Source organism: Passer domesticus, chromosome 16 (genome assembly GCF_036417665.1).
Source record: "Passer domesticus isolate bPasDom1 chromosome 16, bPasDom1.hap1, whole genome shotgun sequence".
NCBI classification, from domain to species: Eukaryota; Metazoa; Chordata; class Aves; order Passeriformes; family Passeridae; genus Passer; species Passer domesticus.
The window spans coordinates 14,184,053-14,325,599 of record NC_087489.1 but is presented as its reverse complement, the minus strand read 5'-3'; the positions used below and the strand labels follow the sequence as shown (position 1 = coordinate 14,325,599).

Sequence of the window (141,547 nt, the reverse complement as noted above, 5' to 3'; positions counted from 1 at the left end):
TTGTCTCCATCTCACAAAAGATGTCCTGTGCTGCTGGACAAACTGAGCCCACTCAGTACAGTTTGTCTGGGCCCTCCTGATGGCTGCAGCCCTGGGATTTGCAGCACTGAAGGTCTGGAAATCCCCCAGACAAAGCAGCAGGTTCCTCTCTTCCCGCACGGACGCGTTTTTCAGTTGAAAAGGAGTAAATCAGTCCAAATGTATTGGATGTTTTCTTAAGAAAAATGGCTTGGTGCACACAGCCTGGAGAAACTTTGGACAATTCCTTTGTGGGGTTTATTTGCTCACAAGATATCAAAGTGATGACAGATCTGGCTGTTCATTTTGTATGGCTGGGGCACAACCTTTCCTGTAAAAGCCAGGAAAATGAGCACCCTGCCCAAATCCTGAATTTTCTGGAAGAAGAGAAGGTCTGCTGTGTGGGGAGCAGGTCCTTCTGAGCCTTTCTGGTCACTCCAGCAGGACCTGAGGCTTTTGGGGGCCAGAATAACACACTGGGAAGGACAACTGATATTCCATCTTCTTTAGACTGAATTACTTTTCTAAAAGTGGTTGCTAATGCTCTCTTGCTGTGGTATTTTAAGACCTACTCAGATGAATAACTGCTGTACTGAAGAGACTTAATTACTGGAAGATAATCCAATAATGATTCAATGAATGACCTGTTCCATGAGATGGTGAAGTTCAATATGGTGAAAGATCTTCTTGTTTTTTGGGTTTTTTTTTTTTTTTTCCTCATAAACACAAATTACTTAAGGTTGGTTTCATGCAAATGAAAAATCACCAACATATTAATGCCAGAGAGGCCTAATTTATGGATTTTCCCATCTGTTAAGATATAGCTTATCTATATAAATCTATATTTATGATTACACACAAGCAGAGAGCTGAAAGCACAGAGTTATTTGTGAGGTGCAGCTCTTCTTGATGAATCTCAGCCCATGGGTTTTCTCCTGGACATATTTTGCCAGACATTGTGTCCTGCCTTTGGCAGAGCTTTGTGTCCCCAGGTGCTGGGATGATGAATGCCCATGGATTATCATCTTTCTCAGGTTTTGACACCTGCACTTTTAACTGTAATACAAAAGGTAATTGTGGGCCTGTGTTAGTTACAAAACACTGAAACCCAGCGCTGTAACTAAACTGGGACAAATCCTTTTGGATAATAAATCATTTTGCTGCCTCACCACACGAGTCCTGGCTGCCCTGGCTGAGTGGCTGCTTTAGTGCCCAGCCCAGGCAGGGGTTGGTGTCCAGGGCACTGCTTGTGCAAATAAAACCTGCAGCTCTTCCAGTCCCACGCGTCAGGGAGCTGTCAGGGAATGAAGCTGGGCCTTCTCCACCTCGCCTCAGAAGGAATCTCTGTTGTGGGGCACGCTCAGCATCCCCTTTGTGCCACGGGGGTCATCACAAATTGCTGATGCAGAGCCCAGTGCTTTGTGCTTTTCTGTTTCAGTCATTCATAGCTGCATCTCCTCTCCCTTTCAGCTGTTATTCACCAGTTGGAATACATTTAACTTTCTCCATCTTCACTCTGGAGAATGAACCTTTTCAAAATAATTGCTCCCACTCATCTCCAGAGCAATCGATGGAGTGAATAAACCTGGAGGCTGCCAGGGCTTTAATTCAGTCCCATTTTCTAGAATTTATCTGGAAAGTCAAATGAATGGCCCTGAAGGCAGGGCTGAGCTCCTGGTGTGCTGCTGTGGCAGCAGGGGTTTTCCCCTTGGAGCTGTTTGTGCCTTCAGCAGCACAGGGTGCTCCAGGTGGGACCTGCAGCTCCGTTTGGAGGGGAGGATGGCACCAGAGCTCTTTGCTGCCCTCCCCGTGCCAGGGGTGGCTTCTCAAAGGATTACCAAAGAGCACAGCTATCAGAAGTGAATTGGGTTGGTGGTCATGGCTGACATGGAGGATTTCACCCTTCTGATGTCTGTTCTTTCCTGCCCTGCTGCCACATGAGCACCTTTTGCTCTTGGGCTGCCCGAGGCAGCTCCTCATGGCCAGCAAACACCCAGGAACGTGCTGTAAAGCAGGAAACATCCTCCAGCAACAGCTCCTCTCCTTCCTCACAGGAGTTTGGTGCAGTTTGGTTGCGGAGTGTGCCAGCTAAACTCAATCAGATGAATTATTAATGCTTTGCAGGCTGCTTCTTTCAAGTGGCTGAGCCGAGGCAGCTTCGGTGGGGCGTGTGTAACTTCAGCTCTCAGCAGCAAAAATAGACTGCAGGCCTCAGAGGAATGGGAAGCTTAACAGACTATTTTTGTCAGCACAGTTTTAGTTCTATTATGTGTTATTTTGTCAGAGTGGATAGGGTGGATTGTTATTTTGGACGTAGTGGGTGCTCTGACTGAAAAACCACTTCTGTTTCCTTTCTATATGTCACAAGCTGCTCCAAGTTAGGAGCCCCATATTTCCCATATTTCCTGGTTGTGTCCATGGCCAGAAGGAGACAAACAGGATGCTGTGGCTGCTCTGCAGGTTCTCTTGCTGGTTGTCTTGCTTCCACCAAGCAGCCACATTTCCTCGGGAGAGGATTTGCACCTCATTAACAACTCCAGGTCGAGGTGGTTGAAAATCTGTCTTTCTCTTTATTAACCTTCCTTAGTGCTGATGTTTAATTGGATTAATGAATTTGAGCGCACAACCCCTCCCCTAACACTCTGCAGTCCCTCTGCTGCACCCATGCCAAAGGCTCTGCATCCCTGCCTGGGGCCCTGGTTTGGGGTGATGCTCTGCCAGAGCTCCTCAGTCCCTCAACCCATGAATAAATGCAGGATCAGGAGAAAAAATGCTCTTGCAGGGCCTTTAGAAGTGTTCAGGGGTCTGAACAGGGAGTTTATTTGCTGGGGCTCTTTCCTGCACAGGATAAATGCTTTTTGCACCCCTTGCTGCCTTTGTTCTGGCTGGTTGGGTCAGGCTTTGTCCAGTCTTAGGCTGAGGATTTTGCTGTCAGCATCAAACTGGGACAGAAATGAATTCATGCACATTTCCTGGGTTTCCAAAAGTTCATGGAAATGCATTTGGCAAAGCCAGTGGGGAAAGCACTTTGTAGTTGCTCTGAAAGGCGCCTTTCACATGGGGTTTGTTGCATTTTGTGTGTGGATAACATCAGTATTTGGGAGTTATCTCTTGGCAGTCCCAGTGACTGCCTGGTCTGTAGCACTTGTGGTGATGCTGAACACTGGCCCTGGAGGTTTTTAATGCTCTTTTTTAGTTCATAGCAGCCCTGCTTTCTGCCATGCTCAAGATGCTGCTCTTGAGCACTTCACTTCCCCTTTGAGGTAGATGGTGGCAGAGAAAATCTCAGTTTGTTTTGTCTTTGGTGTGTTTTATTCCTTTCCTTTGCGGGCTCTCAGATTTATGGGGTCTGGTGGGATAATTTCCTGCCATGCTGTGCTTTGCCAGAGCCTTGCCCTTCTCTTGGTGCACTGCATCATCCCCTGCAGGTTTTGTGACATCTGGTGGCTGACATATTTTGAGATATTTCAAAATTCCACATGAATCATTTTATTTGCTTCCTTATAATTTTGGATGTGCCATCTTGTCAGTGGTGCTAACATTTAAGCTCTCTTTTAATTTACACTATTAAGCCACAAGGAAAACAATCAAATACAGCCACTAAATGTGGATTTTCTTTATCTTCAGCTTCTGTGTTTTGCTGATAAATTCACTTACAAGCTATTCCAGTCAAGACATGACCTTTTTCTTTCTCTGTGCTTATTAAATGCCACAAATAATAAAAGTTCATGAACCCCCAAAATACTGCTACAAGTAATTTCTTTTTTTAAAATTAATAAACAACTTTGCTGTGAATGGAGGGGCATGGAGGACAGGAATTCCATTTTGCACATGAGGAAGCTCTGCACATTAATTTGGTTATTTAATCTCCCTGTAACACTAACCTGTCTCCCCTCGAGCAAGGACAACTGTGATAAAAATTAGAAAACACCTTGTTTGTTTCCACTTCCTGCGTTTTTATTGTCAACTCCACCTCCCACTTTTGTTCTCTCTGAATTTCAAGGCTTCACATCTGGTCTTGTGTTAATTGCCCCTAAAAAAATCTGTCTTTATTGGAGGAATCACAAATCTTGTAATCTGCCATAGCTGCTAATTAAATTACAGCTGACTTTTGATGTTCCAGAAATAAACATTTCCTTTGCATTTTATTCTCTCCCTTCTAAATGAGCTATGGAGTAGTCCTTGCAGAGGCAGATTTCAACTGCAAATGCTATGGAATAATTTTACCTTCAAATTATTTCTTTCAAGGCAAAAATATCTTCAAAGTAGAGGTGTAGAGAGAATTTGGAAAGGGGTGTAACAGCTGGGTTGGGTTGGGTTTGTTTGTTGAGGGGTTTTGGGTTGGGGTTTTTTTGGTTTGTTTGTTGGTTGGGTTTTTCTCCTCTTCTTGGTGAGAATGAAAAGTTTCTCTTTGCAGACTTTCCTTTATTTTCATGGTTTCATGTGCATGAAACCATGCGTGGTTTCATGGTTTCACGGTTTCATCTGCTGGGCTTGCTGTTCCATGGGAGATGTTTAGAGCCAAATCAATATTAGGATATTCCTATGAGCTTTGGGGTCTGAGATGAGAAGAACTCTTGGTCTGATTACCAGTGGCTTTGCAAAATCCACACCTGACATGGGTTTTACTCTTGCTGATATTGATCTGGGGAGGGTTTTGTTTCTCTCCAAGCTGTGACCTGAAGTTTCTGAGCTGTTTCTGCTCCTCGCCATACTCAGTTCAGATCTATAACTATTATTATCCAGGGAAAACGTATCTCCCAATTATAACAACATTTGGCCATGATTTTTTTCCTTTCTCTCTGAGAATGTTTGCTGATAAACACCTTTAAACCCAGTGACTGGGTGGATATTTTCCTACAGCTGAAGCAGTGCCTTGAGCTTTGCCTCTCAGTGCATGGAAGGAGCCGTGGGCTCTCAGGGGAGCCTGAAGGAGCTGAAGGGACCCCTGAGGACTCAGAGCCCCCCTCTCCAGGGAAGGCCCTGCAGGGTCAGTGCCAGGAGAGGTCTGTGGCAGCACACTGACTGCAGAGGGCAAGTCTGGACCTTGCTGCTCTGGGAGGCATCGCCAGCCAGGGGCTGTGTACAAATCACCAGCGGGATGGGACTGTGGGAACACACCTGAGCTGTTTATTTTCCAGCATCACTCTCATTCCATGGGTAGGACAATGGGAAGATGCCAGCAGCTCACAGCCCAGCAGCAGACCAAGAACTCAACGTTACAGCTCACTTTATGAGTGTTTTGAGCAATCCCACAAAGCAGAAGCACACTGACAGCAGTTCCATCCAACACTGTAAGCACAGGAACCTTGGTTAAACAATGCTTGCTTATTTCCAATGCAATTCCTGCTTGTGAGCCTTCAAACACAGTGCCCAGAGCTCCATTATAAGCTCAGAACTCCCTAATATCTCTCTAGACAGACTTTTCTGCAGCTTGGGGAGTTATTCTAGACAAGCATTAATACACACACCATTGTTCCATTTGTCCTTGCTTTTCTACTTTTTACACAATTTTTCTGCTGCCCAATCTTATGGCTGCTGCTCAGCTCTAATCACAGCTCTGCTGCCTCTGAGGCCTGCCTTCCACAGCTTTCCCAAACCCTCTGCTTTTATGGATTCCCAGAGGCCTCTCCACAAATCTGCTCATTCCTCATCACAGGGCTGGGGAATTCACTTGGCCAAGGTGGCCCTGGGAGTGGAGCCCTGGAACTGGGGGCTGTGTCCCAGGGGAGCTGCTTTGGCCCTCAAGCACCAATTCCCCCTTTGAAGCATGATATCCAGCACCAAAAACGTCATTGCACCAGGAGGGATAGCACTGCTGCCAGTTTTTTATCCCTTTTCCACCCAGCAGCCAGCTCCCAGCTCAGGTTTGCCTCTCCCCTGTGCTGCTGAGGAGGGCAGGGCTGTGGGCTGTGCCCCCACGGGTCACTGCCCCAGGAACCAGAGGGCGTGGGGCCCTGCTAATGAGCTCTTCTAGCTGCTTAGAGCTGGTGGTTTATTTTTATCCATCCTCACCGTGTTCCTGTGGCAGTGCAAGTGCCTTTTGAAAGTCCTGTGATGTCACCCCCACGACCCAGCACTGCATTTCATTGTCATTTTAATGCACAGCGTATTCTCCCCATCCTTTTTACATTTCTCTTGCAGAAATGTATCAAATTCCAGCCCAGAAGTCTCTCTCTTTTGAGATCCATCGATTTAGCTCTCATTATGTATCTTGGAAAAGCTCTTCAGCAGCCCTTGGGATGAAAATCTCTTGAATATATAGAGAAATGATTTTGCTGTTGCTTCACATGCTTGACTTCAGTTATCTTTAAGCATCAATGAAAGTTGCAGCTGCTTGAGAGATGAGGATTCAGGTTTTTCAGATCAGTCTCCCTTGCTCCCATACCCACACTCTGATTTTTCCTGCCATTTTTCAGTAAAACATTCACATAATTCCTTGCCTAATCGACAGGAGGAGTAAATGGCATTGAATGCACAAGTGGTGTTGCTGTGGGTAAAAAAGAAAAAGCCAATTTTGGGCATGCAGGGCACACAAATGAGGAGCCTCAGCATGTGCCAATATTGTACCCTTGTGTAGGGGCCCGAGAGGTCCCAGATCAGACACACAAATGTGGGAATCAGCTCTTTGCAGTGGAATTTGGGAATTTACTGCCCTGTAATCACAAGTGGTTGTCATGATACACATTTTTTCAGGCTCAGAATAAAGAAAACCAGATGAGTGAGGGGGCTGAAAACAGAATTTGAAAAATATTTAAATGAAAAATGAGATTATAAAAAGCTGGTTTTGTCAACTTCCCAGGCAACTGGAATATGAAACGGTCTAATGTCTACATGTGTTCAATGAGATTAAGAGCAGAGTTTGAAATGGAATCAATATAGATTTCAGGGGATAAAAGGATTATGATGAACGAAAAACAAAGCCAAAGGTGCCAAGTAAATAAAAGACTTCCAAAAAATAGACTGAAATTTACATTGCTGTGGACTTTCTGCCAGAGGATTTTCTCTTTGGCTGACTAATTGGACCCATTAATTACATTTAAAGGTGGTGGGAAATGCATTGTGTTGTTCATTTTGGGGTTTAGCCCAGCATCAATGCAGTTGCAGGAGCCCAGGAGCACTGGGGCTTCAGCAGCTCCTTGGGAAGCATTTTATTTCTTCATTATTATTATTATTATTATTATTATTATTATTATTATTATTATTATTATTATTATTATTATTACCTGCATGTCTGAGTGCATGGCCTGCTGCAGCTGAGAGGTCCTGGCCGTGGCAGGGAAGGAGCAGGCGCTGAACACGAGCAGCAGCTCTGGCATTTAGACAGAAAAATGAGCCCTGAAGGGTTTTGTGAAGGGCCTGGCTGGCACCTCTGCGGGCACAGGGGCAGTGAGGGGTGGGCACGACTCCAGAGCCAAGCCCCAAAGCTCTGCTGTGTTTTCCTGATGATCCCCCAGTGCAGGAGAGCTCCGGGGAGCGAGCCCCGTGCCTGCCTAATGGATGGGATCTCAGCTCTAGGGGTTATTTCTGGTCCTGTGCTTATTATGGATATTTTCTGTTTCATTTCTCTTGCTCACAGCTGCCAGGTTCCAGCAGGTCCCAGAGCCAGCTCACAGCCAGGTTTTGATGCTGAGGGGCTGCAGACGAGATTTGCTTCTACAAATGACTCGGAGGGAGGGAGGATTTACTCTTGTGATGTGCTCTGAGGGGAGAGGAAAGAGCAAATGATCAAATAAGGACTGCAAAGTCTCTTCCATTTGATCCTGGCACAGGCTGGGGCATCCTTGGTGTGACACTTTCCCCTTTAGATCTTTTCCTGTGCCATTTGCCAGGATTTCTGATCTTCCTCTTCATGGGTGGTGGCTGTGAGTGCCAAAAACATCTTTAGTGCAATTACCCACTGCTTCTGCATCCGTGCCCAGGGAAGGCTGTGCCCATTTCTCCTGCTCCACTCCGGTCCCAGGGCCCGTGTGAGTCCTGAATTCAATGGCAAGGAGAGATCAGCAGTGGAATACTGCTTCTGCTTGGGGTCCAGGGACATCCGAGCTTCCTTTCGCTCTTCTTTCTAAAAACAGATCCGCTGCCTGCTCCTCCCTTTCCTCCTCCTCCTCTCCTCAGCTTGGCTGCTTTCCTCTTCCCTATTTTGGAATGGAGACTAGGCTGAGTCAGTGAAGTTTGTCACATTCTGAGGAAAATATCTCCCAACAAACAGGCCGGGCCTGGCTCAGGGAGGAGCAGGGACAGGCAGGGAGCAGTGCTGCCACTGGGGCACAGCAGCCTTTGCTTCACCTCCAAACGGGGTGGCACCCAAACCTCACAAATCCTCATCAACCCGTGCAAAAAAAGCCTGAGCTGCCCTGAAATCTTTCAGGCACCTGTGTTAGTGAGATTCTTTTGGCTGTGCAGATGGAGCAGTGAAATCTGCAGGGTTTGGATGGGTGGTGGTGCTGGAGCAGGAGTGATGTTGGCATCACCGGCTGCCAGCCAGAGCATCCCCAGGAATCTGGCAGGTTTCAAATGCTGGTCCCTGCCTGCAGCCAAAGTCTCTGAGGTTTCTGTCTAACAGGAGCCAGGACAGGGAATGCCCTGTGACCCCCAGCCTCCTGCAGGAGATCTGTGATGATTCTTAAAATATGAAAGAAGTTCTGGCTTTTACAGACCCGTGGAATTGGCAGAGGCTGTAGTGAGAACTAGAACTTGGTTTTCAATCTGCAGTCACGTGCAATTGTTTGTCTTTGATTTGAGCAAAATGTATAGCCTGTTGTCATGGCAGTCATGAAATGCTGCTTTTCTTTTAGCTTTGCACCACTTTTCCCAGAGTTGCATTTTATTCATTCACTGTCATTCTTTACCTGCAGTCTGAAGTGTCACTTGTGGCTGTGCCCTTTATTTACCAGGACAGCCCCAACCGTGTGTGCCCGTTCAGCGAGCTGGGGCAAAGCCCTGCCATTAAAAACAGCACAAAGCCACGGAGCTCTGTGGGTGCAGCCTGCTGAGTGTGAGGGGGTCAGTGAGTAACCTCTGTGCAGAGTATCTTCTGTAGCGCAGGGTGAGTAGCCTATGTGCAGAATAACTCCTGTAGCACACTGTGAGGAACCTCTGTGCAGAGTAACTCTGTGTAGGACAGTGTGAGTAACCTGTGTGCAGAATAACTCCTGTAGCACACTGTGAGTAACCTGTGTGCAGAGTAACTCTGTGTAGGACAGTGTGAGTAACCTGTGTGCAGAGTATCTCCTGTAGCACAGGGTGAGTAGCCTATGTGCAGAGTAACTCCTGTAGCACACTGTGAGTAACCTGTGTGCAGAGTAACTCTGTGTAGGACAGCGTGAGTAACCTGTGTGCAGAATAACTCCTGTAGCACACTGTGAGTAACCTCTCAGTGTGCAGAGCAACTCTGTGTAGGACAGTGTGAGTAACCTCTGTGCAGAGTAACTCTGTGTAGGACAGTGTGAGTAACCTGTGTGCACAGTAACTCCTGTAGCACACTGTGAGTAACCTCTGTGCAGAGTAACTCTGTGTAGGACAGCGTGAGTAGCCTATGTGCAGAGTAACTCCTGTAGCACACTGTGAGTAACCTGTGTGCAGAGTAACTCTGTGTAGGACAGTGTGAGTAACCTGTGTGCACAGTAACTCCTGTAGCACACTGTGAGTAATCTGTGTGCAGAGTAACTCTGTGTAGGACAGTGTGAGTAACCTGTGTGCAGAGTAACTCTGTGTAGGACAGTGTGAGTAACCTGTATGCAGAGTAACTCTGTATAGCACAGGGTGAGTAACCTCTGTGCAGAATAACTCCTGTAGCACACTGTGAGTAACCTGTGTGCAGAGTAACTCTGTGTAGGACAGTGTGAGTAACCTTTCTGTAGAGCTAACTCCCTGTAGCAGAGTGTGAGTAGCACACTGCAGCCCCTGCAGGGCCCTGCTGCTCCCAGGACAGTGTGAGCAGCAGCACTCCCAGCTCAGGTGTGTTTTACTCCCTGTGTCCCCACCTGGAGTTTCAGGGAGCAGCTGTGGTTGTGACCACGCTGAGCTCTCTGCAGTCGTTGGAAGAAAAACCACTTCATAAATATTGGATTGAGCTGCTACCTGCAGCACACTTGGTGTGTGTGATGGTGATCTGGAAATAAATTGGTAGGAATTAGGTGATTATCACTGGTGGCATTCATGAGAATTTCCAGGCAAATAAATAATGGATGGAAATGTCACTTACTCGGCTTTAAACCTAAGAACAGCATCCTCATTATTGTGTTGACTCAGTAAGAGGGAAGAGCTGCGTGAGGGAAGGAAATGGAAAGCTGAAGACAATCAAAGCATTTCAGCAGCATCCTAAACTCCCCAGTCGTAGCAATTTAGGGATGGAGAGCCCGGGAGGGGATTAGTGCTGGCTAAGAGGTTGTTCAGCACTGTCAGACAGCACTCGCATTGATCTGGTTTAAGAACAGAAAATATTGTTTCTCACACGCCAGACCTGGCCCAAAGCTGCCTTGTGCTGCTGCTTCTTGGGGAGGAGACTAAACCTGGGGCTGTGCTTGGTACCCCAAAGCACAGCATGACTTTTGGTGTGGTTTCTCTGGATTTTGGGCATTTGCGAGTGTCTGGGGGCCACCAGAGGGGTCTGGCAGCTCCGTGGTTTGTCACAGCATCCCTTTCAGTGTCAGGGTTTGGCCTTGGCCTGCTTCCCTCCCCGCTCTGCCTGCTCTGGAAGTTCCATTACTCAAACACTGATGGAAATGCTGAGCTCTGTAGCTATCTGCTGTCAGGTAATAGTTTTTGCTATCTCCCTTTCCTTCCACTGCTGATTTGTGACTCGCTTCTCCAGCTATTCATTTTCTGAGCCCTAGCATCAGTGGGAGAACCTCTAGGAGAAAATGAGGACAGTGTTTGTGCAGTGCCATTATTTGTGTAAAAATCCATTTTAATACTTAAAAAAAAAAAAAGTGGCACTAGATATTTTGCTTTGAAGTGGGTTTGTCCTTGGGAAACCCCCCACCATCTCCAAAAGCATGTTCCCCCCCTGACAGCGTGTGCTGAGTTAAAGTGAGGACAGGAACATCTGAGCATCTCTATTTGTGCAGCTTAAGCTCAGTGACTTCCACTGGGCTGGAGGTGAAAGGCTCTGCCTGACGCCTTAAACCTCACTGAGGTCTTGTTGCAGCTGCATGGGGTCACTGGGGACAAGCAAAATTAGTCATTTGCTCCTGTTCTTTTATATAAAATGCCTTGTCTTATTAAGAAACAAATATATATTTTCTTTTTTTTCCTTTTTTTTCTTTTTTTTTTCTTTTATTTATTTTTTTTAACCCCTGTCCTTTGTATTTTGTGGTCAGTGGCTTCTGTTTTGCAGTGGGTGCTGAGCTGTGTCACTGCTGTCACAGGCTGGGTGAGCTTTAGGACTGGACTTTAGCTGGTGGGTCGTGTTACTTTCTGAAACAGAGGAAAACAATCCCTGTCGCCGTGGTCTGCTTGCAGCAAATCACAGAAGTGCTGGGAGTTCAAGGAGAAAAAGTGGCTTTTTTGCCTTTCCTCATCAATTCAACATGGGTGTAATGGCACATTACCTCAGTGCAGCTGCATTCTCAGGAAGTTGCTGGACTTGTGAAGAAAGGGGGAAGTGTTTGGCGTGTTGGAAATGCAGCATTGCAAAGGTGCCATCCCCAGGTGTGTGTCCATTATCTGTGAGCAGGAAATGCAGTGAAGCCCCTGAGGGGAGGGGTGCTCTGTGTGCTCTGAGTCAATCTCCTCCTGGTAAAATTCCAGAGTGAACCAGTTCTGTCTGCTTAATATTCCTCCATGTTTTCCTGCAGAAAAAAGGATATTCTCAATGTTCCAGCGTTTGGGCTTTAGTAGTGATGCTATTTTAGCACCTGGCAATGGAACAGTGGGACTTTCGACACCTCAGCAAATGGGATCAGCCCTGGAATCCCCAGACCCCGCAGAGCAGCAGCAGCAGCCCTGCTGGTCTGCAGCTGGCTGGTGTGTGGGGTGCTGGGGCTCCCTGGGGAGCTCTGGGGTGACGTGTGGGTCTCCTGGCCCCCGCAGTGAGGGGACCTTGGGGCTGGGACACGCTGCTGCTGTGGCACCCTGCTCCGGCCAGGGGAGCCCAGCAGAGGCAGGGGGGTGCCCGGCTGGCTGTGGCGAGCCCCAGCTCAGACATTTGAGCCCTGAAGAGTTTTTCCAAGTGTTTTCCATGTGCAGGGCTGGTGTCTCCTCACCCGGGCAGCACGAAGGTGCATGCTGCAGAAAACCAGCCTTAGGAACCCCTAGTGCAGCTGGCTCTCGACTGTAACCCCCAAACTTCACCTCTTTCGTTTGTAGGAGTTCTGTCTGGCCTCTCCTGCTTGCCTGGGCGGGATTTTAGGGTAAATGTCACTGCACAGCCAGGATTGGTCTGTGCTCTGTGCGCTGCCCTCTGCAAGGGCTCAGCTCTCAATGCAGATGTCACCCCCAAATCGTGCCACTGAGATGATTTCCCTGCAATGAGACAGACACAAAAGGGAAATATTTATTTTCTTTGGTTTTGGGCCCAAGGGACACTGGGCACAGCCATCCTTTTTCTCCCCACAATGGCAACAGTCGTTCTGACAATCGAGAACTTTCTCCCTCTCTCATCCTATTAAACAGCAGACTTAGTTGTTGTTTTGGTTTGGTTCATTTCATGTTATTTTTTTTCCTCCCTGCCTTGAAAATTCCATTTATAGAGTGGCTGGCACAATTCTGCTGCCACTTATCACGATGTAGCTGAGCTGATGGCAGATTCACAGATCTGGAATGCACACTGAGAGGATGAGAACAAAACGCCTGTAGTGGGTTCTTGGTGTCTCTCAACCCAAAAGAGCCCTTGTTGATGAATTCTGAGCTTGTGTGAGTGAGGGAGGAGCACCTTGCTGGTCAGGGAAAGTGGCAGAAAATCCAAGCTGCAGCTCAGAGCCAACATCCTAATGTGGGATCTCAGATTGCAATTTCTACTCACACACGTGGTCATTTTTATCCCCATGGAGCATCTGATGGAAGCAAGAGTTGCTGTAATTGGATTCTCTTACCCTTCCTGTTACTGGTCATGAATTTAATTGTAACTCTGGTCTTTTTAATAATTATTGAGAAATCATCCTTTTTTCCCCCCCCCGTTATGGATGCTTCTAATGTGAACACGATGTTCATGTAAAAAATTGAATTTAAAAACTCTCTTTCTGGAGCATGTTTGAGTTAATCAGCTAAAACTATCCTTTCAAGCTGAGCAGAAGAAAATACTCTGCTGTGTAAGGGTAAAGCTCTGTCCAGCACTGAAGGATTAAACAACTTAAAGGCTCCCAGTCAAGTGGAAGAATAAAGGGAAAGAAGGAATTTGGGGGCTGGGAATAGATGATCCTTAAGGTCCCTTTGAACCCAAATCATTCTATGATTCTGTGACCTCAGAAATAGTGGCAAGGACCTCTGAGAAACATGAAATGAATTCTGGTTTTCTTGTGCTTCTGGTTTTGCACTGGAGAGGCAGAGGGGCCCTGCTGGAGGGCAGGCTGGGCCTGGGGAGTCGTGACAGGACCACGTCATGTGTGAGCAGCCTGGCAGGGACAGGCAGTGCCAGTGTCCAGCTGGGAGAGGGGCAAAAAGAGGACGAGGGAGAAAAACAAGTGAAACATGAATATCTGGGATGCTTTTTGTACTGCAGGCAAAAGGGACATCACGGGGCAGGCAGAGTCACCTGCCACAGTGCCACAATGCCAGCAGTGCCACAGTGCCAGCAGTGCCAGCTGTGCCAGCTGTGCCAGCTGTGCCACAGTGTCCTGGTGCCCTCAATGATATCATCCAGCTCCATCAGTACTGGTGCTAACCCAAGCCCTAACCAAGCTGTGCCCCTGCAGATGCAAATGAGCAGTAATTAGCATCAGCAGAGCCAATTCCCGAGGCACAGCCAGGGAAAAGGCCAATGTCCCTGGCCACAACCTTTAAGCACAGCCAGCTCCTACTCGTAGGCAAGGCTTGTGTCAGAACAGGATGATTCTGGGAAAGGTCAGGAGTTGTGCTCAGTCCTGTCACAAGCACCCTCCAGCAGTTTTCTTCCCCCCAGGAGGGGAAGGGGCTGCTGGGGCACACAAGCAGCTCTCTCTTTTCCCACCAGGTGTGGCTGAAGTGCTTCCCAGGGGTTGTCACAGCCCCAGCCCTGCTGTGAGCAGCCCAGCTCAGCCTGGCTGTCCCAGAAGGAGCTGGCAGCCCCTGGAGCCCGTTCCTTGGGCAGGCTGTGCCAGCAGGGGCTGAGTGTGCCACAGCCTCAGCCTGGGGCTGCTGCAGCTGGGGCTAAATCTCAAAGAAAAGGGATCAGGAAAATGGCAGCCAGCATCCCAGAGTGGTTGTGGCCAGAGCACAGGCTGTAACTCCCTGTAATCTAACACTCTCCAGGGGCTGGGCTTGAGTAAAATAAGAACTGGTGACTCATGCCTTCGTCTTAAACTCTGAATGAACCTCACATGAAATTAAAACATGAGTAGCTTCCCCCCCTGCTTTAATTATTTCCACATTTCTCTGTAAATCTTGATTCCTGCCCAGGCTGGAAGTGGGGATTCTCTTACCACAGAAAAACCTGTGCTCCCAATGCATGTGGAAGCAGAAAATTCATAAACCTCTGTGAGAAAGTTTGTTCCTGGGAGAATTCTGCTCTGTGTAGGGCCAGTGTCCATTTTCTTCTCCCATTGTATGAAATATTTAATCCTACAAGTGCTGCAAAGTTGTTTTTTGTAAGGACTAAACCCACGTGGGTAATTACCCCTGATATTATTAGAAGCTGATCAGGATTTGCCCATCATTTTTAATAAGGCTGCAGAAATCTCCGAGCCCATCTCGAGAGTTATTCAGGCAATATTCCTCGTGCTCTCATCAGCTCTGTTCTCTTGATGAGCTCTGATGAAGGGGCTCAGGGACAGCTGCAGTGATTGCAGGGGGGCTGCAGAAGTGCCACATTCCCTGGGCCAGGCTGGGGTTTCTCTGTCATCGTGGCAATGAAAGGAGCCGTGCTGGGAGCAGGAGCCAGCCTGCAGGGCTGCCTGCAGCTCCTCCAGGGGGTGGTGAGACCACAAGCACCGTTTTGGGGCTGCCCCTTCCTTGCTGCCACTCTTGACTTTTTCCTTCCCGTGGCCAGGAGTGCCCAGGCTCTGAGCATCCCCCTGCCCCAAATCCCCTGGAGGGGGGTTTAGGCGCATCCAAGGTCGCTGCCCACAGGTTTTGGTGCCTAACTGAGAACTCAAGCCTCTCTCCACACCCTCCCCGTGCCCCTTCCATCATGGATGTGCCTCAGGGATCAGCCACAGCCTTCTCCAGGCACTTCTCTCACCCCAAGCTGCCCTGGCCCCACCTCAACTCTGCTGCAAGATTGATAGCAGAGCCCTCTCCTGTAATGCACGGGGCACTGCCCTTCCATTGAAATGCCTTCCTGGCACTGCTTTTGATTCCAAATCTCACCTGAAAATCTCTTTTATTACATATTTAATTTCCTTTCCCCCCCCCCCCCCTTTTTTTTTTTACCATTACGCTGACTTTGTAACTCTGATATTCAAGTATAAAGAACATTTTAGGTAGAACTTTATGAAAGCCATGCCTTGGCATGCCTATTAAAAAAAAAAAAACAACAACTCCCAAACAAGATTTGTATGTGATATGGCATAGCAAAGATTACACTGCATCTAGATTTAAATTAAGACTAAGAACCTGTTGTTCATCAAAATGAACAGGAGCCAGAAAGAGCCAGAGGGGCAGAATGAAAACCCAGCGTTGAGAGGAGAGTGCGAAGTCTATAATGAGAGCATAACTTTATCCTTGTGAACATTATTTGTTATTTCTCCTCTGGCGTTGCCCAATTTAATAAAATCTTGGAGAACTTTCAACCCTGCACAACCGCTGATTTTTAATGAAAAAAGATGAAAGAGATCAGGGGTCTCTGTACTTGCAATCTCCTAAAGTGAACCTCTGTACATCAGAAACTCTGCCTGCATAAAAATGCCTGTGAAAGGTGATTTTTTAAAAGAAATCCCCATAAAGTTTATTCTTGTTTTATTGGATACCAAACCTAATACTCCCTGAATGCTCTTGGCTTCTTGATTGCACTGGAAAACAGAGTTTTTCCAGGCATGTCTCTTCATTTCTGGCCGTGGGCAGGGCAGTGTCCTGTGCCCTGCTGGGGCAGCTCTGCCTGCCTGGGTTTGTGCCTGGGCACTGGGGTGTGTCTGGCAGTGGGAAGTGTGTCTGGGCACTGGGATGTGTCTCTGGGCACTGGGATGTGTGTGTCTGAGCACTGGGATGTGTCTCTGGGCACTGGGATGTGTGTCTGGGCACTGGGATGTGTGGCTGGGCACTGGGATGTGTGTCTGGGCACTGGGATGTGTGTCTGGGCACTGGGATGTGTGCCTGGGCACTGGGGTGTGTGTCTGGGCACTGGGATGTGTCTCAGGGCACTGGGGTGTGTGTCTGGGCACTGGGATTTGTGTCTGGGCACTGGGATGTGTGTCTGGGCACTGGGATGTGTGTCTGAGCACTGGGGTGTGTCTGGGCACTGGGGTGTGTGTCTGGGCACTGGGGTGTGTGTCTGGGCACTGGGATTTGTCTCTGGGCACTGGGATTTGTGTCTGGGCACTGGGATGTGTGCTGGCAAGCCTGGAGCCACGGGGTGGCTGGGGATGGTTGGGAAGGAGCCCAAGAGCATCCCCAGCCTCCTGCTCCCAGCCCTGTCACTCCTGGCAGCTGCCATGTCAAGGTGGCTGTTCCCTGACAGCTTCCCAAAGTGCCCAGCAAATTCCTGCCTTGCAAAACCTTCCCCTGGCTGTGGAATTAAAAACACACTTGGAGTCAGCAGGGCTGGGCGTGGGCTGAGCTCCCGCTGGCCTCCAGGACAAGCTGCTCTGGACATTCCAGGGTGGCTCTCGGGGCTTTGCTCAGCCCCGAGGGTCCTGCCCGGAGGGAAGGGGTCCCTGGGACCCCCAGCTCAGCCACCCCAGCAGCTCTGCCCCTCGCTGCTGTCCCTGGGGCTGGGGTGATTCCCAGCTCTGCTGGAGCCTGACTTCTCTGATTTCAGGGAAGAGCCCCGGGGTGTTTCCGGGGCAGCAGGACGGGTGGCAGGGCTCCCAGCACGGTGTCCCTGCAGCCAGAGGAGGCTGCAGCTCCCAGCAGCTCCCACGCTGCTCTCCTGCCTGCTGGAGCCCCTGGCACCTCCACAGCCGAGCCCCAAAGCTGCAGGCAGAGAGGCAGAGGCGTGGCAGTGAAGTGTGGAAATGCAGACTCCCAGTTTCCCTGTTCCAGGTGTGATTCATGGGGATGCTGCCTGGGAAACGTTTCCACCCAGCTGTACCAAACCCAAACAGGACGGCACGGTTTATGAAGCCAGAGGCAAATGTAAATGATGAAAGGCTGCTGTGTAAAGCTGCATTAAACACATCCCATTACATGGTGCAAGCCACATTATGGAGCTGCTCAAACATAATGCTCCTTTCGTTCCTCTAATTCCTCGGTGATTCAAATTTCTATATTTTATGAGATAGGAAAAGAAGAAAATATTAATTGCACTTGTGCATGCTAATGTCCTGCTATCCGTACAAAAATCAGAGATAAAAGAATGTCTCCAGGAGGGATGTATAGATAAATTTCTGCTGTCAGGAAGGGAGAATCCCTTCGCACCCTGGGCTGACTGAGGGGGTGACCCCACCTTTGTGTTTGCTGTTGTTCCAGAATGTGCTGCACAGCTCTGGGTGCAGAGATCACCCTGCAGGGCCCACGGGCACTGCCAGGCACCCTGGCCTGGTTTGGGAGGGGTTCATGCCCCCTGTGAGGGGCATGGGGTGGTTTTGCTCTCCCTGCTGCCTTCCTCTGCCCAGGCAGAGCTGAGGGAGCAGAGCAGAGCTGTGCCAGCCCTTGGCACATCGCAGCTCCTGCTCTTCTCTGAGTCTGTCTTCACGAGGTGCAGAGGAAGAGAAGCCTCTGGGAGCATGAAGGAAACAGTAGGTGGGTTTGTTCTGACTTGCTGTTTAAAAATGGAGTTGGGAAGGAAATCGATTTCCCATCCCCAAAAAAATATATTTGTTGTGGCATAAAAAGCATTTGAGCTGTGCTGGAGCCTTGCAAAGCTCAGAGGGAGAGCCAGCTGCTGTGCCAAAGGTGTGGGCACCCTCTGGGCTGATGCAGAGGGAAAGGTGAGTGTCAGACACCCCTGGGCAGCAGAGCAGGCATGGCACAATCCCTGAGTTCTCTGAAAGTCCTCCCAGGCTCTAAAACATTTCCAGGTGATCCCTTTTCAAAAACGGATCCATTTCTCTGGTTTTGGAGAAGGTGGCATTGTCTGAGGGTTGGGTTTTCCCCCAGACAGACCGAAGGCAATCAGATTCTGTTGTGCCAGAGCAGAGAGACTCATTTTGAAGAGAGATATATTATTTGTGGAGAGAAAAGCATTGCCATTTATTCTCCACTATTTATGGTGCTCTCATATCCTGGTCCTTGTTAGTGTGCATGCAGTGGGAAGCACCAGGCAGCTCCAGTGATAAACTGCTGGTCTCAGCCCCTAGCAGGGCACAGCCACAGCAGCACAGACATAACTCACAGCACCAATTAAAAATATTTACTGCACTGCACTTCCTAGATGAAGTCTAAACACAGCTTTTTCATCTTCTCGGGGTTCTGTTTTGCATAAATTTGATTATAATTTGCAGTTCCCAAAGGCAGGAGCAGCAGTGATGGCTGGAATGTGCCAGAAGGGATTTGAAGGCATCACAGCTCTGTTCATTTGTCCACCTCTGTTCTTACCCCGAGCATCTGGGGGCTTTGGCAAACCCCCAGAATCACAGGATCTGCTGGCTGGAAGCGACCCACAGGGGTCACTGGTCCAAGGCTGGCCCTCACAGACCCAGCAGTGCCACCCTGTGCCCGGGGACATTGTCCAAACCCTCCTGGAGCTGCGGAATTCCGAGCTCAGGAATGGCAGAGGGGGGCACGGAGGAGCAGAGGGAGCATCCCACTCCCCTCCTGGGGCATCCCACTTCCCTTTTGGGACATCCCCTCCCCTCTTGGGGCATCCCCCTCCCCTCCTGGCATATCCACCTCCTTTTCTGGGGCATCCCCCTCCCCTCCTTTGGCATCCACCTTTCCTCCTGGCACATCCATCTCCCCTCTTGGAGCATCCCCCTCCTCTCCTGTCACATCCACATCCCTTTCTGGGGCATCCCCCTCTCCTGGTGGCTTTTCAGGAGCTGCCTGAGCCATGGAGGATGAATTGTGTCACAATTCCCTGAGCCCTGGAGCCCCTGCCGTGTCCCCAGGGGAGGGAAGGGCTCCTGTGTCTCCTCCACCCTGCTGAGAGGTGATGAAGGTGCTGGTCCCAGTGCTCAGAGCCCTGCCCAGCAGGAAGGTTCAGCTCAGGGCCTGTCAAACAGACTCTGGATTCACACCCCCTTGCATCTGAAGAGCTCTTTAAGGTTCTGTCCAAAATGTCAGGAACATTTCCAGGAGCTGTTAACCTGAAGGCGTGTTTTAACCTCGGGTGGCACAAATCTCAGCAGAAACTTCCTAGAAGTTTTAGCAGCAGCTGAGGGAGCCTGAGGGCAGTGCTGCTCACAGCCCTTGGCTACACCTAGATTAGGCTTGGCAAACAAATTTCCCTTCACTTTAATCCCTTGGCGTTTTATGGATGCAAATCCCTTTTAGGCTCTTTTTCTGGGCAGTAATTGCACTTGAACCTGGTGTAACGCCCTGGTTTTCCTTTGCAGAGAGTCACCCAGGGTTCCTCTGCTGGCCCAGCTTCCCTGGCCTTGGTGGGGCTGGGGACATCCAGCAGGGACAGGGACACCGTGGGGCCAGGGGGTTTGGGGTCAGGGGATCAGGGTTTTGGGGTCAGGGGGTTTGGGGTCAGGGGGTTTGGGGTCAGGGGGTTTGGGGTCAGGGGGGTTTGGGGTCAGGGGGGTTTGGGGTCAGGGGGTTTGGGGTCAGGGGGGTTTGGGGTGAGGGGGTTTGGGGTCAGGGGGTTTGGGATCAGGGGGTTTGGGATCAGGGGGTTTGGGGTCAGGGGGTTTGGGATCAGGGGGTTTGGGGTCAGGATGTTTGGCTGCCTCTGGGACACCCTTGCTGTCTTTGCCCCTGGGAGGTTCAGAGGGGTCCAGGAGGGATTTTCAGAGGGTGGTTTTGCTCAGCTCCTCTCTCAGTATTTTTGTGCACCTCCCATTATAGTCATTAGGCTTGTGTGGCTGTTCAACCCCTACATGCTCCACATTTGTGTTTTCCTCCTACCTTTACAAAAATAGACGTTTCAGCGATCTGCAGCATCACATTTGTTGCTGTGGAGACGATTGTGATGTTGCCAATGGAGATGTGACTTCACTGGCAGGCTCTGAAGAAGGACAGGAGCATGAAGTGGGGCTCTGTTTCCCTCCTGCCCCGTCCCTGCTCACCCCCTTCCCTTCCCTTCCCTTCCCTTCCCTTCCCTTCCCTTCCCTTCCCTTCCCTTCCCTTCCCTTCCCTTCCCTTCCCTTCCCTTCCCTTCCCTTCCCTTCCCTTCCCTTCCCTTCCCTTCCCTTCCCTTCCCTTCCCTTCCCTTCCCTTCCCTTCCCTTCCCTTCCCTTCCCTTCCCTTCCCTTCCCTTCCCTTCCCTTCCCTTCCCTTCCCTTCCCCCTGCTGCATCTTGAAGCTGAAGTGATGCTCAGATCTATCTTCCTTCCCAGCCCGAGCTGCCTTTTGGCACCAATATGAACATGTAGCAGATGCAAATTGCCTCTAATTAGAGGTAGAACACAGGACTGGATTAATGATTTGTGGATTCTTGCCACACTCTTAACAACTTCACCAACACCCTTTGGGCTGTAATTGTGTAGGAAGAACCCACCGAAGGTACAAGCATGGATAAATTGTCCAGCATTCAGGGAAATGGCAGCAATTTCCTGGCTCTCTGCGTGGGCAATCCCAAAGCGAAGTGACAGGCTGGAGGGAGGGAGGGAAGGAAGAGGGATGGGCAGAGTGACAAGCCATGATTGCTCCTGCTGCACGTCTGGCAAAAACACAAACGCTGCTCCCCACCTGCTGCTGCCCCTCGGTGTGCCCAGGGAAACGTGGGGAGGGGAGAGGGAGAGGGAGAGGGAGAGGGAGAGGGAGAGGGAGAGGGAGAGGAGAGAGAGGGAGAGGGGAGCCCAGGCTGCTCCTGGGACAGGCTGGGAGCTGTGCTGGTGCAGGGCTGTGCTCAGGGAGCAGCGTCTCTGGGAAGGGCAGATCCAGACCGAGCAATGCCCGCTTTCCTCTGCAGGAAGTTTTGTAGAAAATTGCCAAACAAATGAGCTGCTGGGCCCTGGGGAGGAGGAGGGCTCTGGGGAGTCAGTGGTGTTTCTCCCTGGCAGCCCCAGGCTGCCTCAGGAGTGGTTTGTGCTGTGATGGTAATTGGGTTTCAGCTGATTGCAGCAAAACTATGAATCAACTGCAGCCCATTTTTAATAATGAAAAACTGAAACATAATCAGAAATATATTCACAGTGCTACAGCTTTCAGTGATTATATGCAGCAACTGGTGCCTGCAGCCTCTTTTTGGACTCATATTCTCTCTCTTGCCTATATATATATTTTCAAGTTTAAGCATCAGAAAAGAATCCAATATTCAGAGCAGTTGATTTGGCCTGAGATGGAGCTGACTGCAAGGATTAACAGAGCTCTTTTCTGTGCTCCAATGCCCTGCCTGGGGAGAGCTTGCTCTCCCTGCCCAGGCCATCAGCAGGCACCAGCAGCACAGAATGTGGCAAGCCAGGGTGTGCTCCTGAGGTCACCTGTGAAAATGGTGCAGCAGCCTTGAGTGTGACAAGGAAAGTGGATTTTCCCTCTCCTGAGTGCAGCACTGACAGGAGGATGAGTTACTATGGTGATGAAGGCTATAAAACAGATGGAAATAAATATATGTATAATGCCTTTTAGGTATGATCTGACAAAAAACGGTGACCTGGCTCCATGGGACCTGGTGGAGATTGGAGAGTGCTCCCAGTGATAGTCTGTGGACGTCAGAAGTGATGGATGGCAGCCCGTGGTTCCTTCAGAGCAGCTCTGCCAGGTGCCTGTGCTGCAGCAGCAGCTCCTGAATCCCAGGTTTCTCCCTGTTCACTGCAGGTCTTGCAGCCTCAGCCCAGCCCCTGGCTGTGCCTGCAGCCCTGCCAGCTCCCCATCCTTTCCCTGGCTGTGCCTGCAGCCCTGCCAGCTCCCCATCCTTTCCCTGGCTGTGCCTGCAGCCCTGCCAGCTCCCCATCCTTTCCCTGGCTGTGCCTGCAGCCCTGCCAGCTCCCCGTCCTTTCCCTGGCTGTGCCTGCAGCCCCTGGGCTTTGCTCAGACCCACAAATGTCAGGGCAGAGCTCTGGGCTCCTCACAGCCCCCAGCTCTGGATGCTTCAGGTCCAGACATTTTCCAGGGGGAAAAAGGGTTTCCTTCCCCCTGCCTTCTCCACCTCTCCCTGGCCGGGATCGTTTTCAGCTGACCCTCAGTAATGGTTTGTTTTTCTCCTTCCACAATCTCCCCACAGCCCGAGGCAGCCCGGCCACTCGGACTCCTCATGTCCCTTATCTTCATCAGAAAAACGCCAAAGTGAGTTAGAGAATGCAGCCAGCACTGAGGGTAATGGGATGATCACCTAGATTAATTGTGAAGCCTGTTTTGCTCTCAGAGTTTTGTCCATGACTCATGTTTGTTCACAGGATGTGATTAGAGAAGTTTTTAGAGCAATGGCATGCGTGCACCGGGGAAGGGCTCAGGCTGATTTAAAGGGGACCTCTCACAAGAGGAGTAAAGGCCTCAGGGTCTCACAGGAGACGTGAGGGCTGCATCTTTCTCCCAGCTGGTTCTGTTTGCCTGCAGGTGCTGTTCTTCAGAGGGGCTGTGGCAGTGGTGCTGCAGGCTGGGGATGGGATTCCTGTGCTGCGCCGGGGCTGCAGGCTGGGGATGGGATTCTCGTGCCCTGCATTCTGGGATCTGCTTCATGTGCTCTGCACCTGGGGATCTGCTCCCTGTGCCCAGCAGGCTGGGGATCTGCTCCCTGTGCTCTGCACACTGGGAATGTGATTCTTGTGCTTTCAGGCTGGGGATCTGCTCCCTGTGCCCTGCAGGCTGGGGATAGGATTCCTGTGCTTTGCACACTGGGGATCTGCTCCCTGTGCTGTGCAGGCTGGGAATGTGATTCTTGTGCTCTGCACCTGGAGATCTGCTCCCTGTTTTCTCAGGCTGGGATCTGCTCCCTGTGCCCTGCACAGTGAGGATCTGCACTCTGGGGATCTGCTCCCTTTCCCTGCAGGCTGAGCAGCTGCCAAAGCTGCCTTTGTCAGGAAAAGCCAGGCAGAAGAGCCGGGCAGGAGCTGAGCGGGGCTGCTCCGTGTCCTGCCAGCAGGGCTCTGGGTGGGCTGGCAGGAGCAGAGTGCTGCTGAGCCCCCACAGCCCCCTCCCTGTGCCCTGCTGCCAGAGCCTGCTCAGCCCCTGGGAGAGCAGCCAGGGCTCCTGTTGGACAGGGGGGTGCTTGAGGGGGCACAGCAGCCCCCAGGTGCTGAACTGCAGCCCTGCTGCTCGAGTCCAACACACGAAAAGGCAAATACTTACCTGGGGTTTATTTCCCCGTTCAGAGCTGTGTTCTCCCCAAGAGCTCCTGGTGGGCAGTGCCACCCCATCCCCTGGCAGTGCTTCAGCCTCCCTGCAGGCGCCTGCAGTGCCCCTGCCTTGGCTGGCACTGTCCTGCTGCCCCCAGCCCTGGCAGTGCCAGCAGGGCTCTGTGCCCCTGTGTGGCACAGCCTGGCTCTGGGCAGACACCCCAGGCTGCCAGGGGGCTCTGCCAGCCTGGGCACCCCTCCAGAGTGTGCCAAGAGCACAGGGAGCGTCTGGCTGAGCCCAGAGCAGGAGCTGAGCTGGGCATGGCCTGTGCTTGGGCTGCCCCAGAGCTGCTGTGGCCTGGGCCAGCTCCCTGATTTATCCCTGCACTCAGGCAGATGAATCAGAGGAGTATTTGCATTCCCTAAATTTAGTGTGTGCATCTCTGTATCCAGCCCGTGTGCATGTTTTCATTTGCATTTTGTCACATTTAGCTGAGGGAGGTGCAGAACATTTTGGGTTGAGCAGGACCCCTCGTGGCCACTCCATCAAAACCTGGCGTTCCCAAACCCCACTCAGCCTCCCTTGGGGTTTGCTTGCAAGGGGAAACTTCTCCAGGTATGCCAAGAAAGTTTAAAAAGTGCATGAAAAGACCCCAATTACACAGAGTTTACAGCTCAGTTACCCTCATGAAAAGCTGCTCTGGTGTAATTGCATCAGCTTGAATCCACAAAAAAACCTCAACCAGCAGAGTTTGCTCTGCAAGCAGCCTTTAAACCTCTCCAGTGCTCTGCTTCCAAACTGTCCGTTAGTGTTTGTTCCCACGTCTTCCATTAAATGTGATTACTGGGTATTAAACCTTGCACAGGCAGCAGGGAGTCACCCCCTGCTCCGGGGCTGTGCTGGTGGCCCTGCCACGGGCACGGCTTGTTCCTGCTGTCCCACGGGCACAGTTTGTTCCTGCTGTCCCCTGAGCACAGCCTGTTCCTGCTGCCCCACGGGCACAGCCTATTCCTGCTGCCCCACGGGCACAGCCTGTTCCTGCTGTCCCCTGGGCACAGCTTGTTCCTGCTGCCCCACGGGCACAGTTTGTTCCTGCTGCCCCACTGGCACAGCTTGTTCCTGCTGTCCCCTGGGCACAGCCTGTTCCTGCTGTCCCCTGGGCACAGCTTGTTCCTGCTGTCCCCTGGGCACAGCCTGTTCCTGCTGTCCCAGGGGCACAGCCTGTTCCTGCTGCCCCACGGGCACAGCCTGTTCCTGCTGTCCCAGGGGCACAGCCTGTTCCTGCTGTCCCCTGGGCACAGCCTGTTCCTGCTGTCCCAGGGGCACAGCCTGTTCCTGCTTCCCCACGGGCACAGCCTGTTCCTGCTGTCCCACTGGCACAGCCTGTTCCTGCTGCCCCACTGGCACAGTTTGTTCCTGCTGTCCCACTGGCACAGCTTGTTCCTGCTGCCCCACTGGCACAGCTTGTTCCTGCTGTCCCCTGGGCACAGCCTGTTCCTGCTGTCCCACTGGCACAGCTTGTTCCTGCTGTCCCAAAGGCACAGCCTGTTCCTGCTGCCCCACGGGCACGGCTTGTTCCTGCTGTCCCCTGGGCACAGTTTGTTCCTGCTGCCCCACTGGCACAGTTTGTTCCTCCTGCCCCACTGGCACAGTTTGTTCCTGCTGCCCCACTGGCACAGCCTGTTCCTGCTGTCCCCTGGGCACAGCCTGTTCCTGTTCCAGGGGCACGGCTTGTTCCTGCTGCCCCACGGGCACAGCTTGTTCCTGCTGTCCCCTGGGCACAGCCTGTTCCTGCTGCCCCACTGGCACAGCCTGTTCCTGCTGTCCCAGGGGCACAGCCTGTTCCTGCTGTCCCACTGGCACAGTTTGTTCCTGCTGCCCCACTGGCACAGCTTGTTCCTGCTGTCCCACTGGCACAGTTTGTTCCTGCTGCCCCACAGTCACAGCCTGTTCCTGCTGTCCCACTGGCACAGTTTGTTCCTGCTGTCCCACTGGCACAGTTTGTTCCTGCTGCCCCACTGGCACAGCCTGTTCCTGCTGTCCCACTGGCACAGTTTGTTCCTGCTGTCCCACTGGCACAGCTTGTTCCTGCTGCCCCACGGGCACAGCCTGTTCCTGCTGTCCCACAGTCACAGCCTGTTCCTGCTGTCCCACTGGCACAGTTTGTTCCTGCTGTCCCAAAGGCACAGCTTGTTCCTGCTGCCCCACGGGCACAGCCTGTTCCTGCTGTCCCACAGTCACAGCCTGTTCCTGCTGTCCCCTGGGCACAGTTTGTTCCTGCTGCCCCACGGGCACAGCCTGTTCCTGCTGCCCCACGGGCACAGTTTGTTCCTGCTGTCCCCTGGGCACAGTTTGTTCCTGCTGCCCCACTGGCACAGTTTGTTCCTGCTGTCCCCTGAGCACAGACTGTTCCTGCTGTCCCAGGGGCACAGCCTGTTCCTGCTGCCCCACTGGCACAGCTTGTTCCTGCTGTCCCACGGGCCCTGCTCACTGCTGCTCTCCTCGGGATGGAGCAGGATTTGGATTCTGCTGGAAGCACCAGGGGTGCACAGGAGGAGCCAGAGCAGCCAGGTCCTGGAGCTCTTACCTCACATCTCCACTTGCACAAAGGTTTTGTCTCACAATCTGGTGTCATTTTCAGCCCTGAGAGTAAAAGGAAGCTCTGGGTTGGTTTTGAGGAATGAATTCCCATTTTCATCCCCGTTCACTGCTGTGATCTGAAGTTATTTAAGCACAGGCAGAAGAAATGGCCATGTTTGGGTGCACCAGGAGTTTACCCCACTAAAATGAAAGTTGCCCTTTCAAAGTGGAGCAAAGCAAGTTCTGTTAGTGCTGGTGGCTCTGGTTGCTGGTTGTGTTGCTGTTTCCTGCCCTGGCAGGAGGGGCTCAGGGGTGGCAGGGTGCTGGGCACATGCCTGGGAGCAGGGAGCATCACTGTCCTACCACCGAGGCACCAGCCCCTAAAGAAGATGTTAATGAAGCTTGAAATCACATTTGCATTGCAAATGGCACAATTTGTTCTGCCTTTATACGGAATCAGTGTGAGCTGTTTGCTGCTTTGTTCCAATTGTGCATGTGAATAATGCTGCAGTTAGGTGGCTCAGCATGGGAAAGATCTTAGTCACAAACAAGGCAGGGGAAATTAAAAATATGCTGTGTTGAACAGATCAGCTATTCAACTTCCTGACTTCTTTTTTATCAGCCACCTTCAAATTATCAGGCCATAGAGGAGTCCTGCTCTCCCTCAGAGCCTGAAGAACCGATGCAGATTTGCTCAGTTCCAGGCAGATTTTTAATTACAACTACATTAGAGATTACCTGAGGGGTTACACCAGGCTCCTGAAGTGGGTATGAGCTCTCTTGAGCAGAGAACAGCAGAGTTTTTGCCAGGCTGTGAGCAGATCCCTCATGCAGTGCATGGACAAAGCTCCTGTCTGCTCCTGCTCACAAGTTGCAATTTCATGACAAATTCATTTCTGGGCATGTGGAAGAGCTGAGGGCAATTACTGGGTCATCCCACCTGCTGAGCAGGCAGCCAGCCTGGGGAGTTACTGCTGGGGTGGCAGGATCTCAGGAGAGCTGGGAGAAGAGGCAGGGTGGGCACCTGGGATCAACCCTGATCCTGATCCTTTCATGGTGGGCACTCAGCATCAACCCTGATCCTGATCCTTTCATGGTGGGCACTCAGCATCAACCCTGATCCTGATCCTTTCATGGTGGGCACCTGGGATCCACCCTGATCCTGATCCTTTCATGGTGGGCACCTGGGATCAACCCTGATCCTTTCATGGTGGGCACTCAGCATCAACCCTGATCCTTTCATGGTGGGCACTCAGCATCAACCCTGATCCTGATCCTTTCATAGTGGACACCCAGGATCAACCCTGATCCTTTCATGGTGGGCACCTGGGATCAACCCTGATCCTGATCCTTTCATAGTGGACACCCAGGATCCACCCTGATCCTGATCCTTTCATGATGGACACCTGGGATCAACCCTGATCCTTTAATAGTGGACACCCAGGATCAAACCCTGATCATTTCATAGTGGACAGCTGGGATCAACCCTGATCCTGATGCTTTCATAGTGGCACCCAGGATCAGCCCTGGTCCTGATGCCTCCATCCCAAGCACGTGGGAAATCTGGAGATGACATTATCCAGGCGTTCATGGGTCTGTGGCAGTGCTGAATTCTGGAGCAGAAGCCTTTGTGGGTGCTTTCCTGCCCAAAGAGCAGAGGTGGGGTGAGCTGCTGAGAGCACCTGGGTGCCAGGGGGTGCTGGGGGTGCCTCTCCAGGGCAGGTTTGGGGTGGGTGGCTGTGTGACACCCTGCCACCCCTGGGGAGCAGGCTGGGTCCTTTGAGCAGAGCCAGGGAGCCCCAGCAGGCTGCACTGCCAGCCTGGGGTGCTGTGACAGATGGCAAAACAGCCCCAGAGCCACTCTGAGCTCCTGCCAGGGCAGCCTTGGAGCAGCCAGAGCCCTGAGCTGTGTTCAGCAGCTGGGGAGTCCCTGAGCCAGGGGACAGGCCTGGGGGCACTTCTGGCTGGGTCTGGGAGCTGAGTTTGAAAGGTTGCTGAGGATTCAGCTCCCACTTCTCCTGGTAAGGACTGCTGCTATCCAGGGCACGTTTGATGAACTTTTGCTGAAATGGTGACAGCTCTGCCTTCCCTGCTGAGCTGGGCAGGAGGGTTTGCAGGGGGGAAGCACAGCTGGGCTCTCTCAGAGCCCTCAGCACAGGGAGTTCTCCCCACACCACAGGAGAGCATCCCCAGTCCAGGCAGAAAAAAACAACCCAGGAGATCTCACAAGTCAGAATCTAACTTGCTCAAGTGTTGCTTTCTTTTTCCCCCTACTACTTGTGTGTGTTTTTCTCCTTTTAATGCTATTACTTGCAATTTTGTTTTAAAGTGAGCTCTGTGCTGCCTCAGCCTGACAGCAGAAACACCTCAAGGCTTTACTGTGATTCAGCTGAACAACAGTGTGATTAATGTTTGAAAAGTTGTTTTCAAAAGGGTGCACAGAAAATCTCTTCCATCTACTCGTGCAGGAGGAGGTGATATCAGAGGATTTCAGATATCTCACCTGTCCCGAGTCTGTGGCCTTCCCAAACTGGTGCCTGTCTGGCTCAGTTGGCATTTCCAGGACTTTCTGAAGAGATTTTTGGGACGTTTCGAGAGGTTCAGCTTCCTCTGCATCCAGAGACATTGCTTTTTTTGGCTCTCTGCAAACAGAGGCTTCAGAACAATCACATCCACAAATTATTTAACTTTCAAACGCTCATTAAATCCCTGGCTCCTTCTGCAAGTGCCACGTACAGAATTCTGGAAGCGAGGTGGGAGGAGGAGCAGGGTAAAAATGGCTTTTCCTCCCCAGTGCAGCCCGGGCAGGCACTGCCCCTCGGCTCTGGATCCCCCCAGTGCCCAGCAGAGCTGAGGCAGCCCCAGCAGCCCAGAAACGAGTCCAGCACCCAGCCTGAGGAGCGAGGGGCTGGGCAGCCCTCAGGAGGAGCTCTGCTCTCTGAAGGAGCCTCACTGCCCCGATGGCCTCGCGTGGCTCACGGCAGAACCATTGTGATGTCTGAGCTAACCCCACTTTTCACCGGCTCAGCCTTGTTTTTATTCCTGCTGCACAGAAAAATTGCTGTCCTAAAAGACTCCCCTGCTTGCCACGCCACTGACATCCAAGGGCTGCACACAGGAATGTTCTCCAAACCCATTTTTCTGAGCCTGCCATGCCTGTGTGGAGCCTTTCCTCTGGGGACTGTCAGAGGGAGCACGAGGAGCTGTCCTGGCCTTGTGCATGAAACACTGCAGCACCCTGGGGGTTTGCAGTGCAGTTTCACAGGCTGCATTTGTTGCTCATTCTCTGAGCGGGTTTGCTTCCCAGCTAAGCAGGATGAATTGGAAATTGTTCCTCTCCCTGCCTGCAGTGTGTGCTGCACGGCTGCAGTGCTGCTGCCTGCTGTGGTTGTGTGCTTGGAGGCAGGACAGGTTCCCTTCTGCTCTTTTTTCTCTTCGTCCTGGATCCCTGTCATCCCAGCAATCCAATGTAGTCTGTATATAGATTTGGAATATATAGGGAAAATGTCTAACTGGAGCACAGGGACTTCTGTGTGTGGTTTGGACACAGGATGGCTTGGGATAAATAACATTTATGTTCTCTACAGGAAGATATTTTTAGTATTTTATTAATGTCTTTGTCAATCAAAGTTTAAAAGTTATTTTTATAGGAAAACTATCCTATGCTAAATGTTTGAAGCTCGCACAGTAAGTAATAGTGTGCATATTGCTACTGCTATTTAAAAACTAATTGCTGAGGTTTATTGGAGAGCTGTGAATATTAAAGGCCAGATTTGTCCTGTCTCATACCATGCAAGTCTCATTAAGTCTGTGATCAGAATCTGATCCAGTAAAGAAACTTTTCCCCACTGATCCTAAGCACACCTTTTAAGACAATTAACTTGGCTGAGTGTTCTGATTTGATCTTAAACATGTTCTTTGAAAACGATTTATTGCATCCATTGGAATCAATAGTGCTGCTGGAAGAAAACTGAGAAAGAAAAGCACAAATGTCATGTGAGGTAAAGCAGTGAAACAGGACAGTAAATTTAATAGAAAAACACAGGAATGAGAATTGACAGTCCCAGTCTCAGCCAGGGCCTGGGTTTGGTGCAGACATGGAGAGTCTGAGGATTGATCAGAACACAGATCCAGCAGAGCCTGAGAGCAGGCAGGAGGGCAGGGAAATCCAGCAGCTCCTGAGCCCTGGAGAGCTCTGTGGGAGCTCTCTCTGCTCAAAGTCCTGCTCTGGGGGAGAGCAGAGCTCCGTGGCAGCCTGGCCCCCCTGCCTGGCTCCTGGCCAGAGGTGACAGTCCCTGGTGCCTGGCACTGCCAGCCCTGTCCCCAGCTCTGCCCTGGGGCAGCCGTGGCCTCACCTGCCTGCCCCACCCCAAACCCCCTGGTGGCTTCACCCCTTCACTGGAAAACACCTGGAGACCATCGAGCCCAGCCCAGGAGCAGCCAGGAGGGAGGGAGAGAGGAAGAGCACAGCCAGAGCAGCAGCAGGCAGCCCAGGCGTGCTCTCGCAGGGCTCCAGCCCAAAGGGAGCTCTGGCTGTGCTTTGGCAGGCAGGTTACCCCACGGGCTGTGAGATGTCCTGCTCCTTCAAATGTCCCTAAAACCTGGGAGCAGCACCTGGAGCTGCTGGAGCTGTGGGTGAAAAGACTCAGTTCTGAGCAGGAGCTGCTGCTGGAGTTATTTATTGTTAACCCATCTCTGAGCTGCTGCTGGAGTTATTTATTATTAACCCATCTCTGAGCAGGAGCTGCTGCTGGAGTTATTGTTAACCTCAGGTCTGAGCAGGAGCTGCTGCTGGAGTTATTTATTGTTAACCCATCTCTGAGCTGCTGCTGGAGTTATTGTTAACACTTTCCTGCCAGAGGGATCCCTTCAGGTATCACCAACAGCCCCATGCTTTCCTTTTCCAGCTCTTCTCCCTGGAGTCCCCCTCAGGCACCCAGGGCACCCCAAGGGGAGGCTTTGGCACCACAGATGTGCTGTGACTTTGGGATGGAGCTTCCCTGGCCACGCTCCAGGGCAGGTGGAGCCCTGGCCAGGCTGAGCTCCTCCTCAGCCACCCCAAATCCAGCACCACAGTGAAAGCCCAGACGCTCTCTGGATTCCAAACAGAGACAGCTGGCAGTCTTTGACTTGCAGACATCAAACAGCCTTGTGTTTGCTCGGCTTTCCCCTCCAGCTAATCAGTTAATTGGAGTTAAGTACTCTGAGACGTTAGACATCCCTCTTCTCCTAATGAAGAGGCCGCTGCCAGCCGGGCTCCAGGTCCAGCAGCTCCTGCCCTCCAACGTGCCTGGAATGACAAGCTCAGGAAGCACAGACAGGACAGGGGCAGTGCCTTCCAGCTGACAGAGAGCAGGCTCAGGTCGGAGATTAGGCAGGAATTGTTCCTGGCAGGGTGGGCAGGGCTGGCACAGGGTGCCCAGAGCAGCTGGAGCTGCCCCTGCATCCCTGGCAGTGCCCAAGGCCCTGGGGACAGTGGGGGTGTCCCTGCCATGGGTGATGCTCAGTGTGCCCTCCAGCCCCAGCCCCTGTGTGCTTCTGCTCTGTGCCACAGCCTGAAATGCTCTGCAGCTCCCTCTGAGGCTGCCGTCATTTTTTTATGAAGACCAAATTAATTCAGAAATATGAAAAGAATGGAAATAGGCACAAATATGCCAATTTATGCATTTAGCTCTCCCCCCAGCATTTTTGATTTTCCTCTTCTTCTTTCTCCCATCCCCTTGAGCAGCTTGGGATGGTTGTGTTTCAGTAGCAGCTCAAATTCCTGCTGGGTTCCTCCAGAGCGGCCTCATAAATTCTCATCCTGCTTTTCCCACATGCACAACTGGTTTTTAAGTGCAGTATAGAGGTTTATCCTCATTTAACCACTCATCTCACCATTTTTGATCTCTGAAGGCTGGGATTTCAATATTAAATAAGATTATACACCTTTGCTTTTATGAGCTTTCCCAAGCCCCAGACATTTGCTGCCTTACCCTTGCACGGGGATCTCCAGCTCTGGGCCAGGCAGAGGAGGCAGGGCTGGGCTTGGTGAGCCAGGAAGGGTCTGTGCTTCCCCTGAGCCAGGGAACAGCTCCAGGTCAGCCCAGCTGGCTGAGCCAGGGCCAGCCTGGCGCTGGAAGTGCCCCTGGAGCTTCCAGAAGTGCAGCTGGAGCTTCCAGCCCCTCTGGGATTTGGCTCTCCTGCTCCTGGGCTAAACCACCCATGGCTTTGTTGTGGTCTGGGATCCTTTGTTTTTTCATGTTCCCTGCTAAAACATTGTCCAGGTGTGGATGGTATTGAAACACTTTGGGGTTTTTGAAGCACAAAAGGAGATCTGCTGTTTTCTCTTTGTTTTTCCTAATCTGTCTCAGAATGAGATCCTAGACCTTGCTGAAGATCAGCTCCTAAAAGCCGAGAAAGTTGCTCAGTTCTTTCAGAGCTGGTTCTTTCATAAAACTTTATTTCTAGAATTCTGGGGAGGGTTTTTTTCAGTTTGAATCCTGATAGGATGTTTTAGGCAGCTGCATTTTAATCTTTAGAATTAATTAACTTGGTAAAGTATAAAGTAGCAGAAGCATGGATGACAATACTAATGAAAGTCATAAAAACAGATTAATGAGTAAATCCAAAGAAACAGAACCCTCTGCCTCCCTGCAGACATGGATATTAATGAGGTTTCCTTTGTTTCTCTCCGAGGGTGGGCAGTTTCTCCCACCCCACAAATCTCCACAAGTGCCAAAGTGTTTTGGTATTTTGTGTCTGGTTCCAGTTAGAGCTGCAGGCAGAAACTGGTAAATACAGCGAAATATTGTTAGAACCAGGGATTTCTGACCCGATAGTAAAAGTGACAAACCAATTAATGGGGCTTTTCTTTCTTGAGGTGACCAGAGAAGAAGAGGTGCTTTGCTCCTTGGTGTTTACACAAAGTGAAGTTCTGAGATTGCTTTGCTGGGTAGGAGAGAAAACCATAAAGTTTTCAGTAGCTACACAACTCACTCTGGAAATTTAAATACATAGAAATGGCAATTTAAATACATAGAAAAGAGGTGAATTAGGGAGATTCTGCCACGCCAGCTGCTGGCCTGGTTGTCTGCTCAGATAATTAGTACCAAGAGTCCTGAGGAAAGGTGGAACAGACTGGCAGTGAGCAATGCCTGTGAGCAGCTGCTGGGCATTCAGCTCTCCCTTTTCCCCTGAAATCTGTGTGTGCTCTGTGCCTCTCCCCTCCTGCACTGCCAGAGGTGAAACAGGATAAATCACAGCTCTGGGGGACAGCAGCACCTCAGCCTGGCTCCGGGGAGGCTGGAAAGAGGGGTTCAGTCATCCCCAGCAGAGACATTTCTCCTGGGGACACAGACTCCGCAGGGTGTGAGCAGTGTGTGAAATTATGTCATTAGTACTTCAAGATACTTCTTTAAAGGAGCCTCAAGCATTTTAACTTACTGAATTATTTCATTTTCTGTTTTACTTTTATATCAAGTCCCTTCTACCAAGACGACTGGAGAACCTGTGTAATGAGGCAAGAGATATTGACAGCAAGGGCTGATCAAAGGTGAGGGTGAGAACTTTTTTTGGGTTTCCTTAGTGCTACTTTAACTCAGACTTCTGAGAGTCGCTGAGGCATAAGAAGTCTTTGTTAAAATTCATTACTTCTTCCCCTTTATTTAAAGGAGGAGAAATAAGAGACTGCTGATGAGTTGCATGGAAAGGTCAGAATTGACAGCAACTGTAAAGAAGAACAAAACAGCTTTAAAACCTCATCCCTTTCTGACGATAAATAAAGAGCATAATCTCAATTATTTTGCTCTTCTGAGGACCAGTTTCAAGTGAAGGGTTTTTTATTACATGCAGTTTCTTGTCTGAGAACAAAACATACTGACAGCAAGAGGTGTCCTTCCCTTGGGTGAGCTTTAATCCGTGAATTCTGAGCACCCAGGGCCATGGATTGCACCCCAGAGAGGGCAGGACCCTGCAGGGACAGCCAGGATATGTGTCCCATGAAAAGGAGGGGACAGCAAGGGCTGGGAAAGGTGGCAGAGCAGCTGAGTCATTGCCAGCATTTCTGCTCCCCCCAAAAAATCCAAAATCTCAGCAGTTCCAGCAGCCATGCCTGGGGCTCTCCAGGGGAGAGCCTGTCCCCTGTCACTGGGGCTGTCCCCTGTCACTTGGCTGTCCCCTGTCACTTGGCTGTCCCGTGTCACCGGGGCTGTCCCCTGTCACTGGGGCTGTCCCGTGTCACCGGGGCTGTCCTCTGTCACTGGGGCTGTCCCGTGTCACCGGGGCTGTCCCGTGTCACCGGGGCTGTCCCCTGTCACTGGGGCTGTCCCCTGTCACTGGGGCTGTCCCGTGTCACTGGGGCTGTCCCGTGTCACCGGGGCTGTCCCGTGTCACTGGGGCTGTCCCGTGTCACTGGGACTGTCCTGTGTCACTGGGCTGTCCCGTGTCACCGGGGCTGTCCTGTGTTACTGGGGCTGTCCCGTGTCACCGGGGCTGTCCCCTGTCACCGGGGCTGTCCCCTGTCACCGGGGCTGTCCCGTGTCACTGGGCTGTCCCGTGTCACTGGGGGTCCCGTGTCACCGGTGCTGTCCCGTGTCACCGGGGCTGTCCCCTGTCACCGGGGCTGTCCCCTGTCACCGGGGCTGTCCCGTGTCACCGGGGCTGTCCCCTGTCACCGGGGCTGTCCCGTGTCACTGGGCTGTCCCGTGTCACCGGGGCTGTCCTGTGTCAGTCACTGGGGCTGTCCCGTGTCACTGGGGTGTCCCCTGTCACTGGGGCTGTCCCGTGTCACTGGGGCTGTCCCGTGTCACTGGGGCTGTCCCGTGTCACTGGGGTGTCCCCTGTCACAGGGGCTGTCCCGTGTCACTGGGCTGTCCCGTGTCACCGGGGCTGTCCCGTGTCACCGGGGCTGTCCTCTGTCACCGGGGCTGTCCCGTGTCACTGGGGCTGTCCCGTGTCACTGGGGCTGTCCCGTGTCACTGGGCTGTCCCGTGTCACTTGGCTGTCCCGTGTCACCGGGGCTGTCCCCTGTCACTGGGGCTGTCCCCTGTCACTGGGGCTGTCCCGTGTCACTGGGGCTGTCCCGTGTCACTGGGGTGTCCCCTGTCACTGGGGCTGTCCCGTGTCACCGGGGCTGTCCCCTGTCACTGGGGTGTCCCGTGTCACTGGGGCTGTCCCGTGTCACTGGGGTGCCCTTGGGACCCTGTGGCCTTTCAGCAGGACCCCAGGAGTCCCAGGGACTCCATCCCAGCCCTGGGAGGGAGGAGAAGCACCAGGGCTCCTACAGAAATCCATATTTCATGTCAAGCCCTGGAACCAAGAGTCTTCAGCACACACACATAAATAATTAGTGTGGTTGTGAGCTGGCGGGCTGGTTTTTAATTGGCTGGATGTTTGTGTTTACTGCCTTTGAAGGTGGTGCCAGAGTTCCCTGCTGGATCCAAGGATCCGGCTCTCCTTTTCCCTGTGCTTTCCATGTGCTGGGCGCTTTGAGGGAATTTCCCTGAGCTACAGAAGGAAAAGGCTCCCCTCTGGTGGCTGCGAGGGAAAACGGCATTTCCCGCACTGCCTTCTGCACTTCCCGAGCTGTGGAGGAACATAAATAAGTTATAGAATTCTAATTTATATTACCGTGTGCTCCAGCCAGCGCAGAGCCCGGCCAGCTGTGCTGCAGCAGGGATCAGCAGCCTCTGCCCTGCCCTGCCTGCGTCAGGGAAAGGGAAATGTTTGAGGGGATTGACTTGAATTTAAAGGGAATCTAAATATTTGAAGGGACTTGAATTTGCAGTTATTTAAATGACAACTAAAAGTCATGATCTATATCAACAGTCAGAAACATTAGAGGTGAAGAGCAGATTTAAAGCTGGTTTGCATTTGCTCTTTTAAAATGCTTTCTTAGTAAATGTTGACTTTTATGTGTTGGATTTATTTTGCTCTATAAAGTCTGCTCTCGGAGAGGAGACCTGATAGATAAATGTTCAATCCATTCTGTAAATCAGGAGGCACCCATTCAGACGAGCAGGTTCTCTGTTTTTATTAGGTTAGAAATGCTGGAAAGCATCTGTTATTTACAGGACACCTGGTTTCACTTCCAGTTGGTGTGAAACTGCTTTTGAATAAAACCTGAAACTCAATTTAAAAGCTTTAAAACCAGCAGCTTGAAGTTATTAGTTAGGAGTTGTCTTGAAATGCTTTGGATGATCAGGAAGAGAAGCCATAGGCTCACAAGTTACAATTAAAATCAGGATTTATGGAGCAAGGGAAGCCTTCCCCAAAGCCAGGACACCATTTCTTGTTTCTCATCTCTGTGTGTCAGAGCTTTGGGGCTCAGGGACTCAGCCCCTCACACCTCGTTTGTGTGCATGAATGGCAACAAGAAGAGAAAATTTCTTGCTTTTTTCAGTTCCTTCTTGGTTTCTCAGTGTTGAAGGATCTCTCATGGAGCACAGATGTACTGAAACTCAAACACACCGAATTTCCTCTTCTCCCTGCTCCTGCTCCAAGTAAAGCTCATTTACTCATTTAACTGTCCAGCTTCTTGGAGAATTACCCCCTTGACTTCCTCTGCAATATCAGCAGCAGTGATGCACTGTTTGAGAATACATAAATAGTTGATATAAAATTTAAAATAGCTGGTGTTTAATTTATGGCCCACTCTAAGCTGTTATTATTTCATATTTCCTCTTTAAATTTGCATATCCTTAAAACACACACACATCTCAAATAATCTGAAGGTTTTTTCTTAAATATGTATTTGGTCATTGCAGAGACCCTTAAATTCCAGGAAATAATTTGATCCTTGGGATCTGATGCTGGACCTACAAGGAAATAGAAAAAGGTTTGGATTCAAGGCTATGATCTTGGACAACTCTCAAAGGAAATATAGAAAAATGTAGTGCAGGAAAGAGGCAGCCTGAAATTAGAACTGTTGTTAACACAAATAGAACAGATTTAGATTTTGGTCCTTACCCTGGTGCTATTTTTATACTAAAAACAAGCTAAAAGGGGAAGTATTTTATCAAATGAAAATCCAAATATAAACAATGCCTTTTTGATTTCTAGATTTTTCTACTGAGGAAAATGTATGACTTTCAAATAATTAAAATCATCAAAATTATCATTATTACTATTACTATTATTATTTAAAATGGGATGTGATAGGCCCAATGATTTGACAGTAGAAGTGTTCATTTTTAATTGTTACTTTGTGGAACTAAACGCTGTCATTTTTTCCTGATGTTGAGCAGATCTGTTCACCTGAAAACGGGATGGGAATGGGATTGATCTCAGAGCCCAGAGGAGCTCCCAGCACTGGAGTGAGTACATTCCTCAGAGCTGATGAGAATCTGCTTTTCTCTGGTGTTGTGTCCTGCCTTGGGCCATGTTCTGCCCTTGAGCCCACCAGCATCAGTTTGATTTTTCACTGGGGCTGAGGCAGGGCAGGGACCTGAGTGCTGCTCTTCATTCGCCAGGCTGGAAAACCCTCTGGAGCTGGAAACCTCTCCAGATGTGTTTGGCCCACGGGCACTGGGCACTCCTCAGCTCACTGGGGGCTTCTCCCCCTGAAGAACAAACACAGCCCCAGAGGGCACCTGCAGCCAGCTCAGCAAACCCCCCCGGGAGGGACAGGCACCACGGGGGGCTGGGGAGCCCCTGTGCTCATCCCCTGCCGCCCTGACTGGGATTTCAGCAGGAATTGCCCCATGGAAAGGCTGCTCGGGGCTCAGAGGGGCTGCTCGGGGCTTGGAGGGGCTGCCCAGGGGGGTTGGAGTGCCCAGCCCTGGAGGTGTCCCAGGAATTCCTGGGGTGGCACTCGGAGCTGGGAATGGATGTTCTGGGAGGGCTTTTCCAACCCAAATGGTTCTGTGACTCTGAGAGCTTTATTTATTTAAGAAACAACGTGCAGAGGTCTCAGATCCTCACTGAAAGTGGGAACCAGCAGCCTTGGCATGGGAGAGGTTAGGGAGGGCTGGTTCCTCCCTTCTGCCACAAACACCCTCCCCACCCACTCCTGCTGCTCAGCATCCCCCTCAGAAGCCTTTTTGGGAGTAAAAGATGTATTGAAGCCATCCAGCTTGGAAATTTGGGTTTGCCCCTTCATGCTGTGTGAAAGGTGAAGCCTGGGTTGTGCCTGGTGCCTCACTGCTGTGCTCAGGACACACGAGGTGGGACTGGGGCTCCTCGGGGTGGAAGGAGCTGCAGAACACCAACTGCTCCTCTGCTCTACACTGAAGCAATAATTTATGATTCCAATTAGGCTCTGGCTTGCAAGAATGATGAATATTCACATTTTAAATAGCCGAGACGTATCCAAAATGTCTGACAGCTTTATTTGTGCCAGCTCTGAGGGCTGTGGGGGAACGTTCTCCTCAAGGTGCTGAGCCTTCTCAGCATCCCTTCTGCCCCATCCTGGCCAGGCTGGACAGGCTTGCAGCAGCCTGGGACAGGGCTTGCAATGAGGTCTCTTCCAGCCCCTGAGCTCCTTCAAAAGGGTTGAGCCATCTCTGGAAAACATTTTCTGCTGGCCCCGTCCCGCGGGCTGCGTGTCCCAGGCTGGCTGGGCAGCTCTGGAAGGACAGCTCTGAGCTGATGCATTTTTCACCTAAGTGGATCAGACAGACCAAAGGGGAGCGTGAGGAAGTGTCATTATCCCTGTTCCATGGGCTGGGAATGGCAGGCAGTTGCTCATTCAAAGTCACACAATAGATGTGTGGGTGCCAGATGCTGGAGATGCCAGAGATGGGATTTCAACCCAGATGTCCTGAGTGCCAGCTCAGCACTAAACTCGTGGTTCTCCAGCCCCTCAAATATCCAAGAACCTTTCTGATTCATTCAGTGTTTAGAGCACTCTGCCTGCAGTGGGGATACCTCAGAGAGCTCTGCAGTTACTAATGTAAAAGATGCTTTTGCTGTCCTCTTTATCTCCTTTAGGAATGGAGAGTTCATCCATCTATGAGGTAAGAGAAGAGCAAAAGAACAACTGCAGAGACTTTTCAGAAGTTGCTGTTCCATTGTGTCTGAAATCACTTGCCAGCAACAGCTGAGGATTCTTTGTTAGGAGAAATAAATCTGGTCCCACTCGATCCTGTAGGGATCTCAGGTAATGTCTTCTGTAATATTCTGTTCCTCGGTTTCCCTTCATTCTTTGATGCATTTTTAAATGTTGCAGATGAAAAAAATCCTATTGTTTTCAGATTGATAAAATCCCTTCCTCACAGCAGAATAAATGGAGCCTCTCTGGTGGATACAATTGATCTGATGCACAGCAAAGGAAGAGCTTAGAAAGGAAACCACTACCTCCAAAAACCCAGAAAGGAAAGGAGGGGGAAGGTGAGCTCTGGAGGCTCTAAGCTCTGGAGCATAAATGACAATGGAAGTTTATGGAGTCTTTTGGATTAAACCAAAAGCCAGCCCCATTAAACCAAATGGAGCATTCCTAATCTGACATGTTGACAAGGACAGCCCTGCCTCTTCCAAAAGGGAGTTTCAAATGAATCCAGATTTATCTGATGTTCCCAACAGGGGCTGGGCTGGCTCCAGAGGAAGTGATCCAGGCCAAAAGTAAACAAGATGCACATGAAGCAGTTTGTGCCACAAGGAAAACTTCCAGGGAATACGCAGGGAGGAGAAGGGGAGCCAGCAGAATCCCAGCCCAAGATGTCTTTCCTGTCTCCTCGTTACGTCCTGTTTCTGTTCCTTTGGGCAATGTAAATCAGAGTTTCTGCCCCAGGAGATCCCTGCTGCCTCTCCTCCTCTTTGCTCCCCCAAAAGAAGCTCCGTGTGTGCCTCTCCCAGCTCTCAGCTGCCCCAGGGAGCAGCCAGAGGTGCTCAGTGCTGCTCCTGCACCTCTGGGTCAGCCCAGGAGCAGCCAGAGGTGCTCAGTGCTGCTCCTGCACCCCTGGGCTCAGCCCAGGAGCAGCCAGAGGTGCTCAGTGCTGCTCCTGCACCTCTGGGTCAGCCCAGGAGCAGCCAGAGGTGCTCAGTGCTGCTCCTGCACCTCTGGGTCAGCCCAGGAGCAGCCAGAGGTGCTCAGTGCTGCTCCTGCACCCCTGGGCTCAGCCCATCCCTGGGCTGGGGCTGCTTTCCAGGCTGTCCTCAGGGGGAATTGGGTAATGCTGAGAGCAAACTCAGCCTTTTCCCTCTCACTGTGGCAGACACATTTCACAGGCAAAAAGCAGGACAAGCACCTTCTGCATTTGCATTTTGTCCAGCTGGGACCAACCTTTTAATTTTCAGCGAGACCTGGGAGAGCTGTGCTGGAGATTTGGGATTGTTCAGCCTGGAGAGGAGCAGCTCTGGGCTGCCAGTACCCATAAAAAGATGGACAGAGACTATTCACAGAGTGAATATCCTAGAGTGACAGAGCAGTATTTTGGAACTCAGAAATCCAGAGATGCCTGTTGCCTTCCATCCCTTTAACATTTAAACTTTGTGTGTGAGTGTCACACCAAACAACAGCAGTGCTGTTTGTCCCTGAGCTGTCATTTGCTGTCCCCAGTGATAACTGGATGATAATGGCCATTTTCTGGTGGAGTGTGACACCAGAAATAAATACTCTGAGAGAATTAAATGTGAAAAATAGATTACTGGTGCCCCTCTCAAAGAGATAGCACAGGATCTGGCTACAGAATGGAAAGTGGAGACTGCTCATAAACCAGAAAAGAGACAATCAGGGGTTTTCTGTGTGTGCTCCCCACAGTCATGTTGACTTTAATGGCAGTTTTAGGTACTGCCAAGGAAGGTTTTTTATCATATATTCACAAATTGCTGTATTTATAGATCTCCATGTACATGAGTAGATGGATGTGTGTGCATTTGTGTGTAAACCCCACAAAACCACAGCTGCTTGTTCTGTCTGGTGGAGATTTATTCTGATAATGTTACAGCTGCACGTTCCAAGGGATTTTTGTTTGTTTGTGCTTTTTGTAGGTACTAGCTGGGTTTGGGGATTCGAGCAGATGCAACAATCCAAGGCTGGCCAGATCAGGACTCTGTCCTGAGAGGTGTGAAACAGAGAGGAGCCCTGCAGCAGCTCTGGGGCCGGGCTCTGCTCTCAGCCTTGGCAAGAAACTCTCATCCGAGGCTTTGGCTCTCCTTCCAGGGGATGTTTAGGCCAGTGGGGACACTGGAATGTCCCAGCCTTGAGACAGAGTCAGGGGCAAGCTGCCCTGGGTGTTACTGAGAGGCTGCTCCAGAATGGCTCCCAGCAAGGCTGCAGCTGGGATTGGGGTGCAGCTGGGATTGGGGTGCAGCTGGGATTGGGGTGGGCATCCCAGGACAGCAGGGATCCCGAGGCCTGGGCAGGGCAGCTCCTGCTGGCCTGGGGACCCTGCAGAGCCCAGGGATGCTGGCCTTGGCCAGTGGCTCATCAGCCTCTCCCCGGGGAGGGATGGAGGGATGGAAGGAGGGAGGGAGGGAGGATGGGGGTGACTCACAGCGTGTCTGAATCACCGGGGCTTCCCCGGGAGGGTGAGGCAGGGCTGGGCTCGGGGCCCTGCAGTGTCCAGGGATGGACGGGAGCAGCTCCAGCCCCCTCAGGAGCAGCAGCAGCCTCCCCCCCTTGGCTGGGAGCACCCCCGGGTGACAGCAGGGAGGGAGCTCAGTCCTGCACGGCTTGTGGCACTGCTCCTGTGAGCTGTGCTTGCTCTCCTGTGCCAGGCTGGGGCAGGTTCCCTGCTGGGAGCTGCTCTGCTCTGCTGCTTCCACCCACCCCTGAAAATCATCTCTGGCCCAAATTGGGGCTGTGAGCTGTACCACATGCTCCAAATGAAGTGCTAATTAAATACTTGTACTTAATGCAGGCAGCGTTTCTGTGAGCAGGCTGTAATGCTCTGCAGATGTCCCATCCCGGGGGAGCAGCCCAGGAACAAGGCGCACGCTGTGTCCTGCTGGGCAGGGATGAGCCAGGGGCCTGGGGCTGCCAGGGTGACCCCAGCTCCTGCCGCGGGCTCCCCCTGGCCCTGCTGCAGGTGCTGGGGCACACCTGGGCAGGTGGGGAGGAGAGGGGCACTGCTGAGGGAGCCCTGAAGGAGCCCGGTGGGAGCTGCTGCTGCAGAGAGGGACCTGCGTGTCCTGGGGGCACAGCCCTGCTGGGCAGCCCCAGTGCAGGCAGAACTGCACACAAAGGAGCTGCAGGCGTCGGGGTTAGCTCTAAACCCTCTGTGGCAGCGGGAGGAAGGCTGGAAGGCCAGCTCTGGGAGCTCTGCTGAGGTTCTTGGCACTGAGATCACGGCTGCTCCTCAGGGTCAGCAGGCTCTGGGCTCGGGGGGAGCCCCCCTGCCCAGGTTTGGGGTTGGGCAGTGGGTCCAAGCCCATTTCCAGCCCGTGAGCTGTTCCTGCGAGGGCTCTGCTGGGCTGGGCTGCAGCTCTGGCTGCAGCAGAATGGGAGCCTTTGTGCAGCCAGGCTGGGCTCAGTGGGACAAACCCCGGGCTGTGCGTGCAGGGGCTGCACTCCCACAGGGACTGTGCTCACTGCGCACTGCTAGACACTCGTTGTTGTTATTTATTTATTTATTGTTATTTATTGCTCGCATTGAGCAAAGCCAGCGTGTTTCCTTGCTGGAAGAAGGACCAGCATGGGCTGTGCTGCACTGGGATCCTGCCCCCAGTGCCCAAAGGCTGCAGGTGAGAGTGCAAAGAGTTTGGAAGCTGCTCCTGGAGACATTCATGGACTGTTTCCTCAGTTCTTTCAAGCTGGTTCTGCAGTGTGGGGAGTGCTTCTCAGGGTTCTGTGCTCTCTTGGGAGAAAAGGGAGGTAGAAATCCAAGATGCTGCAGGAATAGGAGAAAGAGGGAAGGCAGAGCAGATGGTGAGGTGGAGAGCTTCCCTCCACCAAGTTTTGCACGTTGAGGATGTGAATTCAATTGCCTGTTGCTATTTATTGTGACCACATAAAACTGAAAGTACTTGAGTATTTAAATCTCTGTAGATTCAGAGATGAGTCATGAAGCAGAGCTGATCTTTTATCTGGGGCCATACTGGTGAGTGGTTTCTTAGCAAGAATCTTATTTCCACCTTCTCTATTTTAATGGCATTGCCATTCTCAGATTATTTTGTTTTAGAGAAAAGGACAAAATGAGTAAAACTAATGCTCCTGAGGCTCTCTGCTATGGCAGGCTCACACCCTGCTGCCCAGTATTGCAGAGATATTCCAAGTTTTCACTCTCCAGGGAGAACAGAGAGAGGGTTACCTCCTCACTCTGCCTCTGTGGGACACTTCACGGGGAGTTTTCACTGCTGTTGGTGAGCAGGTCTCTGGGCCAGGTCTCATTTGCACATCTGCTGAGAGACAAAGTGTCCTTGGTGTGACAGGCACTGCAGGCACCCTGCAGCAGGGAGTGTTTGGGTGGGAGTGCAGGGGAGTGCTCTCAGTGGTAAGAACTTCCAAAAAAACCCCAAAACCAAAAAAGAATCCTGCAAAGCTCAGCTCTGCATGTGGAAGTGGATCTGATTTTCAAGTTCACTTCTCCTAATATTTCTGGGTAGGGCAAGCTAGAATGGGCTGAAACGTGTGCTGCAAATAGGACCATTGACATGGGATGTGCTCTGACACAAAATGTTCCCTCCTGCCCAGGGGCCAGGCAGCTCTCACCAGCCCCTCACCCTGCAACATTTGTCGTGGTGCTGTGTGGTTTTCTCTTCCCCCAGAGGAAGAGTCACGTTTGAGAGAAGACAGATCCTTGTCCCAAGGATGATCTCGGAGCCAGGGACCTCGAACAGAGGCTGCTTTTGGAAGAGGGATGAGGAGGGCTGTTAGTGCTGGAGAGGGAACTGACTCATCACATCATCAATTCTGCTCCTCTGCCAGCACAGCACAAAACCTCTTTTATCATCACACTCTCTTCTTCAGTCCTCTTTAGAGGAGTTTGAAGCTGCTCAGGGCTCCTCTGGCCCAGCCTGTGGCAGCTCTCTGCTGGCTGGCTGCACTCTGGGGTGCCAGAGCCCCTGTGCCCTGTGCAGGAGCACTCTGCCCATCCTCGAGGACAAGGCAGGGATGGATTTCAGCCGCTCACTCTGGGGTGATGGAGCCCCTGTGCCCTGTGCAAGGGCACTCTGCCCATCCTTGAGGACAAGGCAGCAAAGGATTTGAGCCCCTCACTCTGGGGTGCCAGAGCCCCTGTGCCCTGTGCAGGAGCACTCTGCCCACCCTGGGCACAAGGCAGGGATGGATTTGAGCCCCTCACTCTGGGGTGCCAGAGCCCCTGTGCCCTGTGCAGGAGCACTCTGCCCACCCTGGGCACAAGGCAGGGATGGATGTGAGCCCCTCACTCTGGGGTGATGGAGCCCCTGTGCAGGGGCACTCTGCCCACCCTGGGCACAAGGCAGGCATGGATGTGAGCTGCTCTGGCTGAGCTGCACTCAGACCCCTCAGACGTGAGGAAGGCTCTCCCCGTGAGCCCTTTGCCTCAGCCCTGCCCCGCCTGGGCCAGCAGGAGGCTCTGGCTGGGCTGGCCCAGGGGCCCAGCACCAGGGTGCTGCAGGCTCTCGGGGCGTGCCAGGGACAGCGGCTGCTGGGAGAGCTGGAGCTGAGCTCCGTGCTCACATCTGCCTTTGATTTCCAATCAGAGCTGCCTGGGGAAAAGCCAGCTCATCTACAGGGCTCAGGGAGGGTTTTTGTTTGTTTAAAGGGGCTGGGTTGAGCCAACTGCAGTACCACAGAATTAGTTTTTAATGCACTTCCCCCCCCCGAATTATAAGTACTTTTGGATATAGAGTATTTCACATGGATCTTATGGGGGAATTATTATTCACCATGATTTGTTTGTAGTAGTTTGTATGTTAAAAAGGGCCAAGACCTTCCTGTAGCAGGGGCACAGCAAAATGGGAAACCCAGAGGTCCTCATGGTACCAGGGATGCTTCTGGGGAGCTGCTGCCTCTGCTGCATCCTCTGGAGCCAGGGAACCTGGAATGTTTGCTTCTGTGAGAACCAGAGGAATTGTCAAAGATTTTATATGAAATTTCTGGCACTTTGCTCGGGCTGGTGTCACATCCTCTTGCATTTGTGCTGTTGTGGCAGATGAGGAATTGGCTTTGTACCGAAGATCCATGAAAAGTCACTGTTTAATCAGGAGCTTCAAAGGAGCTGGAAAAGGATCCATCTGTGATTCAACCGTCTTGAGCTTTAGGGGACAAGTCTGGTACCAAAAAGAAAAACAGCAGAAGGTCTCAGATCACAGAGTTTTCACTCTTTTATGGTGATTTCTCTGTGAATTGCAGTAACAGAAACTCTGGCCTGGAACTGACACAGGCTACAGAAGGACTTCTGGTATTTCTTGCTGGCCTTTATTTATCCAGGGCTTCATTTGATACTTAACACAATCTGAGAGGAATTCTCCAAGTGGAGCATGGAGTTGCTGCTGGAGGTTGCTGAGCAGTAACCCCAGGAGCAGGAATTCCCTGGGTGTGGGAACCAATCACATGGCCAAGAAATAACAACCAGGTCCAGGCAGCCCTTGGGCACTGCAGGGGTTCTGAGCACTCACAGCCACACCTCTGGGCTTTTCGTGTCAGTCAGGGCAAAGCCAGGGGGAAAATCCTGCACCCACACAGCCCTGGTGCTCCTGATCCCTGGCACCACTTCACCATGGATGAATGTGACCTTTCAGCCTGCTCAAGCTACACTCCTTTTTTTTTTAATGATTATTATTCTATAGCTGTTGATTTATATTTTCTGTAGCTGGTGATTTTTTGGCTAAAGGTGCAAGCTTTAGTGATGAAAATCCACGAGCCCCAGCCTTGCTGTGCCAGCAGGTGTGACCTGCAATAGTTTGGCCTGTCAGAGAATTTATTTAAATATCTGAAAATAATGACTGTGTGCTTGTAGAGCAAAGCCCAGTCCAGGAGCCCACACTTCTTTCTGCCTGAGCTAAAATCCATCATTCCTTTCTGGTTCCTTGTCTTTTTGCCATCAAAGGTTGTAACTGCAGGGACAGGCTCCTCTCTGCCTCACGTGGGCATGGAACCCTCAGAATCTTACATCTCTACTTGTTTCAGCCTTTGGGGACACTTTTAGGGAGCTGGGGTAGCTTGGCCTGTCTCCTGTGGTGTATGTGGTGGCATTACCAATGTAAGATGAACAATTTTAGCTTTTTACGGTTCTTAATTGAAATTTGAGGTTCTTAATTGAAATTTCTTTCCTTCCTCCATGCTTGGCCTTCTGAAAATGGGTTCCTTTTTTAAAAAATCCTTTTTTAAGGAAGGAAGGAAAAGCGTTGAGCTTGTGTCTGGCCCATTCTGTTTGAACAGAGCCCTGTGTGTTACCCCCAGCACACAAAGGGGCTCTGTCCAGGGAGAGCTGGCTCAGAGGCTCCTTGTTCAGATCCCCATCCCTCGTGCAGACAGGGCAGATCTGCACCAGGGGAGCTGAGGGGGAGCAGCAGGCCCTGCAGGGGAAGGGCTGGCTTATTTATGAAGATGCTGAGGAGCAGAGGAAGATCTGCCAGGCTGGCTCTGCAGGGTGCTGCCGGCAGTGTCACAGGGACAGCCAGGGCTCCTCAGCTGCTCGGGACACTGCAGTCCCTTTGGAAGATGGGACTGGGAAGGGAATCCAACAGTGAGACGTTTCTTGGACAGTGAAATCAGTTCAAGGAAATAATGCTGCAGCTGCTGATGTGAAGCCTCAGGACCTTCACAGGCCAGGAAGGCAGGAGCAGCTGCAGACCCCACTGGGCCATGGGAGGAATTTCAGACCCCACTGGGCCATGGGAGGAATTTCAGATCCCATTTGGCCATGGGAGCAGCCTCAGATCCCACTGGGCCGTGGGAGGAACTTCAGACCCCACTGGGCTCATTTTCAAGCAAAATAAATGCCAAACACATCAGGGGGAACCAGGGATGAATGGGGAACGTGTTTTGTGGATCAGCAATTCCTCCTCCTCGAGGGTCTCAGAGCTTGGCCTTCTCTGGGGCTGAGCTGGGTTTAGTGAGGAGCAGCAGCAGCTCTGGCCCTTGCCCAGAGCCCAGAGCCAGGCCAGGCTGGGCTGAGCTGTGCCAGGAGCAGCGTGGGGCTGAGCTGAGCTGGGCTCAGGGTGTGCAGCTCCCTCAGACCTGCAGCTTTCATGGCAATATCTGCTCAGCAGCCGGGTCGTGAGGAAGCTTCTCCCACTCGCTGTGTCCTGTGGTTTGTGTTAGAGGAGAAATTGCATCTCTTGGCACGGTGAGAGCAGAGCTGCTCTGCTTTCCGAGGCGTTGCTCCTCGGTGAGTGTCTCCAGCTGCTGCTCTCCCCTCACCCCGGGCACTGACTCATGCTTTTTGCCATCACAATGAGTCTGTTTTCATAAACAAAATTAAGTGTGCTGTGTTTATTCATTAGGGAGATTTGAAGTCTCTCAGCAACCAAGAAATATACTTCGTGGGATGATCTCCTCTGCCCATTCCCCCTTTTGTCTTTTAACAGCTAAACTGGAAAAAAAAAGCTTTGGGGAAGCCCTGGGTGAGGCTCCCTGGGTCAGTGTGTGATGAGCAGCACCTCCAGCGAGGCTCAGGCACTGCCAGCTGCCTTAGGACAGCTCAGGACTGGGGTTCTGGAGAGGGACATTGCAAATGGGAAAGAGGGACAGGGAAGGAGGCAGGCTGGGAGCAGCACTGCAGAGAGAAGAGCACAGCGAGGGAAAATATTGTTAGAAAATATTTGTGTGGGAAATGAATTTGTAGAGATTTGTTAAAGCCTGACAGAAGGCTCGCATAGTGTGTATTTGTATGTGAACTTTGAGGTAAGAAATGTTACCTTAGAAATGCTGTGGAATAGAGGTTGTTGGGAGAGAAACGGAACTAGAAACAAGTGTCAAAGGATGCAAATAAGACTAGATCCTTTGGAGAAATAGAACTATGAAAAATGCATTGTAACAGGACTTCCCAGGGGTGATTTTAGATTGGCTTTAAGGCAGTTACAGCACAGTGTGGCTAAAGCTGATAGGCCAAGAAACACTTACAGTGCATTGTAATTAAGAAATAGTTTTTGCTTGTGATGGCGTGAATTACAACATCTGTATTGTCTCGTCCTTCTCATGAGACTAAAAATAGAATAAAAGTTTTTTAAACACCTCTCAGCTGCCCCATCTCGGGGTCAGGAAAGGGCATAATCCAACACCTCGGGGCCCCTCCATGGCCAGCCCTGCTCCCCAGGTCTCAGGTGGGCTCCCAGCCCGGCTGTGGCTCAGCTCCCTGCAGGTGGCACTGCCACCCTGTGCTGCAGCAGCCCAAGGAAATGCATCCTGCTGTTTCTGGGTATGTCTGAGCAACAGAGAGTGGTTTTATTTTAGTGGCTGCCCCCGTGCCCTCCTGGATTTGGCTGTAGTTTGGTCCAAATAAATGGAATAAAGAGGTGCCTCTGGGCTGCAGTCAGCCCTGGTGCCTGCCTCTGACCCACTCGTGTGCAGGGCAGCTCCTGCCAGCCTCTCCCACCTCCCTTTCCCAGCATCTCAGGGTGAGTGATCCCTCAAACCTCAGCAATTTTCTGTGCAGTTTTGCCCTTTGGGCAGTAGGAGCTCAAATCCTCTGCTGGGGCTTTGGCTTCTCTCAATAAAATTAATTCAAGCCCCTCTAGCCCATGAGATGCTGAGTTCAGGGCAGCAGCCAGTCCCAACAAGGCACAGGGACAGGGAAGATGAGGATGGTGTTGGGTGGGTGTCACATTCATATTTTCTGAAAAATCCCTTCGCCCAGGATTTTTCTCTTGGGAAGCTGAGAATCTTCAGGAAAAAAGGAAAACAATTCTCATCTCATTTGCTTCTTTTGTGTTTTGCTCTTTCAGAATGTGTTTGGGGATTGTTCACCCACAGGTGATTGTTTCCTTGGATTCATGTGAGTTGTTTTCACTCTTTGGCCAATCAGTGCCAAGCTGTGTCAGGACTCTGGGGAGAGTCACGAGTTTTCATTATTATCTTTTTAGCCTTCTGTCTGCATCCTTTCTGTGCTCTTTAGTATAGTATAGCATTCTTTAATATAATATAGTATCATAAAATAATCAATTAGCCTTCTGAGAACACGGAGTCAGGTTCATCATTCCCTCCTGCCACGAGGGTCCCACAAATACAGTAAGTGGGAGCTCCTCTTCCCTGTGAAGCTCCCTTGGAGCAGCCCAGTTGAGCCTGGCCACCTGAGCAAGCCAGTGATGATGTATTGAGAAAAGAATCTGCTCTGAAGCTGAAAGGCAGCTCCTTAAATTGACTAAATTACATCTGTATTTCAAAAAAGAAAAAGAAGCTGTAAATGGCGTATTTACACAGCGGAGCACGCGAGTGCTCATACGAGACCCAGATGTTCATTAGAAACATGGGGTTTTCTTCCTTGCTGCTACCCTGAAAACTGGGGAAAAAGTCAGCTCTGTTGAAGGGTTACAGAAGAGCGAGTTAAGTCTACAAAATCCAGGAAATTTCCCGTTAAGACGAAAAACCTGGGGTATTGTTGTAGTCCTTTAATTCGGCCCCAAGACATAAATTAAAGCCAGAGGATCAGGTCAGGTGCTCAAGTTCTCAGACCAGAGCTGTGGAATTTCCAGGTTAAGTTACTTAAATTTTCCTGTTGCTGAATAAAGCTGAAATCCTGTGTGCCATATATTTGCTCATCATAAAATGTTCTCTCCTCGCCAGTAACAGCTTCTTTGTTGGCGAAGCCTGTCTGGTTCCAGCCTTTGTGCAGGGTTGGGAGTTAAGAACTTCCACATGGCCCCTGCTCTGAGGCTTTGGTGAATAAGCAAGGCAAAACACTTGCTCCGTGGCCAACAAATGCATGGAATATGGTTTGAATTCTCGGGGTTTAAATGCAAAGGATAATATTGATTTTGTTAAGGTAAATGTCTTTAATTGAAGGCTGTATAAACTCGACTCTCACTGGGCCATAATGGGCTCTGGGCATCCCTCCAGCACAGCAGTATGAAAATGTCTCTTTTAGTGTCTCCAGCAGAGAAATGCAGAATTAAGATTTAGATGAAAAAAAAGTGAAATGGAGTCCATCCCCAGTCTCCAAAAAGGCATTTACTGATGCAGAAGGACATTTACATAGATGGAAATTACTCCTTGATTAAGGTCAAGGCTCTGCAGTACCTGTTGGTATGGATTGTTTGGGGTTTTTTATTGGGGATAGAAAATTAAAAGAGGGAAAACAGACACCGAGAGGAAATGAAGAAATCTCATTTGTGTGACCAGTCTCAGGCACAGGGCCTGGGTGGGACCCCCAAAAGGGGAGCTGAGCAGCTCATTAGTGAGGAAATGCTCCATGCTCTGCAGCTCATTAGTGAGGAAATGCTCCATGCTCTGCAATCCTTTTGCACACCCATTCCTGAGTATTTCTGAGGGTGACAGGACAAGAAGACAAGTGGGTGACTCGGCCCCCAATATTCATTTATCAAAGGTAGTAAAGGTATTTAAGAACAGACCAAACACTCTTGCAGCAGATGATGCCCTTTCATTTATTGCTAGTCTACCATATATAGGCAATATATAAAAATACTTTACAGATAGCAAAAAATCATTACATTGGAGGTTAACAACGTTGTTGCAGGAATGTGAATGATATAAACCCCTTTTCAATTGTGACAGTTGGGTTTTTGAACAGGCAACTTGGTTCAAAAGACATCTGTTAGTGACAACTCGTGTGTCTATTAAAATATGGCTTTACCTGAACATCCAGGGCAGGGAGGGCTGACTTGGGGGGAATCACTTCATAATTACACAGAGAAAAACGTGAGTGCCAGGCAGGCCAGCCTGGCAGACTCTCTGTGCCCAGGTGCCAGCAGCAGATGCTCGAGGCCATCCTGCAGTAAGTGCTGCTTCCAGCAGCACACCTGGGGGCTCTGGCCTTTACAAACACCACTCATTTCTGGCACTTCTGGAGCTTTCTACCCAATCTTGCTATTTTAGGAGTTACAGAAGGAAACTCACCTCCCCAGGTAACTTTTTGCATTTGAGGACATCTTTTGCAGCATCAGCACCTTCAGGTGAAGTTTATTGCAATGTGCAGGTACTAATTTCTGTTTTTGTACCGCTGAAACAACACAAATGTCTAAAGAAACCCTAAACAGACCAGAGTGGGCTGGACACTGGCTGGCAGCTAGAGGAGCTGCTGTCAGCTGAGAGCCCTGCACTTCAACCAGCAGGAATTAAAGGCACAGGTGCCAATCTGATGTCAAACATTCCAAAAGGTGGATTATTCATTCGGAACTGAGATGAATAAAGAATTACAACGTGTGATGGCAGAGTGCTGCCTCACAGGTAAGAAACCACTGCAATGTAAATGATGAGAAAAAGAGCTGATTTCTGGAGAATTTTACAATTCACCCCACTGAGACCCAGCAGTGGCATCTCTTCCTATTGCACAGGAATATGGAACATAAATAACAAACACAGAACTGCAGCTAAACTGGAACATCAGATCATTTTAAGTGGTGCAAAAATTATGAGGATCTGAATCAGTTTAAGATTTGAAATTAAGACAGTCATTTTCTTGAGTCCCATCTGGCAGATCATTGTTCCCTATTAAGTAGCAATTTGGAAAGAAATGCAGGGGGAAAAGTCAGATTGAAATATTTAGAAACATATTTCTTAAGCGTTTAAAGCTGTCTTTGAAGTCTTTGGGAAATTTATCAAATACATATTTTTTTTTCTTTTTTTTAGGACAACAACAATTCAACAACAATTGCATAGAAAAGTAAGGCATTCAGAAAATGAAAACTGATCCTTTATAAATACAAACCTTAATTCAAAAGTTGTTGCATATTTGGTCAGACAAAAAGCACAGTCACCTTTGTTGTAAAGATAGGGATTACAAAATACACTTTAAAAAACATGCTAGCTACTTTGAGAACTGGTCTAGATATGGTATGAAGCAGCAGCTTTTTATACAATAGAGAATAATATGGTGCTGGTTTTGGGAATCCTCTACATTCAGGAACTGCTGTATTCCTATGGGGAGAACGGAGGGATACATATTTACATGGATACAAATAAAGCAAGTGCAAAACCCATGACTCTTCTACATTCTTTCTCCCAGTAAAAACAACATACATGAGACACTTTCACTCCACTGCTGTTGCTCAGATCTTACATTTTGCTCATTCTCATGGAGAAAAACAAAACCAGGACTTTGTATTTCATTGCAAGTATCTTCACATGCAATTCCTCTCCTGGCAAACTCGACTTCCAACACTCAGAACTGACAAAAAAAAAATCTTCCTGATATCTGCCCACTCCCATTCCATCTCAGACTGTTTACATATCATGAATGATGATTTTTATTCTATGTATATTTGATGCAGAGTTTATAGAAGCTCATCCTGTATTCGCAGCCAAAGCTCGGATGGAAAAATGGAAGTTAAAAAAAAATACACACACACACACAGACACACACGCACAAAAGACAAATAAAAAGAGATGAACTTTTGAGTTCCAACATGCCCCATGAACTTCACATGGTGCAACTTTGATGGAAAATGCATTAGAGTTGTTCACCCCGCAGACAAGATATTTGTGGGCCTTTGGTACAATGGCAGGAAGGCACTGTGGTGAAACATTCAGATAACTGAGGAAAGACAGAATTTCCTCATGTGCAAATATGGCTATCTTCCAGATAAAGTGAGAACAAATTGCTCACAAAATGCTATTAACTCTTCCTAGGTTAAGCTTGTGCTTCTACAGAGAGAAAGTTGTACTAAGTGACAGAAATACTAATACTGGGAAAACACTGCTCAGCAAGAACAGGAAATAATTTAGTACTGTATATATTGAAATTCTTCAGCCTAGCTATATGATTTTAACATATCAGTTTCCTTTTTAAAGAGACAACAATGCACAACACTACGTCTGAGGATGCTCCTTTTCTCCAGAAATAAATACAAAGGTGGTTGAAGCTGAATGATTTAACTACTGTTGCATGGAAAAGCAGATGGGGCAGCACAGCCTGAACCCCTAAAACACAGAATACAAGGGGGGAAGCCTCCATGCTGAGCTGGGAGCCAGCTCTGCACGGGTGTTCACTGCTAACCACGGATAAAATAATGCACCCACAGAGAGCAGGGCATGGCTGGGCTGGCAGGGACCTCAGCCACCACCCAGTGCCACCCCTGCCAGGGCAGGGACACCTCCCACTGTGCCAGGCTGCTGCCAGCACCCAGCCAGGGACCCAGGGGCAGCCACAGCTGCTCTGGGAATTCCGGCCCAGCCCTCCCCACCCTGCCAGGGAGGGTTTTCATCCTAATTTCTGATTTAAAGCTGCTCTCTGTCAGTTGGAAGCCATTCCTCCTTGTCCTGTCACTACCAGCCCGTGGCAATGGCCCCTCTCTGTGTGGGTGTATTCCATAAATGACACTGTACACTGTATATGTACACAGATTAATACCTGTGCATTAAAGAGGAGGAAGGAATGCAGTCAATGCAAGCGTGGCTAGAGCACCTGTAGCACATTAAAAACCCCTTCCCCAAAAAAAACCCCCAAACAAACAAAAAAAAAAAAAATCTGCCCCAAAAAACTTAAAAAAAAAAACAAAACCAAAAAACCAAACAAAAAAAAGCAACTCCCAAAAATCCAACAAATCAAGCCCCAACCCTCTGTCCCCAGACTAGCAAAGGGCCTGAAGAACACATGAGCACAGTGGAAATCTGTGTCCTTTGGCTGCAGGGAGCTCCTGTGCAGCACTGTCTGCTGAACAGCCTTTGCTCCAAACCCAAGGTTTCAGCTACTCCTTCCTTCTGGGGGTTAATTTAATTAAAGGATGTTTCAGCACCTACAATCCAGAAGGTAGAATTCAAACACTGACCTTTTCTTTTGCTCAGATCCAGCATTAGATTTTACTTCCAAGCCCCTTTTCTAAATCGATATTATCTAAAAATAAATATGCAAAAATCATTCTCTGAAATTAATGAGTAGCTGCTGCAGAAAATCACCAGAGCAGCAGCAGCACATCCCAGATCTGAAAAGACCTTCCTGGGCTTCTTTCAGCTTCAATTTAATATCCAGCAAAAGAGAAGGTGCTGCCAGCAATCTGAGGATTTTTAATTTTTTTTTTCTGTGGATGGGTTTCTGGGTTGTTTTTTACATTTCTCCTGTACTTTACAGGTTGGATCATGGAAAACGTTTGATACATCCAAGTGTGAAAGTGGGAGATGCATTTGGTCTGTTCTTTAACTCAGCTATAGCACAGAACTTCTGACAAGGCAACTTTTGGCCTTTAGAATATGTCAGAATTGTCTAATTCATCAGACTGCACTAAAAACCCCTTAATATGTGTCAGATGCTGGCCCACGGACAGCTTTAACAATCCAGAGCAGCTTTTTGAGGCGTGTGAGCCAGCCAGCCCTGCTGAGTGCTGTCTAACAGGAATTCCCCTCTGCAGCAAGGCCGGCCTCACTTCTGTTCCTGCAAAGGCAGCGATTACAAAAAGCCATTTCCACCTCTGCAGCTCCAGGCTGGGCTTGGCCAGGGCACCTGCAGGGCAGAGCTCACCAGGAGAGCACCAGGGTGAGGCACCCCGGCAGTTCTGGGTGTGGGGACACAGGGAAATCATTCTGGGGTGAAAGGTCTGAACCTCACAAAGCATGAACAGAAGCCTGGGGTGCCAATAATGCCAGGCTGGCATGTGCAGGGCTCTGCTCTGGTTCTGGATCTGAGCTGGGCTGAATCTGGAGTTCAGAAATTCTCGTGAAATTCAGATTTCTGTTCAGGAGCCGAATTCTAGCTGAGCCCCAGCTCAGGTGTTCTGAAGAACCCAATGCTTCTGTTTGCCACTCTAACCCCCAAGACCCTGCAGAGTTTAAGCACCAGCTTTCACTGGCAGAAAATATATTCTTCCTGATAGTCCTGAAGAGATTTCTGTCGGACCAAGCCACGCTCTGCAGGGATTGTGCAAAATCGTTCTTGAGATATTGGGGAACGACTTTGGAGGCTGCTCTGCTGAATTCCCATCCCTCATTCCTGCTGTGAGCAGGGGACACACTGGTATTCCGCCAAGTTTACTGTGACACAACTGAAAACTGGATTAATTTCACTGTGCTCTAGAGCAGAACTCAGGCTCTGCATTCCCGAAAATATCAGCATTCCTTATTTATAAAACCAGGAAAGATTACTATGTAATTCCTAAAATATTATGGCTATCTTTCACTGTACACTGATTTCCCACTCAGAAGCCTTTTTACCCCTGGCTCCCCTAAATATTCCAACCTGACTCCCCTAAATATTCTAAACTGCAGGTGGCAGTGGTTACCTGGAATGTGCTAAGCAGGAGTCAGGACAGGATATTCGAACACACAAAGCAAAACATAACAAAATACTAACTCCCATGGAAATGGAACCTTTCCAGGAACTGCTGGTAGCGTTGCAAAGCTAAAGAGGCCAGGTGAATATAAATAAGTGTCTATTTTCTCTGGAATGTATGGCTTCTGTAAGATGCAATTATTTTCCTCTGCAGCTTGGGTGAGTAAATGTTCCAGCTGCTAAATGAGACAAGTTATGAGCCAAGAGCAGGTTCTACATGAAAAGAAACAGCAACCATTTGTTAGAGAGAAAATATCTAAGATGTGTTCATACACTGCCTAATACTAATAAGGATCAATCATAAAATCTTTGGTGCTTACTGTGACTCCTATATATTAATCTCTGGTTTACCTGGGTTTATTTTACCTTGGGGCAGGCATTGCAACTGCTGAATTGCTCTTTTCACTGGTTGGTTATGAGAATCCCTCTCCTTCAAATTCCTATCGAGTCTGACAAGAAAAATGAAGAAAACCCCTGGATTCAGCTGGGATCTCCTGTTTGAAATACCAACCACAGTGCTCAGAGCAAACTGGCTTTTGATCCTGGACTGGAAGAAGGCTGAGCGAGCTCGGCTGCCTCAGTTCCCTGCAATAATAACATTGCTCAGGAGGGCTTGGAAACCTGGAGGGCAAATCACCTGCAGGATGGTGCTGCTCTTCCATGGAATAGATGACTCTTTGTTCCCCCCTGCCCACCCCCAGTGGCCACCCCAGGCTCTGAGCCCTGCCCAGGGGACAGCTCCTGTCTCCCGCGATGGACGGACGCACAGACAGATGGCTTGCAGCAGGCTTGAAGTGTTTCCTCAGACAGATGCTCTGTTCCAGGAGAACAATGTGGTCTCTGGATGAAAGGAAGGGTGTCCTTCGTGCTGTTTACACACAGAGGTGGCGAGGTGCTCAGCCAAGGCTGTCACTTGGTGCCAATTCATTGTTCCTTGCACTGAGTCTCTGCCTGGAGATGAACTGCGAAGGAAGCCAGGGGTTGCAGGGGCACTGAAGGATCTAAGAGGTCACTTATGGAAGGGTTCGGTAAAAGTTGTCTCACAAATCTCTTCTTCTATGTCTGACTTCTGGCAGGGAGTCCAGAAAATTCCTTCCTGATAATTTCGTTAACTGGGAAATAAAAGAAAGAGGAGGAAACATTAAAACACTTCCAACATCACGACAAGGAAAAAGTAAAAGCAATCCTTGGGCAGTCAAGCTGCAAACATCCCCTCTGCATTCATACTCAATTTTTTAAAAATCTAAGTAATAAATAATGGTCCTGTGTGCCCAGGTTACACATTTTTGGAAGGCAAGGGGGAAGGAGTGGACAGAGGGGTTTCACTGTGTTCAGTGTGATTCAGGTGCCCTAAAACACAGAGAGGCTGCACTGCCCAGGGCTGCCACATCCCTCACACACACTCCCTCTGCCACAGACACTGCCCCTACCCCAGGGGAAAAGGAAGGAACATCTCTAGGTACCTAAGCATTAGAACAGCTTCGCTAGGCTGAAAGAAAAATATTTGAAAGAGAAAAGGGCCAGGTGTGGAGGAAATGTAGTGGACAGTGATGAAAACACAGAGACTGCAATTCAGGTGAAAAAGTTTGCATTTGGGTGGTTTATGTTTGGTATTTTTTAATCCCTCTCTAGACTCTAGCTGCTTTACATCTTTATTATCATTTATTTGCAGAGTGGAGCACAAACAACCTGCATGCAGCACCAGGCTGCTGTGAGAGGCTGGGACAGGATTGGGCATAAAGCTCAAGGGGAGACACTGAAGAACTCTGCTCTGTTTAAAAGTCAGAACAATATCACTTTATTTACAACAGCCAATGTCTCCTGGAACTTCTCACACTCACTTGCCTAAAGCACCCTCTGGCACCTCCTGGAACAACAATTCTCTCTCTAGAATTCAGGTGCTCCCTAGAATTTCATGCAGAAATCTCTGCACTTTGATTAGGAGAGACCTAAACCATGAGCACTTTGATGCAGAACTCCAGAGCTGCCTCTTTGGGGCTCCATTTCACCTGCAGCCCCTTGGTGCTGTATTCATCATGGTGTGGAAACTCCTTAGTGACCCTGACTAATTTGCCTTTAAACAAGAAAACAAAATTTTCTAAGTTTCACACCCCAGATCTAAATGGCTTCTCCCTGTTGATATTTAAGGGCTGAAACAGGGACTAACTCAAACCAAAGCAGGCCCTCACCCAGGACTGATTAATCCTCACGGTTGCAGCTCTAAGACTCCTCTATATTCTATCCAATTTCTAATAAATGTTTATGAGAAACGTTAATTAACACAGTATTAATTAACATAGAATTTCACTACTTCCCCCTATCTAAAAAAAACTGGTGCCCAGTCTCTGACAAGTCTCTGGGAAGGGGAACACATTAATTAGTTTTTAATAGTTCCAATTCATGATTTTGAATCTCCTTCCTCTCTGCATGCTGGGATTTGTCTCTGAGAAAGTAAAATCTGTATTTTTTCAAGGCTCCATGTTGCTGCTGGACGTGGGGGGCTGTACCCCAGGAACTCCATGCTCAGAAATCCCACCAGTCACAGCCCATCCTAATTCCAGCTGGGAGATGCTGATCTGAGCCAGCCTGGTGCCTCCTGGAGATGATTTGGGCAGGAAAAGCAGAATTCCTGCCCAATGCTGCTGCCCAGCATCCCACCTGCTGGCTGGGGGTGAGCTGTGGCACAGAAGGAACATCTGGGGGCTCTGCAGTGCAGGCAGCAGCCAGAGGGAGGGGAGGTTGGTCCAGCCCGAGGCAGAGCCTCCTCCTGCTCGCTCACAGCTTCCTGCCTGCTCTGCCCAGGAAATGACAGGAGCAGGTCTTCAATGGAAAGTTTTCACAGCCTCAGCTAAAAATAGCAGTGAGGTAAAAGAAGTGGGCACCCACTCTTCGAGGGTCATTTCCTTTTGAGGAACAAGTGGGCTGAGGCTGCAGGCGATTTATTTATCAACGCATTTGTTTGTGCTACCAAAAATACCGCAGATGAGTTCTACCTATTCCTTTTCTCTCATACAGTCATGGAAAATCTGCATCTCGGAAGGGTTAAATATTCAGTGAAACACGAGCAGATAATTCAGTGGCGCTCCCTGAAGAGGCTTTGGGGGTCCAGCTTTGGTTGTTCCCTGCTTGGGGCTGGCTCTGGGCAGGCTGGATGCTGTGGGGAAGTGCTGACTCAGCCTGCAAACTTCACTTTCCCTCCCCTGAGGTCAGCAGTGGCTTCTGTGGGCTGAGGTTACAGGGGGCTGCAGCCTGAACAGGGCTGAAAAGCTGCAGGGGAGCAGTGTGAAGCATTAACCCCTGGACAGGCACAGCCAGGACTGCTCCCTGCCAGCTCTTCCACGTGGAAAATTGGGTTTTTTGGGAGAACCTGAATGTCAAGAGCTCCCTGTTATCAGCTGGCCTGAACATCCCACAGTCACCCTAACTTCACCCAAATCCAAGTGCTGAGAGGAGTGTTAGTGCAGGTTAGGTGGGCATCACTGGAGTGTGTCAGGGCTTGTCCCAGCACTAAAACCTCCAACCAGAGTCCCTAAACCCAACCAAAATGATCCCAAGGCATGGCTGGCTCTCCAGGCTTGAAATCACCTCCAGCCCAAGGCCAGTGAAATCACACACCCCTGGGGATCTGCTCCAGAACTGTGAGCACGTGTGCCCAGAGCCAGGGCTACCCAGGAGACCTGGGCTTCAGCAGAAGGCTGCAGCAAACTGAGCCTGACCAAATCTGCCTGGACCAAACCAGCAAACTGAGCCTGACCAAATCTGCCTGGACCAAACCAGCAAACTGGGCCTGAACCAAACCTGGCTGGAGCAAACCAGCAAACTGGGCCTGGAGCAAACCAGCAAACTCAGCCTGAACCAAACCAGCAAACTGAGCCTGAACCAAACCAGCAAACTCAGCCTGAACCAAACCAGCAAACTGAGCCTGAACCAAGCCTGCCTGGACCAAACCAGCAAACTGAGCCTGACCAAATCTGCCTGAACCAAACCAGCAAACTGAGCCTGAACCAAACCTGCCTGGACCAAACCAGCAAACTGAGCCTGAACCAAACCTGCCTGAACCAAACCTGCCTGGACCAAACCAGCAAACTGAGCCTGAACCAAACCTGCCTGGACCAAACCAGCAAACTGAGCCTGAACCAAACCAGCAAACTGAGCCTGACCAAATCTGCCAGGACCAAACCAGCAAACTGAGCCTGACCAAATCTGCCAGGACCAAACCAGCAAACTGAGCCTGACCAAATCTGCCTGGACCAAACCAGCAAACTGAGCCTGAACCAAACCAGCAAACTGAGCCTGAACCAAACCTGGCTGAACCAAACCACCAAACTGAGCCTGACCAAATCTGCCTGAACCAAACCAGCAAACTGAGCCTGAACCAAACCAGCAAACTGAGCCTGAACCAAACCAGCAAACTGAGCCTGAACCAAACCAGCAAACTGAGCCTGACCAAATCTGCCTGAACCAAACCAGCAAACTGAGCCCTGCCCAAACCTCAGAGGAAGCCCCGGGCATGGGCTGAACCTCCTCTCCTGAACTCCCAGCTGTCTCTTTTTGGCAGTGTGGTTAAAATGTATCTGCAGTATCAGTTCTCATTATTTGCTCATTTCTAGCTGAGAGGAACAGGAGATGATGTGATTAATAAATAAAACATTGGTGTTTAAGGTGCCTGGCACTGGTTGCTCTGGAGCACACCACTATTGATCTGTTTAATGAGAGAGCTGATTAAATGAGGCCACAGGCACATATGCAAAGATAACGAAAGATTAAATCATAAAGAAAGATATTGAAATTAAAGCTGCCAGGAGCCATGCAGGCCAAGGAAACGCCTGGGCCCCCTTCAGCGTGTCCTGTGTCACCTCCTGCTGTGGCACAGAGCCCTGGGGATGCCCAGGGAGGTGACCTGGGGGCAGTCTGTGTGCTCTGGTGGGCACCAGCCCCTGCTCAGGCCCCACTGGCAGCCAAGCCCCCCTCACCTCCTCCCAGCTGGAAATGGGGGTGTGCTCCATGGGGTGACACTGGGCTGTGTCCCAGCAGCCCAGAGACAAAAGGAGCCCCTTGGAGGTGGCAATGTCACCCTGTGAGGGTGCCACGCTCACACCCTCTGCACCTGTGCCACCCTATGGATCCCCCTGGGTACCAGGGGTGTTCCACACGTGTGGCACTGACCCTCTGGGGACAATCCCTCAGATCCCCTGGGTCCCAGGGATGCCATGGGTGTCCCACACGTGTGGCACTGACCCTCTGGGGATCCTGCAGCAGTCAGGGGCTCCTCAGAGAAGGCAAAGCTCAGCCCCAGGGGCTCCTCCCTGCACTCTCCACGTCCTGCCGTGCCCAGGATAAATTGGGACATGCAAAGCAAAGCCCTGGGCAGGAGCTGGTGCAGCAAAGCTGGCCCTGGCTGGCAGAGTGCCCTCAAAGCTGCCCTGCCTGGAAGGATCCTTCAGCTGCTCCAGCCCAGCATGCACAGCCCCAGCTCTCCTTCTCTGCCCACCAGACCCCAGCTACCTCAGGACAGCTCTGTGCTACACAAGTGGGGAAGAAAAAGAATGATAAAATAAAAATATTAAATTAAATTAAATATTTTAAACCCTCTACGCCAAATAAAAAGGGGCATGACTTCTTAATTGAAAAAATAAATAAATAAAGGTTAAGAGAAACACACAGCTGGAGAAAAGGCAGAAAAATACCAATTACCTTTCTTTTTGATTGCTTGGATCAAAGATCACAGTCATTCTTTTTCATATAATGTTTTGTATCCAGCTAAGGTGTGTATCTATCAGCTCTGAAAAAGATTTGCAAAACCATTTTTGAGAAAAAAAGGTAACCTTTGACCTATGCTGCATGGCCAAGTGTTACAGCTTTCAGCTACTCTTCCATTTTGTGGGTTCATTTCATAAAAGGACATTTCAGCATATACAACACACAAGGCAGAACTTAACCACTGACCTCTCTGTTTGCTCAGATCCAGCACTGGATTTTACTTTTTTCCCCCCTCTTTTCTCAACTGATATTATCTAAAAATGAATATTCCAAAACGTACACTCCTAAATTGGTGACAAAAGGTGAAAAGCTGCTGATTTGGTCTGAGACTCCAGAGGCCCAGGGGTCCCTGGGAGTCGGGTCAGACTCGTCACTGCTCTTGCAAAATTCACTTCTGTTGTCACCCCAGAGCCCAAATAAAGATGCAAAGTCAGTCCCTTTTCATTGAGACATCCAACCACAGTGGCTGTGAAAATCTTTGCCTTAATTGTACAGAACAGGAGAGATCTGGGCAAAGGAATCATGGAAGTCACAGTCTTTGCTTCACACACAAATAAGGTGAATTATTTTCCTCAGGAAAAGGCAGTGTTTAAAATTTTCTGCCTTTTTTAAAATTTCTTCATCTTTTTAGATTTCTTTTGAATTCATCATGAAAGCGTTTAGCACTCCTGCAAAACCATGTGGAAATAATAATTTTAAAAAATGCAATATTAAGGAGCAAAAAGTGCTTCTTGAAAACAAAGTTTTGAGTGCAAGATTCCGAAGTGTCTTTGCTGCTGGATTTCAGGTGACTATATATAGAAAAGGAGTATTTTACTTGGCTCCCAAGGACTGTGCAGCCACGTATCATACCCTGGAACCTCCCACTGAGTACACAGCCTATTTTATATTCTGCATCCTGGAAAATCAGCTTCTGCACACGAGAGCACAGAGCTCCCTGACTGGGAAATGCCACTTTGGGTGCACCAGGCACAGGGAGCCCCAGCCCAACAAACTGTGCTGGGGAAAAGTACTGGAGTGTGTGGGGTTCTTTTAGAAATCAGCAGCAATTAAAGGCTTTTTTCCCTGGAAAATGGGGACATACAATCACTGAGATGTTCTCAGCTGTAAAGGTTTAATTACACATCAAAACCAGGGCTTCCTCCCCACTGAAATAACGCCAAGAGATGCAGCCTGCATCTGTCTTGTCAACTTTTCTGTCTTGTCCTGCTTGTAACCCATGGAGTCTGTGTGAACTGTGAGCCTCCTCCACACCCTCCAGCCCAACAGCAATCAGGTCACCTCCGTTAATTAAGCAATCTCTTGGCAGAGGTTGCTGACCTCAAACTAAGTGGCAAGTCAAGTCCCAGGATGCATTTTTGCTGTAGGAGTATCAATGGACTCCAAATCCATTGGCATATTTCCATGAATTTAGCAACATAATACAGATATCTGATGGAAAACAGAGTCTAAATAAAATGCATATTTTTGGCTAAAGCCCATCCCAACTGAAATCAATATCTGAACTGCTCTGGATTTACAGGATCTGGATTGCACTCATGGCTTTTAAATATCCTTCCCTTACATTGCAGTACAGTGCCAGAGTGAGGTGCAAAAATCAAACAATTGGTGTCTTTAGCACTGTCCTACCCAAAATGTTTAACAGGAAGTTGGGTGTGCCTGCAAGAAAAGAGCAAAAAATAAAGATAGCATTTCTGCTAAAAAAATTTCAATGCCCTAAATGCACTGTAGATCAAAAGTAGCAGGAAGGAAGTACTCAAAACACAAATCTGTCTGGGACACCACCTCAGAAACACTAAGGGCTCTCTAAGCACTTTCATTATTGTCACTGTACTTCCAGAAGAGATCAACAGCCACGATGAAACACCTCAAAGCTGGCAGGAACAGTGACCTCGAGGGGAATGGGGGGACTCCAGGGCTTGGGGCTCTGTCATCATCCTGCCACACGGCCCTGACCAAAGCAAGGACCAGACCTGGTTCAGATCTGCTTTGGGCTGAAAAACACACCAAGTCTGTGAGGTCACACTCCTGGAACTGCAATAATCCCTGCTCAGCTCACAGAAAACAGCCTGAGAGGATGATGACCTGCACACGATGAGCTACACCCTCAGCAAATCCACTCTGCTGCGTGTGGGCATGGAGCAGGGAGCAAGCACCCCCAAGAGCCCTACAGGAGAGTTTTAAAGTCCTCAGGCAGGACTTCAGACCCTTTAGATCCCAAAGCACCCTCAGCTGCTGAGCTCACTCGGGCAGTAGGAGAATTACAGCCCAAAGACACAGAAAATGGGGCAGTGGGAGAGTTAGAAAGAAATGACACAGAAAATGGGGCAGTGGGAGAGTTAGAGAAGAAATGACACAGAAAATGGGGCAGTGGAAGAGCCAGAGCACACATGACACATTCTGCTGCACAAACAGCTGCCAAAGGCTGCCCTAAGTGAGCTGAAGGGAACAGTCCTAAGGCTGATGTGCCATTTGTGGAGCTTTCAGTAATTTCATCTGTTTGATCCCTGTTTGAATCTACTGAGTTAAGTTTTCGAGGCACTCTTCCATGGCCCAGGGAACTGTGATATTTTCAGGACACACATGCACACACGAGCTGGGATTCTGTCTGGGCTGCTGGCTGCAACAGCACCACAAAGAACAATTTTTGCTCCAGAGTGTGATTTCCTGTTTGCTCAATGGATTTCAGTATTTAGTCACCACTTTTTTCATCAGGCAGTTCTAAGACTGGTGCAACCCCAGACTGGAGGAAGAAGGAACCTTCAGGAACAATTCCATGCCCGTCTCCTGCCCCAGCAGGATTCAGCAAACGCCTGTGGGCAGCCCTTGGAGCTGTTCTGCAGGCTCAGACTCCCTGAGCTGAGTTTAGAGGGGCTGTGTCAGACCCCTGGAGCAGGGCTGGGCGAGGCAGCCCAGCAAACTGGGCTGTTTCTGTTTCTTCAAATCTCGTTCTCTGCCCAGCCCAGAGCACTGCAGACACTGGCACCAAAGCCAAGGGTGGTGCCCAGGGTGGCACCCAGGGCCAGGCTCTGCCCAAGCCCTTCCCAGGTTACTGACCAAGGACTGCTCTCAGTATCAATCTGGCACTGCCAGAGCTACGTGGGCATGAAACAAAAGCTCCTGTATTCCTGTTTGCCAGGATGGTGATAAATGTCCTGTGCTTTGTCAGGTAAACCCCTGAAGCCTGTTCAGTCGCCACGCAGGAGGCAGAGAGGGGCTGCAAGGAGCTCAGCTGCTCTGTGCAGCTCCTCCACCAGGGTCAGCAGCTGCTTTGGGAAGAGTACCTTGAAAGTGGAAAACTAGATCAGCCTGGGTGTGATGAGGAACTCCAGGCCACCGTGGATTTGGTTTGTAGTAGCTTTCCATAACAAAGTCTTTTTTTAACTGACTTTCTTTCTGCTCACATATATTTAGATCTGACTTTCATTCTGCAGCACTCTGATGCCAGAGAGTTTTGGCTGCAATTGCAAGGGAAGGGACACGTGTTTGAGTCATGGAGTTGGCTCTCTCTCGTTGATACTCAGAGAGTTACTGAGAAAAGATGAAGTTTGTATTTAGATTTAGTTTACATGCAACAAGACCAAGTAAAATATTCCAAGTAGAATGAGCACATAATAAATAAATACACAAAAACTTATACCAGAAGGGGATGGAGTTCATTTTATAAACCATGTTACTGGCTAAACCCATACAGAAATATTAGGCTGATGGACTGAAGCTTAGGAAACAGAAGGCAAGAGTCCTCATTTTGTCACTGCTAACTCTTGTCTGTGCTGCTGCAAAGCACAAGGGTGAGGTGTGCTCCTGCCTGCTTTACTGAGCCTGCTTTGCACCTCAGGGATTTCACCCAAGCTGCTGGGACAAGCAGTGCCATTTGGTATTAAGACACATTTCTTGTAGATCAAAACCAGCACAACCGGAGGAGGCTGGTGATGACTTTCCCCTGCAGCAGCAGCACCTCAAGGTTTAAAACCTGATGAAATTGGTATTGGATACCACAACACCTCTAAAACAGCAACTGCAGGGAAAGCACACAACTCACTATCCACATGTCACTGTGCAGTTTCATCATTCTCCTAGAGTTAACCTATTTACTGGGGCAGGATGAGTCACTCAGCAAAGTGATTCAAAAGCAGAGAGAGAAAAGAGAATGGATGCAAGAAAGCTATTTTTTACAGGAAATAATTGGGGGAGGACAGAGGAACAGCTACAGCACGTTCAGGATTAGCTGAAAGTACAAGATAGGCAATGCTGCTGCTTTTTTATTTCTGTCACAAAGGAGCAACCAGAACAAATATTTAATTGAGGGGAAACAAACCATATAACAAATATTTAATTAAGGGAAAACAAACCATATTAGCCTTCCCTTTAGGCAATTTTGCAGGGGATGAACAGTCAATAATGGAATCTGTTTCTCTCCCTTGAGCTCTAGTGCTTATGTCTATTAATCCACAAAACTATTCACTGGCTCTAATTCTCTGGCATCTTATCTGTGCTGTGTCTTCACTCTGAAGGGCTGTGGGGTCCTGCAGAACCCCAGCCTCTCCCCACTCCAGCTTTCCCTCCTGACACGTCTGAGCTGAATTCTGAGCCTGGTTCTCAGGGGGAAACAGCAGAAAATCCTATCCTAAGGTAACAGGGAGGATGCACAAGCGGCCTGTGAGGAATTCTGCCAAGCAAACCCAGCTCCCCTCTGGCCCAGACAGGCAAATCTCCCTCTGCCTGCAACTCCTCTGCCTGACAAACAGCCCCAGCCAGCCTGCACAAGGCATTTGCTCCCATCTGCTTGATTGTCAGGAGGACTGTGGGCAACAGGCACCACATGAGCAGGGGAACACACAAAATCACTTCAACACACGGATTGTTTTTTCTATTATGCCTCCACATCCTTCCACAAAGGAATATTTGGGGGAAGATTCTTCCCCCCTTCGGGGACTCCCTCCAAGGCCACGGGCAGAGATGGGCAGCAGCTCTGCAGCTCCTGCCAACAGCAGCCCAGCACTGGGGGCTGCAGTTACTGCTCCCAAGGCAGCTGGAAAGCATCCAGACCATGAAATATTTAACTGCTTACTGACAGAGTGTTACAATTCACATCTAATAATGTCAAGGAGGTGCCACATACAAGATACTGTGTGTCTGCCCACATCCAGCTGTTTGCTCTTATTTTGCACTTTGACTGGAACTCCTTTGAGGCAGGAACTGCTTTTTTTAACTCTGGAGTCAAAGCAGCATCTGCCACAACAGAGTGCTGGGGTTTCTACCATAAAATAATGTACTAATAAAGATACTATATAATACTATGGGGTATATGTATAAATCAGAGACCACGAGACAGACCTAATTACAGAGACACGGATAACTGGAAAAAGGAGGGCAGAAGACCACGGGAGCAGATACTGTAACTGGTTTTACATCTTGCCTCAAGAAGGCCAGGAACATCTGACAGTAAACAGCTTGAGAGAACAAGAAAAATGTTATCTGCATCATCCAAAGGCTTCAAACTTTCAATCTGAATCAATGGCATGAATGAGAAAACTTTTGTTTTCAATATGAAGAGAAGATAAAAGAAAAGAAAAAAAAAATAAAGGAAAGAGAAAAGAAGAGCTATCAATTACCAGAAACAGAACGAGCTCCTCCATGTCCAGTGGAGGTTCACCTTTAGCTGAAGTGCAGCCCATACTCCTGAGGTTGGGCAATTCCCAACCTCACCACAACAGCAACAACCTACATTTGTTCAGAAATTAGCCCTCAATTATTTCCAGATCTCCCTCAACTAGTTCAGATATCCCAATTCCAGATCAAGATGTAGGAACCACCACCCAAAGAGACTGCCCCAGGGAATCCTTGCTGGGATTTAATGATGAGCCATCCCCAGTTTTCCAGCTGGGAGGTCTGGGGGCTGTGTGGATCCCCAGGCCAGGCAGGCAGGAGGTAAATCCTGTGCTCAGGCAGGGTCCCAGGGCATTCCCAAGTCTGGGATACCTGGCAAACCCGTCCTGATCTCTGCCCAGTTCTCACCAGCTGTGTAACCACGTTCTCCTTTAAACACGAGTGTGCTCAGCCAGCTCAGAGCCCTGTCTGTGCCTCATATTGAAGCTATTACTCTGCATTTAACCACGCACCACTACACTTCCTGGGAGAATTCCAACCTCACAACGGCGGCTTTGGAACCACGGCTCGACAGAACACCCTCCTGCCCAAGAGAAAGATAAAACTTGCTTAGGTCTGCCATGATCTCATCGGAGCCCAGCACACCCTCGGCAGCAGCTGGCAGGCTGTGCATGGGGTCAGTGGGAGTCTGTCTGTCCTGCTCTGGGGAAGCAGCCATGGACAGATGGAACACACAGCAGCAGCGAGGGCACGTCCCCTGAAACCTGTGAGCAGTGTGGGAGGAGGGTGGCTGCCAGCAGGAGAGAAATGCCCCGCTCACACACACAGGGCAGGGCAGCCACACGCAGCCCTGGGAGCTGCAGCGAGGCCGCGCTCCTCGAGGGACCTCGGCAGCTCACCCTGAGCTGAGCACGGGGCTGCACACCCAGCCACGTGTCACACATCAAACACATCAAACACAGCCAGGGACAGGCACACGGCACCCCGGGGGTGGCACCCTTGGGATGGCACCCTCAGGATGGCACCCTCGGGATGGCAACCCTAGGGATGGCACCGTCAGAATGGTAACCCTCAGGGTGGTAACCCTCAGGATGGCACCCTCAGGATTGCACTCTCAGGATGTCATCCCTCAGGATGTGGCACAGGCCATGCCCAGCACCTCCAGGAACACCACAGAGATGTCCTGGGCAGGACAGGAATGGCCTTGGGATGGCCCAAGGGAACAGCCTTTGGGATGGCCTACAAAAATGCCACATCAAGAGACCTAAACATGGAAGTGATGGGAAAATCCAGACTGTCCCCGAGGCTGTGTGTTCCTGCTCTTTGGCCAAGAAGTTAAAATTTGCTCAAGCTGAAGTGGGTGGTTAAGCCTTGGCAACTTCAGAACAAGTTGATGCTGCTGTAGGTGGTGGGAGAGGGCAGAAGGAGCATCACAGAACTGGAAACTTCCCGTGTTTTGAACTGACAGCAAGCAGAGGCCTTGGGAGAGCCCCCTCAAGCAGAGCTGGGCTATGTCTCATGGCCAAGTCAGCAGCCAGCATCCTGTTGGTGAGCTGGGAGTGTGCTCTGCCCTGGCTGGGTCACACTCGGGTCACACCACGGGGCTGTCCTTGGGGTCCCCTTGACCAACCCCTCAGCATGACTAATCAACACCGAAAATAATCACCCAGTTTGTCTTTGGGCTGGAAATCACCACGGGGAGTGCAGCCAGCCAGCAGAGTCTCCAGAGGGCTTGGTCACTGCTGACCCTGGCTGAGGGAGGGGTGACCCCCAGGAGAGACAGGCTGCAGCCTTCTGGCCACCAGGAGAGGCAATTCCTGTGACTCAGGAGGGTGACTGGCCCCACTGGGGACCCCCCTTCTCATTTCTAGGTGCAGAAACACCTCAGGCTGTTTTGTTTTTCTCCCAGTGGTGTGAGGTGCCCAGCCTGGCCCTGCCACTGCCCAGCATGGGAAGGGGCCAGGGAGCAACTGCTTTGGGCTCCTCTCAATTCGAGAATGTCATCTGCATGCAGCTGTTAGCCTTTTGGAAATCTGCTGGGTTTTGTCTGCCTCGTGTGGCTGCTGCTCCAGCTGCACAGCCCTGGCAGCCAGCCAGTGTGCTTGGGGGACCCAGACATGAAAGGCTGTCCTGAGAGCACCCCGGGGCTCCCCTTGGGCAGGCTCTGCTCACTCAGGGGGGAACGGGGCTAAACTCCCCTGTGATCACACCAGGGGAGTGGGGAGACTGCACTAATATGTACTCATCAAGAAAACTGCAAACCATTACGGCATTGCTACCCACTTTCTGGTTTTCTGCTTTTTTGCAGTTGGTTCTTTAAAATCCCATCTTGAGATGGGAAAAATCAATGCCATCTATGATTGAGAAAGAGGACAGGCTGGATCAGAGTGCCGCGAAAGGGCAGGGCAGAGAGCAGCATTAGGAGGAGGTGGAGGCTGGCTCAGACTTATTTCCAAGGAACAAACCTTTAACAGGGTGTGGGTTATACATGGGAAAACAGGGTGATGAGGTAAGGTTAAGGGACAGAGCTTTACTACCTGAACAATTCTTCCATTTGACAGCTGAATACCAAATCCCCTACTTTTATCCACAACAACTCCAATTCCACACTCAGTTACTCAGGGACATGGACAAAACCATCCATCACTGAACAGGCAGGTAAATACAAGCCACCTCTAAATGCAGCCTGATCACAAAACTGGCCTGCACACCTTTCCCCTCCTGAGCAACCACAGGAACGATGTGGGGTGATTAATAACTCCTCATTAGGAGCTCTAAAGTAAGCTCTAAAAGAAAGTCTAAGTGATAGGAAAGTGTGTTTGGAGCAGTGCTGTGCTGGGGCTGCTCCCCTGGCCGGGGCAGGATGGCCCTGGAGGCAGCACTGCTGTGCAGGGTCCTGGGGGAAAAAAGGGAGGCAAAATCCTCTCTAGAGAATCCCCAACTCCTGCAGATGATAGGCACATTGTACTTAAAACTAAACAAAGTAGAAAAAAAAAAAACCACATCGTGTGGGCTGCTTGTAAGGTCACTAAGCCAGGGAGAAGGGACTGCTTTAATTTCCCTTTTACCTGGAAAGAAAAATAAACTGGAGAAAAAAAACCAGCCCAACAAAATAACCCCACCACCTCTCCTAAGGGTTGGAAAAAACCTGTCTGAGAGGGGAGATAGGTGCAAACAGCTCGTTGAACGCGTGCTGTTTTCCATCCCCCACAAGAGGCCTTGCTGTGCTCTCAGCCGGGCTGGACACAGGCAGAGGGCTGGGAGAGGAGCAGCAGGACGTGAAGCTGGCTGTGCTGTCCAGAAGATGAAAACACTACTGCTGTTTATAGAGGGAAACCCAATTCGTCAGCCCAAATGAATTCCTGTGCTAATCCATGCAGGCTTCATGTTTTCCACCAGCCCCAGCCACTGTAGAGACTATCTTTAGGAGGCACAGTGTGTTTGGAAAGGAGCAGCTGGAAAGAGGGGACGCTTATGCCAGCTTGGAAGGCTTTCTGGTATGGAAAAAGAGGAATGCTCTCTTGGGTCTCCCCACAAAATTAAAGCATCTTCATCCAGAGCAGAGCCATGCCAAGCACAACAAACAAAAGCGGCTTTCCCCAACTCTCCTGGGCAGCCTCGCTCAGGGCTCACAATGGTTTCCATAGAACTTGTTTTGCTATCATAACAAATTCGAGCTGTCCAGGCGTGATGGCCGCGCTGTTTTCGAAAGACAAGAAAATTCATTTCCTCACTTTCTGCCCTGCCAAAGCATTTCCGCCTCTGTGCCACAGACAGGGGCTCCCCAGACAACCGAGCATCCGAGGTGTGGAGGGGACAGAGACCCCAGAGGCTCTGCCCTGGGGCACTCAGGGGCTGGGCAGGGTGCCCTCTGCTACCCCTCATCCTGCAGGCTCCCACACTGCCAGCCTGAGCTGGGCACTGCTGCCCTTTGCTATCCCCTCATCCTGCCAGCCTGAGCTGGGCACTGCTGCCCCTTGCTATCCCCTCATCCTGCCAGCCTGAGCTGGGCACTGCTGCCCCTTGCTATCCCCTCATCCTGCCAGCCTGAGCTGGGCACTGCTGCCCCTTGCTATCCCCTCATCCTGCCAGCCTGAGCTGGGCACTGCTGCCCTTTGCTATCCCCTCATCCTGCCAGCCTGAGCTGGGCACTGCTGCCCTTTGCTATCCCCTCATCCTGCCAGCCTGAGCTGGGCACTGCTGCCCCTTTGCTATCCCCTCATCCTGCAGGCTCCCACACTGCCAGCCTGAGCTGTGCTCACCCAGGAGGACAGGACTGCCTGCTGCTGCTCCCACAGACTGCTGAGACTGCAGCCTCACTGGGGCTAAGGGCTGGGTATTCTGCCAGGGTGCTGCACTGCTTGTGCCCCGTGGCAGGGCTCCCTCCAGCCCCTGCACGGACACTGGTGCTCAGCAGCAGGCTCTGAAAGCAGAGATGTGTTTCTGCATGACACACTGGAGGAGCATTTAGTGCTGCATCTAAACCAAGACTGTTATCTGAACAGTCTGAAATTCTCTGAAGCCATAATCTTGATCTAAAATTTGTTAGTTTTGAAGAGCTATGAAGTGTAACCAAGAACACAACAAAGGGCCAGAGATACCAATTTCTAAAACAGACATGGCACTAGTTTTGGGTTTTAGTAACAACCTACAAAAATTGTCCTGAAGAAAAATTTGTATAAAAATCAATGGCATTAAAAAAAAAGAAACATATCTTACAACACCACTAAGTTGAGGGTATGAAGCTGCAGGACAGCCTCAGAAGAGCCCTCATGCAACCCAGCCTATCTAGCTGAAAATCAGGATCTACCTGCTGGAGTCTCAGATGCTGCAATCTTGGACTCCTTTCCAAGGAAGGAGACAGCACCCCACCCAAAACAAATGAACAAAGGTGCAGAAGAAATCAGATAAGAGAAAATGTAATGCAATTTTAAGGAAGAAAGATACACAACCCCAACTACAATTAAAAAATGCAGCTGCTAAAAGTTCCCCTCATGTTTGCCTCAGTCCTGACTTAAATCTGGATCTGCCTGATGTGTCCAGACTATTTCCAGCCTTTGCAAACATAATTTGTACAGAATTATAATGACTTCATCTGCAGTGCCTTGAAGTGGGGCACTTCCCTGAGTGAGGCACAGGTTCCTCTGCTGGTGACAGGGACACTGCAGCAGGGCAGCCCTGCTGCTCCTGGGCAGAGCTGGAGGCCCACAAGTGCCTGGGGACTATCTGACCACAGAGGGAATGCCATGTCTGCTCCACCAGCCAGGCCTCTGGCCCCGTGGCTGTGGAGTCTCCTGGAACCCAGACCTCCCCAAAAAACAGGCTGGGCTGCTCATAATGACAGAGGCTGAGCCCAGGGAGGTTTAAGTGTCACGGTACTTTCACCACTGACCCCCATACTTACGAAGTGGTTCCCCCTTCTTTTAGTCACTCTCACTCTTTCCAAAGAAGCTTAGAAACCACCTAAATAAACCAGCACCCATCCACTGCAAATGTCACAGGAGTCATTCATGTGTCTCACTATTTGTCCTACATTTGACTCCATTCATTCATGGCTGATGAAGTCATTCATCATTAAGAAACCAAACCAAACCAAACCACACCACAATTTGGGAATCTTTGACTAGACTGCCCTGGCAGAGCTGATCATAGGGAATGATTGCAAACTCACACTTTTCTAATTTACTGCTGCCTTTGCTCTGGCCCAAGTTACTCCTTGCAGTCACACTGAGAAAGGAGCACGCTGCTGGCACTTTGCAGGGACATCACCCCACAGCTTGTGCAGGGTCTCAGGTTCATGCAGAGCACATTGTTTGGTGCACAACCAGCCCTTCCCAATGCCCATGGCCAGGAGCAAGGGACAGCCCCTTCTGACCTTTGCTTCCACACCTGACAATTATCCACGTGGAAGAATCCCCCCTCGGGTGGAAGCCTAGCACCCCAACATCCACAGGCACAAGTCAATAATCCTTTTCTCACTACATCCAAACTGTAATCTCACCCTAAAGAAGCAGTGCTTGTTCAGCTGAAGGCAGAGGTTAGTTTATATTTTGGAGTGCAAAGTTTCCAAACTAAAAATCCACAAAAGGACATGGCTTGATTAAAATGGGAACTGTGTGGATTAGGAGATGAGGAGTGTCAGCCTGGTTTGTCACTGGGTCACGAAGAGCTGCTCATGGTGGAGCTCTGTGATCCTCAGTGGTTTGACTCCAGTTAACAGTAGCTGAAGATTTAACTCTTTTACATCTAATATTGGCTAAATCCAACTCAAGACCAAGTTCTCAGTCATTTGCAGACCATTAGTCATGCAAATTTGTAGAGATCAGAGTTTTAATTCCAAACAGACTGCAGCATCCCCTGGAGATGTGCACACAAACTGGAGGATATGAATGCTTGCAAAATTGGGAATCCTTGGATTTCAGGTTTTTGCAGACCCCTGTTAGAGTGAGGAGTCATCTGTGAAATTCCCAGCTGGATGCATGCCCGGATTTCTGTGCTTGCAAAACTGCAGCATGGAGACTCAGAGTGATGATTCAGACACAACTGCATTGTTTATACATTTTAGGTTTCTTCTTGGTAAACACAGAAATTGTTGAATTACAGAGTGAGAGTGTGAAAGCCAGCACCTGCTTGAAAATCAAACTAGCAGCTAATGTGCTGCAGGGAGTTTTGTGGTCTCCAAGTACCTGTTCTTCCCCCACCCCTGATGTGCTGCTTGCTTTGCACATCAGAGGAGCTGCGGTCACCTCTCAGGTCATGGAGTACCTCGCACAGCCAGTGCAGGATTGTCTCATACATTTGCTTTAAAAATGCCTCTAAGCACTCACTCAATCCAAGTGTGAGCACAGAAATCTCTTGGAATTGGTGAGGAAACAGCAATGAAAGGGCTGGGCAGTGCAAGGCCATACCAGCTGCTGCTGGGCAGAAAAGCAGCTCTCACTGCTCTGAGTTCCCTCAAGAAAACTAACTCGGATGGGAAATTCAGATGATTCATCCTCATTTTCTTAATTTAAAAATGGCCAGAGATTTAATAATAAATACTGATTATAAATTACTATTATATTTCTATATGTATAGTTAATTATAAATAAATTACATTATCACTTATAACAAACTATGAAAAACAGGTGGAAAAAACCCAGATTTTAAGCTACTAAGTTCTAGGTCTCCATTCTTGTGAGACAAGAGGTCTATACAGACAAAAAGTCCTCCTACCAACTACCCCTGCTCCCTGGCAGGAGGAGACCTGAGCTGAGAAATTCTGCTTGTGCAAGTAATGCTGAGAATCCAGGCACTGTTCTACAGTAGAAGACTTTATAACTGCCTATAACTGCTCAGTTTGCACCATAAAAAGACTGTGGATCTTTAAGATGGTTATTCTTGCCAAGCATTTTATTTCACAACAGTTAAAAAAATGCGCAGATGTTTTCCAAACTTTTCCGAGCAGCAAGGCTCTGCGCAGCTGCTCCCAGCATTTCAAAGTGCAGCTCAAAAAGGACTCCAGTCGCCTTCTCAAGAGCCATGGCAGGAGGAGCTGAATCCTCCCAATGATTACATCGAGCTTTAAGGGGAGAAAAACCTTTTCCCCAGCTCTGCACATTCCTAGCATGAACTCAGTTTGCAGCAAGTGAAGCTGTGAGGAGCAGCAATGCCAAACCCAGGCGTTCAGGGCTCATGAGTCAGGCCTCCAGCAATCATGAGACTGGTTTTTAAATCATGCAATCAACCTCCCGCCCCAAAGTTGCATCAGTTTTGTCTGTCTCAATTTTGAAAGCCCAAAACATGCCATTTGTATTTTTAACATTTTGGTTTTTTTCTTGGATAGGACCTGAAAAGGTCAGTAAGAAAAGTCTCCTGCACAGGGACTTTTAAATTGCTATTAATATTCCAAGAGCTGCAATGAAATTTGCAGAGAATTAGCAAGAGCCTCGAGCTGCCACGTTCATGAGCTAGTTCACTGACTAATATCCAATTACACGATGCTCATTCTGAAGGGGAGCTAAAAGGATTTTATTGCCCTCCCTGTTTGTGAGGGCAAACCCTCCTGGCTGCAGGTACCAGGTCCCTCAGCACAGCCTGCTCCTGTACCTGAATCCAGCTCAGTGCTGGGAGTTACTGGGATTCATTCAACAGACCAAGCAGGCTGAGCTCTGCAATTACTGTCACAGAAAAATCCCTTCTATTTCCCCACATTTGTATTTGCTCTGTCAGCTACCCCAGCTGAGCAGGAACAAGCCCCCTGCCCGTGCAGAGTCACCCCAGCACAAATCCCTGCAGTGAAAGAGCTGCTGCTTCCCTGACTCAGCCTGACTGTGCTGACCCCAGGGTTTTACACCAGCAACAAGGGTTTTCACCATAATAGCTGTGTTAGCAAAATAAAATTTAAAAAAAAAAAACCCAACCACCTTAACCAGCTCTGTGGTGAGCTGCTGGAGTGTAACACAAGCCCTGCTCGAGGTTTCCAGAGAGCACTTCTCTGGTTCAGTACAAAATGGAGAATCACCTTTCCTGCTTTGCATGGTTTTGTTATAAACCATTTTCTAGCTGCACATCTCTCATCACCAAAGTCCCCATTTTTAAAAACTGCTGTCAAAACTGTTCGGATTTTGACTGCACTGAAAGAATTTCTGTGTGAAGCACCCAGAGTCGCTCCCAGCTTGTAGGAAGATCCCTTTTCCTCACACCTGCCCTCGCTCACACAACAGCTTTGCTCAGTCTCCAGACTCATCCCAAGAAATTAGAATGCTTCTGGCAGGCTGACCCCCAACAGTGACCTGCCAGGCAATGCTCACTGCTGGAAAGCACCTAACTCTGACAGGTACAGCAAGACAGGAGAGAGCCTCTGGAAAGGAGAGAAAGGAGAGAAAGGAGAGAAAGGAGAGAAAGGAGAGAAAGGAGAGAAAGGAGAGAAAGGAGAGAAAGGAGAGAAAGGAGAGAAAGGAGAGAAAGGAGAGAAAGGAGAAGGAGCTCTGCCAGTCCCTCCCTTCAGTGCAACATGATTTAATCACCTACAGCCCCTCCAGCACAGCCAGTGCTGCTCCAGCTCCTGCACACCTGGGGGGACCTGGATGTCTGGGATTGCCCAAGAAAGCCACAGTTTCACCACTGATTTCTTGCCTCAGCTGGAGCCAAGTCCCTCAAAAGCTCTGATCCTGCTTCACCCGTCTGTGAGAGCTGGGGACAAGCCTGTCTGCCTCCTTCTGCAGTGGAATAATTTTAATTAATTACCATTTCTCTGCACTGGAGTGAAAAATGTTATTGTTATTATCCCTTTAAATTGAAAGTGGATTGAAGGAATAAAAGTAAATGTATGGTCTATTTTGGCAGATGCCTCCCAACAGATGGGTGTCTATGGTCTCCTTTGTAAGAGCTGTCTGCTGCCTGTGATTCAGACTGTCTAAGGAATGCCATGAGCTTGGCCTAAATGGACAGCAAGTCTGGGAAAGGACTTTATTGTGGTTTAGAAGCTTTCAATTCCCAACTGCACGAACAAGTTCTTTTTTTTCAAGTAACTCTTTGCCAGTATTTCAAAACTATCATTGAAAATTGCCTGATGCCTCCCGAAAGCTGAGTGCTTTCAGCTGATAACAGCCAGCCTTCAAAGGGGACGTGCCTTCCACCCCAAACCCCTGGAGCTGGGCTGTGCTGACCAGGTGCTGGTGGGCATCTGCCCGGGGAGGAGGCAGCAGTGCCCACGTGCCCTCCTGCAGTCGTGGGCTCTGCATGTTCCTGTGCTGCTCCACAGGAAACGCTTTGTGACACAACTCGCCTGTGGGCACTGACTGCACCAATTAGAGATTCCTGAGCTCCAGAACAAAGAGGTGCCAGTGGAACGATGGTTTTAATCACTCAATTCATTTTCTTCCTTCCTCTGCTGCTGATTTGGGATGTATGGGTTTTTCTTTTTCTAGCTTTGTTTTGGTTTGCATGCTTTGAGGCTGCTGGGGAAAGGGCAGTCTTCAAATGGGGCTGGATTTGTCTGAACTTTTAAACACTGAATTGTTGCTAGAGGTGAAGAAGAAGAGCAGATGGTGCCTGCTATAACAATACAAATAATTCATATTTAGGTATGCAAGTGTAGGGATTTTTCTGAGAATCCACGTGTGTGTTGCTAACACAAATTAATTAATGCTTAACTGCACAAGAGGGAAGGATAAGGTACTTTTTAATAATGGTAAACTGAAGTGCAGGGAAGTTGAATTCTTTGCTGAAAGACCAAGCTCAGACTGAACCCAGACCTTGCCCCTAACAGACTGATCCTTCTGCTTCCTGCCAACAGACTTCAGGGTTTTGGGAGCAGAACGATGCCTTTTCTCTTTTTATACTGCCTCTAGAAAAGTGAGCACAGCACAGGGCATGGAGATCCTAACCCAAACCCACACGAGCAGTGATCCAAAAATAAAGCTGCAGGGAACCAAGGGAGTGCTGCAAGGTCCCAGCAGAGAACAGAAAATCTGTAAGAATGTGAGTCAGAGCTTCAGGAATGAGCCTGATGAATACACAGATTTGCTAGAGTGTTTGAGCAAAATGTTTTGGAGCATATACAGGCTTCACTCTTAGTCAAACTCTGCCTGAGCAGAAGTGACCACACCTTCTATGAAAATTCTAATTAAAAACAGAGCATGGCTTTTTTAGATGCAACTTGTTGCTCGAAACTGAACCCCAGCCCATTTGTAGGATTCAAATTCACCCCTGTCTAAAATGCCAGCAAACAAGAACATTCCCCTCTGCCCTGTCTTGCTACTTTACTCTGTGCGTGGACACAAGATGAAAACAACTACAAACCAACCTAAAACATGCCCCTAGAGCCACCATCCTCTGGTGGCAGCACTCTGAGCTCTGCCAGGGCTTCCTGCAGGTACTCCCTGCCCAGGGAGAACAGAGCTGGCCAGAAAAGAAAGCTTCCTGCTGAAGGTGAAGGAAAGAAGGGATGTGAATTTCATGTCACGGTACCAGGGGGACAGACTGAGGGTTTTGTCACTGTTAATGAAAGAACACAGGAAGGAAATGTAGGGATGTAACACTCTGAGTGCTGCTGGTGAGGAAAAACTGCACAGGGAACACCCAGCTTGTCGTGGAGGTGATCTGAAGTGATCTGGGTGATGTGAGGACCACACTGCACATCCTGCACAGCCGCTTTCTAAAGAAATATCTGACGTGTCTCAAGTTTTCTGCGAAATACCTGAGCTCACTGTAAAACATCTCTGCTGATCAGCAGCCTGATAAACCACTACACAGCATCTGCCTTGCTCCCCTCCTCCCCAGAGGACATTTCTGAGCACCAAAAATAATTTTGAGCTGCTGTATCCAGCAGACTTCGGAGTGTCAGATGTGGTTAGACAGTTACTATTTGAATAATGACAATCATTTCTCTTTGCAAAGCTCAGCCTGACAGCTGGAAAGATCTCAATCTAAGCTGATACCACTCAAGCTACACAGCCACAATGTGTGTGTGGAATTGAGCCTGGTGTCTGTGCCCATGGCAGCCCTGTGGCTCTGCAGGAGGAGCACAATCAGTGCCCCAGCCCTGGCTCACCCCCTGACCCTGCCCCAGCAGGGCACTGCAGACAGTGCTGCAAAGAACTACATTTTGGGCTGGGTTTGTGCTGTAAAGAGTTAATCTCAGTGCTCTGAGGGTGCTGGAGGAACTACATTCTATTTGTCAACATATTTATGTGGTTGTTTGGGTAACTTTTACCATCGTGGGCGGTTTGGTTATGAATAATATTAAGATGAGGCCTGGGCTGAAAGGAGCTTATCACTGTGTCACCCCATGGCTTTCACTTGCATTTGAGGCTGGTCCCTGCTTGCCAGCACCAGCCTGGACACCTGATGCATCCCCAAGGTCTCCTGCACTCAGGGACACTCCTGCCACTATCCTCACCCCAAAGTAACTCCAGCAGCAATGAATCTCTGAGGCAGAGCTGTGTAACACAGGTTTCCCTGGCACTTTTCATGAACAGTCCCCTCCTCTGGGGATTCTTCCCAGTATTTGATATCAGAAAGTTACAGCTATATCTATTTTACAGAGAAATATAGAGGGGTAGTGTGTGAAGGCAGTCATGTGTGGCAGTGCTGAACTTGCATCAGTCCCTGATGGGTGCACATCCAAATGCACCCTCTCTGCCTGGGGAAAGGAGCCTTCCTTCCTGTTCTGTCACTCTGGCTGGCAGGGCAGGGCTGGGAAGCTGCAGGAGGCACCACGGGCTGGGCACCTCCTGCCTGAGGCTGCACAGAAAGAGAAAAGGGGCCAAAGTCTCCTTCCAGAAAGCAAGTGGCAGCTCTGCACATCTGCAGCAGGGCCAGCAACCAGCTACAGCTCTGCTGGGATGATCACCAGGGGGCTGGGCAGGGCCCCAGCTGGGCACCGAGCACTCCTGGCACATGGCAAAGTGATGGTAAATCCTTGCCATCACCTGTCCTGGGCTCCAGGCTGGTTTGGCTGCACTCAACCTTGAGAGCCTGCTCCTGCAGAGGGGAGAACAGCTCTCATCTCTTCAAGGCAGGTTAAATGTGCTGAATTCCCAGTGTTTTGTGCCCTGTGGAGCAGTGCAGGCTCCGAGCAAAACCAAGCCATGGTCTCAGGAAGGACAAATGACATCTTTTTACAGCAGGGAAGAGAAGAAAACAATGAGGGCTGCTGCCAGCAGTGACTTCAGGAAGCTGAGAGGGGTGCAGAGAAATGACAACAGTGTCACTGTGGGATATCCTGCTCTGCTCACTGCCAGGACAGCCCCAGCACTCTCAGTGCCCACTCTGAGAGGCACCAGCTCCAGGAATGAGGAACTGCCAGCGTGGTTCATGGCCAGGTCACTGCACAAACTCAGAACAGAACAGAAACAAAGCCCAGAGCACCGAGGTGTGTGTTAACCACGGAGGCAGGGGCTGCTGAGAGGAGACACGAGAGCACGGGGACAAAAGCTGGATGTCAGCAGAACTCTGGAGAAAGGAGAACAAGGCAGGGGGAGCAGGAAGATGGGGGAGGCAGGAAGAGGGAAGGGAAGTGAGAGACACCAGCAGTGATTGCCCAAGAGCCTGGGCAGCAGCAGCAGCACTTGGCTCATGCCAAGCCTGCCTGGGCCAGCACCAGCTCCATGTCTGCCCGTGAAAATCACTGCAAGACCTCACAGCTCACTTTATCTCACAAGGGCTTTCTGGATAAAAGGGATTTAAAGGCAAAGCCTCCGTAATCCTTTGGGTTTGCTTTCTTTTAATGCCATAAAGCACAAACCCAAACTTTCTAGTCAGGAAAAACATGGCTTTTGTTATGTTCTGAGTCACTTTTCCCCAGCAGCAAACAATGTGGCTTTTCAATTCAAGTCCTGAACATTTCAGAATGAAATGCTTTGCAAAGCCCTAAAGTAAATCACAATTCTCCAAGTCACACTTGTAGCTGATATAAACTCACTGAGGTCAGTAAAGAGAGTGCATGTGGCCCATCTTGCCTGGCCTGACATGGGTGGCATTGTTGATAAAGCAATCTCTAGCTGCAATCAACTGAAGATGATGCAGGCAGCCAAGGAGAAACCTGGGATTTGATTATTAATTGCTGTTCTGCCTAATGGCTCCCTTAGCAGGAGCTGAGTGCATTCTGGGTGAGCTGTGCTGCCCCTGATTCAAAACTCAGCAAAATTAACTTTGCAGTCTGTCTTGGGAGTTCTTTTAAGTGGACTATGGCTTGACTTTCAAGTCAGCTTTTACTTCAAGATTCTTTCTGTTCTTTCTTTTACAAGGTGTGTACTAAGTATTTTTAGAAATGTGGAAGAATCTCTCAGCTTTTCATATTAAAATTACCCTAAATAACAGTGTTTAGTTCTCCTGTCAGAAAGATCCTCTTGCTTTGTTATCATGCCCAATTCCCTGAATGAAAAGTGAATCTCCCAAGTTAAATTTAGGACTCCTGAATGTCCTGCTCTGAGAAGGGAAGCAGTAAAAACTCTCCAGATTTCACTGCGATGGCACCGAAGCTGCATCAAGCACTCTGCAAACACAGTAACAGAGGAAAGCATCCAAACTCTGCCACAAAGCCAGCAGTGAAGGCTGCACACGATACAGAGCACTCGGACCCAAGCTGAGGAAAGCAAACCTTTCACAGGCACAATTTCACAACTCCAGGTAAGTGCAGTAAAAATCCCAAACTGCTGGGTGCTTGGAGCACATCCTGGGGCACACCCAGGAGATCAAGCCTGCAAGTGCCTGCACTGAGAGGAGAGCAGAGCTACGTTTGTGACAATCAGGTCTGTACTTCCTGCACAGGAACATCCTGCACTTGCAGCAATATTTCCAGCAGCCTCACTCCGCTCCCACTAAAATCAATGTTGGGTTTGCTGCTGCTCTCTGTGATTGCAGTGTCCAGCTGCACTATTAATTTTGCATTGATTTCCTCCTGCCAGAAACATGCTTTAATAAAAGAACCAATCAACCAGACTGCCAATAGCTGCCTACCTAAGAATAAGCAGGATATGTTCAAAGAAAGCTTTACTCTAACTTATGTTCATTCCTAAAGGCTAAATCAGCTGGCTCACAACAAAGGAACAGCATTGTTTCACTTATCAATGTCCCACTGTTCATCTAGAACATCTGCAATGGTTTTGCCTGCAGCACTACCCCATTCATTACAGGCCTTGATAGATTGCTCAATGGGCTTTTTTTTTGGTACAAAATGTACAACAGCATTTTACAAAGCGGACTTTGCCCTGATATGAAAAAATATAATAAAATAATGAAGAAGTAATTTCAGATCCGCCATTTTCCAAACTGGCAATGGAACCTTTGGCAAAGGCAGACAAAATGGGACCAGCTCAAAGTGGCACAGAGCAAGCAGAGGGGTCCTGTGGGTGAGTGGCCAAAGTGCTTTGCCATCAACCAAAAATGCACCTAATGAGAGACTCCAACACAGCCTGAACGCACATCAAATGTCCACACCCACCAAGGGACCACGCCGAGGAACAGAGCATTGAGAACTCCAAGCTCACCCCTCCCTCCATCACAGCAGCCCTGAGAGGGCACAGCACTTACCATCGTCCAGGTAGGCCTGGTCCAGGTTCTGCTCCTGCTTGATGGTCACTCCTGCTGGCAGCACGTCCTTCTGCTCACTGCCTGGTGGCCCGTTCTTGGCCGCCCGCTGGCCCGGGGCTGCCTGCTGCTGCTGCTGCTGCTGCTGCTGGATGACCGTGGGGTACGCGCTGGGGCTGAGCCTCTGCGCCTGGCCGGCCTGCGCCTGGCCGGGCCGCGACGTGAAATTCTCACAGCACATGATGTGCTGGAACTCCTGGTGGCCGCCGCACCTCAGCTGCTGGCTGGTTGGAGAGTAGTGGATGACGGGAGACGACTGCGGGGAGTGCTGCAGCACGGCCGCGCTCTGGGCCGGGGAGCCGGCGTGCACCAGCACGGACCTGTGCGCGTCCGCCATGGCCACGGGCGCGGCCATCAGGCCGGGCTGCTGGTAGCCCAGCTGGCTGGGGCTCAGGCTCTTGCTCCTCTGGTAAATGACAGCCGGGTTCTGCTGCTGGTACCGCGAGTCGGGAGAGGAGAGGCCTGAGCGCAGCTGCTGGCAAGGAGCCATGGTGGCCACGAGGCAGGAAGGGGACTCGGTGGCCATTGAGTGCTGTGAATAGTAAGGCTGTGTTACTGTCCCCAGAGCACTGTGCACTGGACTGCAGATTAGGGCTGGATCATAGTCATCAATGGGCTCTGTTTTGATTGATGGTACTAGAATAAAGCATGCAAAGGACGTTATTCGTAACGAGCTGAGGACAAACAGAGAGCTTTTCCTTGAAGCAATAAGAGATTTAAGCCTTTTACAAGATTTGTGTGTGTACATTCACATGTCACAAGCACTGAGTTTAATAAATCACCCACATGCAACCACGGTAAAGATTCTTCAAAGCACTCTGTGCTAAGAGGTTATTGAAAAATCTTTAATGTACTAACGAACCACAAATTGCTAAAGTTGAAAAATTCAACACTTCAGCTCCTGTTTTAATTCATTTAAGGGCTATTCTGGAACACAGACCAAATAAGAAGTCATAGATAGGTGTTTCATGCAGTACTTCCAATCAATAGAAATCCCAGGACATAAACAACTGCCCATCTTTCTGTCAAATACTTAACAAGTGACCAAAGGCAGAGCTGAACTATTCCAGAGCTTTTGTCTCTGCTGCACAAATTTTATTCAGCACTAAGAGCTGAAGATCTGCCTGACACCATCATTTAAAAGACCAGGATTTAGTAAGACTTGGTTGAATCCTCGTGGGGTAAATGGTGGTCCTCTGCATTTCCAATGACTTCTGGTCAAATCTTCCCCAAAACTCACTACAGAAACACCACACAATGGAAACCATGCAGTGGTCATGCAAAATTCCTGTCTGGAAGTAAAGATCCCTCCTCCTAAGTGGTCTGTTTTAGGGATTGTATTGAGAGAGAAGTGTGCTTCTCAATACTGTGCCAGAGCAGAACAATTGAGCACCTGCACAAACCCTTCACATTGGTGATACCCTATAGAGCTCATAAATTCAGGGAGAGCACCAGAGATTTTCAGGCTGAAGGAGAGCAAAATAAGAGTCTGAACGGATGTTTGCCTTTCCTTAGAGACAAGTCAAATTAAGACATCATTTGAAGCTTGCATAAAATGTGGTGCTGTTATTTTACGCTTTCTGCTTTCCACAAACACAATACTCTGGTTTTCTCACAGTATTTTCCTCCCAGCCAAAGCTGAGAAATTCTGGGAATCTCATTAATAATGCCGTTGCATTTATTGTGCCATGGCTCACCAACCCCCCAGAGCAAGGACATCACAAAAGCATTCGTATTTTTCTCAACTAGCCTCACTCTGAAGAGTATATATTGCTTGCCTTCCTCCATCCCAAGCTTTTTTCTGATGTTTTCTTATTGCTGGACACGTCAGAGAAGGCAACACTCGTGGTTTTCAGAGGGTCACAGCATGCCCCAGACTGAGCCTGTTCCCACTGAGGCTCTTGGCAAACTTCCACCAAGTGAATGGGGCAGCATCAGCCCATTGCCAGAATAACAGATAACTGACAACCCAAACTGATGGAAATTCCTCATCATAAATCACAGGCATCTTTAAACCAAGCAGCTGTTGGTTTAATTCAGCTGAGCTGAATTAAATTAGCAAATTTAGATCCTCAAAGAACAGCAAGAAAACAACAGAGCAGAAAATCAAATCCCGCTCATGAACTTAGATGACAAGTGGCTCTGTCCCTGAGAATTACCTGGGTGATAGGTGAAATGCTGGGGCTGGCTTCTTTTTCTTTTGCCATTGATGACATAGAAGTTCACCTTGACGGCTGTGCGGATGTGCTTGTTCCTGTACTCAGGAATCTCCACAAAAAGCATGCTCTGAAAGAAATAACACAGGGGACAGCAAGGGATCAGCACCTGAGGCTGCGCAGGGTTTGACTGCAGCTCCCCTTGCTATAGTCAGAGCAAGAGGAATCTCCCTACTCATCCCTATAAAGGTATGAAAAAAAGGGGCAGATGGTGGAAGACCAGATTATTTTTGGTACTGACAAGTTGGTTTCTATGGACTATCCCTCCTGCACTTGGAGAGAGAAGTCTCAGCTACAAATAAAACACGAAATGGTGACAAACGCAGAAGCTCTGCTAATCCCACAGAGCCTGATAAAGGAGCATGCACTGCAGAATTCCCTCTTTTTGTCAGAGTAACTCAGTTATTCTGTAGGCTTTTGGTTTATCCACAGGCAGACCCTGCTGCCTCCAGTCAGGCACAGCCCATGGCAGAGTCACTGCTGGCTCCTGAGAGCGCTGCCTGCCCACCAAGGTCCCAGCAAGCCAAGGGAACAGAGGGGCTCCTTCCCTCCCAAGAGCACTGGAAATGCTGCAGGACAAACCCTGGATCTGGGCACAGCACCCAGGGCTGGCACAGGGGCAGCACCCGCAGAGCCTGGGCTGGCACCGTGGCTGTGCAGGACAGAACGCAGCAGCGACTCCTTGGGGGTCTCTCTGCAGGAATCAATCCCTCCTGCAGCACATGCACTGCTGCAGCATGTTCACCGTGGCACTGCTGCTCCTTCTGCCTCTGGAAGCCCCCCTTGAACACAAGCTGCTGCCCAGGAGAGAACACCCTGTGTTTCATACTCACAGGCTGGCTCTTGTCCTTGTCCACCGTTGCCTCCATTTCCCAGATCTGCTGTCCATCTAGAAGAACATCACAACATTAACCTCACTGTGGGCTTTTTTTTTAAATCATAGGACTTATTAAAAAAAAAAAAGTGAGACAAATCAAAGGCATTAAGCTAGCAAAGCTCTCGAAATGGACTTGATTTCAAGCACCTTCCCAGTCCTCACAGAAAGCACCAGCATTTCACTGAAACACATCACTGAACACTTCTCTTGCCAGGAAAGAGCTTACATCCATATTAAAATTCAATGTTTATGTAAAAATTAGCCAGACTGAGGAATGAAGTATTTAGCACAGGTGCAACATCTGCTTTTTACCAGGCCTGAGTCCAGCCAGCCTGACTGGTGGAGGGCACCAGAAGGTCACACAACTCGTGAATGGTCACACTGGGTCAGCAGCTCAGCAAACCTTCTGCTGCTCTGAGCCAAGACCCCTTGGATTCCCACAGAATGCCACTGACAGCCCCAAAGCCGTGGTAAAGCACCAAATATTCACTGTACTCAGTGCAAAAACACTCCACTGCATGTGGGACAGCCTCTGCCCTGAACCCCTGCAAGCTTTGCTGCCCTTAATTATTGCATCCATGCAGCTCGTCCCCATCCTGAAGTTACACAAAATTACATTTAGAGAGGAAAATAAAATTTGATCCCCCTGTATGGAGCACCACCACAGTAACCCCTGCGCTGTAGGAGTGTATCAGCAGTGACAGGACACTCATTTACAGACTGGGTACTTCCTCTGGTTACAAACACTTCTTAAATATAGAAACATGTTTTGCAATGCTTTCCTTATTTATTTTTTTTTTAGATTTTAATCTTTACCCCTTTGCTTTTCATATTCCATTGAGCCTGTTAGCCAAGCAATTTGCAGATGAAAAGTACTGATGGGAGGGAAAAAATTGCTTCATACCTTTCTGAAAGCTTGCTTTTAAACTGGCCAGAGGACACATATCCCAAGGACCTGATGGACTGGGAATGCTGCAGCCAGGAGCTGCTGTCTGCTTTAGGGGGAGCAGCTCTGCCTGCTCTGGGGGCTCCCCAGACTGGGCAGAACAAGGGGGAAAATCTCTTAAACCCAGTCCTTCTCACAGAGCTTTTTATTTTTCCCAACTCTTGGAAGTTCTGCAAGAGCTGCTTTTGTCCTCTGTTATTTAAGCACTTCTGCTTCTGGCAAAAAGGGAAATGAAAGAGTATTTTTAAATGCATTTTGCATTTCTTCTGTTGTTGTGCTCTTTGTTCAGACAATGAGCTGACAGATGTGCTGGGCTCTCGGGCAGCCTCTTCCCAGGACACAACCCCAGGGTCCCTTCTGCCCATCCCCTGGGAGAGAACCTCACCTGTCCCACACCCCACACCTGGGACAGCCCTGCTCACACCCACTGGGGACAGGCAGCTTCTCCTGGAGCTCAGGGCTCTCATCCCTCCCTCGGGATGGGCTCCTGGGGCAGGGGGCACCAGCCCTGCTGGGCTCCCTCACCCCAGCCTCCCTGGGCAATGGACACAGCCAGGGAGGGGCTGGAAGTGTGGCCCCATCAGGAGATCCCAAGAGTTGGAAGTGTGCCCCACCAGGAGATCCCAAGAGCTGGAAGTGTGGCCCCATCAGGAGATCCCAAAGATCAGGGATTCCCCATCAGGAGACCCCCAAGAGTTGGAAGTGTGGCCCCACCAGGAGACCCCAAGAGTTGGAAGTGTGGCCCCACCAGGAGATCCCAAGAGCTGGAAATGTGGCCCCACCAGGAGATCCCAAAGATCAGGGATTCCCCATCAGGAGATCCCAGGCTCCCAGCTGCAAGGAGGGAACACTGAACAATCCCAGTTTTCTCAGTCTCTTTTGATGCTCCCTCCTGTGAGTCAGGTGTCGTTGCCACCCTGGGCTGAGTGGCTGCTGGGGCTGGCATGGCCTCGGCAGAGCTCTGTGGCACTGCTCACCCCCAGGGACTGCTGCAAAGCATGGAAATATTCCATTATTTCATGTCACTTAACATCAGCACCCGCTCTGGCCATCTCTATATTCCATCTGTACCCCTGTCAATGCAGCCAAATCCTTCTGCTGTTGAGACAGAAACAGGGAAGGGGGAGCCAAAACACTGGGGGTTAATCCAGGGAATCCTTGTCTCATTATGAGGCAGCAAATGCTCAGTGGGGACATTCTTATAGGTGGGCTTTGAGAAAAGAAACCATCACAGCGTGTGTTAAGGAACCTCCCCACAATCCTAAACATCCCAAGGGACAAGTTTTTAGAGTTCTCTGAAGAAAAGAGGAGGGAAAAGGAAACAAGAAAATACATCATAAAGTGAGAGCTCTGACAGAGACACACATCAGAGCTGTCTCAGCAATGCCACATGAAGATGTCCTGACAACAAGGACAGCCAAGCAGGAATGTTTGACACTGGTTTTGCTCCAGGCAGAATGTTTTCATCTTTGTTTCTGTACTGCCAAATTCAAACAGTCTGTGCAGATACAACAGCACTAACTTCACAAAGAAGGTGGAAATCAAAAGGGTTTGTTGGTCCAAAATGCATAAACTAAAGCAGAACCGGGCCTCCAAGTCATGTGCCACATCCAAGGGGCCTGTGGAACACATGCAACCACAACCACAGGGGATCTGATTTAGTAACTGAGCCACTGAAATTGCACTAAAAGCTAATGAAGCCAACCAGAAAAATCAAATGATGTTCAGGCTGAGTCCAAAGTCTGTGTGGGTCAGAAGTAAGAATGAGAAAAGGCAAACAAGAAATAAATGTATTTGGGGTTATCATTCCAACAATGATGGATGCTTCTGTTTGGATGTATTCCATATTTGTGGCAGCTAAACAGGTTTCTAACAAATCTGTCAGCAGCAGCAATCCCCGTTCTTTGAGCCCTGCTGAATTTAAGCTCTCTGCAGCTCACTCCCTGACCTTTATGCTTCAATATGATGATGTGGCTCCATCTGTCTCACTGCTTCACTTCAGCTCGAGACAATCAATATTTGCTTTTCCTTCAACCGCTCTGGATATGCACATTATGGGGAGCTTTTGGCAGAAGGGTGAGGGAGGCTGTCAGGAAAATGAAAAATTCAACTGCATTCACAAGTCTCTCTCTCTACTTTAACCTATTCTTTTTCCTGGTAATGAAAAGAAAGCTTTTGGTTATGCACACCCTGGGAGCTAATGGAGAGCAGGACGAATAAACTGAGAAGTCTCAGGATCATTTCAGGAAATTCTGAATAGAGAAAACCTGCACCAAACTGTCAACACATTCATCACCTTTACAATGTGCATAAATGTAAAATTTTTCAGGAGAAAATTATAGTGGGTGTTTGCAGAAAGTCCTCAACAGGATTCTGACTGTAAGGATGTGCTAAAAATCCTAAGGCTCATGTGACAGTGGAGCACAGCCCCAGTGCAAAGCCTGTCACACCAAAGGCCCTGCCCTGGAAGCCAGGTGGTGCCTGGGCACCAGAAATGTGTTCAGCTTTGAGCAGGAGGCTGTGCTCAACCCTCCAGAGATCCCTTCTGGCTTTAATTACCCCATAATTCCGTCATGCCACAAACGGGACAAACAGCTCCTGCTTGGAAACACAGAAGAATAAACCCCAGCTTGATTAATAATTTAATCCAAAGTCTACAAGTGCAGATAGCTGCTTAATTGCACAGAATTAAACCTGCCTCGACAATGGACAGGAGAGAAAGCTGCAAAGCATCACTGAGGAGAACAGGGCCAGGTCTGCGTGTGTGGTGCCTTTCAAGCTGTGCCTCCACACAGGGAATTCAATCCCTGCCTCTGGAAAGGGCAGCAGTTGTACTCAAGATGATAAAATATTCTTGGGTTTAGACCCTGAGGTCTTACCAGCCATGGCTGCCTCATGCAGTATTTTTACTGTTGTGGTTCTCTGCTCATTTAATGGTTTGTCTTAGTTGGCAAGTTCTTAACACCACAGGTCAGTGAAATGTTCAGGAAATAGAGATTTTTGTGCTGCTTCAGGGCTATGAGACTTAGCATTAAACCCCGATGAGAGATCTGATTGTGTCAGCACTCTTTGGGGGAATGAATGAGTTGTTGGAAGAAAGTAATTCTACCCTTCCTAACCCAAACTGCCATCATACCAAAAGTCCTGCTTCAAACTGGGGGAAATCAAAACGTCAGGCTGCATTAGGAACATTCGGGGTGATTCTCTGCAGCCCCTTATAGGACCCTTTTTAATTAGCCAATTAAAGGTTTTCTGAACCAGTTACAGCCTTTACACATTATTCAGGATCCCTTACTCATGACTTTGGGGTCAGTCACTAGCAGGGAAACAAACTCACTGCTTTATTTGAACAAGCATGACTGATGGACTGAGAGGCTCAGGAAATGTTCTTTGCAGTTCTCTGCAGCTGAAGACTAAATATACTATTGTGCTGATTCTGGATGGGATTCCACGCCTGCATGTGATTTTAGGCCTGCAAATGTACACTGCTTTTCAGTCAAGCATTACACAAATTACCTAATGAACAACCTGTTACTGGTTCCCCAGAGAAAGGCAGCCTGGTGACCGGAGGGGCAGGGCTCTGACTGCACATTTCTGCAGAGTTCTGCACAGTTTTGCACATTTCTGCACATCTCTGCACATCTCTGCACATCTCTGCACAGTTCAGTTCTGCACAGTTCCCCCTGGGCCTGCAGGGAACTGTCCCCATTCACTCTGACTCTGAGAAGGACTTCCAGAAAAGCACAATTATCTCTGTCAGCTTTTATCAGTAGATGACAGACATCTCTGGAACACAAAGAAGGGTTTTTAGAGCCACCCCAAGAACAAAGGGAGGGCAGTGAATGGTTTCCACTAGGACAAAACCACTCTGGGCAGCAGAAACCTTGTGAGGAACTCAGAATCCCTGCTGCTCTGGACACATTCCAGACAAATTCAGGGACAAATTCTGATTTCAGCTGGAAAGTTACTCTGCTTCAAGCTAGCACAAGGCTGCTCAGCATCTGGTCCTGAGCAGTTGTCTCCTTCTAAACTCTTACTTCAAAACAATTTTCAAACTTTACAGCAAACACAGTATGAGTGTATTTAAAACTCATGAAAAGTGGAACTATTAAATTTATTCCTGAGCTTCATTTCCGTGGATTTCTTTTTCTTTCTGAAGCAAGAGTGCCCACTGCAGTTAATGGAGCTCTGTTTGTTAAGAGCAGAGGCCAGAGCCTTCATTGCACTGAGGACAGAAGTTTGAGTCACCACGGCTGAGATACAAGGCAAGGTCTGGGAGGTAAAAGGGCAATGGATTAGTCATCCACCAGCCAGCCCAGCCCCAAATCTGACATTTTGCACAGTGAGAACAAGTCTAGAGGCAAATTCTCCCCATCTATTGTTGAGAAATTTAATTCCCATTAAAATAAAACATAAATACAGTAGTTGAACAGCAAAGCAGGAGGAACAGCATTTCATTCCAGAAATCTTCCAAATGATCCCTCATGCCAATTCATCAGAATAGATTTGTTGTTTTTCTAAGATTATAAGTGTGTTTGTGTGTGTGTGTGTGTATAAATTATTAAACAAAAGCTTCTCTCAAAATAAAACCACTGGGAACCTCCATGTAATAAAATGAGTCACACCAGGATGCGATGACTAAGTGGGAGAACAGGGAATTCCACTCCCCATGCCAGCTTTCTTCATGATCAATTTTCTGTCAACAGGTGATGGGAGCTTGTCTCTCTGCCTTTTGTTTATGCCAAGAATCATGATTATTTTTTAATATTCTCCCTAAACAATTAAGCTGAATAATCAGGACCAGGCACACTTCCATCAGGCGCCCCCATAGTAAACAGTGAGCCAGGGAATCCAGGCCAGCAGTGGCTGCCTGTGTTAATAAGGATTTACCAGCTGTAAAATTCCAAAATCTTGTGTCATACGGGGAAACCTTCCAAAACACTGGATTCCACCCTGTCTCGCTGAGCCTCCAACAGCTATGGCAACTCCGTTTCTGCAGCCACACTCTTCTGCACTTCTCTCTGTGTGAGCCCTAGATTTTTTCCTGTTTTGCAGTGTTTTTTTGGAATCCCTGGTCGGGTGATTGCCCCTAGGATTACAAGAACACCTGGGGCAGGCAGCACATTCCAGACAGGAGGAAACCTTTGGGGAGAAAGGTTTGCTGGCTTTCAGCAGCCACAGCAGCAAGGAAAGGCACAAGGTGCCCCATTACCCTGAAACTTTGTAATTTGCACAGCAGAACCAGGCAAACCAATCCTCCTGATTAATGCTTGTTACCCTCACATTCAATATTTAAACTTGTTTATTTGTTCAAGTAGCAAACACCTCTTTTGAACGAACCTGGGAAAACACGCAAGTTTTTTTTAAAAGCTTTTTGTCTATTTTATCTTGAATTTGCCTGAGAAAATTGCATCATTAGTGTTGCATTATTAAGTTCACAGAGTTAACTGCTGAAAACAGTTTGCTATTTTCTGCACTCCCCAGGAGTTCTGGATCATTCATGAAACTGTCAGACTACAAAAAGGGATTCAGCTCCCTGTCTGGAGCACGGTGAGGAACTGACCTAGCACAAAGGGGAACACTGCTGCAGACAGAGCTGGAATTTCCTTTCATCTCTCCCACAGAGAGCATAATCCTACATCAAACCCACACAGCAGCAAGCTTCTCTTCACATTAAACCTGCCCTGATGCCATCCCACCACCGTGTCCTGCAGGGCACTGTCCTGCAGGGCTCCTGGGATCCCCTGGCACACGTTCCATGCCTTGTTTCCAGCACGTGGGGTGCAGACAAAACCTCAACCCAGCACCCTCACACTGCACAGCACAGCCTGGCTGAGCTCCCCTGCAGCCAGGACACATCCCAGTGTGCCCAAGCACCACTTCTGGGCTCCAGAGCTGATTTATTTTCTCCCAGGTGTTGTGGATGTCCACACCTGGGGGCCCTGGCAGCTGCCCCAGTTCAAAGGGCACAGGCAGCACCTCCTCTCCTTACCCTGCCTGGCCCAAGCTGGAGATTTATGGTGGAGCCACTCCAGGGATGGACGTTGTGTTTGGGTTGTTCCTCCACCACCCACATTGTCCTAGAGATGATTCACGGTGTCCATGTGGCCACCAGAAGAGTTTGGCAGGGGAAATCACAGCCCATTTGCACTTTTCTCCCTGAGAAACACGAACCTCCTCTATCACTGACAGCAGAGCAGCAGCAACCAGTACACAAATGGGAGTAAACACAATGCAACCAGCATCTGACTTGCAAATTATTACATGACGATTAAAATAAATAAAAAGGGGAATTCCAAATGTCTTCTTTTTTTAACTGCACTGTAAGATCTGGGCCCCAACCAAACACTAACACCCTTGACCTTCACCCTCTTCCAAGTCCTTGATAGCTCCAAGACTGCTTTTCAAGCTTTCTCTTCCAGATCAAAATTACAAGACTACAGTCCAATCTAGCTGCTTCCCTGACCTACTTTAACTTAGCTGGGCTCAGTTACGTGTCTCCAAGTTCAGATCTTCAAACTCCATCAGCCAAACTGCTTTCTGAATTCATCAGCTCCCCTGGCTCACAGCAGCTACATTTTATGACCTTGCACCAGCAAGAGACAACCGTAAGATAAACTTTAGCATGCAGAAAATTAATTTATGCATCAGCATTTCAAACACAAGCACTTTATCCCTCAGAGCACTGAGCTCCAGCCCCTTCACTGCGTTTCCTGCTGCCATTTCCTGTCGTGAGCCGAGGCTGAGCCTGTCCCAGCCCTGTCCCCAGCAGCTCCCTGCCACCGCCTGCGGCTCGCGTGACACGGACACTCGCTTTCACAATGACATCCCCCCACAATTCGGGGAATTGTCCTCCTTTTCCAGGTATTTCTATGGAAAAATATACTATCTGCAGTTCTGTGAAAAGATAAATAAAGCCTGTTCATTACTGCTCATGGAGACACGTATTTGTGTCACAAATGTGACCATTTCCACATTCCTCCACCTTCCTAGCGGTGGGTGAAGAATCTACAAGAGTAGAAGAAGAGTCTACAAGATCCAGAGGAAATGGGAAGAGGTTCTGAGTGTTTCCCTGAGGGATGAAACCTAATTTGCAGTTGTGACCCCGAGCAGCAGCTCCCTCAGCTCTGTACAGCAGAGTGATGCCTTCCCAGCACGGCTTCACCCGGCTCCAAGGGACACCTGGAGTTTGGAGTCTGTGCAACAATGAACAGCACAGCACAAAATCTGGCTGCACAAAAATACTTGAAAAATGATTTTTTTGGGGGGAAAAAAGAGCCTTGCCACTCTCACCCTAAACACTGCACATGCAAGCCAGAGCTCTGGGGAGCCTGGAGTGCCAAAAGCTGTGGCACGGTTGCCTACACCGCTGCTCTCACCATTGTTGTTACCAGCACAGCTAAAACTGGTGGCAAAAGTGGGAAATCCAGCACCACTTGCTAGCACAGACAAGGCTTGTGAGCTGTTAAAATGAAACTCTAAGCAAACCAAGCTTCCCCTGCAAACTTGCTGCATCTTCCTGCCCTGACAAAGGTGTGATTGTCTCACAGGCTCCGCGGCAGCGGCGCGCTCTGGAGAGACACAGCCTGCTGCAGCTGGGTCAGCAGAGCTGGGCTGCCAGCCACCCCAGCACGGTGCCTGTGGCTTACCCTGCCCCTGAGCAGCTCATCAGCACTTTCTGCACGGGCTGTGCAGGGCAGGGCGTGGGTGAGCTGCTCCTCCCTCCACCCAGGCACTGCTCCATCGACGCCTGGGGCTGCACGGCTGGGCTCAGGGCTCTGGGCTCTCTGCTCTGGGCTCACTGCTCTGGGCTCCTGCAGCCCAAGGCAATGGCACCTATCAACAGACATCCCAGAGATATTTGGAATTGCCTACAGTGCAGAATGAGGGAGGCTGAAAGCCTCAGGTGCACAAGATCCTGATTTCAGGGGAGCTGGGACACTCATCAACCTCTGACAAGCCAGGCACAAAACAATTCTGTTTGCTGCACTCAGCCCACGCATGATCTGCACATCCAGCTCAGCTTCTTAACCTTCCTCACCTTAGGATATACCTATTAAATAAAGAAATCTTCATTTAAAAGCGCTTCAGGGCACCTCTGCCAGAGGTGCTGCTGCATTTTGAGCACACAGAGAAGCACTCAGCACAGAGTCCCCCAGATAACCCAGAGCAAACCACACACACCTCTGATTCAGCCTGAGGATTTGACTGTGGACCTCCCATCCTCCAAATCCCCTTCTGCCAGTCATTTATTCAGAGTCCAGCAGACTGGGGCTGCCTGCAGAGGCCGAGGGCTGGGGGGGAGGCAGGATATGGAACACCAGCAAGCAAATCCCTGCTCCAGACTGGGCACTGCTGCTGGGATAAGTCCTGTCTCTCCCCTACCAGGAGGTAAAAAAAGAGGAAAAAACCCTGCAGTTTCCCCAGCAGCGAAGAAAAGCTTTAGATTTAGTGTGGAAAATATTGTTGTTCTTTTTACTTTCTAACATCTCTTCCAGCCAGAGCCTTCTCTGCTCTCAGATGGAAACAGGGGCAGGGCGTTTGGGAGGTTTCCTCGAAATGGCATCAGGAGCTGCCTCCTTTGAGTGGATCATCTCCTGTAGCTGCTGCAGAGCATTCTTGGGACAGGTAGCACTGCAGGCTGCCAAGATGTTCCCAAGCACCTTCCCGAGGCGCTGACATGGTGGAACAGTGGCAGCACAGTGGGAAGGAATTAATCCATGGGCTTGAAAGGAAACGGAGCGTGCCAAAAGAAATCCTCTGACTGCACAGGCTCATCTGAACCTCCACAGCTCTTCAGAGCCTTTCATACCTGCAGAACCAGCCTGGCTTGCTGCTGCTGTGGGAGGGAGCTGGGACCCACAGGATGTTTTTTCCTCCATGTCACCAGCTGGTGCCCATGTATGTTCATGAATGTACATTCATTTTTTGCTCAATTCTCACTTTTTCCCAATGGCATCACCCCATAGATCATGCACATGCTGCTCACTTGGGCAATGCAGTCTCTTAAACTCCTTGCAAGTCACTGGATAACACTGAAGATACCTCTACCTCAGTTCACTGACAGAAAACTTACAAACACCAGGTTTTCTTAATAGCAAAAAGGGAACACAAAGTTTACAATCAAAAATATGGAAGAAGGGATGGATTCTTGTATCTCATTATGTGTATAAAAATTATTTTATATCAAAAGACACTTATTCTCCACAGATTTCTAAAGGGAAGCAAACACAATCTTTGCCTGCAGTTCACATCAATAAAAAATGATAATTTCAGTGATGAGTTCTACAGTAGCATTCACTAAACATGAGATTAATTCACTAAATATGAGATTAAGCAAACACAGAGGAACACATAGCACTCATCTTCTCTCTTTGATAACAAATCTGTCCCTGCTGATTCCCAGTGCCTGGATTCTTGTGAAGCAACAACACAAACTGTTGCTCCCAAGTCTAACTTGACTCACATGGTTTTACTTACATGGACTTGAATGGGACTACTCACTTGAGTACCAAACCTTATGATGAGATTTGGCACTACAGATTTGTCTTATCCCGTTAGGGAAAGTTAGGAAAAACCTGCCTTACCTGATGTTTTTTCTGTGAACACCACCTTGGACTCTGCTGTGAAATTCTGTCCAGTGAGGATCATCTGCTGTCCTCCATAAACCAGGCAGCTGTCAATGTCTTGTCTTTCAACCATTGGAAGCTCATGAGCAGACCTTTGGGCTGTGGACAAATTGCAAACATGAATGAAACCAGCTCTGTTTTACCAGGACTTTCCAAATCTTCCCAGAACTATCCACAGATTGATCTTGTCATCGTTACCATCCCCTGACTGCCAAAGCAGCTTCTCCAGGGTGCTAAATTTAGGCCTGAGAGGGAAAAATAAACTTACTCAAGGCATTTTATTTGGAAACATTCAGGAGTTGGCTGCAGTGGTTCAGCTGTGCTGGCCCTGCTTCTTGTCCTTGAGAAAGGACAGCTTGGATGAATGAGCTGAAACTTGCCCATGCCTGTTTCCAAGCCAACGGCCAAATTTTCAAGTGCAGGCACACTGCAGCCCCAGAGCCCAAAAATTCCACCTGCACAGAGGATTCCACGGAATAACACTGAATTCCTTCAGAGGGGGGAAAAAACCAAATGAACCTCTCTCCAAAATCCCACTGCCTCCCACAGGGCAGGGCTGGCACAGGGGGCTGCCAGCAACAGCTCCAGCTCCACGTGAGGGCACCGAGCCCTGGTGGGGCAGCCACCAAGCCCCACTTGTGATCTGGAGGGGTCACCCCAGGACTGCTGCAGCCCAGGGTTTTTCCAAGCATGTTCAGCCTGAACATCTGAGGAGCAGGGCCCTGTGTCACAGACTGAGTCTGGATACAAAAGGCAAGGGAAGGAAAGGTAGGGTGGGATCCAGATGGACACGGACGTCAGCAAGGCTTTCTAAGGTCTTTACTGTTCTTGGCCATGAATTTGGAGCGTGACTTTAGCAAGCTATTCTCTCTTTCCCCAGCCAGAAAACCAGGAGAGCACCATCTCTCCACCCACTTTCCTCTGATGCCATTAAAACAGCCACTGCTTGGTCAGAAAAGCTTTGGAGAGCCCTGGTGACCATCCCTGCAGAGCCATCCCAACTGTCTGAGCTGAAGGAAGTGAAGATGTGAGAGCTGTTCCCCACGACACAGACAGCTGGAAAATATCAGGAGCTTCCCTGTGAGCAGAGCAGGTGGGCAGCAGCTTGGGGCTGGTGAACTGCGAGTTCATGACCTGCACTCCAACTCCTCCAGACTCATCCACCCCAACTGGAAAGGCCTCCAGAGGCTCCTGCTCATCTCTTTCCCAGCTGCCTTGGCTGGATTTCAGCTCTCCCTGACAGAGACCCTGAGCACTTGTGCCTTCAGTGAACACCGTGGGCTGCTGAGCCAGAAATGAGGAAATGTGATCGTGGACGTGCAGGGCTGGCCTGCCTCACAGCAGGCAGGCTGTGACCTGACCTGGCACTGCTCTGCTGCCCTGCAACCCTCGCAGAGACCAGACTGTCTCATCGCCTGGAGAAGATGTTGCAGGATTTGGTGGGAAAACTCAAGCATTAAACCTTTCACAGCAGCTTTTCTAGCTCTGCTGAACCCCTCAGTCACGAGACAGAGATTTTGCTCTTATTAAAGAATAGAAGTAATTCAATACTTGTAACTTTCTTATGCCATTTGAGAGGCATTTTTGAAATCTGTTTAAAACTACTCTAGGACTCATTGTTCTTTTCAAGCATGTAACATCTGGGCTAATATACAGCCAGTTAAAAAATATATATATTCAGATTACTTTCAAAGACACTGATAATTTCTTTCACATGGCTGTAGGATTAATTTATTTCCCAAAACACTAACATTTCTGATGAGTTCCTAATTGGATTTATCACAAAGACAGATCTGTAACCTCAAAGGCTTAAGAGTAAATAGCAATCATCAAAAAGCATGTCTACAACAGTCAAGAGAAAACATTTAAGTATTTAAGCATTGCCCTGGACACTCTTTATTCCTATTCAATCACCAAATTTCATTTCCAAAACATCCTAAATCATCAAAATTCCAGACTAACCTACATTTCTTTCCAGCTTTGTTGTGTTAACAGAGAGCTTGGTACCTACCCCACAGATCAGTGGTTTCCAAGGCTTTTTCAGCATGAGGAAGGACAGATTTTAGCCTGGAAGTGACACTGACTCATCTCAGTTCCTTCTGGAGCTGCTGCACCTGGCATGGCTTTGGGCATCTCCAGAGCTGTGCCCATGCTGAGACAAGAGGTGTGCAAAGCTCCTGTGCCTCAGAACAATCCCACTTGGAGAGTTCCAGCTGAGCTCCCAGGGCAGACACCACACTGAAGGGCTTCCCCTGCCCTGTTTCACCTGAATTCTTCTCCTCCCTTTGGGTGGTCTGAAATCCTTCTCTAATAATAAAAACCCCAGCCACTTTTCATTTTCCAAGGTCTGTTTTTTCCACCCAAGCCAAGAAGGCTTCAGCCCCTTCCCCAATTCCACCAGTAGAGAGGTTCAAGGCTCAGTGTGGAGCTGCCTCAATAGGATTATTTTTTTTTCCTCTGCAAGAAATATTAATTGCTAATAAATCCCCTTCCTCTAAGGCTCATGATGGGTGCACTGCATGCAATAATTTCACACTATTCCTTCTCTTCCCCCAGGGGTTGGCACTTCATAAAGTGACCTACAGCTACTGGAGTTTATGAGCTTTGAATAAACAAAACGCTGTTGATTTAACCAGTTGGGGTGTTTACTTTCAATAGCAACAGTTACTGACATAAGGCAGCAAAGCAAATGCTATAGAAATACTCACACTTGGCCTGAAGCAGTGTGTCAACCTATTAACAGGGGACATTATTTTTCTATTTTATTTGACTGTTTGCAAATCAAGATGTCATGGATTCGTGGTGCCAAGAAATACAATGCATGCAGTGACACAAGACAGAAAGGGAGCCACTGTCTGAGAGCCCTGCAGCACCTCCAGGGAGCTCAGCCTGCAGGGAGCAGCCCCTGCTGCCCACAGCCCACCCAGCCTGTGCCAGCAGCTGAGGGAAGCCGAGGATGGGCTCAGTGTCTGGGCAGCAGGCTGGCACCTCCCAGGGGAGGCACAACTGGCCAGGGGACTGTGCCAAGGCAGCCAGAGGTGGCTCTTGCTTCCCCACGTGCCCACAGTATCCATCCCTCTGCTTCAGCAGAGAGGAGATCTGGCTTCCAGGGGAAAAGGGTGTTTTGAGAAAAGTGATCACCTGGAGAAGTCTGTTGCAGCTCCAAATCTCCCCCGCGAGGGTGTCACCCATTGCTGCTGGAGGTGACAAGGGACAATCTCAGCTGGAGCAGCCTGGTCTGGTGGAAGGGGGTGGGACTGCAGGAGATTTAAGGTCCCCTCCAAGCCAAGACATTCCACAATTCCATAATTCTGTGATGAGCTCCTGCTAGAGTGAAGCCTCTCCACTCTCTCCCACACCTGCAGCACTGAGTCCAGACCTCAGGTTCTTGTTGTCCCCACTGCTGACAGTGAGACAGCAGAGATTTGATCCTTGTGACACCTGATCAGGAGGAGCAGGACTGAGGCTCACCTGCAGCTCAGTGAGGACAGAGCCACTGCTAGCTGCGATGAACTCACAAGCCAATAAACCAAAAATGTGCCTGTTTAAGAGGGGTGGGGTCACAACTGGCACCCCAGTGCAGTGGCCTCACCAGAAAAATTATTCAGATCCCTCTCTGGACACCCCTGTCCTTACCCTGCCCAGAGCAGCCCCAGCTCACCTCAGCTTGCTGGAAGCCTCTGAGCTGGGACTTACCACCCCTGACACGTCTTTCCAAACCTCCAAAGGCTCTTGATCCAGCCACTGATTGCTGCTGGGTTTGAGAAGAGCAGCTAGAGCAGGATGGCTGCTGCTGACCCCTGGAAGCAACAGCAGAGGTGTAATTTGTTATGGGATTAATTCTTCCACCTCGCTGCAAACCTCAATGAGCCAAAGAAAATATTTCATTCCTGCTGTCACACTGGGTTCATTTACCCCGAGCTGCCTGTGGTAGGATTGATAGGAGCAGAGCTGCTGTGCTCAACACTTCTCCATCTCATTAATGTTTGAGAGACTTTGATCCCCTCCATCGCTCCCTGAAGCATCCCGAGCTCTGCAGTGGAGCAAAGACAGAGGCTGGGCAGCCACGGGAGGAGCAAGGGCAGGAGACAGCTCCAGCAGCCAGGGAGATATCAGTGAAACACCCCAGAGAGAAGCAAATTTCTGATCAGAGGGACAGGATAATTTCCCTCCTGGTAGGAGTATGGAGCAGTGGAAGTACAAACCAAGTAAATAAAGCTAATTTCCAGCCCTCGTGGGGAAACCTTGAGAATGTGGCTCAAACACTCTGAAAAGAAGAACACAGTGTGACTGACAACAGTTTCTAATTTGCTGCCAGCAAGACTTAATCAGCAGTTTGTGCAGAGCCATCCAAGCAAAAAGCACCAAAAATAGAGAGCTTTTCTCCACCTCCTCCTCTGCAGATAATTTACGATGTCCTCGCAAAGGAGGAGTGACAAGCACCCATGGCAGCAGTGTCAGATAAGTGTGGTACTTTCTGTGAACTGCAGCCAGCTCAGCAAGCCAGCGTGTGATGAATGACAGGAAAACCATGGCCTGGGCTCACTTCTCTGTCACTCATCCCTGTGGGGATGCACAGCATTTCCCTTGACTCCCCTGTGCAGGGATCTGCAATGCTGCTCAGCAGTCCCTGCTCTGTGTGCTGGGCTCTTTGCTCTTACCACAGCAGCACTGAAGACAAGAAGAAAGCAGGAGCTGACCCCAGAGCAAGGCTGGCAGCCTGCAGCAGGGGCAGCCATCCCCTCTGCTCTGACTCCAGCCTTAAAGACTGAAATGGTTTTGTTGTACACTCAGAGTGGCAAATGCTGTCAGAATTAGCTTTTACATTCTGTGCTGCAAGAGAGAGAAGATGGTCTTTAGAAAAAGCAGCAGTTTTTCTGTCAGCTGCACTTGCAGCCAACTGCGTGACTGTCTTGAAGTTGAAATGAAAGGAGAAAAAAATTCATTTAATTCAACTGGAAACCATGAGACTCCCATAATAATCAGGGTTATGGTTAAACTTGCAAATAGGTATCTCCCAAGTGCAAAGAGACCATTTGTTTCTGCTTTTCTATCTGAATAAAGCAGGGCTCCTTCTCGCCTGCTGCTGTGTTCCAAGCAGCACAACTCCCAGCTGAGGAAAAGCACTCGCTGCCTTGCCAAGACAACATTCTTTTACATGACTAGCTCTTTCCTCTGTAGTTATTAATGTGTCACAAATCATAGGCTCAGATTGTCTAATATTATGGGAAAATCTACTAGAAGGAGAGAAAAATAAAGGAAACTTCCAGGGAAATTGATTAAAGGGAAATAAGAAATTTGACCCAATTTAATGGAACAAAATACGGTCAATAATAGAAACTATTTACATTCCTCAAGATGGACACACGGTTCTTTAGCAATAAGTTTTGTTTGTTTTGCTTTTTTAGCACCTCGGAACATCTATTATAAGAACAAGATTTTAGTCTCCTCCTCTCGTGCCAAGTGCAATTTAAGTTTGCATTTTAAGGGATTCATGAGCACAGCTCAGAGTCAGCAAACACGGACTCTACAAAGCAAGAACTGTGGCAGACTTTGGGAAGGTTAAACAGGATTCATTAGAATAAAAACTGGAGTGGAGGACACTCCTGAGCCTCACGCTCAGACATTTGCACGAAGCAGTTTTTGGGTGCTGACAGCATGGAGCACAAGCTGCCCTGCTACCCTGGACTCCATCTGCTCCAGGATGCTTCAGTCGAGGAGGGCAAACAGAACTGGGACACCCAGCCTGACTCCCAGAGGTCATGACAAACCTGTCTCCTGGAGAGGCAGCGCAGGGTTAACAATTTCTGCAACACCAGAGCCCACCCACTCCCCGAGAAATGAGCTCCAGCTCTTGGTGGAAGGCAAAGGAACAGAGCTGATGTTACAGAAATCGTCCTCATGGCTCAAAAATAATGGTCTGCAAGTGCCAAACCTCTCCAGGGGTGATTTTACAGGTGGCTGTGTTTGAAGGGACAGGTGACCTCAGTCACCCCTCACCTGCAATGTCACCAGCAGCTCTGTCACAGCCCTGCTGGCCCAGCAAGAACTCACCCCCAGCAGCTGGATCTAGGCTAAAGCAGCGAGCTGTCCCACAGGGATGGACGTGGGGACACGGCCAGCCCTGAGCAGGGAGGGGACAGCAGCCAGGCCAAGCAGGACACGGGCTCGGGATCCCCCACGCCCCCCGTGGGGCTGGCATTCACTGCACCAGCAGCAGGAGAAGGGATCCCTCTCACCTTTCCAGCACACACCTACAGCAGCCTGGCTTCCCACACCTGCCTGAGCCCTGCTGCTACAGTTCTCAGAGGGTTTCAAATGCCTTTGCCCCCTCAGTGGCTTCAGGATGAATCAACAGGCAACAGCAGAAAAAAAGCTGCTGAATTGCAGGCTTGTCTGGGTCTGAGGTTTTTAAGGCACATCATTTTAAGGCACAACTGATCATCTAACAGCACATCCACCCCCTGGTCCTCCCACACAGCTGCCTGGGGAGGAACCCGCTCGGGGTGATGCTCTGAACCTGTGAAATCCCCTCCGAAAATCTGTCAAGTGCTCAGTGTGACACAGATGAGGTGGAATCAAACAGCCCTCTGAAAAGCAGCTGTTTCGCAGTTCTTGCTTCACTGCAGCTAATGATCTGCTGACACTGGTGGGAATTCCTCGGGATCAGCTTCTGGGGAGGAGAGCACTCGGATACTCTGTTGGTAGCAACAGTGCTGGGGGAGCCCTGGCAAGGGAAACGGCCGTGATCCTGGAGCTGCTGCTCACCAGGGCTTCCCCAGAGGGACAGCATTTCTGCTACCAGACAGGGGGGATCCTGAGGAGAGCCCCTGGGGATTAGGGTTCTCAGGTGGCCGGGTCAAAAAACAGCCAAACAAACCAGAAAACAAAGGGGGAAAAAAGTGAATGCCAGCAGCACAGAAGGTGGGACAAGAAGAAAACATCCCCCTCTTGGCAGGGCACCTGAGCTCACCTGGGACTGCCTGGGAGCTCTGCAAGACTGCACATTGGCTGGGACAAGCTGAGGTGAGCACCTCTAGTGAGATTTAGGCTGCATTGCTAACGCTGGCTGAGCCCCCTGATGTTTTTAACTATCTTCCCAGAACCGGGCTGAGATCAGGAAGTGCTACTGAAATGCAAAAGCAGTGCTAAATATGCAACATGCACATTAAATGGCAGAGGCTTAGGACTCCAGGTCACTTCATTCCCTGCTTCCTCGAGCTCAGAAAAGCACAGTCCTTAACACATCTCCCCAAACTGCCTGTATATCCACTGTTCCAAAAATAAAACTTTCTCATTTTATTTCCTTGAGGATCAAATACATTTTTTCTTGTAGGAGCTTTGCTGTCTTCTATGCAGCCAAAATTTTAATACTTTAATTATAAAAAACCCCCACTAACAATAAGCCACTTATGCTGCTATCTCCACCCTTGGCTTTTTAATACCCCTAAGACTCATCAATGCAAAGACATCTCAGAATAAATGCCTCAACATCTTAACCAAGGCTCTGCCACAGCAGTCACTGCACAGGCAAATTAGGTGTGTGCATACAGCTCAGAAAAATGTGATTTATTCTGCAAACCATGCCTGGATTTCTGCTTGAAACACAGTGATGGGCACAAATACAACGTGCCATTGTGTTTGGGCCCTAGGAGAGCCTGCCTTACTCATACTTGCTTTTCCTGAGGAGAATTTGAGTAGGTGGGGGGTGATCCGTGGGGCTCCCTGCGGGATCCAGGACCAGCCTCCCCTGCCCTGGTGCTGTTTTCCTGCCCGCAGGGTGTAGGAGTTACACCTGGAGTTTCCCCACCCCAGGAGCTCCTCACGGAGCGCTTCCTTTAGCAAATGGACCTTTGTTCCAGCAGGGACACGCTTGGGGTGGAGGCCACTATTGTTTCAGCCATCTGCTCCCACGGAGGAACGGGACAATTTCCTATGGACAGAGGGGGTGGCTACTCCCACTGCTGTCCCTTCCCCATCACAGCACCCAGACACCTCACCCAGCTGCTAAAACGCTCTGGCAGTTGGTACCTTCTCAGAAACACTGCCAAGAGATCATCCACAGCCATCATCCTGTCCCAGCCTTGCCTGGGTTATTCATTTGTACTGCTTTTTAAAAAGCTGCCATCAGTAATTCAGCCAGTTTGATTTCCCACCCAGAACTGGCTCCTCTCATCCTGAGCAGCTGTATTTAAGTAAAGCCTGCATCTCAATAAATACAACTCACACACGAGAGACTCAATGGCTTTCTTCACATGACTTATGGCAAGGCAGGTTCTGCTAAAGGGGTGAGTCATTCAGCAAAGGCACAGGAAAACTGTTCATTATATATTTGTGAAATCCCCAAACCACCAAAAAGGCACCACTTAACAACAAAAAGCATCACAGGATGCACAGGAACCACTAAAGTGGGCAGAACCCTTCCAGAAATGACTGTGACACGGGGGGCCTCATCAGAGGCCTCTCTTTCTCAGGATCCAGTCAGTTATAACGAGTGGGAGGTGCAGGCTCTGAGCTCACACACTTATGGGATTTGCACTTCAGAAATCAAAACTGCCAGTTTTCTTCTGTCCCTCAGGGGAATACCAGAACCACCTGTGCTTTCCCTGCTTCAGCCTCCTGAGCTGTGCACCCCTTGGCACTGACAGCTAGCAAAAGCAATGACCAGAATGCACGTGAGCCTCAGAATCAGAGCTGTCCCTGCGTTTCAGCCGTGCTCCAGCCACAGCTCACACCACAGCACTCTGGTCACTCCTTTGGCACAGCACTGGCCACGGTGCTCAGAGCCAGCCCAGTGTGAATTCAAACCTCCAGCCACCTGCCAGTTTGTGAAGGACAAGTTCTGATTGTGCCTCCACTCAAACAAAGCCAGGAAAGCAGAGAGCTTGCACACTTTGCCACCAGGGACAGCGCAGGTGTGTCCCTACACACCCCCAGGCTGCTCCTTGGATCCACCCGGGAGCCAGCAGCACCCAGCACAGTGCACTGATAATGAACTTTGCAGAAGCCCCCAGACTTCAGCATGGAGCTTGCTGCCATCACAAGCCCCAGGCACCCTGAAGAGCCACCTGCCCCCCAGAGCTCTCTCAGGACAGGGAGTGCCCGCAGGGCAGAGCTGCAGCCACTGCCCGGCTGGCACAGAGGGCAGGTGCCAACTATTGGAGTTGTGGCATCTATTAACGAGCAAGAGAAGGTATAGCCATGGTCAAATTCCCACCCACCACTGCAGGCACTAGAAAGACCTCCCAGGCATCAGACACTTAACTATTCCGTTATCTAGGCTCTGTGTTCCCAGATCTGAGGTATGGGAGTTTTAAACATCCAATATTCAGTATAATCTTGATTCTTGCTTTATTTCTGTCACAGCATACTGACCATTAATCTACAGCATGTAAAAAAAGTGTTTCATCTTTACTTATAAATTATTTGTAACGTTTGCCTTATTTTTTAAAGCATATATTAACACAACATGTGCAAGCTCTCATTCAAGTAACACGAACAGTCAAACCTGCGGGTTAGCCAGCCCGGAGGCAGGGCGGGGAGCGAGGAGCAGGGCAGGGGTACTCACAGCACTCGATGGGGTTGGAGGCGGCCTGCAGGGACACGATCCTGCCGCTGGGCTCGGGGATGTGCACGCGGAACACCAGGCGCACCCGCGTGTTCTTGCGGCCGATGTCGGTCTCGCCCTTGCGCAGCTCGATGTCCGCGTTGCGCAGCTTCAGGATCCCCGCGCAGTCGATGCTGCAACACACACACACAGCCAGGGGGGATGATCCCCAGCTCACAGCCCTGCCAGGACAGGCTCCCTGCTCTGGGCTAAGGCAGCTCTAAGGATGTGCTCTGGTTGGGATGCAGACATTCCCGGGGAAGAAACCCCAAAGTGCAGCACGCGAGGGGCGCTGCTGGAGCTCTCTCCTCTCTCTGGCCACTGCTCTCCAAGCATTAAAACCCCAAATCTTGTTTCCCAGTGCTAAGCACAGGAGAGCAGAAGGCAGAGCCCTCGCCAGGGCAGGAGCCTCCATCAGCAGCTCTTCCCAGAGCCCAGCTCCCAGGGCCTGGCCAGCATCCCTTTGCACACCCGGGCAGGGCAGCTCTGCCTCGTGGGGAATCACAGCAGCTGGGTACAGAACCCCCACTGCCTGCACCAGCCAGGCACGTGGAACTCAGCTCCAAAGCAGGGACCACACTGCTGTCTCCTCCTGACTGCCACACTGGGCTCTGCAGCCTGGCCCAGGTCGCTGTGCCATCCTCCAAAGCCCGGGGACATGCTCCCAGGCAAGGCAAGAGCAGATATTCACTCTCCCATTCACTGTGCCCCTGCACAAAGGGAGGGGGCAGGGAGCAGGATGGGGCTGAGCAGCAATGAAAGGATTAGGATTGCTTAAATCAGCACTGCAACTTAATATTTGGTGTAAGTGCAGATTAGCTTCTCCAGAGCCCAGTGTAACCTTGCAAACATGCCTGTGTTAGGAAAATGTGACAATTATTTGTCAAGCTCAGCAATAGCTCTCAGAGCAGGCAGTGAGCACTGCTATTAAGCAGGAACTGCCAGCCCATTTTGATATCAGTTCTAAAAACACATCATTTCTCTTCTCTTGATATGAATTAAAATCACGTTTGGGGAGGTATAAGCCCCAAGCTGCTCCCTACACCCACACTGTTCCTTGCCCTTGCATATGTACAGGGGTTTATTATTCCAGGGTTCCTTGTTAGGAATGAGGTATATTTTCAAAAAAAAAAAAATATGAAGAAAGAATGTGGATTTTGCAATGAAGTAGGGGGGCTTAAAAACATAACTGCTCTGCCAATTTTGTCAGGCTCCTCTGAAGGATGGAGATACAGCTCTTCCCTCTGCAGAGCAATCACTCTCACGCCTGGCACACATTCAAGCCTGAAGTTTTCAGACTGGTGCCCACTTCATCCCTCTGCCTCCATAAAACTGGAAGGAGTAATACAGACAAGATGTGCCTGTACTTGCTTTTCTATTACAAGAGGAGATTTCACGGCCAGAGCGCTTGACTGAGTTCAGCAGAGATGTTCTGTAGTCCATTAAATGCTGTAAAATGCATCCCCACCCCTGTTCCTCACTGTGTCCCTGCAGCACAAGGACTTGAGATTTGATTCTTTTCCTGAGTGCACTGCAAACCCATTCTGATTGTGAAGGTGATGGATTAGTGAGACACTGGACGCCCCATCCCTGGCAGTGTCCAAGGCCAGGATGGATGGGGCGTGGAGCAGCCTGGGATGGTGGAAGGTGTCCCTGCCATAGTGGCACTGGATGGGCTTTAAGGGCCCTTCCAACCCAAACCACTCTGTGATTACAGCACAGCCACTGCAGAAACTGGAGTACAGAGCAGCAGTGCCTGCATGGTCACCTGCTGGATGGGAACTGTCCCAGCAGCTTTAACCCACATGCTTGTAGCTGCCTTTGTAAAAGGATCTTGCCCTCATAAACCATCCCAACATGCTGGGAAGGGAAATCCCTCCAGAGCATCATTATCCTTTTAAGTGACTCCTTTCCAAAGAGAAAGAACTTCAGCACCAACTTAACCCACCTCAACTTTGCTAACAAAAAGAAATCTACTCACGTTGCTTTCATGTTGTTTTTGGGTTCCAGGGGGATCTCTAACACTTTGGTGTTGCCGATGATCTTCTCGTAGCTGGTGGTGGTGACGGTTTTGCCCGTGATGCGGTGGACCTGGTAGAAGGCGTGGGGCTTCAGGATGCGCTCATCCGCCGTGCCAATGAAGATCTGCAGCCCCAGGGGCTTGTTCTCCATGTAGCCGTGCAGCTGGCAAGACACGAAAAACCTGCTGTCACACACTGGGCCTGCAGAGCCCTGGGGAAAGCAAGATCTGCAGGCATCTAAAGGGAAATGTAGGTATCTGCCACTGACTCAGGGCTCATCCTTCCCCCAGCTGTTGGTTCACCTTCAAGCATTCCTCTTGCACTACATTGTACAGGTAGAGATGGCATTTTGGGTCTGGGACTGAACAGCACAAGGATGTCGTAGCTGACCTTAGAGCCTGGGGTTTCCAGGCCTCAAGGACACAGATTCTTCTGGGTTTTTTTGGTTTTTTTTTTATATAAACACCATTTGCTGTGAGGAAACCATAATGCCTCCATAGAGTGGGAGACAAGGAAATTTCTCCTTCTTTATTAACGTTCAAAATTACAAATCAAACCATTCTAAATTTCTCACATAACCAAAAATGAGAACCAGACATTTATCTACCACATAGCCAGGAATTGAGCTGAAAGGGAACTTCATGGTCTGAGACATGCTAAATTTGTTTTCAATTACTCTGTCCACATACAAAACCTTGATGAAGCCATACAAAGCAAATAGTACTGGAAGATCAGAGAAAAGGAAGATTAAGCTAATGGTATTCATGGCCAAACCAGGGTTTTTTTCCCTTTTTTTCTTTTCACCAGTCAGCAGGAGGTATCCTTGCACAGAAGGATTAATTCCCCCCTGGAAGGGGACCACATGCAGCATCAATGCAGTGCTGGCAGCCTTCCTCCAGTATGGCAGATGTGAGTGACACTCACTCTCCAGAGCTCTCTCTCCTCATCCAGCACTCATTCTGGAGGCAGCAGAGGCAGGGGCTGTGCCCCAGAGACCCCCGAGGCAGGGCCTGAGTGAGCAGCCTCCCCTGGCACGAACAGCCCATGAATGGCTCCATTGAAGGCACCAGGCTCTAGGCAGGGGCTGTGCAAGAGCAAACTGCAGAGCCCAGCCCAGGCACAGCCCAGACTATCCCAGCCCTGGCTGGCACCAGCGTTCTGGAGATGGGGAGGAGGGAATGGGGCAGGAGGCTCCGTGCAAACCTTCAGCTGGCTCTGGGAGCCAGGGGAGGAGCAGGGAGCCGGGCTCGGAGTGCCAGGGCTGGTATGGACACACAGCACGGCCAGGAATGTGAGAAATACAGCAGCAGCCATGGGCACATTTAGAAATGGATAAAGCAGATGGGAGATGAAAGGCAACAGAGGCCAAAGTGACAGATCTGAACAGGCACTGGTGGAGGAGTCAGCCCCTGCTGATCCACTGGGAAACTCACCCTAAGCACAGGACTTTCAACATCCAGCATTTCCTGGCCTCCAGTGCAAAGCCCCTGTATCACCAAAAGCCATCCTGTCTTCACAAGGGGCGAGGGGAAGAGCAATTTTTAAGCACTGAGTGTGTTTATTGTCATGTCTGACAGAGTAATTCTCTGTGGATCCAGCTACAACAACGAGAGCATCCTTTGGACAGGAGGGGTTATTACAGTGACAGCAAAGCAGCTTTTGCCCTCCCCTCTGTCCTGGCAGAACAAAATCCCAGAGTTATGGGTGGGAGACTGAAATGGAGGAAAACAGATAATAAATTACAAAAGAAAATCTGCCCCCAGTGAGCACAGTCAGTAGCAGCTGTAACAGAACTGGCTGCATACACGGGGTTTAAAACTGGCCACCTTTAAAAGTAATTTTAAGTGGTGTTTGCTCATGTACAGAATGAGTTCCCAAGACACAACTGCTCATGGTTGTCCAATAATGTGCATGTCTGTGGGTGTGTGCTGTATAAATGCATACAGTTTTAAAGAAGAGAGGAATTGATTCTCTGTTCATACAGCACTGTCTGTATCATCTGCTGGCCCAGGGGCATAAAACACACAGTAAAAGGCCTCCTGATCCTCCACAGAACCAGATTTTAAATCAGTTTGGTCAGTGGAAGAAAACGACTTTTTTTTTTTTGTAATTTATGGTATTATGGCAATGCTGTGGGATGATGTAATTGTAAAATCAGAATAGCATTATAAAATGCAAGAGAAAATATATATGCAAAAGAGTCAAGTGTCCCCATTTAAAAGGGTTTATCCTTGAGCTAATTGATTACATTTTCAGGGCTAATATAGGTGATCATTTACCATAACCATTTCCATCTACCTTTCACTTGCTATGAACACAGCAGGATGACTTAAGAATAAAAAAACAGAGATGAACAGCTCACAGAAACGCTCCAGAAGCTTGAAAATCAGAGTTCTCTACTCATCTTCACCACCAGTTTAGCACAGCTCTGGTCATGTCACACCAGCTCTCTCTTTACCTGCACCAGGGAGCAGTGATGCTCACCCTGCTCTGTGCTGCTTTTGTGTAGAGAAAATTCTGAGCTACAATGAAAGAACCCACCAAAGCTATGCTTCAGAGACATCTCTTCTGAAAACTGAACTGCTGAGGATTGTCACTGTCAATAAACACTCGCTCCACTACAGCAGGCAGCTGCTTGAATATTTAACCAAAGCGCCAATCTTTTCTTTGGAGAAACAAAGGAGGAATAAATTTGACCCTTAAACAAACTTTGAGAAGTGAAGATTTAAAATGCTTTTTAAAATACTAATTTTGAAATTTTTTTTCTCCCTTAGCAAGAACCAAGCTGCTCTAAAATCTGTGTTTCAGTGTTTTTCTGCTCATCAGAGCTGCTCCCTCCAAGCCCTTCCAGGGCAGCACCAGCCCCACACCAAGGTGTGCCTTCACTCTTTCTCACTCTTCTTTCCATGAAGAAAACAAAATCATCTGGATTTCAGTTTCAAGAGAGCGAGGATCAAGAAAGATTTATGAATACAGAACCCTGGGAGGAAATATTTTTGTGTATTATAAGGTGACCTATTCACAATAAAACTCCCCCAAACTGTATACAGATCGAGCTGGAAAAAACCCAACTCCTTTGAGTCACATTTGCCACAAGGGGAAAGAGAAGCCAGACATGATGTGTACCTTTCCATACTCTATTTTGGGACTTTAAGATCCTATTTCTTTCACTTAAAAGATCTTTCTTAAACTTTGCTTTTGCCTAACTCTTACAATATTAACACAGCCAGACATGGGCTGGTCTGTGACCTGAGGAAATGCAAAGCACTTTGGCAGATAAACAAATAACATCATTCCAAAAACAAGGAGACTTTTCTTGTTTGGTTTGCTGCTATGATTGGGTTTCTAAACAAAATGGAAATGTGTGGCACGATTAAAAGCATCATCTCTCCTCTGCAGAAATCAAATTCATTCTGCACTCCATCCATGGATCAATACCAGTCAAATCTGGGAAAGGGGGGGATTTGAGTGCCATTTGCAGAAGGCACCTGTGCAATTCTGCATGCAAAAATGAGCAGATGTGCCCTCAGCTGCTGAGTTTGCTCAGTTACACACCCAACCCTCCCTGGCACCGCAGCCATCGGGAGCACACATCAGGCACATGAAACACTTCTGTTCTCCTGCTCTGTTCCAAAACTCAGGTCACCTCACAAACTGAGACCCCAGCTCCAAACACACGGCACTCAAAGCCAGAGGTGTTAATTCCCTTCTAAACCACTCCCTACCCAGTGCTGAGATGACCCAAACCTTGCACCCAGGCAGCTGGCAGTGCCCCTGGCCAGGGGATGTGAAGCACAGGGTCACTGCTGGGCTGCACAAAGAGCAGAGGTGAAGGCTGCAACACTGCCCAGTTGTGCTGAAATCAAGGGATAAAGTGACAGCAGAGTCAAAAAGCAAGGCAAATTCTTTAAAGATTCTGCAGGTGATCAGCTGTAGATACAACATATCTATGCAGGGGGAAATCAGTGCAATTTTGAAATTTAGATCTTTCAATGGGATATGCTTTCTTGAATTTAAATATTATTATAATTTATGCAGAATTATATTATTAGCAGGAAGAAGAGCAATTCATAGGAAATAGATAAGATCACTCTTTTATTCTTACCCATGAGCCAGGCCAGAGAGGGGCAGTGATTTCTCAGGTCCTGCAGAGGATGAGCAGCCAAGGCCCAGTGAGAAACCCATGGTGCCCTGTGCCCTGCTGCAGGGAATGCTGACCCTGTCCTGCAAGCCCCCCAAGCTGGCACATCAGGCACCCCTCAGCAGCTGCAGCACCTCAGCTGCCAGCAGGATTGCAAGCTTTGCCTTTTCACGGCTGGGCTGTGGAGCCACATTTTCTCGGGGATTTCTAGTTTGGCTGCTGCACATCAAAATGCTCTTTGCAGATGAAAGCAGCAGCATCTGCAGCTGGTACTGGTGTGTTTGAAGAGCCCCAGTAGGAGCCTGTGTGAGCCCGACTGCTCTAGAGAGTACAAGGCAGTCGTTTATTTCCCGTTCACCCCAACAGAGCTCTGCCTGTCAGGCATTTAGGTCTTTCTCCCTGGGATGGACAAAGCTGCACCTTTAAAGCACCTTCCTGTCTAGACAAGGCAAGGAGGGAAGTATAAACGTGGAGAAAGGATTCTCTAGGCTTGGGGCTTTATCTGCTGGAAAGCACTCGGCTGGCCGGCTCTCTGAGCTCAGGGGAACACTGTGCATCACGGGCTGTGTCCCCACACTGCATCACTGTCTGTGTCCCCACACTGTGCATCACCGGCTGTGTCCCCACACTGTGCATCACCGGCTGTGTCCCCACACTGTGCATCACCGGCTGTGTCCCCACACTGTGCATCACCGGCTGTGTCCCCTACACTCTGTCTGCATCACGGGCTGTGTCCCTGCAAGTCGCCGGGGATGTGTGTGCATGTGTGCGGTCAGCTCGGGTCATTCACACTCATCCCGGCCGGCAGGGACAGGAGGGAAAACAGCGCCCGGCGAGCAGCGTTTAACGAGCAGGAGCACAGAGCCGTGAGAAATCGCTTCCTCCCGCGGCTGCCCTTCCTGCTGCTGTGCCGGAGATAAGCGGGGCCGCCCGTCCTCCTCCGCTCCGGCAGCGCCCGCAGCCCCGCGCCGGCCCCAGAGCTCCCTCCGAGCCCTTCAGCCCCTCCGAGAAGATGTTCTGGACCAACAGCCCCCTTTCTGTCCCCTCCTCCTGCTCCAAGCGGCTCCAGACTTGGATTTGGGTCATTAATCCCCATCGTTAACAGCCGCTGACCACAATGATGCCGAGGATTTTTTGGGGGAGGTCTTTGCTCAACAATACTCGTAGCGAGATGGAAAATGTCACTGCATTGTCTCAGGGAGAGTGGCATATCAATAACTGTCAGGAATTCAACAAAGACTTCGTCCAGCCACTGTATCGTGTAGCAGCTCCTCTGCCTGCTTCACTTAGGGCTGACATTGAGCAACAAAGCCCAATTTCTCACATGGTTTTGTTCAATTTAATGTACTTGGGACACTGCGAAAGAACGCGAACCAGAAGGAAATCTTTGCCTAAGCTCCTTTTGCTCCCTGTCAAAGCTCAAGAAGCCCCACGAGGATCCCAGTGTGCAAACGAGCCCTGCAGGTAAACCAGGTGTGAAAGGTGCAGTGGTTTGTCACACCACAACCCCTGCAGGAGCAAAGCCAGCTCCAGGCCAGGCCAGTGGTGGCCACCAGAGTGGCACGAAGATGCTGTGCAGCACCAGGCAGGACCAGCACGGCCTGGCCTTGCCCTTCCCTGCACAGGGGCCTCGGGAAGCTGGGGAAAAGGACAAACTCAGCTGCTGGGATGTGCCCTGGGCAGCAAGCCCCCCTGGGAGGGCTGACAGGGCTTCAGCAGCCCGGCCCCACTGTGAGAGAGCGAATCACCCCACGAGCTGTGATTTGGTTTTGAGTTTCCATCAAAGGCTCTGGTTTCACTAACACACCAATGAATTAGCTGAATGTTGGAAGTCACATACAGTTAAAAGTCAGAGCCCCATGGGAAGCCCAGGCTGAGAAACAATGTCTCCTTTGACTGCGAAACCACAAGAAAACACAGACGGCAAAATTCAAATATAAAAGGAAAGTGGAACATACGTTTGTTATTGCAAAGCAGCTCCTGTGAGCTCCACTAACAACTCTGCCATTCCAGCTTCTTTTTAATAAGAAAAATAAAAAGAGGCAGTGAAAGTCACCACAATTTTAAAAGTTAAAGCCCAGGGGAACGTTGGGCTGGCTGTGCTGAACAGGAGCCCCTCTCTGCACAGCTTTCCTGCTCGAAAGGAGAAGGAGAGCCTGGCACACAGGGCTGGAGGGGCTGGGGCTGTGCCTGCCCTGCCCTCACCTGAGCACGGGGGTTTTGCAGCCCTGTTCTGCATTTGGGTGTTGTACCAAGGCAAACAGTGGGGATTTAAGCTCTCATTACACTCCAGGGTTGTGTTTGCTCTGCTGTCTCTATCCCAATCACATCCACAAGCTCTTTGCACAGGAGCAGCCACTGCCTTTCCCAATGGACAGGCTCTTCCACAGCCTTCCTGGAGCAGCTGGGCACAAATAAGCAGTTTTGGGGAAAAAGAGCTGGGAACCAAACGTGCCTGCCCCTCCTCTGTGGTCTCAGTGACCAGGGGGACCCACAGGATGGAAGGAGCATGCAAACTTCAGCTTTGCCCTGGCTACAAAGCATCTCCTGGCCATTCTCAGCACCTTAACATCCAGGGATGCTCACATCCAACTCACATCCCTAAAACCTGAGCTCTCTGCAGTTAACACAACTGCAGGCTCCTCCCAGGAGTGACTCAAACACCTGAGCTGGGAGCCTGTGCTTCTCCACAGGACTCCACACATGAAATCAGACATGTGAGCATTCCATGGCATGCAGGGCTCTCCCCCTGCTCCTGGCACAGCCCATGTCCCACTCCACCTGCCCAGCTTCCAGAGCCTTTGACCACCAGAGCCTTCTCCTGCCATGCCTGGAGTGCACAGCGGGTGCAGAGCCTGGAGCACAAACCCGAGGCGTGACACGTGAAGAAGAGGAAGCAGCATCAGAAAGATAAACCACAAGATAAGGCTCAGAGGATATGAGATCTGCTGGTCTGTAGCTTCAGAGCACCCCAAAGAAGAAATCTGCATGCAAAATGCATTTTCCAAAAAATAAACATGGCAGGGCAGCACCGTGCTGCAAAAACCAGCCAAGATCCCTTCTGCCAGCAGGTTCAGCTGGGTAATTAGTCATGTGGAGGGTTAATTGAAGGCTTTTTTAAAATCAGATTTGTTTCAAAAGAGACTGTATTTTAGAAAAATACTGTGTTTACATCTAACAAGAACACAAAAGTTAAACTTCACAGAGGGGAAAGAAGGAGAGTGGGAAAAAAAAAAGATCCCTTGAAGCCAAATAACTTCTGACATGAAAACTTTGGATTTTACCAGCCTCCCCCAGTCTGAATGCCATAAACCATACAGGTGCAACTATCTCATTACTTGGCATCCATACGAACCTGGTTATGTTCAAGTGAACACAAATTCAACAAATACTTCCAGCTTTACAAGAAAGCTTCAGAAAGAAACTGCCCATATTTTCCCCAGATGCAGGCCCAGCTGTGCAGAGGCACATCTGCTCGGGGAACTAAAGTGGACATTTGAATTTATAGCTTTAGATCCTGAAGCTTGATGGCAAATTATGATAAAACTACCAATATTGGTTCCTGTCTTCAACAGAAAATATAAATGCCTCTTTGATTGATATTGATTGCAGGAAGGAAACAAATTCTATTTCCCCATGCCACAAGAAACTCCTTCACTGCAATAAGGACCCTGTTGATAGGAATACCTTGGGAGGGTAAGTGATACTGCAGTTGCAAGCAAACTGAGAAAGGAGAAGTGCTGATTGGTATCATTCCTGCTTCTAGGCAGCTTCAAACACACCACAGGAGGCTGTGAGCTTGTCAGACCCAAACCAAAAAGCCTGCATTGCTGGGGTATGGCACATGGGACTGCTGTTTATTATTACCCTGCACCCTCTACTCAAATACCCAGGCCATACATGTAAATCCAGCTCCATCAAAGCAAACAAATTCATTGATTTAACAATTTATGGCTTGATTTTAAAAGGGGGTGAGCCTGCAGGGGAATACTGAACATATGCTTGAAGTTAAGCACAAATCAACCCAGTGAAATTAGTGGTATTGATCACATGCTTGAAATTACACATAAATGTTAATGTTTTCCTGGTTCCTGCAAGCCCTGAGCGTGTCAGGAACATCTGTGGGATGCAGCCAACTTTGTTTAGTGAAGGCTGAGGCCGTGGCTGACCTGTTCAGCTTCCACACATCATTCAGCTTCCACACTCTCCACTGACACAGCACAGCCCCGACCCCAGCCTGGCTTTGGCTTTCCTTCAGGAAACGTGGGCTGAAAACAGGGGAAATGAGGGAAATGACTGATGTGCCCCCACTTGGCTACACTGCAGCTACTCAGCCAGTATTTTATACCACCCTTTGAAAGGTGAAGGAAAAGCTGTTCACACTCCAAACAGAAGAAGGGTTCAGCTCATTCAGCTCTCAGGTCAGCAAAGGGACGAATTTGTTCTCTCCACCACTGACAGCCTGAAATTTGCTCACTTGTTTCAGCAGTGACTTCCCAGGCACCTTATGACAGTTGTAACAGGGGATCACACGAGGTTCATACAGCCCAGAAAAGGCAGCAAATACATTTCCCACATTTCTGAGCTTTCAGAAGCCGATCCAAACCAACCTTCCCCAAGTCCCGGACTTCGCCACAGCCAGCACGTCCAAAACCTCACAGGGCGCTCCTCTTCCAAGGACAGCCCCCATAAGGATTTAAGATGAACCTGCCCCCCCTTTTCCTCCAGGAGATCCCCAGGGCCTTACCTGGACCACGGGGTGGCCGCCGGTGGGAGCCTTGACGGCGCCGCGGCTGCCCTCGGTCTCGTAGTGCGCGCGGTGGTGGGGCTTGGGCTGCACCTCGATGCGCAGCTCGTAGGAGCCAGACTGGCTGGACAGGGGCCACTCCAGGGGAGGGAGGGACTGCACGGGCAGGCTGGGGCACAGAGAGAGAGACACACCACCAGGGAAACTCCTGAGAACCTGATTTCTCAAAGCCTGGTCCCTGCTTCCTCCCAGCGCCCCACCTGAAACATTCAGGAGTCTGCCTGAATTCCCATGAGATGATGCTGAACTGCTCACATCTGACTGCAAGCTCTGCTGAGAAGACAATTTCTGTGGGCCCATCTCCTTGCAGAAGAGAGTAAGATATTTCTGTTCCTTAAACAGAAATACCTGCAGCAGTTACATTTTTTCAAAGATCCCCCTTTGTAATCTAGCTTTTGTTTTTTCAAAGATCCCCCTTTGTAATCTAGCTTTTGTTTTCTCAAAGATCCCCCTCTGTAATTTAGCTTTTGTTTTTTCAAAGATCCCTTTCTGTTATCTAGCTTTTGCTGTGTGACTCCAACTTGGATCACAGCACATGTATTGTGAAATATTAACTCCATTTGCCACTACCTACCAGTTGTGTAAATGAACAATTGTTATGATCTCCATAAATATTAAAATGCACATCAACAAAGTGCTAAATATTCTTACCTGGTACTAGTTTTCCTGTTATGAAAATCCACAAGGGTTTCTGACATGGAATGAATACAGTGCAAGGTACAACTAAAGCCTGCACTGGATTTTAAACCACTGTCACTCTGTGAGTGCAGGCTGCTGCCAGGACCGGTCTGACCAGCCAAGGAAGTCACAGCCTGTGCTCCTTCACTCACAGTTTGTGTTCAGCAGGTCAGGAACACCCTGGGACAGCCTCAGTGCCCAGTGGGATGGCACTGACAGGGTGTCGGCAGGGACTGTGAGCAGAGTCACACACTTGGCACCCTGGGTCCTGGCAGATGCCACAGAGCCAGACAGTGGAGGGCTGAAATTTGGGCTAAGGGACAACTGACAAATTAAAAACCAACACTAAGTCACCAGAGCTGACCGAATGCTCAGCCTGACCTGGAGCAGCCAGCTCTGCTTGGAATCAGGCATTATTTAAAGCATTTTCATCCTTGATGGAAATTTGGAAGTGACTTTACAAAAGCAATGCCACCATTTCAGGAGCAGCAGGATGGCACCAGAGTGCTCAGCCCTTGTCAAAGGCTGTCTGCAATCTGCTATTGAGACAAATCATTTGGAAATTTGAATTTGTAGTGTATGTGCTATCAATGAACCTCTTTGGTGATGTTTCTTCAAAGCCCTGACTTTTTCATCTCAGAATCCTAATGGAGCAGACTCCCATGAACCAGTGCTGTCCCTGAGCACTCAGCTCTGGCCTGCAGCAGGACCTGCCCAAAAAAACACTCCCTAGAGATCATTGGCCATGACAGAGGACACCAAACCATGAAAAACCATGGAAAACACACCCACAGGAAGCATTACATACCTGCAGATTGGTATTGCAGGCACCAGCTGCTTTGTCCAGGATGGAGGAACCAACAGAATGGATTCCGGGGCCGAGTTTCTCCTGTCCTCCTGCTCACAGGGCCCGTGGAAGTCAACGGTCTGAAAGACGTGACACGGAATGCTGTTTTTGTGGGAAGACATGGACGAAGGATCGGGGCTGGTCTTCCAGATCTTCGTGGGGACGCCGCAGGAAGGATCCGCGGGGAGGCTGCTCATAGCATCCATGGAAAGGGGAGCGCTGGCCAGCTGTGTGTAAGTGACTGCAGAGGTGTCCTCTCTCGGGGGCACGCGAGGACAGGGCTGTGGAGAGGGGCTCCGTGACTGCCGAGGAGAGGCGGAGGGCAGCGGGGTGCCGTAGAGCCCGGTGCAAGAGAACCTCCGCTTTGCACCTGGCGACGAGGACCTTGAGTTGGGACAGGGTGATGGTGAGTGGCGTCCCAAGCAGGCTTCCTCCGTGATGCTTGTTCGTGGTGACATTATTGGAGAGGTTCTAGGAGAATAATGAGTATGGATGTTTTGAAACTGTGGACAAAGGTCATCACTAGGACCATTATTTGGTGAAACACATGGTGATGTGCAAGGAGATACATTTGTCTCTGAAATGAAACTTGCAGAGGAGCCGCTACTAGCTGGGCTCAGACACAGTGGTTCTCTGTAGCCCTCAAAGCCAGGGACAGGCAGGGTAACCCTCGGGCTAGTGGTGGCTGAGTTTGGCTGATGTTCTGCCAACAGAACATCTGTGTCTCTGCTGCGGAAGGGACCCCCCGAATGAATCAGTTCATGATATGGAGTTATTTCAATCCTAGGGCTCGGAGCAGAGGCCCCTGCAGCGTTGGCAGGGTGTGGAGGTGTTGGCCCTATGCTATCTGGCTGTCCATATCTGCCCATGGGATCTGCAGGAAGGCTAGGAAAAGGCAGGGGGCATGGCTTGAGGCCACAGTCCAAGACATCATGAGCGTATGTAACTCCAGAGGGTGGGCTGTTGGTTTTATGTGGAGTCGGTTCTTCTGGAAAAAGAAGGGTCTCTTTAAGACTGTAAATATTGTTACAGAAGCTGAGCAATCATGGATTAAAAAAATGCATATTTATAAACTGGCTGTGATCTGAGATTAGCTTATTATTTAATTCTTTTTCACTGCAGTTAATGCCTGTGAGAAGTACTGGATTAAGAGCCAGGGAAGCCCAAGAGCTCAGGGCAGGTGCAGCATGGACAGAAGCACTGCAAACACCTCCAGCCAGGCTCCTGCTGCCTGAGCCTCCCCCGAGGGATCCCCTGGACAGGGCAGCAGAGTGTCAGCCCCACTGTCCAGGGCAGGGCTGCCCTCCTGCCAAGGACACCCCAGGCGCTGTCACTTTGGTCACATTTTGCCAGCTGGGAGCTGGACTGAGACCAGCACATCACAAAATCACTTCCAAACAGGTCTACATAAAACCAAATGTTGAGGAACAGCTTTTGGAGAAGGGAGAAACACCTTCCAAACCCAGCCAGGAAAGGCTTCGTGAACCAAAGCTGAGCTCAAACTCTTAAATTGAAAAGTCACTTCTGTGTGATGATTTGTTTGGCTCTGTATCATGACAGCAAGTTTGGTGACAGGTTTCATGTGAGTCAGAAAACACATTCACAAATATTTGTTAGAGAAGAGAGAGAGGGAGAAAGAATCCAGCCCTGTGGTTAAGGGCAATCACATTCCAATTTCAGCCCAGGGAACATTTTCAGACAGGGATTATAAAATACACAACAAGCAGAGTGTTCAGTAGAACTCTCTCTCTGCTGGTACTAAAAATCCTCCATTTTCAGAGATTCCCACTTTGCCCAGGCTGCAGGGCACAGGGATGCTCCCAGGGCAGCCAGAGCTGCCAGCAGCACTGCAGAGCCCAGCTCCAGCCTGGTCCCTGCACCCGAGGGTGTGCAATGGCAGTGGCACCCCAGAGAGCAGAGTCATGGCAGGTACTCCCATGACACCAGCTCCTGGAGCTGCCCCAGCCTGGGAGCTGAATATTTGTCATCACACAAAAACATGCAAAACATTACCAGGATATGTTTTTAAAGATTTCAGTGTATCCAGCAGGAAATGCCTGAAACAGCTCCACAATTTGGGATTAATTCACCCTATCTGCTCGCTCTGGGCACAGATCAGTGCATGCCACAGGCAGAGGGTTTCATTTAAATATTTAAATTACTGTTCCAGCATTTTATCTAACTCCTACATGACATTAGACAGCAATTCCCATGAGAAAATACCACACAGAAAGCCAGGCCGGAGCTGACTGTGCTTTCTGCAAAAGTAGCAGAAGTTCCTAGTGAAACTTTTGCATGCAGGGAGATTTTGACTTATTTTCAGCGGGCTTCTGTTCATTTTTAGGAACTGCTGAGCCTTTGTGTTCAGTGGGGAACCCCAAGAGCCAAGCAAACAAACCAGCACACAGAAGGGCTGGACAGGAGGGGAGCAGCACAGGACAGTCCAGCTTGCACATTTCTTAAGGTTCCCTCTGGCTTTTAATCCCAGCACACAGCTGTTTTGGGGACAGGAAAACAGCAACGAGTCACTGAATTCTGAGCCAGACATATTTTTAGCCCTGTGATTTCAGAGCTCTGGCACTCAGGAGCAGTGTGTCATCCCCATCACTCAGGTCTGACACATCAAGCCTGGAGATTGCTGCTGAGATTGCCTTTGATCAGAACTCGTCACGTCTCTGCAATGAGCAGAGGAACACACCCCCCACAGCCCCAAACATCGCTGCCACCGCCCTGGGGACAGCCACCCCCATGCCAGCTGATGCCAGGGGCACAGCCAGCCCCAAGCAGAGCCAGGCTGGATGCCAGGCTCGAGGTGGGATTTGTGCAGTGACCAGCAGGAGCAGAGACCTCTCCAGGCTGAACAGGTGAGCCTTTCAGCTCCCCACGCAGCACACCCAGCTAGAGCTGCCCTCCCCACACCCTAAACTGAAGACAACAACAGGTACGGAACCAAAACTCAGCACAGCCAGCAGCAAAGCCAGCGGGGGGAGGCTCATCTGAGGGGTATGGGACAAGCAAATGTATTTGTATGTGCATCTGTAATTGTAAAAGTGTGCTGAATAACAAACACACCCCTCACCCACAGTGACAGCCCATCAAAACCCGGGCTTCAGACGACGCACATTTTCTCAGCTTACCCTGAAACACTGCGTTTCACAGAGCACTTTCACCCTGGCACTGCCCCAGGTGTGAAATAACAACATTCACACACACACGGCAAGCCCCAGCCTGCCCCTGCCACCGGGACACAGCCCAGCCCAGCGAACACCCCCAGCTCCCGTGAGCAGCAATATTTACTCTCCCCCGCATGGCAAGCTGGCAGCGCAGGGCCCGTGGGCACGGCTGCACAGCAGCCCTGCCCTGCCCCGCCAGGGCTGAGCCCTGACTCATGGGCACGGCTCTGGGAGCTCTGCCGGCCCCGAGAGGCACAATGCACCCACTGTCCCGGCCGCTGCCACCGCGGGCTGTCCCCATGGCAACGCCGGGATGCTGCAGGTGATGCTGCAGGTGATGCTGCAGGTGATGCGGGCTCTGAGCTCACCGGGGAGGGATGCAGGGCGCGGGGCTGAAGTAGCCACTGCTGCTCCCACAAATACACGGCTCTTCCGTGGAAATCAGCAGGAGTTCTGCTTGCTGCTTCAGCAGGACAGAACTGGCTGCTCTGCTCCAGCCAGCTCGGCTGAGGTCAGGAATCTGCTCGAGGAAAGGGCAGAGCAAAGAGCCCCAGGAGAGGAGCATCGCCAGCAGCAGAAGCAGTTTGCTCCTCTGTCTTTGTGAGGGGCAGAGGATGCTGGCCAGAGCTCAGCTGCTTTCTCTATGCCCTTGCAGATGCCAGTGGGACACAGAGCCCAGGACACAGCAATGGCTCCAGGCAGATGGCCCCAGCACCACCCAAGCTTCTCCCTGAGCTGCCAAGGAGAGCTTGGGTAGGGCAGCAAAGCTCACACTGCTGGTCCTCTGCCACGCTGGGATGGCAGGGCAGCCCTGCCACCCTCCAGCTGGGCTCCCAGGGAGGGAGAGCCCTTACAGAATCAGGTACGGGATGGATCAGCCCAGCAGAGGTGTGTTCACAGACTGAAGTGACTTGGAGGTACAGCTTTGCTCCCAAAGCCGTGCCACCTTCCAGAGTTCATCCATTTCTCACACAGCATCCAGAACACAGGCTGCAATACTCCAGCAAAGGACTGTCCTCCCCACTGCTGTTCTGATGGATAGCTCACACACAGCTCCTCAGCACGGGCAGCTCCAGCACTCCCCCCCTCCCTGCACTCAAGCATTTCCCAGCCTAAGGTTTCACTGCTGATTCACCCTCTGATTCAGTACCAAAAGATCCTTCTGCTTTCACAGGGGGGTTAAAAGAAAGCGAGTCTCACACCCAGGCAGCACTGGCACCTCCTCGTGCCCTCAGTCAGCTCGCTGCCAGCAAACATCCTTCCCTGTGTCACTCAGCTCCTCTCCCTCGAGCAGCCCAAGCCCTCTGGGATCCCACCCAAACTGCCCACAAGCTGCCAGCTCTCACTGCCCCTTCTCCCCACAGGTTTCACCCCCATGACTGTCTCTCCCACCACAGCAGGGAATGAAGCAGGGGTCTGGATGCTCCTGCACTGCAAATAACCACCACAGCAGCTCCTCTGCCAGGCAGCCCCCCAGGGGGAGACCCCCGAGTGCCCTCAGGAACCCAGGGAGAGCTGAATCTCAGGAGAAAGAGACCAGGGATTTCAGTTTCAAAGGGCTTGACCCTTGATTTGCCAAACTCCCTTTCTCACATCTCTGAAGGGCAGAAAGGAAAAGGAAAAGGCTCCCGCGGCTCCCCAAGGCCAGGGCCACAGCAGTGTGAGCACACATGGCTTGGGGAGGGCCACCCTGCGCTGCTCTAAAACAAGGCAGCGCCTGCAAAGCCAGCCACTCAGCCAAATGTGACAATTAGCATGAAATTAGGGAATAAAGGCCCACCCAGCAGCTGCATTCCATGCTGGGTTTATCCAAACCATCCTCTAGGAAAAGCTAAAGATAGCCCTGTGCAGGCCAGGGGCACAAGTTGGGCTTTGACCTCACATCCGCTGGCTGCAGCTCCCGGGATTTAACTGCAGTCCCTCATTTGCATAAGTAAAAGAGTCGATTTTCTTTTCTTAATTAACTTGCTCATTGTCATTTGAAGGGGCCAGTCTAGAGCTTCTTTGCATTTTTCAAAAGCCAAGTTGTCTGTTATTTACACTAACTGCTTGGAAGCTCCAAGTGAGAGCTGGTTTCCTGAGTGAAATCTGGAATTCTCTGGTAGATGTGCATATTTGCTTCTTTATGGCAGGGCTGAACACTGCCTCCTGTGTTCCTGAGCCAGCCCCAGGACCTGACTGCATGCACTTTCAGTTTTTTTTTTCCTTTTAATAGCTTTGCATCTGGGAGAAGAAAAAAAAAAAAGGAACGAGGCAAATTATTCAGGGCTTGGCACCTACAAGACGTGGCAATGTCCCCGGGAGCCTGTCTACACACAAACAAGCATTTGGAGGAATATTAATATTTATGGATGCTCCCTGCTTCCCCTCTCTACACCACACACACTCAGACCTTGTAGATTCACATCAGCAGATGCAGTCTCTGAGCCTAATGAGCTACAAAGGGCCTGAGCCTGGGGAAATGCTCCTTCCCATCTGCATTCCTACCTGCTGCTCAGGGCAGGCTTCATCTGCAATCTGATTTGAACACAGGTTTGGTCTGGATTTGCAGAGCATCCCTCAGAGCATCAGCTCCCAAAAGGGCTGCTCTCAAACATTAAAAATGATGTGGCAGCTTTACCTCTCAGCAGATCATCACACAGTGAGCCCAACAACCCTGGAGGGAGCTGCAGGGGCAGAGCAGTGTCTGCAGCTCAGCATTTTGTCTCTCAGCAGCCAGCAACAGGTGCTAGGGAAGAGCACACCCAGCAGCTATCAGAGCTCACTCCTCTGGGAGCCCTCATTTGCAGGAGCTCGTTTGGAAATGCTCATTAACTCACTCGGCATGTTTGAAACAACTAAAATTTGGGCTGGCAGTGATACCACTACCAACACCTGCACAGGAGCTCTGCAGGGAATGCATCTCACGCTTTTTTGCTCAAAGGACACAGAAAACATCCTCAGTGGCCAACAGAAATCCCAGCTTCCACCTGACAGCAGTGCGTGCCCTGCCTACACTCCCCAAATCCTGCTCTCCTGGGCAGGCCCCTGAGTTCAGCAGATGCTTCTTGTTTGTAAATCCTGAGAAGATTGCTAATTAAAGTCTGGCAAGTAAAGGTAAAAAACACTCTCTACAGCACTGCTGCTTTGGAAATGGCTGGCTTCAAGAGGAACACCTACTATTAACAATATTGATTGCAGGGTTTCTGTTGACCCTTCTTTCCCCTGTTGCTTTTATAGCAGTCCATGTTCCTGTTGGCCCAGACACTTGCAGGAAGGATATTTCTGGCATCCCCATGACAACAAGTTGTGATATAGGTCCTGCTTTTAAAACACAACTTTGGATGGATACTGCCAAATTCCAACCTTTCAAAAAATTGTTTATCAGGAATAAACATTCACCCCAGTCCATTCCTAGAGCCCAAAATTTGCAATTTTCCATACTTTTTTAGTTTAAAAAATCCCTTTTAGTATGCTTATAGCTGTTATTTTAGGACTTGTCATGAGCAGTGGGTGGAGCAGCCCAGGCTGGGAGGCCTCCAAATGCAGGAACCAGCCTGAAGTGCTGGGACCCACTCCTCTGGTTTTGGTTCCACTTTGAGTCCTGCTCTGCACAGGACCTGTTTGCCCGAGTGCAGCTCAGACGAGGCCAGGACTGCCCATGAACAATGAGCATCAGTTTCCAGCAGCACGTGGACAAAGCCCTTGCTCAGAAATTGACCATTTTCTGCTCTCATGTAAACATGCTTTAATCTTTTGTACATTGAAGGTTGCGGATGTGTCCTGGATTGCTTACAGACTGGAGCTGCTGCCTTTTCAAAGCCAGGGAGAATGCTCTCCAGATTACAATGCTCATATATACGGTTGGGATCTTTTTTTTTGTTGTTTTAATGCTAATGATTTCCATCTTGGGAACAGAATTACTACTAATTATGGTTTCCAGTCATTCAAAAGTGAAGAAAGCAGGCTCAAGAAGGAAGTTACTTCTACAACAAGCACACCCTGCTCTGCATTTATGTGGTTTGAAGATTAAACTTTCTACCCCCACCTACGTATGATTATATTCTGTAGAACTTCCCACTTAAGGCTTCACAGCAGCACTGTCTACTGTAAAGCCATGAACATGCCAGCATCTGAAGCTTTCACTGATGTCCAGTGCATTTTCATTAAAATCATTAACCCCTCCCCATTGTGGATTTATTGTAGCTTATTTTGATCTGCATGAAACCTTGAAGGAAAGTTCAGCTTTGTCCACCTGATGGCATGAACCATCCCCAGTCAGCTTCAGTGCTGGTGCACATCTGTACACCTAAACAAGGACAGAGAGAATAAAACTCAGCAACAACTCTCCACTTCACTGATGACACCACGATTCAGGCCTCAAAGGTCTCCTCCTTCCGAGGAACACAACATCTCTGGGATGCCCCAGGGAACCACCAGCTCTCCACTGAGCACAATCCAAACCAATGTATCATAGAGACAATATCTTAACAAATCATTCCTCTGGGTCCTCTCTTTCGGCTTTGTCTGGTTCACACAAATCTTATTTTATGGGAAGTATCCCTGTTTAGTACCATCAACAGACAGAATTACCATTTACAAAATCAGGGAAACACTTGTCCCTGCACTTTAAAGTATCACCGCACAAGCCCAGAAAGCAGAACAGTCCGCAAACCTCTCTTGTCTCCCCAATTCCAACTTCAGCTGCCGCCGTTTGTCCCCGGGCTGGGGCCAGCGGTGCCCGGCCCGCTGCCATCGCTGCGGGGCGGCTGCGAGGGCTGCACGCCCCAGCGCCCCGGCTGCCGAGCCCCGGGAGCTGCGGGCACCAGGGCCGGGCTGGGACAGCGCCTCCGGCTGCACGGGCCGGGGCACAGGGCGATGGCCCCGGACCCTGCATCCCGGCACGGGCCGGGGGACACGGCGATGTCCCCGGACCCTGCATCCCGGCACGGGCCGGGGGACACGGCGATGGCCCCGGACCCTGCATCCCGGCACGGCCCGGCCCGGCACCTGCCGGCCAAGCGGCCCTCACGGCAGCGGCCCAGCCCCGCCTGCCGGGCCGGCCCCGGGGGCTCCGCCGCGCCCGGGCGGCCCCTCACCAACCTTCGATGGGCTTCAGGTAGTCGTAGTCGAAGAGGATGGAGAAGTCGAACTCCTCCTGCGGGCTGTCCGGCCGGGTCGGGCCGGGGCCGTGCCCCGGTTCCCCCTGCTGCGGGCCGGGGTCGGGGCCGGGCCCGGGCCCGGGGCCCGCGGCGCTCATGGCCCGGGAGCGGGGCTGCCCCGAGAGCCGCGAGCCGGCGGAGCCTCCGGCAGCGAGAGCCGGCCGGTCAGAGCGGGGAAACGGAGGGAACAACGCGAGGAAACACCAAGAAATGCCCTGGCCGGGGAGGCTGCGGCGGGCGGCAGCGGTGCCCCGACGGCGGGTGCGGGCGGCGAGCCCCCGGCAGCACGGCACAGCACGGTTCGGCTCGGCACGGCTTGGCACGGCGCGGCCGGGCGGCAGCGGGGCAGCTTCCTGCTCCTCGCAGCCACCTGCGCCGGGGCCGCCCCCGGGGAGGAGCCGGCACCGGGCCGGCAGCGGCGGGGATGGCGGGGCTGCCCCGGCTCGGGGGCTGCGGGAGCGCTGCCATCGGCCGAGCATCTCCGCCCCGCTGCCCCACGCTCGGCGTGACCGCCTGCCCTGCCCGCAGCCCGGACTGCAGGGTCCCGGGAGCGCGGCCGGGCCGCTGCCTGCTCCGGGCTTCGCGCATCCCGTGCCATGTGCTGCCATTCCCAGCTCTGTGTCTGTGAGCACATCCCGTGCCATGTGCTGCCATTCCCTGCACCCAGTGTCTGTGAGCACATCCCGTGCCATGTGCTGCCATTCCCTGCACCCAGTGTCTGTGAGCACATCCCGTGCCATGTGCTGCCATTCCCCACACCCGTGTCTGCGAGCACATCCCGTGCCATGTGCTGCCATTCCCCTCACTGTGTCTGCGAGCACATCCCGTGCCATGTGCTGCCATTCCCAGCTCTGTGTCTGTGAGCACATCCCGTGCCATGTGCTGCCATTCCCCACACCCGTGTCTGCGAGCACAGGACAGCCTCTCCCCGCTGCAGCACCTTTAGAGGCGCTGGCCCCATGGTGCACAAGGGCTCTGTTCTCCTCCTGCCTCGCTCACAAACAGCGTTTCAGAGGACGGGCACTCGCCGCGCTCCCTGCTGACCACAGCCGGGTGCTGCCAGCCTCCCCAGGTGCCCCCTGCCACCTCCACCACATTGCCTGCATTCATCCCATCTGCCCTGGCCACTGCCCCCGACAGCCTCCTGCCCCAGGATGGCTGCTGCCACCAGCAGTGACTTCACTCCTGGCTGACTGGGGACCCTGGGCTTGTGTGTTCAGAGCCTCTGTGGTCAGGGGGCTGCTCCCTCCCTTACCTGTTTGTGTGCTGCCCTTTATGAGTGTGCAGATGGCTGTCGTCAGGTCTGTGAGTTTAAAAAATGCTCCTAGTCTGTAGACAGGGCAGGGAGGCAAAGGCAGAGGGACCAAGATCATTAAAAAGCTATTTTGGTGTTTACTTCAGCTTGTTTTTATTTGCTAAGCCTGTCAGCACGGCAGCATTAACTGCAAGACAAATCTTTAAGTTACGTTACTTGTCTAAGGTCACAGAAAGTCTGTTTTAAAGCACACATGGACCAGAATCTCTGCAGTTGGGCTTATAACCTACTGCCTTTCTCATTAATGTGTCCAGCCAAGGAATGACAAACTGCCTTCTCATCACACCCTTTTGCTCCATCCTGTGCTCGTCCAGAGGACAAGAACTCAGACTTTCCCTGCAGTCTGCAGTCAGGTTCTTCACTGAGTTTGTGAAGAAGCCCGGGACTGGCTGGTCCCCCTGCAGCTCCTGGAACAGCAGGCAGGGCTGAAAGGGCACTCGGGGTGCAGCCAAACTGCTGGGAGGCTGCATCAGGCCAGGTGGGCAGCAGTTCCACCTGAATCAGACCTTGTGGCATTAATTCATTACTGGAAGGTGCCAGGGGATAGGGAAAAGTGCCTGTCAGAAAGGGCAGGTGAGCCTGCAGACAGAATACTGAGGTATTCACAGATGCTGCCAGCCCTTGGGGAACCTGTGCTGCTCTCTCTGAAAGCCTGGTTTGTTCTGAATTGTTTAAACATCTATTAAATTGGGTTGTTTGTGTCTGTTGTCCAGTGATCCTTACCGTTTGCTGAGCACTGGCCTTTTATCATTGCCTCTTCTATTTAAAATTCATTAGAAAAACAAAATATACTTGCTGATCTTGGCTTAGCACTAAAAAGAGCTGTCATCCTCACAGCTGACACCACATGGAGCATGACTGCAGAACATCAATTGGATTAGCCTCAGAAAGAAATGACACAAACAAAAACTTTGGGCTTTTTGAGTGAGATACGGGTGATTGGCAAGAGGGCGTGGGGAGACGACCCTGACTTCTGCTAAAGCTCTGTCCCTTCCTTTGCTTGGGGAAAGTAAGGCTTCAGACTTATCCTCAGCTACTCCTAGGATTAGTAACACTCCACAAATGGAAAATGTACCTTTTGCTTTCCAAGAGGACCGTGTCATGCCAGAGTCTCCCTGCTGACACACGTAATCATCAGTTCTGCTCTGCCCAGGAATGAGGGTGACAAGGCAGCAGTGAGAAAAGTGCTGGAGAAACGTAGGAATTAGCTCAGCTTATAGGATTCAAGGATTTCTGCCCAGCAGACAGCTCGACAGCTGGCAGGGAGCAAGAGCCACCAGGCTTTGAGGCAGTGTGTCCCTGCTGCTCCCCCCTGCAGCTCGCAGGGCACACGAGGACACCAGTCCTGTATGAGCACGACTCAGAACCCACAGGAAGAGTTTCCACATGCTCTGAGAGCACAGAGATGTGAGTTGGAACGCTCTGTGGGCTGGGTTTGGACCTACCTGTGTGTTATTTTGAGCAGAAATGTTACAAACGCACAAAAATACAGATCTGGCCTAAATATCAGAGGGGCATGAAGCTGTTGGTAGGTGCAGGCAGCTGCACAATCCAGCTCAGGTGGCAGCTGTAGTGTTTGGAGCCTTCCAAAGGCTGAGTGGAGTTTAGTTTAGACCCAAAACAGGCTCTTGAGCCCCCAGTGAAAATAAAACATTATAAATTTTTAGCTGTTAATAACTACATAACTGACAAATACTGCCCACAGTCTGTCATTAATCAGTGGTGAAGGAAAGGCAGGGAAGCTCCTAGATTTAAAAAGACTGTGTGCTCTTCAGCCCAGTGTATGCACTCAGAAACATCAAAGAAAAACCCCAACAACGTGACAAACACTTCCCAAAGCTTGATTTCCATTAGGGCTGGAGTGAAAGGCTGGAGTGCAGTACAAATGCTGCTTGGTTTTCCTAAATCTCAATCTTTTTCACATCAGAGCCTTCCTTTCCCCAGGGATCCTCCATGCACTTCCCCTGTGTCCAGGGTCATGGAGAGTGGTCCCAGCCCTGCTCGGGCTCTCAGCACCCACCCTGAGCTCCAGCAGTCAGCACTAGCTCCGGGGTTTTTTCTCTGAAGCTGTTTTCATGAGCCAAAAAGGTGTTTGAAGGACTGAAGCAAAGCCTGTCCTTGGCAGCATTAACAAAAATTGCAGCCACGTAAGCTTGCAGCAGGCTGCACACAGAGCAGGGCTGGAAATCCACTGTGCTGCCATTTCAGGGAACTGCAGGATGGAAGCAGTCCCTTTTCCACATTCTTGGATCCGTGCTGGCCTTTGGCAGGGCTGCGCCTCAATAAAACTTCAGAAGAATGTGAATACTGGACTACCTAGGTGCTGGGGGACGGGGAATCCAAAAACAAAGCTAAAAAGAGCACTTCTAGTGTAATACAGACTGGGAGTTAGAGAGTACTTCGCATATTTCTGTGTTTAAATGCACTGCCAATGTAACTTCTCATTTACTATTTTCAGTTTCTGCTCGTACTGCCCCACTGTATTCCCTGCACCAATAACTTCACTAATGCAAGGGAGCAGAGGGTGCTCTGAGAGGCAGAAATTTTATTTCATCTCAGAAATGTCTATGCTAATTATTATTTGTCCCACATGATACATAATTTACTCTGGACCTCTAATACTGTAATACTCTCATATAAAACTTTTTAAATGAAAAAAAAAAGGTAGAAAAAAAGCAGATTAAGAAAGCTGCATGTATATTTAGCTGCTAAAACCCAAAGAAAATATGAGTCAATGCTGTCTTAAAAATCTAAGTGTTCTAATGGTGTATGTGGCAGGCATTAGAAATTTAACAGGCAACTAAAACTTGCACATGGACTTAATCCAAGCTCTTTAAAATGAGCTCAGCCTGTGAGTGACTGGTTGCTTGGTCTGGAGAGTGGGGAGTGTTATTAGAGAAAAAAAAAAAAAAGGAGGGAGAGAGAAGGGAGAAATATCTGGTAGTTCCTTTGAGAGGCACAGGCACACACAAACTACTTTTCAATTTTGGGGTCAGGTTGAGTCAGAGATATTACCCCCCAATTTCAAGCTTCAAGTGGTTTGGCAGGAAAGGACAATGGAAAAATTGCTCATATCTCCACGTTCCCATTAAGTTCTGAAGTCTGCTGGGCAAACCAAAGGAATGCACATATCATAGTTTTTTTTTTAAATAGATTAGCCCAGTAGTGGAAAAAAAGTTCTAGGATATTATTATCCTTGGCTATTTTTTAAAAAAGAGTGATGAAATTTCACTTCGAATATCTACTGGAATATTATAAAAGAGTGCTCCAGCTCTGACAGGGTCCCATCTGTGAATGTGATTCCTGCCCTGCACGAAAGCCTCTGGAATCATTTGCTGGCTGTAGCTGGTGTCCCACAGGACAGGCTGGTGGACAGAAAGGTCAGGGGACAGAATTCACAGCCGTGGCAGCCCAGGCTGACACAGGGGGCACCTGGGGAAGGTCTCTGCTGTGGCTGAGATTTGCTGAAGGCCAGCTCGGGGAGCAAAGCCACCGAAGCAGCTTTTTGCTGGCAGGGTGTTTGTGCAGAGCCTTCATTCCTCATCCCCAGCCTGCTCCAATCATAAAAGGGGATAAGGGCTTAAAATTATTAACACATCATCATTTACACACCCTGCATTAGTAAGACTCTAACACTTTGTTGTGGGTGCAGGAATCCTCCCAGAGGCAGAGACTGATCCCAAAACTGCCATGTGTGATTAACCCCTTGCAGTTTCATCTGCTTTTCCCTTGTGGAAATGCTGGGAGCAGCCTTGTGACACAGAGGCAAGTCGGGGGCAGGGACTGCACCACTGACAGGAGCAAGCATTTGCACAAGGCAAAAATACATCCTGCCCCCAGGAGCAGGTTCCTTCTGGAGCATCTCAAGGCTCTGCCGTGCAGCTGATTGCACTGCTCCCCTGGCTACTGTGCTCTCAGCTATTCGCTCTGGAAATAAAAATAAAATGAATGCTTTTCCTTCTGGGCTGTGACTGCAAGGCCCTGGGGAAGCAGAGCTGCCCAGCCCTGGGAGGGGTTGTGGTGCTGCTCTGATGCAGCTCAGGTCCCCGACAGGAGTACGAACTCTCCTCGTTCCCTTTGCTGCTCTGCAGCGAAATAACTTCCAGGGCTGTTGTGAGAGTGACTAAGAGCAGCTGGAGCGCTCGGGAGACAGGGAGTTTCGTCTGGAGAAAGCCGAGGAGACACGAGGCAGGGCAATGGCCTGATCCTAAGGCGGTATAAAGCCACTCGAGAGTCTTTCCATTGGCCTGTCCGAGAACCGGACTCTCGGATGATCCCCTTTGGGTGTAGGTGTTAACGAGTGTGTTTTGGCAGGTGCCCGGGCAGCTCGCCCCGGCAGGAGAAAACAAACAGCCGCTACCAAGGGCCCTCCAAGGCGGCCGAGCCGCGCTCCCCGTCCCCCGGATCCCGGCTCTGACTCAGCGGCCGAGCGGCGCTGCCAGCGCGGGCGGGGGATCGGGAGCCGAGGATGGAGCTGCCGGTGGGAGAGCCCTTCCCTTGAGCACCGCCTGCCCCGGCAGCGCCGTCACAGCCGAGCGCTGCTCCCCGGCTGCGGGGCTGCGGCTGCCAGGGCTGCCCCCGCACCGAGCATCCTCCGCCCGCACACCGAGCCCGGCCGGCATGGCCGGAGAGGTGCCCCGTGCCCCGCTCCGTGCGAGCCGAGCCCCTCCGCCTGCGCACGCCCTGCCTGCCCTGCCCGGCACGGAGGATGCCCGGGGGAGCCGCAGCATCCCCGAAGGCCGCCGCGTCCCCGGGCGGCGGCGGGGACAGCGGAGCGGCCGGTGCCCCGGGGGTGCCGGGGCTGACAGCGGGGCAGGCTCCTCCTCTCGCCGCTCTTAACTCTTGCCTCCTCCTAAACCCCGCACGCCGCCCCCAGCCCCGACCCCCGCCCGCCGCACTCCCGGCCGCGCCCCCGCCCCGCGGGCACCGGCACCCCCGGCACCCCCGGGCACCCCCGGCACCCCCGGCACCCCCGGGCACCTCCGGGCACCCCGGGACCCCCGGGCGCCGAGCCCCGGGCCGGCCGCGCTGCCGCAGCCCCCGGCGGGCGCGGGGCAGCCGCGGCCCCCAGCCCCAGCCGGGCGGGCGGCGCAAGGGTTAAGCGGCCGCGTTACTCAGCGAGGCTGCCGGGGTGATGCCTTGGAAGAGGAGAGTCCCCCTGGCTGGAGTTTAAAGGAGGCCGCTGCAGACGGGTTCGTATCGCTCCAAAGCAAAGCGCAGCTGAAGGCAGCCCAGCCCCTTCCCCAGGGCCCTTCTCGCCGGGAGCCCCTCCTGCCCACCCGGGGACGGAGCGAGCCCCGGCTCGGCAGCGACACACACACACACACACGGCACCCGGACACAGCGCTCACGCCCTACCTTGATCCATAGACCTCATGATGTGGTGGTAGTGTACCAGCCTGCAGGCAGTTTCTCGCTGCATCGGGAATTTAAAAAAAAATTTTAAAAAAATCTATAGCAGAAAAAATAAAAATTAAAAAAGAAAAAAAAAAAAAGAAAAAAAAAAGAAAAAGAAAAAAAAATCCTCTTTAAACCATCTTCAACCAGTGCCGCCCGGACAGAGGGAACCCCTCTTGCTCGCTCCTCAGTGAGCGTTTGGAGGTGCAAAGAGGGATCCGAACTGGGCTGAGCGTGTTCCTGAAGTGAAGTCAGTTCTCTGCTCTGAGATGAGGGTTACTAGAGAGGGAAAGGCCACTTCCTTCCCTGCTCCGAGTGTTTATAGTCTTTGAATGCTGTAAAATAACGGGATTCCCTCACTGTTTCCTCCTGTTTATCCCAGTGCCATGGAAACCCCTGGATCGCCTCCATCTCCCAAACTGAGGGCTTTCCTGCAACTTCACACTCAGGAATCCATGACGTCTCGCAGCTCCGGGCCAAGGCAGCTCTGCGGCTTTCTCAGTCTGCAGCACAAGCACTTAATTGTTGAGCAGAAAGTTAGAGAGCGAGTAAGAAAGAAATATGGATGATGTTAAAAATCCCAGTGTGTGCTTTTTAAACAAAACTTGCAGGAACTGCAAAGCCTTTCAAAGCAACGGGGCTTCTGTGCAGAAGTTTTCCTTCTTCCCAGCACAGACAAGCTCAGGCTGCTGCTGCTTTTACCTTTGAATAAATCATTCAGAAAAGCGAGGTCCCCAGCTTATATTTATGTCTTTTAAATTCAGCAGCACTCTATTAATACCCATCTTGTTACTGGCACAGGTTTTGGCTTCTAATTACCACTGGCTCAATTCTTCATACAAAGACCAAAAGAAAAATTAAGAATCGGTCAATTTGTTTAGTGCCGTTGCACAGACCTCTCTCTGTTCCTATTTTTAGATCAATTTGGGAGAGGAGCAACCCCATGGATTTCCACTGATACACGTGGAGCTTAGCAAGAACGAAATAGCCAAGGAAGCCTCCGAAACCAAGACAACCCGCGTGTGTTTACATGTCCTATGTATAAACAGGAAAATAAAGCAAAAGAAAACAGGAAAATAAAGCCGGGGATGTCATGAACCGCGGCGGGCTCCCAATGTATGGCTTTCACTGCCGTGTGAGGAGCATCTGCCTCTCTCCCCGGCGCTGGGCTCCCCGTGCGGCTGCACTTGCACAGGGCTCGCTCCAGCAGCGATGCAGAGGTCACGAATACAAACGATCTCCGGGGAGGGGGCAGCTCTGCCGCCCCTCGGGGAGAGCGGCCGGGGTCAGCGGAGCCCCGGTGAGTCACGGCAGCCGGACTTGGCCGGGTGAGCGCCGAGGGCTGCCTGGCACCCGCCCCGCATTTCCATCTTTCACTCCCTCGCTCCCCAAATCGACTCGAAGGAGGTATCGCAATCAAACTTTCTGCTGCTCGCGTTTGTTGTCCTGCAGGCTAGCAACTGCAGGCAGCCCAGGGAAACTCAGCGCACCTCACTTTCCTATCCCTTGTCATCTTTGGACACGTCGGGGCGGAAATACCTTCCCCAGCCCCGTGGGCCCGTTGTGCAACCGGCCTCCCCCGGGGAGCGGGGCCACCCCGGCCGGGACCCCGCTGGCCACGGCCCCCAGAGCCCCTCGCACCCCCGGATCCCGGGGAGCCCTCTCCTCCCGGAAAAGCATCCCTGAGGATGCTCCTCCCGAGCCCCGGCGTGGCGGGGCAGGGCCGGGAAGTTGCCCCGGACCCTCAGGCTCGTACCGGAGGCTGTTCCCGTTCACAGCCCTCCCCACGGGCGGCTTCGAACCGAGAGAGGGTCCGCAGAGCCCGGCGCTGCTCGGGAGGAGGACCCGGCACCCCCGCACGGGTGGCACACCTGAGACCCCGCACCTGGCACAGGTGGCACACCTGAAACCCGCACCCGGCACGGGTGGCACACCTGAAACCCCGCACGGGTGGCACACCTGAGCTCCTCCACCCTCGGCACAGGTGGCACATCTGAAACCCCGCACCTGGCACGGGTGGCACACCTGAGACCCACACCCAGCACAGGTGGCACACCTGAGACCCCGCACGGGTGGCACACCTGAGACCCACACCCAGCACAGGTGGCACACCTGAGCTCCCCGCCGGCCCGGAGCGCTCCCACCACCGGCAGCAGCACAGCCGGAACCACCGGATTCCTCTTTGGGAACAGTTAGGGGAAACCGAGGTTTCCCAAAGCTGCCGCTTTGCGTGGAGAGCAAAACGATTTTAATCAATTCTCAGTCGGGAGAAATAAGTAATTAGCGCAGCTTCCAGCCCCGCCGCCCCGGCTCCTCGCTGCGGCTCTGAGCAGGGAGCCCCGGACCCCCCGCTGGAATTGCCCTGGGGGGCGCGGGGGGCGATGGGGACGGGGATTGGGGTGATGAGGATGGGAATTGGGACGATGGGGATGGGGATGGGCATTGGGGTGATGGGGACAGGCTTGGGGTGATGGGGACGGGCTCGGGGTGATGGAGACAGGTTTGGGGTGATGGGGACGGGCTCGGGGCGATGCTGAAGCAGAGCCGGGAAGGGGCAAACGGGGGGCGAGCAGGGAGGGGGGCACGAGGCGGGGCACGGGGCCAAGGGGATCCCGGAGGGAGCGAGCGGAGAACGGGCCACCCCGACGGAAAGCTCGGCCTCCTCCCACGCGGAGCTGCCGCGGGGGAGCAGCCCCGGCCCGCGGCTCCGGGCACGCAGGTTGGCTGCCCTGGGCTGCACCGTTTAAAAATACAATGTCTTTCTTTTAATAGCCCGGTTTGATCGGCTCCCGCTAGTTCACATGACAGGCTTTTCCTAAAATATCTTCTTCCACTAAGTTTTTTCCAACTTAAAACTGCTGAATCCTGCTACCCAAATTAAACTCAGTGCAACGCGAAAAAAAAAAAAAGAAATAAATAAATAAAGAAGTGAAAGAGGGCTGGCGGCTGCCTCCGGACTAGCATTCCCCAAACCAGCATATGACACAACTGTAAGATTTCCAAGGCTTTTGGAGAGTTCAGCGAGAGAATCGTGTCCTCCACTGGCTGCAGCTTCCCCGCTGAGTTAAACTTTCCTGACGGAACCTTTCTGCATCTGGCCGCGGCTCCAGCGCGTTGTGAGCGGCCGCGAGGAGAGGGGGATGTAGTTCAAGTCTTATATAACTGTGCAGGCTGGATGCGGGGGCAGAGACTTTCCCTAGAAACGAGAGATTTTTATATATATAAGTTATTTTTAGCCTCCCTTTTCAAAGGAAGGCCAAATACCTCCGACTTTCCTTTGCTTTCTTATTTTGGTATCACTAAGGGATTTTATTTTTGGAGGTAGGGAGCTATTAATAGCTAATATTTTTAGCTAGTTATTCCCTCTTTAGGAGAATACTTCCTCTTCCTTTTAGGGGCACATTCTGGACTGCATCCCTACCCCCCAAAAACCCACCCAGCTGCCCCCCATGCCCATGGCACCCTCTGGGATGTGCCCAGCGGGTGCCTGGCTTTGGGGGCAGGGGAGAGATGCATCTGCTGGCCCCGACCCCGAGCAGCTCCCTGGCTCGGGGGGAGGATTTGGAAGCTGAACTTGTCCCCGGCCGGTGCTCGCCGGGCTCGCAGCCCAGGAGGCCGAGCAAGGAGCTCCGTGCCCGGCAGAGGAGAGCGGCAGGAGCCGGGGAGAGCTGCAGGAACAGGGGAGAGCTGCAGGGCTGGGGAGAGCTGCAGGAATCGGGGAGAGCTGCAGGAACCGGGGAGAGCTGCAGGAACCGGGGAGAGCTGCAGGAACCGGGGAGAGCTGCAGGGCCGGGGAGAGCTGCAGGAACCGGGGAGAGCTGCAGGAACCAGGGAGAGCTGCAGGAACCGGGGAGAGCTGCAGGAACCGGGGAGAGCTGCAGGAACCGGGGAGAGCTGCAGGAACCGGGGAGAGCTGCAGGAACCGGGGAGAGCTGCAGGAACCGGGGAGAGCTGCAGGAATTGGGGAGAGCTGCAGGAACCGGGGAGAGCTGCAGGAACCGGGGAGAGCTGCAGGAACAAGGGAGAGCTGCAGGAATTGGGGAGAGCTGCAGGAATTGGGGAGAGCTGCAGGGACCGGGGAGAGCTGCAGGGCTGGGGAGAGCTGCAGGAATCGGGGAGAGCTGCAGGAATTGGGGAGAGCTGCAGGAATCGGGGAGAGCTGCAGGGCTGGGGAGAGCTGCAGGAATCGGGGAGAGCTGCAGGAATTGGGGAGAGCTGCAGGAATCGGGGAGAGCTGCAGGAACAGGGGAGAGCTGCAGGAACAGGGGAGAGCTGCAGGAACCGGGGAGAGCTGCAGGAACCGGGGAGAGCTGCAGGAATCGGGGAGAGCTGCAGGGCCGGGGGTCCCGGGGGTCCCGGCCCCAGGGGGGTCCCCGATTTCCCCTGGCAGCCCCACGGCATCGCCCTGCCGGAGGATGAGCGTCCCTGCCCGGCTCCACGCAGGCATTTGGCAATCCAACCCATTATTTTTCAAAAATTATTATTATTTCTCATGCTCTTTAGGAGATAAGGCATCGAGGCTTCCTGAGGATGTGCTCTCAGGCCATTGGGGCACTGCCTGGATTTTATCATCAGAGACTTCACGGAGACATCTCTGTTTTCCACTTGCAAAAGGTATTTTCAGTCTCGCAGCAACAATAAGTATTTTTGACAAAAGCCGCTCGCCCTTCCAAAGTAAATAGCGCTCTCCCCGCGTGTGCCCTGGCAGCCGAGGCTCCCGAGCAGCCCCACAGGTCCGTGCCGTGCCGAGCGGGGCTGAGCAGGATTCCCACCCTCGGCCGTGCCCTCGCTGCCCTCCCAGCCGGTCCGGCAACCGAGCAGCTCCCGCCCTTCCCCCGGAGCATCCTCAGAGCCTGGGGCTGCCTCAGGCTCGTTCCTGACCGTGCATTGTCCGAATTACCTGTTCACTCCCTCGGCTGAGTTACAGAGTGTGGGATCTTGCACTGAGCACCCCCGGCCCAGGGAATCCACCCACACAGAGCTCTCCAGGTCTGGAAGCAGAGCTGCTCCAGTTTCCTCCAAGTGAGAGCTCGCTTCTCATCCACCACTGGAAATTCTGCTTTTGGAGGTCTCCAGCCAACAGCCATGAGCGAGAGGTGCCAATTCTTCTACTTAGCCCTGCATTTTCAGGCCCAGCTACCTGGAAAATTCCCATTATTAGTTATATCAGGACTAGAAGTGGCTTGTGAACCTCCTTCCCTTTGGATGGTGCAGGAGGGAATGGGAGAGGAAGAAACAGCAAGGCCAGGCCGTGCAGGTCCCGAGGCAGGGCTGGATCAGCCCACGGCATCCCTGGAGCTACCCCTGGATTTCTGTCCTGCCTGCTCTGTCCAGAGGAGCTGCACGCCTCTGGGGTCTGTCCCTAAATGTCACTGCATGCAGCAGCACAAGGGGGATCTGCCCCCTTTGGCACCTTGCTCCCAGCCCATGGAAGGGTTTATGGAATGAGAACAGCCTCATTAATTAATTGATTTTTTTTTTAACGCAAATTCCAAGGGAATTGTAGTTTAGAGTGATATCCTTCAATCTAGAGACAGCCAACCAGCCACTATCAGGGCACTGGCAAAAATGTGTATAAACTGATAGCATTCATTTCAGTTACACTGAGACAGAAGTTGGTTTTATAATAATAAACCCACAAATTAATGAGGTTAAACACCTGTGCATTAGGCTCAGGATGGAAACACTGATGCAGTCATTCATTAGATTGTATGATGGCTAAACTAAATAAAGATAATAAAGAAAGGTTATGACTGTTTTGAAAAGGTGGCTTTAGTCCTTTCATATCAGCACCAGGGCAAGGGAATCTGATATTATATCCTGAACAGAATTTACAATTCATTACTGGGGCTCTGGCCACACCCGGCAGCTAATCTAGAATTTCACACATTTAATGAACTTCATACTTGAAATATGTGGTCTGTAAAATCTGATTTACACTGTTGTTAAAATAGCTGGCGTTTGAAAGAGAATATATTTTAAACCACGTATTTGTGCACAAAGTTTGTTGTGTTTTTTTTCTTTCCAAAGACCCCAAACCCATTCATTAATTCACCCCAACACGTATAAAACCTTCCCCACAGTGTAATTTCTGCTGCAGTATTTCTTTCAGCACCTCAGATTTACTCCCCACCTCTCTTTAGGAGCCAACTGCAGGGAGTTATGCAGAGGGGCAGAGAGCCCCCGAGTGACCAGAGGCACTTCAGCCCGAGCTGGGCTGACAGGGCAGCCCTGATGGAGTGCAGGTCTGTAATTAGTCCTTACCTGCCACCTCCACCAGCTCTGCATTAGGTCAGGCCTGCCTGGGCCGGGCTCAGCCAAGCGTGGCAGCTTTTATTGCGTGTTAACACCTGGGATTCCTGCAGGCTCTGCTTTTCCTGAGGGCTTTGTGGCACTCGGCTCTGCAGGGCTGGAGGGCGGCAGGAGCTGAGGAAGGATGAGCTGGGGCTGTGTAAATCAGGCTCCTGGGGGCATCACAGGGGCGTTGGCACTCACCTGTGAAACACAGGAGCTTTCTTTCTTTGAATTTATGGAGAGCACGGCTCTTGTAACAATTAGCTCCACACTTCAGTAACGAGCACTGGCGAGAATTCAGCTCGGGCTTGAACAAAACCCGAGGGCTGTGTGAGGGCTGGGTGAGGGTGACCTGCTCCTTTCCACCAGCCCTGGGTGTTGCAGCAGACACCGACTCCGTGCTCACGTTCCGTCTGCTTTGGGAAGCTCCTCTCCTCGGGGTCAGGGCTGCAAACAGAGATTTCACTCACAATTTGTCTTCTGGAGCATGTCTAGGAAAAATCAGGTGTTAAAATCTGACAGAGGCAATTCTGATCCTTATAAATGTGCTTTTTTATTCCAAACCCTAATCTCAGATTTACAAAGGTGCAGAGGAGCTGTGCCTCTGTGGGCACCATCCCTTGCCTTTCCCAGAGCTTTTCTGAGTGCAGTTTCTCCCCATGGCAGTGACACCACTGCTGCTGGAGCAGGGAATTGCTTCAGTGAGACCATTACAGGGCTTTGGATTTGTTCTTATTTTTAATAGGAGTCCTGCTCGACAGCAATTTGTTCCACTTTTTGTCACAGGCTGGTGGCATCTGCACCAAAGCAAGCTGAGGTGGGGTTTTAAAGCCAGCAGAGGCAGCACAGGGCAGGCACAGAAGTGCCACAACCCCAGCACAGCTCTTTGGGGCAGATGTGAGGCACAGGAGGGAATCTGCTGCCTGCCAACAGCACAGGGCAGGCATCCCTGTGTCCCAGTGCCACCAAGGTGTGCTCTGAGAGATGGGCACCCCCCTCAGTGCAGCCACTCAGCTCTCAGTTCATCCTGGGGTAACTCTGCTCTTACCCTGGTAAACAACTCTCTGGATATGGTTAAGCTACTCAGTGTACATTTAAAATAAAATCTGTTTCACATAAAAGGACAAATGAGAATGACTATTACTCCCATCTTTACTGCGTTAAATTCTTTTGCACAGCTTGTTCTTGTTACTCCTCCTTTCTGAGGGAATCTGAAGAGCAGACAATATTCTGCCTTACGTGGACAATTCCAGCGAGCCCAGAGCAGGAGGCTTTAAAGTGGGAACGCAGTGATTTTAAAGCCCTTTCTGTAACCCACTCAGGTCTTGGGCCACGAAGGGAGGAAGAGCAGCAGAGGAAGGAATTCCTCTCACATCCTGCAAGAGGCTCATCATCTCTAACTTTAATTACAGCAGCAGAATTTCAGCGATGCACCACGTAACCCAGAGAGCCCCACAGCACCCAGAGAGTTCTAAGGCCATGAAATGCTGGTGGCCTGAGGAGCCCCAGCATCAGCAGTGGAAGTGCCCCTGAGCAGGGTGTGCAGCAGCAGCGGGGCTGGCACAGCCCAGGTTTGCCTGCAGTGCCTGTGCAGCTGCAGGGGTGCTCCTGCTGCTCCCACCAGAGCCCCACAGCTCCCTCTGGCACTCAGGTTTAGCATTCAGCACAGGGGTGATGGGGATCTGCAGCTCCAGGAGAAGACAGAAGAGAATCCACTGAAATGGTTGGATTGGGGTTTATCAACACTCCCCATCAGGTTTTTAGAGCCTGCAAACACATTTCTCATTTAAAACCAGGCATCTGAATAGTCTCTGGAAGAAGGAACTTTTCTGTAAGATTGACTCCCCTGTTTCAGGTGCTGAGAACATCTTATCACCAAAAAAGAAAAATAAATATTTTTTTTGTTTCCTGTGCTCTGCCTGTGGGGCCAGCGCAGACCACTGGTTCTCCTACCTGGGAAAGGGGAACAGGAGCTGTTCCCTCCCTCTGGTGAGGATGTAAGACAATTATTTAATGCCACAGCAATTATTTCATGCCACAGCAATGCAGGGGAGAGGAGGCAGTGCCTGAAGGTCAGGACAGAGCAGCTCAATGAGGTTTTCCTCTCCCCAGATGGTTCCTGTGCAGGGAGGCCTCCACAGCCCCATCAGGCTCAGGGCCAGAGCGAGACACCCAATTCCAGCCAGAACCTATTCTTTCTCCTCAGAAAAAAGGAAAACCAGCATCTAACACAACCCCAGTTTGGAAAACAAGGCCGCTGGCATTCTTTGGTAAAGCCCAGGCTGAAGACTTACCCCAGGATGTGTGATCTTCCAAAAATCTGCCAGCCCCTGCAGTGTTCAAACTTCTTGCATGACCACAGCCACATGAAGAATGAAATGAAAGCCCATGGAAATCTTTGACATTTCTACTATTATGCAATGTTTGGGTGAAAGAAGAAAATTGCTGAAATTCCCCTTCCCTTCCAGAGTGAGTTTAGAAAAACTATTTCTAGCTTTTTTTAATTACACATTTCACCATTAAAAAGAAACCGTCCATAAATTAAAGGAACCACTAGCCAGGGCTTATGTAACCCATTTAGAGTGGGAAATTGGTAACACTTGGGAGCAAAGTCTGTTCCTGTGATTTCTGGAGTCT

The 141,547-nt window shown here is 50.4% G+C and overlaps 1 protein-coding gene and 3 long non-coding RNA genes across 7 annotated transcripts; 1 reads left to right on the top strand and 3 right to left on the bottom strand.

Moving 5' to 3' along the window:
- Positions 1-10,967: 10,967 nt before the first annotated feature.
- On the bottom strand, positions 10,968-20,958 carry LOC135282047 (uncharacterized). Of its 2 annotated transcripts, XR_010348392.1 has the most exons (5): positions 20,858-20,958; positions 20,266-20,365; positions 12,316-12,486; positions 11,574-11,813; positions 10,968-11,439 (listed from the first exon to the last, which is right to left on the bottom strand). It is a non-coding gene; the product is annotated as an uncharacterized LOC135282047 (long non-coding RNA). The 2 variants fall into 2 exon arrangements; XR_010348391.1 differs by having other exon boundaries at positions 10,968-11,813.
- Positions 20,294-33,990, top strand: LOC135282045 (uncharacterized). Of its 3 annotated transcripts, XR_010348389.1 has the most exons (6): positions 20,294-20,388; positions 20,697-20,862; positions 21,928-22,060; positions 22,523-22,584; positions 33,617-33,688; positions 33,807-33,990. It is a non-coding gene; the product is annotated as an uncharacterized LOC135282045 (long non-coding RNA). The 3 variants fall into 3 exon arrangements; XR_010348388.1 differs by lacking the exon at positions 20,294-20,388 and having other exon boundaries at positions 20,548-20,862; XR_010348390.1 differs by lacking the exon at positions 20,294-20,388 and having other exon boundaries at positions 20,548-20,862; positions 33,617-33,694.
- A 16,531-nt stretch (positions 33,991-50,521) lies between these two features.
- Positions 50,522-126,177, bottom strand: NFATC2 (nuclear factor of activated T cells 2). The gene is made up of 11 exons (XM_064391393.1): positions 125,846-126,177; positions 117,552-118,578; positions 116,006-116,174; positions 107,078-107,280; positions 105,058-105,230; positions 95,448-95,588; positions 84,871-84,926; positions 83,981-84,107; positions 81,765-82,457; positions 56,421-56,488; positions 50,522-56,338 (listed from the first exon to the last, which is right to left on the bottom strand). Exons 1-10 carry the CDS (start codon positions 126,000-126,002, stop codon positions 56,433-56,435), a joined length of 2,802 nt encoding a protein of 933 aa, XP_064247463.1. The 5' UTR covers positions 126,003-126,177; the 3' UTR covers positions 50,522-56,338; positions 56,421-56,432.
- A 9,035-nt stretch (positions 126,178-135,212) lies between these two features.
- LOC135282250 (uncharacterized) lies at positions 135,213-139,026 on the bottom strand. Its single transcript, XR_010348530.1, has 3 exons — positions 138,881-139,026; positions 137,517-137,756; positions 135,213-135,812 (listed from the first exon to the last, which is right to left on the bottom strand). It is a non-coding gene; the product is annotated as an uncharacterized LOC135282250 (long non-coding RNA).
- Between the last annotated feature and the right edge of the window lie 2,521 nt (positions 139,027-141,547).

Excerpts from the sequence above, each read along its gene's own strand:
- NFATC2 (XM_064391393.1), bottom strand. The coding sequence starts at position 126,002 with ATGAGCGCCGCGGGCCCCGGGCCCGGGCCCGGCCCCGACCCCGGCCCG. Across the intron at positions 95,589-105,057 it reads CTCCAACCCCATCGAGTGCT|CCCAAAGGTCTGCTCATGAG; the intron begins GTGAGTACCCCT and ends ATTTGTCCACAG. Across the intron at positions 84,108-84,870 it reads ACAAGGACAAGAGCCAGCCT|AGCATGCTTTTTGTGGAGAT; the intron begins GTGAGTATGAAA and ends TATTTCTTTCAG.